General features: G+C 39.3%; 4 protein-coding genes across 10 annotated transcripts; 2 read left to right on the top strand and 2 right to left on the bottom strand.

Moving 5' to 3' along the window:
• Positions 1 to 1,706: 1,706 nt before the first annotated feature.
• On the bottom strand, positions 1,707 to 5,500 carry ccnj (cyclin J). 3 transcript variants are annotated; one of them, XM_023824120.1, is made up of 6 exons: positions 5,316 to 5,500; positions 4,643 to 4,763; positions 3,939 to 4,149; positions 3,483 to 3,782; positions 2,856 to 3,015; positions 1,707 to 2,733 (listed from the first exon to the last, which is right to left on the bottom strand). In XM_023824120.1, the coding sequence occupies exons 3-6, from the start codon at positions 4,003 to 4,005 to the stop codon at positions 2,388 to 2,390; spliced, it is 873 nt and encodes a 290-aa protein (XP_023679888.1). In that variant the 5' UTR covers positions 4,006 to 4,149; positions 4,643 to 4,763; positions 5,316 to 5,500; the 3' UTR covers positions 1,707 to 2,387. The 3 variants fall into 3 exon arrangements, with proteins under 3 accessions (XP_023679888.1, XP_023679887.1, XP_023679889.1); XM_023824119.1 differs by lacking the exon at positions 5,316 to 5,500 and having other exon boundaries at positions 4,687 to 4,959; XM_023824121.1 differs by lacking the exons at positions 4,643 to 4,763; positions 5,316 to 5,500 and adding an exon at positions 4,345 to 4,461.
• Positions 5,501 to 11,152: 5,652 nt separating this feature from the next.
• znf518a (zinc finger protein 518A) lies at positions 11,153 to 23,442 on the top strand. 3 transcript variants are annotated; one of them, XM_072709613.1, is made up of 3 exons: positions 11,153 to 11,537; positions 16,344 to 18,888; positions 19,741 to 23,442. In XM_072709613.1, exons 2-3 carry the CDS (start codon positions 16,362 to 16,364, stop codon positions 20,550 to 20,552), a joined length of 3,339 nt encoding a protein of 1,112 aa, XP_072565714.1. In that variant the 5' UTR covers positions 11,153 to 11,537; positions 16,344 to 16,361; the 3' UTR covers positions 20,553 to 23,442. The 3 variants fall into 3 exon arrangements, with proteins under 3 accessions (XP_072565714.1, XP_023679907.1, XP_023679906.1); XM_023824139.2 differs by having other exon boundaries at positions 11,153 to 11,428; positions 16,344 to 23,442; XM_023824138.2 differs by having other exon boundaries at positions 11,154 to 11,537; positions 16,344 to 23,442.
• Positions 22,973 to 48,733, bottom strand: blnk (B cell linker). Of its 3 annotated transcripts, XM_023824140.2 has the most exons (26): positions 48,664 to 48,733; positions 48,442 to 48,558; positions 47,657 to 47,719; positions 42,269 to 42,315; positions 37,694 to 37,759; positions 36,496 to 36,552; positions 35,326 to 35,375; positions 34,968 to 35,008; positions 33,528 to 33,654; positions 32,506 to 32,582; positions 31,483 to 31,549; positions 31,185 to 31,259; positions 30,918 to 30,943; positions 28,228 to 28,256; positions 27,369 to 27,407; positions 26,949 to 26,979; positions 26,714 to 26,759; positions 26,436 to 26,535; positions 26,298 to 26,325; positions 26,181 to 26,211; positions 25,915 to 25,981; positions 25,154 to 25,185; positions 24,943 to 25,004; positions 24,322 to 24,405; positions 23,663 to 23,818; positions 22,973 to 23,254 (listed from the first exon to the last, which is right to left on the bottom strand). In XM_023824140.2, exons 2-26 carry the CDS (start codon positions 48,535 to 48,537, stop codon positions 23,138 to 23,140), a joined length of 1,614 nt encoding a protein of 537 aa, XP_023679908.1. In that variant the 5' UTR covers positions 48,538 to 48,558; positions 48,664 to 48,733; the 3' UTR covers positions 22,973 to 23,137. The 3 variants fall into 3 exon arrangements, with proteins under 3 accessions (XP_023679908.1, XP_023679910.1, XP_023679911.1); XM_023824142.2 differs by lacking the exons at positions 42,269 to 42,315; positions 47,657 to 47,719; positions 48,442 to 48,558; positions 48,664 to 48,733 and adding an exon at positions 38,673 to 39,030; XM_023824143.2 differs by lacking the exons at positions 36,496 to 36,552; positions 42,269 to 42,315; positions 47,657 to 47,719; positions 48,442 to 48,558; positions 48,664 to 48,733 and adding an exon at positions 38,673 to 39,031.
• A 3,548-nt stretch (positions 48,734 to 52,281) lies between these two features.
• Positions 52,282 to 143,419, top strand: dntt (deoxynucleotidyltransferase, terminal). Its single transcript, XM_072709612.1, has 12 exons — positions 52,282 to 52,475; positions 61,867 to 62,041; positions 76,117 to 76,224; positions 83,523 to 83,693; positions 85,006 to 85,077; positions 86,212 to 86,335; positions 94,257 to 94,389; positions 110,456 to 110,528; positions 116,039 to 116,287; positions 121,779 to 121,862; positions 140,844 to 140,933; positions 141,673 to 143,419. The coding sequence occupies exons 1-11, from the start codon at positions 52,282 to 52,284 to the stop codon at positions 140,928 to 140,930; spliced, it is 1,470 nt and encodes a 489-aa protein (XP_072565713.1). The 3' UTR covers positions 140,931 to 140,933; positions 141,673 to 143,419.
• Positions 143,420 to 144,179: the final 760 nt, after the last annotated feature.

The following is a 144,179-nucleotide window of genomic DNA, read 5'->3' as shown; positions in this document are numbered from 1 at the left end:
CAAGAGGTACAGGATACAAGGCATGGGACACCCTAGATGAAACACAAGTCACACTCACAATTTAGGGATACCAATCCTATTTCCTATTAACATCAGTCGCTTACATTTAGACACAATCCTATGGTTAATGCCACAATGCAATGGCCTACATAATGTAGTGTTCAATACCTGAATTATGAAACATGAATGACAGTAATTGTGAATAAAAGTATGGCCACTACTCACTCGTAGGATGGAAGAAACACAGAAGACCAGCATTATGAACTGGGGAAAGCTGTCCCACTTGCTGAAACTCATGCTGTGCAGCAATACTGTTCCTCTGTCTACAGGTGCTGAAGCTGGAACTGTCATCTTCAACCATTCAGCGGGAGACTGGGAGCTATGAGGAGCTACAAGCTGGGCTGGATAGGTTTCAGATTAACTGCCCTTCAGAAATTACTCTCTGTCTATAGAAAAATCACACTTAATAATGATAATCTGCAAGAATTTGTCAGTAAGCAACAGTCCAGACATAAACTATGGACAAAAACAATACACTCATAAGTCCTAGTATTATGTAATAGTATTTGTATTAACAAATTATATTTCTAATTTGTATTTGTATTAACAAATAGGATTTGTTAAAATTACAATAGATGGTCTTTCAAGTTATAACGTCCAGTATCAAATTCCTAAATGAATATATAACTAATGAGTAGTGTACAATAACCTGTTAAAAGGGGGCACACAAGTAACTTAGTAACTCAGTTACTACTCAAGAACAAATCATGAACAAATATAGAAACTGCTTGAAATACATGAACCATTATGACTGATTAATGATGAATGAACATGGAATCAGTACGTAACTAACACTTAGGTTCTTCTAAATACAGTAAATGAGTGTACTACTACATTATTTGTGCCCCCTCAGTAAAGTGTTACCTAAAAGCATATATTTTACCACATTTTAGATGTAAGACCATGTTTTTGAGTTTTTTGGTCAAATTAACAGCAGCTCTGTGTTAGCAGATGAGTGGCTACATACTGCACTTGGGATATTTTTGTATGAACCATAACACAAGAATTTGCAATGTTAGTTTACATCCATGCCTATTTAAATAACATACTGTCTATAAGAATATTCTTTGTTTCACTGGTTAAAAACCAGCAAGGTATGTTGTTTATGGTTCATAACCACTTATGACAAGCAGCTTTTCATTCATGTTTTTATGGAAAGGGGACTGATCAATTTGATTTTATATAGTTTATGTCAGACTTTGCTTTTATTTCTTTAGAGTAAATTTTAATAAAAATGCTCATCAGTACACTGCTTTTAAAGTATGCTACAATTCAACACATTTTAAATAATTATTTCAGTTTTCTGCTTTGTTACACAGTGTTTAGTGTGACAGTACAGTGCAGCAAAAAATATTTTTGATAGATTTGTGCTTGATCCTTTTGCATTAATTTAAATAATTATATCTGTGGACTAGGTGACAACTATTGATTACAATTTGCATGGTTAATTTTTCAAGTTTAAATACAAAATTTATGGAAATATAGAATTTCCTGGTCAGTGTTTCTCAACTTGGTTCTCGGGGGCCCCCAGACAGCCCACCTTTTTGGAGCTGGGGGGGGGGGGGGAACTAAGCACAAGCACAAGGACTGGGCTGAAAAGCACAAGTATAGAGACAGGGAAACCATAAAGTCAACTATAAAGTGAGCAAAGTAAAAACATACAACTGAGAAGTTGCACTTTATTTTAAAATCTCCTTTCAAAGTGCACAGCACTGACTGCAGATTCTTAATCCTCAGAAGATGTAAATATGGCAAATTCACACTCCTGATTTACAGTGTTCCAAACACAAGTATTATGCAAAAATTGTTCTGAATATGAAAAAGGTGCTGGTAACTAGCTTCTTCTCCCCCGAGGTAGAAATGTGAAATACCTGTGTATTCAACCACGTTAAGTAACCACATTCTAAAATAGACAATGTAATCCTCAGGATGCATTCTGAAATGTTCCTTTTAAATATATAAGGTTAAATACCATTCTAAATGAAATGCCAAGTATGTAATAACACAGTTACAATGAGGATACAATTTAGATATGTCGTTTGAAGTATATTAAGTTACAGAAACAATAGATTAGGTCCAGTTATACTGTTTATCATTACATACTATGACTGTAAGAAATTCAATAAGAAAGCAAGAAAAATAATTATACATCCAAGTACATATATTGCACAAAGTGTGTAAATATAAACCTTACATAATACAGGGCTGAATCCCTCCCTCATTGGTATTTACACTGAAAATTTGGTTCTGCCATCCACTAGTCCAGCTGAAAAGGGAAATGGATACACACTGCCCCCCCACACCATTTCCTGCTCAGATTGATTTAATCACCTGTCAAAGCAAGGGGAAGAGCACTTATAATGTGCATTAACCTGGTAGCCTCTGTTGAAAGGCATGCTGACCTTGGTTTCTAGGGAGGCAGGAATATGTTGTAGATGCCCATGCGGCTGGGTGCCAGCCTGGAGGCTAGTTTGAGACATGTATGAGGAAGGCCCATGGGCAGAGGACAAAAGGGGCTGGCAGTTTTGCTGGGGGTACTGTAGCGTGGCCCCATGCAGGTACTGGGGCACAGCGGACACCGGACCGGGCCCGTGGAACACTGCGGACACGACCGAGGGGTTCTGCTGTTGGCACTTCTGCTTGCTGGCCTCTTTGACATCCCCGTCATGTGCCCTACGCAAGGGGAGTAAAGAGTGATGCAAATGAAAGGATCACACGCTTCACACAAGGTATGGTTAAAACGAATGCCGGATGTCTCATAAAATAATTAAATAGACCATGTGAAAGACACCCACATGAGAAGCCGCTCCACACAGGCTGATAAGTGCTCCCAGAGGTAGGCTGTGAGACGCTGCAAACGGGGGGGCCAGGTGGGAGACAGCCGCAGGACAATACGGGAAGAAGCAACACAGCTGGCGGCCACCAGCGATGGGGCGAAGTTCAGAAAGATGTGGTCTAAAGGGATGATGGGTAAAAAGCAAGACGAAACTCTGTTAACCCACTACATCAGGATTGCCCTAATTCTGGTGCTGGAGGGCCAGTCTGCTTTGCTGTTTGCAGATTTCCCTGCTCAAACACGCTAACTAAATTGGCAATTGGCTGGCGAGTTGAATAAGGTGTATTTGAGCAGGGAAGACTGCAAACTGTGTACCGGAACTGAGGAACCCCACAGCACACTCTGAATGCCATCTTCAGTGAGAGGTGGATAGTTCAGGTCCAGAAAGTAAAAATCCAAACCAAGATTTTTTTGTTTCAACCAACGAGTTGAGTACTCTTTGTGGCTCTTTGTGTTGTGATTCTTTATGCGGAACTGGTTGGTTAGAACAAAAAATCTTGGCCTGGATTTTTACTTTCTGGACCTGGACTATCTACCTCTGGCTACAATAAAGCAGGACACATTGACAGAAAGCAGGAAAACGTACCTTGGAGGGAAACTTCCAAGAAATAGTCCGCATACTTTGCCATATACAGTCCAGTCTTTTCCAAACTTGTCAGAGGCCAACCATCATGCAGGTCCGTTTCGTGGACAGCAATCGATAGATAGTATTCTATGAAGTGAGCTGGTGTAGGAAGGTAAAGGTTCCACTGAAGGGTTTCCAGTAAAAGAAGCTCCATGTTGAGAAGGTTCTGTTTGGTCAGAACCAGGTTCATGGAGCTCATGCAGCCCAAGCAGTTCAGGGTTTCAAGCTTTGGTACCCGATCCTCCCTCTCTTCAAACTTACCTGCAATTTCACACATCATTACAAAGAATTACACAAAAACGTGAATATCTGCGCACGGCAAAGACTGAAAACTGCAGTAATCATTCATTATTTGGACATGTTATTAAACAAAGCTCAGCAAAATCCAGAAAAGATGCAGCAAAGTGGTATACATACTCGCTAAAAGCAAGCAGGAAAGTGCAGCCACATGAAGCTGTTGCACAGAAACATCATAACGATCCATGAACAGGTCCAGCAGGTAGACAGCTAGGTGCCTCGCGGTTGGGCAAAGCCTGAAACGGTTGCTTACGATAGCGATTAGATCAGCAAAATAGCGTCTAAGGCTGAGCTGGGGTGACTGGCCTTTGTAAGCAGGCAACTTCAATTCCTAAGAGAAATGCATAGAAAAGAAAAGAAAAAAAACACATTTTACAAATATAAACCAATGCACTGGGAAACTGTTGCGACTATTACCATCTGCTACTGAAATTTCACAGTTAATGTTTTCACATCAAGGTTTACATCACAGCCTGATGTAAAATGCAATGCAGTTTGACAAGTTTACCTTTCAAATTGTACTTACATTTACATTTCTAATTAGTATTGTTTCTTCTAGATCAAAGGCATGCAGTATTGTTATTCATTCAAAATATTTTTCATATTTTCTTACAGCACAGCCTGCACTTCCATGACATGTAGAGAAAAGTTCTTCTATTGGCCTAACACCCCTTTAGCCCACCCCTTTATTAAGCTGGGAAGAACCAAACTGTAATTTCAAGTCAATTTCAAAGACAAAAAGCTTAAGAAAAAAAAATAACATAGCTACAAGGTGACATAAAATCAGGCATCAAGTTTTTAAATGCATCCCTTTTTAAACACACCTTTCTTTATACCATGCATTAGGAATATGACCTGGGAGACGTACTTTGTAGCGAAGAGCGTGGTATATGTCTTCAGCAAGTTGTCCTTTCCACCATTGGCTCTCAAGCTCCATCTGATAGCCTGTAATAGTAAACAGGTATCCCCTTAATTGTAGTGTTTCTTATTGTACGAAAACCTGGTAAACTGAACGCATACTATTATGCTACCATTTCTAAGTAGGCGTATTTAGTTAACAACTCTTTCGTCTTTAGTAATTGCCGGCAACTAATTTAAGTCCAATTTAGACTTGTTGTCGCTCAAGACATTCATCGTAAAACAAGTTCTAGGCGCCTCTGATAGGCTACCTTTTTATTGGTTTTATCTTTCAGGTCCACCTCTGCGAAGCAAACAGGATTGAGAAAAGTGCAAAGCAGCTGCTGCAACCTAATATTTTACATAAGATTAAAAACATAATAAGCAAACACACGCTGAATTTCGATTCATTTAAAAACAAAGAACACAAAAGAGGTGCCAACTCAACAAGAAACAGCTAACCTCAAAAAGAGTATGTTAATGGGGTTGCTGACGCCGGAGTCCCTTTTTGTTCCCTACAATAGCTCGCGTGCACTTTTAAAACCCCCAAGACAGATGAAGCTCTATCTGAAAACGACGAGATAAGTCATGAAAACTTACCCGTATACTTTGAACACTTAAGTGCACGTATTCAAGTTCCTGTAACTAAATGTATATATGTTCACTAAGAAAATTTGAAGTTATTTTGATCCATTGTTACTCTGATGTGTAAATAGAACGACCCGCAATGGACACTCATGCTGGACGCTATTGCCTATTGAATCTCTCCTTACATTAAATAGTTCTCACAAATATCCAATCAGGCTTTACGATTCATGGACGTCGTCACAGGAACTACAACTTGGAAAGAAATTGTAAATAAATAAACAAATACATTAATTAATACACCGCTTTCTTGTATATGTAGTGTAGAAAATGGATTAATTAATAATATTAATTAAAATGATTTGCACAATAAAAATACCAAAAGTCGAAGTTGCATTTTAAACAAGGGCATTATAGTTAGCGGTCTGCAAAACCAGACGACGAACAGTATAAGGCTTGTAAAGTTGTTCATATAAAGTCAAATCAGGAATAGTACGATTGATCATTGTAAATAAAGAGATCAGATTATTGATTCACATACAAGTTTCATAGAACGGCATGATAAAAAATAATAAAACAGAATCGTTCCTATTTTTATAAGAAATAGTACAAAAAACTATATTGATAGAATCAACACACGCATATATTGCTCGTATGTACTATATGTACTATTTTTATACGTACAATTAAAAGAGTGAATGTACCTTCCAGAATTTGATGCCATTTTTGATTTTGCCAGTCTGATCAGGAAGTATAATCTTTATTGTTATGATCTGATGGTGTACAATGCCGCAAGTCTGCATGTGAGACTGAATTATGGATTTAATCCTTTGGTTTTGCACATCATAGGTTGGAGATTTAATGCACGTTCTTTTGTGTGAAACTTTTTGTGCAGCTTTTTGTGTAGGTTTCTGCCAGTACTTCAGTTTCTTCAGATGTGAATACTTGGCTCACATTATATGTGTTTGTCTCCTGTGCTGCCTAGGATTTGCTAGGAACTGCAACTTTGCACTGCCGCACTGTCAGGGTAAAGTTTGCAAAATGTACCCTAGCTGTAAGTAAACAAACCTTTTAAGGTACAGAAATGGACTCTGAGGAGCAAATTTTTGTACCATTGGGGGACACATTAGTGCTGTTTGTGCCTTGGGGAAGAAAACCTATACCAGAACTGTACCTTTTTTTTCTGACAGTGTAATTATGGATGGCTTTCCTTTGTAAAGTATATTTTGTGTTTATGTAGAATTAAAAGCCTCCACTGTATAAATGAACTGAGCTTCTGCGACCAGGATTTTCGTGTGTCGCTTTCACACTGCACAACTAGAACTGGGAACTTTATGCTAAATAAGCATGGGAGACACAAAATGTTTGTAGGTTATATTTCACTTGTAATTTTATATGAAACTACACTGCCACAACGGAAAAATGAAGGATAAATAAGTTGTTTTGATAGTAATTGGGGGGATCGATCATGATCAAATTGGGAAACTATATTTTACTTATACGATCCGTGACATGTTCTCGATTCTTATGAAATCTCGCCAGCATATCAATCTTTTGCTTGCCACAGAATAAAAAACTACGTAATGTTATCCTGCTAATAAGCATTGGCAAGTTTCACAGCTGGTACCAGCAATATTAGACAAAAGTATTGTGATGTCTGGCAGACCAAGGCATCGCGGTGGCAGCAGGAGACCACAAGGCTCTTTTTAAAGGGGAAAGAATTTTACAGTTACTCGCAAGGCATGCTGGGACATGCTAATTGGTTTCTGCATATCCTGCTGGTGCTATTCTGCTCCCCCCCTCAAATGCTGACCTTTCTGGCCACTCCCAGTTCTCATCTCAGCTTTGGAACAAGTCCCAAGGGTCTGGTGGCAGCCACCGGTGTTTCCTCCCTGGGGAGGGTGGAAGCCACCCGCTAGCAAGCACTGGCAAGGCTGAAGAGGCTAAATGACTGACGGGAGCTGGGCTACTGGTGGGCACTTGCACTGCAGGTCCCCTGGGGTTCTGGCCCTTCATCTTGCGCGCCTTGGTTGGGACCTGCTGCTGTCCAACGGGCTGCTTCCTTTGCTGTCCTACCTGCTCTGCAAGTCACTTGGCATTGCAGAGCCGCTGCAGGTCCTACCAGTACTACTCGCACTCCTCGTCTAGTTCACGATGCTCCCTGGCCAGCTCAGCCTCCAGAGCAAGGCACGCCCCCTCGTAGCGGAGCAGTGCAGCTTCCATGGCCTTGGCCTCCTGCTCCAGGATGTTGTGCTGGCAGGCAACCAGCTGCTCATGCAGCTTCTGTAGGCTGCATTGTTCCTACTCCAGACCTTCCTGAAGTTGGCCCTCATCCTCCTGCAGCCACTGCTGCGCTCCTGGCCAGCTGGTCCTCCAATGTGCAAAATGCCACCTCACAGCCGAGTAACACTGGGGGTCACACTCATGTTCCCACCTGGTCTGGTCCTCATGCAGCTGCTCTCAGTCCTGCTGGCTCTTCAAGCTGCTGCTCCTGAGATAGCCAGCCCTCCAGCATGCCGCTAGTAGGGCTCCTTCTGGTATCCTACTTCTGACACCAGTGAAGCATTTGGCAGACTGAGGCATCGTGGTGGCAACAAGAGACAGGGAGGCTCTTTTTAAAAGGGAAACAATTCCCTTTTATTCAGCTCTTTAAAGGACTAACCTAAGCCCCAACCAAGCACCGGAATCACACATATTAGCAAAACAGAAGGAGGCCTGATGCTGGACTGTACGGCACACGGTGGGTATTTTATACAATGGTTACAGACATGTGAGGATTAGACAGGCTCTGGCAATACGAGTCCCCCTGGACCCCGGCCCTTCTTCCCCCGTGGCCTTGTGGGGACCTGTTGCTGTCTGCCAGGCTGATTCTCTTGCAGGTCCTCTGGCTCCATGTCTCGAGTGGCCTTGCCCAGCTGTTCCAACTCCGCTTCCATTCCAACAGCCACTCCAAGTTGCGCTCTGCCTGCTCCAGAGATTGGTGCAGTCTCTGCTGGGGGTCTCGGCCAAGCAAAGCTGTCTCGTGGCTGAGTAATGTTGCCTCCACTACCTCAGCCAGAGGCTTCTTGTGGTCGCGCTCACACTCCCAGCTGACCCGTTCCTTGCACAGCTGCTCCCAGTCCTGCTGACCCTCCTGCTGCTTCTTCGTCCTCGATCTCGTGCCAGCTGAGCCTCAACCATGTGACACGCCTCCTCACAGCTGGTGAGTTGTGAGATGTCACTAGCCAGTGAGCAGGCAGATCCTCCTGGAGGTCCCGCCTTCCCGAGTTGCTGACACCGCCTCGGACAGGGAGCCGGCGGGATGGCAGGAGCGGCCTCAGGGCATGCTGCACGGGTCCGGGGCAGGACATCCGGAGCACTTCACTCTCTCTATTGTGCTTGTCTGCTGGCGGCTCTGGGATGGGCTTCTGGGCACTGCCCGGTGCCTTTTCTTCTCGCAGCACCAGCAGATGAGCCTCAGATCTCACCGACCCCAGTCCCAAGCCCTGCCCGCCAGAGAATCACAACTGCTTCTCCCATTCTGCTGCTTCAAAGCTGCCTTCAGGTCCGCCAGGCTGGAGTGGGCTTGCCGAGTGATGTTGTGAAGATCCTACCCCAGTAGTGCAGCACCCTGGCATTCCACTTCTGACACCAGTGTAACATCTGGCAGACCAAGGCATTGCGGGACTGGCAAGAGATTAGAAGGTTCTTTTTAAAGAGGAAAGAATGCCCTTATACTAAGTCCTTAATAGGACTAACGCAGGCACCAAACAACCACAGAAGCACACATATCTAGGAAAAATGCAGGTCAGACACAGGTCAGTGACACACACACATGGTGGGTAATTTATACAATAACTAGAGCCACATGAGGATCGGACAGGGTTCATGCAAGACACAGGCACGGGCACACACAAGAATCGGGAACACAGCAAGTACTAACAATTACACAAACGAGGGCTGTTTACAGCTACTCTCAAGGCATGCTGGGACATGCTAATTGGCTTCTTCATATCCCACCGGCACTACAGTATATTGATTAGCAAGTTATCAGCAATAAGCAAGTTATTGCTGCAAGTTCGTCCCTGGTAGCTTGTGTTTGAATGAAAAGTAGGGACTAGGGGACAACTAGCTAGCACAATGCAGTCAGGCCGGTAACGTTCTCCTGGCATCCACCAAACCCAGACTTGTCCATCAGACTGCTAGAAGGAAAAACATGATTTGTAACTCAACAGAACATGTTTCCGCTGTTCCAGAGTCCAGTGGTGGTGTGCTGTACACCACTCTATCCAACGCATGGCATTGCAATTGGTGATGTGAGGCTTGCAGGCAGCTGTTCGGCCATGGAATCCCATTCTATGAAGCTCCCGGTGCACAGCTTTTGCGCTGTTAATGCCAGAATATGTTTGGATCTCTGTAGTTACTGAGTCAACAGAGCATTGGAGACTTTTACACACTATGCGCCTCAGACCTTGCCCTGTTACTTTACGTGGTCAGTCACTTTGTGGTTGAGTTTCTGTTGCTCCAAAACACTTCCACTTTGCAATTACACCACTTGCAGTTGACCATGGAATATCTAGTAGGGAAGAAATTTCACAAGCTGATTCATTCTTTCACAAATGTTTATAAACCTGATTGCATGGCAAGTTGCTTAATTTTATATCCCTGTGGCAATGGGATTGAATGAAACACCTGAATTCAACGTATAAAAATGCATTAGTCAGAAGACATCAAACTCATACATTCTGCCAAGAGTTAAACTAAATGTAGGCCCCAAAACATATACTCCAGACACCACCACCAATATGCTATTTGCAAAGATTTTCCTCAGAAGTGTCACAAAAACAGCGACTGATAAATGCATTGAAAATAAATAATCTTTCAGCATGATCTGCATCACACACTCAACAGTACACGGGGGTGGCTCAGTCTTGACTATGCATCAAAAATCCTTAAAAGTATAAAGAGCTTGAACAAATCTGTGGTAAAGAATGTGGAAATACAGCATCAGTGCAAAGGGGTTTACTCAAAAGATTTCCAGCTGTAACTGATGCCTAGAAGAACTTCAATAAAATACAGGCATTATAGTTCCGAATATCTCTGCAATCAACATACCTCAGTATTGTTCCTTTAAGTTTTTGAGTGTTTAACTTCTCTTTAGTTTGAATATAAAGCATAAAATGTCTTTTGACAAAGTACCTGATTTCACAAAGTGGGACTCCACAGAGAGGGAGATACAGAAATACAATGGAAATTGGTATTAAATGTATAAACAAATGCATAAATGTATAATTGCATAATACATATCCAATGGAATTTTGGAATGACATACAAAAACCTGTTTGAATATTATATTTATATATAATTATATTTTTTTATGGACCATGAGTCTGCAAATAAATAAATATTCAATTCAATATATATAAAACAATATTAGTTACCCTAATTGACAAAATATTTTGAAAGCCATGCCAGACCTATTTCCTAGCACAAGTACCTTGTAAAATCCTCAGATTGAACACACATTTCATGAGGGATTGTTTTATTCATATTATATACATATCCAATAGATGGTTTCACAATGGTAAAACGCGGCAGTATGACGTATGTTACAGTGCTGCTACAAAGCATTTTCGCATTAAAAACATGTATTTTACAGTTTTTCTTCATTGTTAAGTCATCATGAACAGAAATATGTCCTCAACAGTGTTTGCATGGCCAGGGCAGAACAGTTAATACAATGATTATATTGTTCATATACGTATTAATTCGTGGATCTTATTTTTATGCATCTTTTAACTGTAACAACTGAATAACTATGTTTTAAGGACATGAAGAACGTCTAAAATGAAACACATTTAGGTTCTGGTGAAACAGCTTTTCCGCGGACAATGGCGTGTGTCTGAGCTCCGTCAGAAAAGGGCAAATCGTATGACGTTTTACTGTGGGCTAATACTACTGTTATAAACTGTGTTGATACAATCTGGGAGGAAGAGGCACATAGAGTCACAGGGACTCGGATCCGAGTTTCAGATTAAATTCTGAGTTTCGGTTTCATATTCGAATACTGCAAAAAGACGAACACCAAACATTCTATATGCATTACTGCAAAACATGTAAAATAAACAACGCAAAGCAAAGTCTTTCAGGTAATCCATATTCATCCGCTTTAGCGTCCCTCTACACACTCACAGAACATACCCGGATGGAGCTGTCATGGCCGCCGTCAGTGACCTGCTAGGCTAAAGAGAAAGAAAGGTAAATTCAGCTTAAGTCTTTCGTTTTACATCGTTCAAGCCGAAGTATCAATAAAGTATTTCATATAAATTCTAAAGATGATATTGCGTTGGAATAGACAGATAATTTTATATTTTTAAATATATAATTACTTACTTATTTGAGGCGTGGGTGGGGGCGTCTCGATATCTGAAATTTGTAACAAAAATAGTGCCCGGCTATCTCTACTAGTCAGATGTTTAATTGTTAGTTTGGACACGAAGCGCTATTTTTCTATCGATTGCTTAACCATGAGAGATGAACTATGTAAATGTATATTCTCGGATTAAAGCAAAAACGAGCTTGTTACATGATATAATGTATTCGTCCGCGTTGCTTTGAAGTTGTAGCATGCATTAGGTTTTTTTTATTGAAAAGTCAACTGGGAGTATCAACCTGAGAGGTCAGGGCCAGTTTTCACACTGTAAATTGTTTTCTTTTCAACTGAGATAACTAGTTGGGTTAATGTTGATTTTAGGTAGTATTTGCTTAGAATCCATTTTCCCCCTGTATAAGTGGAGAATTCCATTGAAAACACTTCCTTGAAAAGTAGTCAACATAAGGCACATGTAGGGATCACAGTGGTTCTACAACTGAAATCAGATTTCATCATGAACATGTTAATTCTGTTGAGTCTTCCTGATATACCCATATGAACATACACTGGAAGAAGGTATCTAGTATTAGTATTGATGGTGCATTATACCGCTGTTTTACTGTGCAATAATGTATTTGTAGGGTAATACATTAGGATTATTTTAGTCAGGTATAATGACCAAGCCCAACTATTCTGCAGATTTCTCCTTTGGTTGCATCCTGAATGGAACAGGAAATCAAGATGACTGTGCTGTAAACTTATGAACAATGTAAACCGTGGAGCTTCCATGACTCTATTTAGTTCATTAGGAGAGGAGGAAAACCCGACTGTTAGGTTTAATGGGATGGAACATGGTTATCTATAAGACACACCTGTGGCAGAATACATCGTGGAGAATGTACTGATTCATGTTTTGTTGAATCCTTGAAGACTACAATGATTAGGCCCTGGTGTTAATTTTTTGGGGTGGGGTATCATTCACTTAACATTTTGGTCTAGTTAGATAACCAAGTTTCTATTGTTATAATGCAATATGTTTTTTTTTTTTTAATGTTTGTAAAAATATGTTGCATTTTCTGTTACTCTTCAGTTATTTCTCTTACCAGTTATATAATTTAACTGTACCAACAATTATTAAAAGAAGTTAAATATATCTTGACAAACTGGCTTTTTGCTTGTGATAGTCAATACTCTTTAATATCTTATCGATGTCATTGCACATCTGATGTCTTCAAGCATCTTCGCAACAAAAGACAAGTAACTCGTTATACTCTTGATAGTATTCATGTATTTACTGATATAAGTGTAGGTTTCAGGAGTGACTCTAGCACCTTATATAAAGCACAGTTTATAATAAATATGAAATTTATGTCTTTTTCAGTGCTTCAGTTCTTCAGTACAGAAAAAATATTTGCTTTTTCCTCTTAGGCCGAGAATTCATGCTTTCACGTATTTCACAAAAAGGCAAGCTCTTGGGGCGAAAAAACACCAGAATTATTTGAAGACATTTGGGTGTAATTTTTCTGCTTGTTGAAAAAGATCTGAAATAATAAAGCTGTAATAGGACTTCGGTGATTACTGCTGCACAATTTGTGGATATATTTTCATGAGTGCTTTTGAAAGAATCTTTGTCGAACAGCTGATAGTTGTAAAATGGGGTCTCTAGTGTCTTAACTGAGACATATTGATTTCTCTTACTGCTATATTTTTATGCCTATATATTTTTTTCTATTATTCTCAAATATTTGTATTTTTATTTAGTTTAAATAACTATTAATCATTGTTAAGGTTTTTAATTTTGCGAAACTTCTTTTAATCATAGGGCAGCGCATACTGCTGCATTGCTGTTTTGACTTTTAATTGCTGGCAAACTGATGAATATTGCAAGCGTGGGGTTGCCAGGTACATGTCTGAATAATTTTGCACGAGCTTCATTAGTTTACTTTGGCTTTGGAATATTCCATAGAATGTTGGACATGTTGTCTACACTTCTGTAACATTTCTGAGGTGAGGGTAAATCTACGATACATTCTTTGTGACTTTATTTTAATATTTTTTATACATGTTATAGACCACTGCAAAATTAGACCCCAGTCTCTCTTTCTGTTGATATTTGCCTGACGTGCAAATTGAATCCTTGCTTGTTTATGCTCTTTGTACGCTGACAAACATATGCTTTAAAGAAGTGAAATAGTGTGTTATAATAATAAATCTCTCTGAAATTGTATGTGGGGGGAACTTATAGGGTTAAGTATGTAAATCAGGGTTAACCACTTCCTGTCCTAGAGGGCCAGTTTGTAATACAGTTTGCAGATTTCCCTGCTCAGACACACCTACTAAAACTGATAATTAGCTGATTAGGTTGTGTTTGAACATGGAAATCTGCAAACTGTATTGGAATCTGACCCTCCAGGACTGGAATTGGGAAACCATGATGTTAATATTTTGGTCACTTGATGTAATTTCCAGCAACTCCTGCAGATGTTTTCATGAATGCACTGATAAAATGAGTACCTGTAGAATGTTTGCTTTTGTTGGTTGTGCAAACCAGTAAGGATTGCTGTGTCACATTCATAATTATTATTGCTTTATTATTGTGTTTTGCTTGTAATCATTGAACTGGATTTCATGTAATAGGCAGTTTACCTATAGTTTAACTTTCGTGAGTTAACATATTCACCCTACTATACTTTAACGTGCATATTATCTAATATATATTGCATGTTTTTGAATTTTCTTGATCAGGGTCAAATCTTAATCACCTGTCTTGCTTAATTTGACAGCAACCTGATAATTGTTTGCTTGCAACGTGACATTAAAATATTATGATAATTATGACAATTTTTAGGCACAAAATGCAATTATTCCTTTACTGTAACCTGTTAGTTCCGAAGAATCTCATCCCATACTTGTCTGATGAATGCGATTTGTACTCATAAATGAAGTACTGCAAAAGTAAGTAGTGTATGCTAATATAATTATTATTTACTATTTTTTGCACAGCCTATGTCCATTTGCTACATACTTTAGCTTCATTTAGGCTGGGATGGCAAAGATGATGAGGCAAATGCTTACTATAGCTGCACCGATCCAATATTCATTCGGAACCGATCCATCCCTATTACACAGATCGGGTATTGGCCGTATGTTTCCGATCCACGTCCGATACTTACTTATTTAGTTTTCAGCAGTCTGTAAATCAGCAGTCTTGCTAAATCAATTTGTACAATCAATCACATGACAGCTCTTTCCCATTTTAGATGTGTTTTTTTGCAGAATTGAACGCTATTGCTGCCACTCAGTTTTTTTGCCACTCAGTGGGTGTGAGCCCAATGACATTTTCCTGCTGTGACGTTACATGCATACTTTTTGCAGCAGGAAGAGTGTAAGAACATTAAATAAGGTGACGATCTGGAGGGATTTTACATTTTTAACAACAACTAGTAGTACAACGATTTGCAATCTTTGTAAAGATGAAGTTTTGAGAGGTGGAAGCAGCATTTAGTGGAAAATTCCACTAAACAAAGAGCACGTAATTGTGTGAGTAATATGATAAAAAGTTGATTTGGGGGTTGCTAGCTTTGGCTGTTTTGCACATTTGCTACAGCTTGTGATACACGAGGGGCTGCTATTGCTACTAAATGTAAATGACGCTGTTGCCAGCAGAAGAAAAATTGTGGGGCGTTTTAAGCATTCGCCACTTGCGTATACTCTGGAAGATATTTGAACTGAACCACAAATGCCTCAAAAACTCTTAAAACAAGATACACCAACGAGCAGGAACAGTATGTTATGTATGTTTCTGGTAGCCTAAGTAAAGATTTCTTTGGCATACGTTTTTTTCATTTTCATTTACTACTTAAAATATGAATGTATAAAGTATAAATATAAATATTTATATTGTGTGTGTATATATATATATAATTTAATAATTTCATATAATTTAAATATGAAAGTAAGAAGAGTCTTGTATCAGAATCTGTATCGGCAGTGAATCGGAATTGTATCGGAACTGAAACAATGTTGGCCCATCCCTAATTGTGACATTGACGTTGCATGTTAAACTCAAGCCAATTTTTTTTATATATTAGTTGTTGGATACAATGACATTATTTGCGTAAAGTATGAAGCAAATCTAAGATGGACAGTCGGGAACATTTTATAAAATCTACTAATTTCCCAAGGAATTACCCTTTATTGTCCTAATTCATGGCATTGGGTGCACTTTCTATATTTAAAATGGCTGGTTTGTGCACATTAAGTCTTTCTCTCCTCAAAATAATACCAGTGTTTCATTTTTAATCTTAATCATTTGTATCTTGGGGTCACGTTCAATTCCCTGTACTAGATGGTAGACAAAACGTTTTTCTTCTACAGAAGTTTGTCGATTATGAGCTGTGGCTTATATTTTGTCATTGCCTGAATAGGTGTAACTAAGTGTCATTTCTTTGTTTATCAATGTTATTAATATACATTTTTGATGACCTGTACTCTATATTGCATTTTGCCATAAATTCTATTGGACAGCTAGGTCTATGAAATGCTGTGTGGAAAACCACAGTAGTATAATTGGTTTTAAAAATATGCTACAAACAAAAATGTTAGTTTTAAGTATACCAACTAAACATGCTTTATATCATCTAACAATGTTAGTATTAACCAGAATGTTTTTCTCTTTTACTTTTTTGTAGAAATCTGTACATTTAAACATGGAGGCAGACCACACCACCCAGGATGACCCTCCTGAAGGCAATAATATAGAAAATCATGAGAAAACCCCGAGGAAGCAACTGCAAATGGCAGTATCGGTTCAGCTTCCAGTGATGCAGGATGTTTATGAACATGGTCAGAGGAAAATAGTTCAGAGCCATGAGAGAAACAAGGTGCAGACAGCTAGGAAATCCTTCAAGAAGCCCCCCCTTAAGGGACCCCAGAACCTGCAGGGGACGAGCATCTCTGGCAAAATACTCAGGTTTAGCTGTTCTGAATGCAAGGGCAACACAACATTTAGTCCTAATGACCTATCCAAGCATTTTCAGGGAGTTCACCAGGGAAGCCTACCTACTTTTCCATGTGACTTGTGTGGTTATATCACCCAAGATTTCTCCAACCTTCAGCGTCATCGGTTAGGGCACCGTGACACTTTCGTTAGGTGTGAGGTCTGCAATGACAGTGTTCAGTACACTCTGCTGCAGCTAACCCGACACTTCAGCATGTACCACAGCCAGAATGGCCTCTACCGCTGTGAAAGATGCAATTTTTCCACAAAGGATGTGGGAACAATTGTGCAGCACATACATCGACATAACGAGATTCAGTACAAATGCCCGAAATGCAAGCATGTAAGTTACACAAGTGGAGAGTTTCAGAAACATCTTTTGGTGCACTCTGGGAAATTCTCTTGTCAGTTCTGTGACTACAGGGCTCCCCGAAAGGATTACATTATTAGGCATATGAATTCTGCTCACTCAAAAGAGAAAAAAAAGTGGCGAGTAAAAGCAGAGAACTCTAAAACACTAATGAACTCATCACCTGGATTGAAGCTTCTGCTTACAAAGAATCCAGCCAGGGAAACTTGGATGTCTAAGAGGCTACATGCCTTGTCTGGAGGTGGTCTACTGGAAGAATATGGAAAACTCTCCAATCCCGAAAAGACTTTGGAGGAGACCCAGCAATTCCTCGAGAGAACTGTTGCATCAGAGAAAGAGAGTAAGAAATGGATTAAGGCCCTTAAGACTGAACAGCAGTTTGTTTCCCAAGCCATTCCTTCATTGTCACAGTCTAAGTTCGATAGTCCAGTTACACCCAATGTTGGATTCATGAACCCCAGTAGCAATGGGCTCACTGTGCTCATGGTCAAAAATAAAATTTCAATCCCTCCAAATTGCACTACAAAAGTTATGGGGTTTAAGATGGTGGATGGAAAAAAGCATTTAGTCCTCAAAGTTATTCCATCGGGAAAGCAAGAGGCTACTCCTAAGACAGGTTTGTCGTCATCTGCAGTGAAGGAAATGGATAGGCACACATCAGAAACACTTCTGACTGAAGTAAACAGTTCTGATTGTGCTGTTTATGGTGTAGAACAAACCAGCAGCCAACTGAATTCCTCCAACTTGGACTCCAGTAAGAGCACAGCACTTGTGGGCTTAGACCCTCTTGTCAGAAGAAACAGCGAAAACAGTTGTGTGGTACAGAAAAATGGTGATGAGCAGCCTTCCCATCCTGTACGGACAGAGGAGTCTAGAATTTTGACATTTTCAGAGGCAAAAAACAACAATGACCAGTTCCCTTTATTGGAAGTCTCTGCAACTGCTGCCAATATTGGCCCTGCCAATGAGAAGTCTTTATTAAAATCCAGTATGGAGGAAGCCAGTGAAATAAAAGGTGCAACCTCATTTGCAGCATTTGCTAATGCATTGAAACCGACTGTTACTCAACAAGAACAGAGATGTATAGCTCTAGAAGAAATGCATTCACCTACTGATTGTGAAGAAAATATTACCATTGACAGTGAAAGTAATTCTGGGTTAAATTCTTCCAGTGAAAAAGTCTTCAGTTTTCACAACTATTCGAAGGACACCTCTAGTTTTTCTTCTGATGTATCCCTACCTATTGAAGATCAGAGTTATTCAGAGCTTCTGACTGATGGGCCTGAGCCAAATAGTTCTAAAATAGCGTCTTTGGCTGATAGCAACCGGACACCAGATGACTCATCCATGGCTAGTGTGCAGGACTGTCACAATGACGAAATTCCAGAACAGCTTCTGTTGAATTCTGATCCTTTGATGGAAAAAGTTCCAGATAGTGAAATTGAAGTAGATGAATGTATTGCCACTGTTGAAGAAGAGTCGAACGGTTTGAATAACTTTCCAGGTTTGGCTTGTAGGCCGGATGCAACACTGAAAAGCACCTCTCAACGGGAAGGAAAACAGTCTTTGCTTCTTGGCAATAACACTGACCTTAATGAAGAGAGAGAGACTAACATAGATGATTTCGGTTCTGCCACTGAACATGAAAACCATGTCCCTGAAAAAGGTCTTGATGGCTCCTGCATTCAGAAAGTACCAGGAAGTTCATGTAATGCTGCTGCCTTGGGGCGCATACTGGAGGAACATTCTGATGCTATTATTAGTCAGCAGCTTGAGAAGGAGAGGATTGGCACTGCTGTGACCAATGGTGTATTCAGACAAGCTACAACAACTTTGAGGATACTTCAACCTTTTAATGTAAAAGATGGTAAGCAACAGGTTTTTCTACAGACTGCTGAAAATAACTCTGCAGTGCCTGTTGAGCTACAAAGCAGTCCAGGATTTAAGATGATTTCAGGGTCTTCTGTTCCTCCAATTAATGTTTCTTGTTTGAAACCTGGAACTGAAAGACCAGGTAAGACGACAGCAGCACTGGCTTTCACTCTGAATAACGGCAGAATAGGGAAAACTGCACGGGTTATGGGTGGCAAGGAAACAGGTTATGGTTTATTTAAAGATGGGGAAGAAAACCCAGCGCTTAACTGTGTACAGGAGGGTTCCAGTAACAGTACCAGCCATTTACTGGTCAACAGTTCACCTTTAAAAGGACCTTTGATCTTGTCCAGTCCAACCCAGTCTCTGTCCCGAGAACGGACTGTGAATGCACCGACATGTTTCTTGGTTCAGAGACCACTACCTGTAATGGCAGCTGTTGCAAGGCCCAATGGGGAGGCTGTCAACCAAGGTCACCAGAATCAAGCAATGAGGCCTATGTTGGCAGTACCAGTAAATTCTCAAGACCAAGCTACTATTTTACAAGCTGGCCGCCAAGCTTTTATCCTTAGGTATGTGTCTCCAGCTAAGACGGGGATATCCCTGAACAGTCCAGAAGGAAAACCCACAAGTCAAATCCATCCAAATGACAGCGGAGGCAATAGGGTTTTTCTTAAGATAGTTAAAAATCTCTCCGATGGGGGCCATCCTTTTGGTAGTGGAGAACTGAATAGCAGTGTAGCAACACATGCTGCCGCTAATCAGCCCATCTATCTGGCTACTGGTGCTTTGCAGTCGCCTTATGTTCTGCTGTCATCAAACCAATCCAATTTGACTGTTTCCACAGGGATAAAAACCTCAGGATCATCGCAAGCCTCCATACATGCACCAATTACTGTTTCCCAGCTGCAGAAATTCTCTTCCGCTACCATACAAGGTAAAACTGGAGAAAAGAGTGCCAGTGAGGGCTTGAATAACAAACTCAAGAGAGTCCGCCTCCCTCAACCAAGATCTAATCATCAGTTGGCCAAAAGAAAGAAGAAGAGGAAATCTCATTCTCAAGATCCTTCAGAACCTTTGGCTAAATCTAAGCGGCACTCCAGCAAAAAAAATAAAGAGAAGGATGCTTTCCCTGATGTTGTCAATTGGAAGCCAGTACCTAAGGATGTTGAGAGAACATTGAGACTGTCCCCCTTCTGTCCTTCACAGCTCATTAAATGTCCTCGACGAAACCAGCCTGTTATAGTGCTCAATCACCCAGATGTGGACATCCCTGAGGTGACTAACATCATGAGAACAGTCGGCAGGTACAAAGGAGAGGTCCTGAAGGTGGCTTTGTCCCAAAGAACTGTAGATGCCCTATCCGAGTTGAGCTGCAATCCTTTTAAGAGAAGTCACTCTGTACCCGACAACTCTTCTCATGGTCGACATAGTCGCAGAGAGAATACAGCGAGGGAAAGATTTATTTTAAAGCTGAAGTTAAAAAAGACCAGCAGGAATAAGTACCAGGTTGTGAATACTACCTCAGACTCCACTGAGCGGTCATCATCATTCAGCTGCTGGTTTTGTGGTCGAATATTTGACAACCAAGAAGAGTGGATAGGCCATGGTCAGCGACATCTCATGGAAGCAACCAGAGACTGGAACAAGTTGTTTTAAACCATTTGCATTATGGGTAGTTGGAAAGCATTATATGTAAGTTCTAAATTATTAGTTAAAAAATATATACATCTAGTCCATTGACTGTAACTCTGTTAAAGGCTTTAGAAGTCTTAACATTATCTGATATTGTTGAAAATGACACTTAAAATTCTCCCAATACTGTCACTATTGAAACCTGTGATATGAAAAATATTTTTATTTCTCTCATCAAAGTAGTAAAAAGTTTTTAGGTTCTCAATTTCTTTTTGTGTGTCTGGTACAACTTTAAACCAAACGTGTAAAGGGTTTTATGTATATAATGGACTGAAATGTGAAAAAGAATGCATTGCACATATTGTATATAAAAGTTGGAAGAAATGAACACATGCACAGTGATGTTAAACGTGGAAGTGTTTCTGTACTGGCCAAATGATGGTTTCGAATATGAATGATAACATGGTATATTTGCTCAGAAGTTCAGTAGCATTTTAGCATTTTACTTGTGTGACAACTGTATAATATACATACAGTTGAACTCAGGTGACTTTATTTTTTCCCCTTGAAATCAGTAATCCAACTTTGTAACATTGAGTGATTTCTATTCTCACCTTTAATCATTAATGTTTCAAAAGCTTTTCTTTCAGGGAAGCATGGGATTCATTCATGTTTATTTTCAGTTTTTTTTTAATCCCTGTAAAATAGCTTCATTTAGTTTGTCAAAACGGCATTGTTGCATTATAGTTGTATATTATTCTTTAGTTTATATTTCTGGCATATTGTCAGGAATTCTGAACATAACAAGCTAACAGAGTTTACGGGTATATTCCTACTAATAGGTTCTCTATATTTGAAATGCAGATATCCTGTATGTGTAACAAGATTCCTGTGGAAATAATTTTCAAAAGCTGTTACATTCTACAGTCCGTTTTGCAGCAGTACAATGTTTCATGTTTTTTTTTTTATTCCCCACACTTAATTCAGATGATGCTTTACTTATCTCCAGTAATTATAACTGTCAGTTATAATTACTGGAGTGTAATAGTCATTTATCCCAAATCGTTTGTCAAACCATGCATTTATAATGAACATTCTTCATCATATGTATCTGCAAAAGAATTCAAGAGCATAATAATATGTACAAATATTGAACACATGCAAGACAGTTGCCTATGCTTCTCATATTAATGCATAACTTCACCAGACTCCCTCAGTTTTATTCGCATTTTCCAATTAGCTTGATTTCACCAGGTGATTTGAAATTCGAACAATTAATAATTATATAACACATTTTTATACTTCTGAACATTTTTGACTTATGGAACAAATTGATGTATATAACTTGGCATGTGGTATTTGGTATGCCTAATAAATTTTATAAATCTGAAATTAAAATCCCTCCAATTTTCAGCTTCAGTGCAGGAACAGCCTATATATAACTTTTTTGCCCTTGGAAAAATAACAGTATTTCACCAAACATAGTATATTTATCACATCTTGTTATGCATGTTTGTAAATATGGGGTTCCCTTCAAAGTCATGTTCATTTCTTTAAGAACATATTAATAGTTCAGTCAGGAGTATTGCCGACTGGAAGTGTCATTTCAAATAACAGATTTTGGGACTGAGAAGACATTTCTGTTTTCGTTGTCATTTCCATAGCTGTAAAGCTAATTTATTACTTGCGCATTGCATTGCCACTCCAAACATGTCAGACTGTAAATGAAGTAATACTAAGTAATACTATGTCTGGTCACATGACCTGACACCCTTTATACAGCGGAGCACTGGATAACCAAATAGCATTTATATTTTTCGTTGCTTAAGAAAAATAAATCACTCTTTGTAACTTTATTCTTTACATCTGGGTGATGGGTTCCATAAAGCTGTATGAAAATAAATCTATTTTTTTTACACAAAGTGCCTGAAAAGCTCTGTTACAGATTGACACTATATTGTACTGTATAAATCCCAGGTGGCATTCATGTGTTTAAACAGATTTGTAATAAATGTAAATACTTTGAGAATACGGCAACCTATATTTCCGTTGTCTTTGTTCTGTAATGTTTTTGCTTGTTTAGATATTATGTTTTGTACATTTAAGCCAAAGTATGCCTTATATTTATTTGAATATGTTTGTTTTACACTATCTCAAATTCTACTATTTCTAGATTGTACACTTCACTTATACAGCAACCCATTCATTTTGACATTTGTACTCAAACCAAATATAAAGACTGCATTTTTTTTATCAAACTTTGGAAAGTTTGTAACAACTGTGCACCTGTACATTGAGCAGGTCTGAATATTTTTTGCTAATGAGGGACCAACATGACAGTTTCTTCCAAAATGATTCCTCTACATATGTACAGACATAATTTTTTTTAGTGAGATTCAACTGAAACAGAGCAGACCGATGTGCAAGACAAAGGTTTTGTCTCATTGATGTTTCAGCAACTAATTTATTTTCCATGTTTTTCCAGAATTTAAGACATTGGACATGTGCCTGTTTTCTGTTTCCCAGAGTATAGACTTTTCTGGTTTTAAAAACTTCCACAGTGCTTATTTCACTTAAGCACTTGTCCAGTGATCAGGGCCTCTGCCTTTTCAGGGTTTGACAGCATAGCTGAGTTTGGTGCTGTCCTTGGTGTTACTTTGGCTGTCAATCAGAACTAGTGCATTCTTCTGGTGGTTTTCAATGATGCTGCTGACACTGCTGAAGCGCTAGCAGTGGAAGACAGAGAGAACAGGGTCATTTTTTTCATTGTAATGTAAAAACCAAGAGTCGATTCCTATTATTTCTGCTTTCGATACAAATATAATTTTTTTCCAAATACTTTATTAACTGTAAATATGCTATGTTTGAATTTGCCATTCTCATGTTCTGTTTAATTAAATCTGTATTCTTCACATATTTGTGTGGTTTCTCTGCTGCTTGACACGTCTGAAGAAGTATAGCCACATATAGTAGCCAGAATTTTTTGCGATTCAATTTATCAAGCAGAAGAGAGGCACACTAGACATGACATTTGCCGCAATGGAGCATTTGTTTCTATTCTTTATTAACAGATATTAACAGCATCTCCCAAACGTCCTTCATATAAATTCAGTAAATTTGAATGATCTTCTTACCTCCTCCCCTTTCTTTTCTCTTCCCAGAGCATAGTGGCGTGTAGACGGTATAAATCGTACTGGGATATTGTAGACTCTCCGTTTATAGAATACCACCAGAGTGTATGGCTGTTGAGCATCCTGGCCAGAACTCTTTCTCACTAGGAAGCACCCATCCTGGAATGACAATATCATATCATTACAACTCAGATTTGAACAGTGATATTATGGAAAATCTCAATCCACAATGTCATTTCCCAGTTTACAAATTCGACTACAAATCTTTTCTGCCATACGCATATAAAACTAGAAGAATCACCTAAATGCAAGTAATTGTTTAGTCATGACAACTATTAACACTTGAAGGGGCACAAATAATGTAGTAGTACATGCTTATTTAATGCATTAATTAACTAGTAACTAAGTGTTGGTTACGTACTGATCCCATGATTGTCCACCATTAATGAATCATGATGGATCATATATTTCATGCAGGAACTATATTAGTTAATGATTTGTTCTTGAGTGGTAACTGATTAACTAAGCTATTTGTGCCCCTCAAGTAAAGGGTTACCTAACGACCTTGTAGTTATAGATGTCCTCAGAATGCAGCTTTGTACCTTTTCTTTTTATGCATGTAAATTAATAATATAATTCTTCTTAGACTGAACCACCTCTACCTTATTTGTGTGCGTCAATGCGTCTTCTGCTGTTTTGCGATCGCATGCTCCTGCATACCAGGCTTTCTGGTAGACACCTGCATCCTGAGATGACAAAGGTCACTTTTACCACACCTGTCTGTGTCAAGCTGTGAAAGTTTTGTATTGTGGCCATGCATTCAATGTTTCTGATCACGAAATTGTGACTTTTCTTATGTGAATTTATATGAGCATATCATATTCAAGTGAGAACTATGCAAAACTGAATGCATTTGTTCGTAGAATATGCCATGGAAATGTGTAGAAGAACCATACAAAACCAGAATGGTACTCTACTAACTTACATGCTGCACCACTGGTTGGTACATAGAAAACTACATTCCAATGACACATACGTTTTATTGTGTTACATTTTCAGCCACTTTATTCTTTAACTTTCAATTAAATAAGGCAGACATTGAGAATAAAGCCAAAGGAGCGATTGAAGTCACATTGTTATCTGGGCTGAGGCGGTAGAGCAGGCGGCAAAGTAGCATCACCAAAGATATAGTTGATACAACAATGCTTGCTATGACCTTTTACCAAGGTGATGTACGACTGTTGGGTAAAGGTACAAAGCCATAAGAGGGTTGCAAAGCTCACCTTTTCTTCTGTGCTGGACCTTCTTTGGGGTAGGGGCATGTTCCCTCTGTTTACGAAGAATGCTGATGCAGAGGAAACACAGGACTCCAACAACTCAAACTCAAACAACTCAAACTAATTTGAAACTCAGTGCAAATATGTAGAGACCAACTACGGTGGCAGAAGTCAAGAAACAGGTCACACTGCATCTGGGCTTAGTCACTTTACTTACTGTGAGAGGCACTCTCCTGCGATAAGCCAGACCTATGGAAAGAAAGGGATTAGCCAGTGGATTCTGACTTACTTCTGTTAAGGCCAAGATCTGATTCAATTCAATTCAATTCAATTCAATTCAATTCAGTAAGGTTCAATTTAATTAAACTCAGTTCATTTCAGTTCAATTCAATTCGCACATTTTCACAACATTACATTGTCTCAAAGTACTTTACTTTATCCCTGCATAAAGCTCCCAGTGAGCAAGCCAGAGGAGACAGTGGCAAGGAAAATTTCCTAAAAGGATGAAACCTTTGGAGGTTCCAAACTCAAAGGGTGAGACCATGGGAAAAGTCAAACACCGGCAGAGTCAAAAGAACACAATGGCAATATAATAATTTACAGTCCAAATTTTAATATCCTAATTGTGTATGGTAGGCAGCTGATGGCAGACAGGTTGATGGTACTGCTTCTGATGACAGGATGAATGCTGATAAAAAGTGATAAAGCGTGTTACACACTTTTTGTTTCCTCCTGAGATCCAGGGAAAAAAGTTTTTTTTTTAAAAAAACACTGACTTTTGGTTTGGCAGGAAGAGGAGATTGGCAAAGCCACACCCCCGCATGTGATGCCATCTTAAAGCCTTAACTGTCCTCTTTTAAGAATAATACCACCTAATAGAGTGGCATGTATAGCTTGTGTGATATGAGCAATAACATAATGTCCTTTACAAAGGACAAAGATGAATCTGGAGGATATGACACGCTTTCAGCAAATTACCTTTTTAGTGTGACGTTAGATGATGGACATGCAGCCAAGGAGGGCTGGACATTCACCACGGGTCTGTCTATGGATTAGCAACATATGACGGAACATGTCACATAATTTATCTGGGTAAACACAGTCAAACAATATGTACAAGTTGTATATGGTCAAAGAAAGTAGGCTACCATGCAGGATGTGAAACTGAAGTATGTTTAACCATTTGCAGAAGAACTGGAGTTTACAAATGTTTGCTATAATCAGATTCTAAATTCTATTTTTACCTTCACTCTCTGCATCAGATGTTAATAATTTCTGCCAAAAGACAAAAAAAAATATTAATTTATCATATTTAGTGTACAAATTTATTTATAGTGGTATTGAGCAGACAGCAATACTACCGGCTTGAGTGGGATATTTGGTTTCTTTCTGTAAAAAAAAGATAGAAGATTGATCTGAGAAGTATATCACTTTATTACCTGATAATCTAATTAATTCACAGAGAATATGAGAATATCACAGAACAAGATGTCACTGACTGTTCCCTGGGCCGTGGAATCGGAGCTTTGGTTGATGCCAAAATGGGCTCGTCCTGCTTCACAAATTTATTGCGCGGTGAGGAATTTGTTTCTGTATCTCCTATGAATTACAGGATAGCTCTTAAATTAGGATATTTCTGACAGGAAAAATACATTGATCTTATCAAAGCTGCACACTTGAACGTAAGATTTTACAACCAACTGGTTTGAGTGTGCAAATAATTCAACTAAGGCCATAAAGATGGACATAGTGTCCTTTTGTATTTGTATCAACATACGTTCAGCTGCGTCACAGACTTCATATTCATCCTCGTCCAATGATTCCTGAGGGAAAAATGGCACATTACAAATAACATTTGCAATGGCAGGGTGTACTTAGGGGTAGTTAAAAACCACAAGTATTTAAAAACTGTGAACAGATCAAATGCAATTAATATTCAATACTCTGATCGCACGATGTATTTTGAATAAATTTGCTCATATGTTGTGCAGAAGCGCATCTCCTTCACTTACTGGACTTGTGGGCTTGTTCTTTAAAAGCATTCTTGAGGGAGAAAGTGGAAAACAATTGTTTAATGTTTCAAAGGATTTTTTTTTACTAATGAAATTCAGAGTTAAATGCTTACACATCTATTACATCAGGTCAAAATATATTAGACATACTCAAATTATTCAAATTATGTCTAAATTAAGCCATTATATGTACTGGGCACATCTCATCTGAAACACAACACTAGCAAATTGTGTAAAAATATAACCTACATGTAGCCTTTATCCACAATAGAATAGTAACTGATATATCTCTAAAAATAAAAAATGAAATACAGAATAAATATTCAATGTCCAATATAAATTGTCACAGCAATGTGTGTACTAGGACTAGGTAATGACTAGGTCATTGTTTTCCACATGACATTGCAAAGCCTGTCATACCTTGGGCTGGCCACAGGTGGGACACTTGCAGTACGGTTTCTTGGTTATTGAAAACAGAAAAAATACACTATTGTGAAATGGCGTATGACACATTGTTCTTATTTTATCTTACTGTTTACTGTTGTAAATAAAATTTTGTATGGAATATATAATTTATTTAACATTAATTTACATATCAGTAAAGTATGTAAACATAGTATCAAGTAGTAAATAAATGGTTATCATTAACCAAAGCAAGATTCCTTGCAAGATTCCAAAGCAAGATTCCTGTTTTCATGCTTAAAATTTAAATGCATACGTTTTTGGTGTATCCAAGGACTGTTAATACATTTCCCCAATTTTAAAGCACCCTTTTTAATCCTGATTAAACCCTTTATCTGCAATCCCCCACATGCTAGTCTGGTTGCACCAAAAGCCACAATCCTCTGATACATTCCTTGCAAATTACTTTCTTTATACAATACAAGACATAGTTACCCCATTTTTTGAGCTAAACTGACTAGAAGTCCAGAATAGAGGGGTTAAGGGCCTTGCTGAAGGAGCCACAGACATGCGGAGGCTGGGTTTGAACCTGCAACCTTGTGATTACAAGCACACAGGCTTAACCCACTGAGCCTACCTACAGTAGGCTGACACATCAAAATTACAGTGTGTGTGGGGTTTAGCTCAGTCTGAACCGATGAAATATAAAGTTATATCACCTTGATGCTTCAGATATTAATCAGGAACTGTTTATCCAGCCATCCATCCATTGTCCACCATTTATCCCAGTCAGGTGACCAGAGACATTATTTAAATACTCTACTAGAATTGCCCAGCTCTGCTTTTACTCATTGCATTTTGTTTAATTAATACTGACCTGGTCTTTAATGTGCACATTTCCTTTTCCTCCAAAAAAAAAAAAACAGGTATAATATTACAAAACAGAACAGGTGATATTACAATTACACAGTAATGACCCACAATGTCTATTGTACCTATTAAACCAAATGACATTTCAAAGGATTTCACTGTCACAGACAAATTTCCAATATCAGCATGAAATCATGAGGGTTTCCATAGAGTTGTGGCATGCTCTTGTCATCGCAATCGTTTAACATGGTGTAACACGGTCAGGATAGCTGTCTTAAGTCACTCTTTTTCACGTCTTGACGTTCCAATAAAATCATAAGTGTTTAATATTTTCATAGGTCTTTAGTCCTGACTCATGCAAATAGTAACATAGATATTGTCAACAACCACTAAGCACCAAACAGGAAGCAACAAAATGGTTACAAATTACTGCACTATAAAGTATAAAGCAAATAACTGAAATTTATGTAAAATTGAACCACTCTAATGACATAGAATTATAACACGGAAAATAATGAAATACGTAATATATAAAATGAAATCTATTCCCTCAACCAAGGTTGTGTCCGTATTCTTCAGTGTCTTTTCTTTCTTTCACTGTTTTATTACCGCAAACCATTGCACACACAGAAGCAGCTGTGGCCAAAAACTGCTACTCTATCTGTTTTCCTGTTCCTGTAAATTTCCACCAGGAGCATGATGAGAAACAATCTCAAAGGAATGTAGTTGCTATCTTGCAACTGATGACCTGCAAGATCTCCAGTCTTTGCAAAATCATAGTCGTTGACAAAAATAAAAACTCTGTGACTAATGACACATTGTCTTCATATGTAAGAGGGTGTCAGACTTCAGTCTTTAAAAAGTTTTTTTCAGAGGCTTTTCAAAGTCTTCTAGTGTAGCATTATACTAGGATCAGATTTGTGAAGGACTGAGGAAGAAGAGGGCATTCTGGTCTGGACATAAGGGGGCGGTTAAGGGTGTAAAGACATAGTTAAAAAGAAGCTTAGTGAAATAACAAAGCAGTCCTTGCAAAGCTGGAGTCACCGACATAGGACTGAAACATGGTCTATATGCTCTGTGACTATGGTACATTGGCAGTAAGTGTAAACCAGCCCCATCTCCCTCCTTCTACCTCTCAGACAACATACCTATACTTTGTAACCTCAAGCCCTGCTCATTACCAAAGAACGTGCATCATTGTGGACTATATAAAGACCAAACTAGAAAGCTACAACCCGTGAGCTATTTAATATAGGGTGACCATATAATCCATGTCAGGGAGGACACTTTGAGCTACTTCGGGTTTTACAAACTACTTTCAAATTGAAAGGCTCCTGTGCTCGGCTAAATAGTTCAGCTCTTCTTGTGCTTTGACTGGTTTGTTTCCTTGACTGAAAGACTCATCCAGCTGTTTCACATTAGCATTAGTGACACATGCATGATTATAGGAGACTGACCAATCAGCACACAGCAAGAGCTCAGTGCTCAAGTGAAATCCAGGTCCTTTTAATTGAAATGGTAATTTACAATTCCTGTCCTAGCTCAGAGTGTCCTCCCTGACATGGATTATCTGGTCACCCTAATTTAATAGTGTCAGAACCCTTTATTTGAGCTTGGACCTGTGGAAGACTTTTTGCATTGTACAGTCTGCCCAATGTGCATAAGGATTAGCTTTGACATCATATATCATGAAAACCCTTGAAAGTTTGCTAACAGCTCAGGCCTTTTGTCAGGATTGACCTGAAGCCTCTTCACTTTTTACTAGTGGCTATTATGCTGCCTTCCATTCGAACTATGAAGTTGAAATTTAAACTGGAACGCCCCCTGAAGTTAGATTTCCCACTTGGAAAGTCGGAGGAACCTCTACAAGCCCGACCTCAGAATTCAAGATGGCTGCTCCCATCATCAACAGAAATGATAGCTGTAGTTATGCACTGTTTATTTGCAATTCTGTCTTATTTGCGTGACATTAAATCAGTCATACACACAGTACTGTTCAAGCTCTATCTGGGGGAATGTTGCTACCGTTTTCGTATGTGCAAAATACCACATAACGCATTGTTATTAACTGGTATTGCTAACAATGGCCAACAATCAATCTGGCTAGAACTGGTTTAGTTAAATGGCTTTCCGACTTTGTACTGGAACGCAGTTAACTTGAGTGTGATGTCATTCCAAGCTCTGACTCACAGCACAAGAATCACAGCACAAGATTGGATTATGCCTCCCTACAGGCCCAAACTGTATTGGACAGTATTCTGTGTCAGTGTCTACACAGTCAATGACCAGGTTAAGTAAAACCATACATATAATAATCAGCAGCTCTACGATACAATTTGTTTGTTTATATATTAATGTCTGTTTTTTGTGCTTTTTGCATTATTATTGCACTCCTGTTTCATAACCTCCTGAGACCCCACCCATTCATTTATGTCCATTGTAGTGGACATTTTGTTTTTGCATCTATCTTTTCACTGATGTAAGGAAACATATTTATTCTTGTTGTACACTAAAGAGGGCATGCTGTGAAATTAAAAATGAAAATAAATTTGAAAAATTGTAAGATGTCTTATTTCCTCCAAAGACAAATAACCTAAAATTGAAGGACACTTTTTTCCTTGGGTCTCAGGAGGATATAGTTTTATATCCTCTGTCTGTCATTTAAAATGGATCATAAAATCCAACAGGGAAACCCACCTCTACATCCGGTACTTCATACACATCTGTGTAATTGAATAATGAAAAAGAAAGACAGTAAAAGATCTGGCTTTGCAAACGTGTATGGTTTCATTAATCTGTGGAACATTATTATCAGTTCTGATTAGATTTAGTGTTAGTGAATCTCTAAAATATGCATCTGTATTTCCTTGACAACAGACATTCGCAGTTTTATACCAAATGCTGGGCTAATTTATTGCTGACCAGTTACAGAAGCTGTACAGACTGTCATTGAGTTACACATACCTGGGCTGTGCGACCGGTCACCTGCTTCAGTGATGACTGAGTGGTTCTGTACCTTTGTTTTAGCTCTATGGATGTCTGCAGGGAGGACAGTGCATTTCATGCATGTTTCTAATTCATATTCAATCGCTTCACTGAGACTGTTCAGTGGGTAGGTGCAATTTTTCATTCTTAAAATACATGTAGGGAGATGTTAGCATTCCATAGATGGAAATCAGTCTACACTTCTCAGTATATCTCACTGATATGAACTGAACATAAAACTCTTCTTAGCTTTCCTTTACCCACCCCAGTCTCTTACCTGAAACAGCATTTGCTGTTGGATCAATGTAATTATCATCTTCATCCTCTGGTTTAATATAGTCCTCCTGGATAGACAAATGCTTTTTTTTTAGTTGTGTTCAGTTGCATGAGTCCATTCTCATGGGTAAACAAATTAAAGCTGTTGAATGAGGTACATTTTATTTCGGTAAATGTGTTAATGTATGTATATCAAATTGTTTTCCAGCTTATGTACAGTTTTGTAAATATGACAGTGTAAATCAGGTATTATTTGTGAAATTCTATGAAATGGTATAATGGCAAAGTTCAGGTATTGTGTTTTTATTGCATTGCATTTTTATTTAAATGTGAAATTCATGACTAGAACTTGCCTCTTTTTAAGTCAGAACAGCTTAACTCAGAGTGCCAATTTAGAGTTATAATTTGGGTTTCAGTTTATTACTACGTGAAATGAATGTTTTAGTGCAGCACTCTAATTCTTGGGCTTACAAAAAATGTTATCAGCAAAGAATTTTTCACCCTGCACAAATCTTTGTAATTCAACAGCAAGGATATCTAGAACCAAATAATGTGAATCCAGGTAGCATATTTTATTAAATACAGTTATATTATTATAATAAAACTGTTTATATTAAATTATATGATAGTTATGTAGTTAATATAGAATGATACAAATAAAACTTATTTAATATCTTTTTATATTTTTTTGTTAATATTTGTATTCTGTATATAGTATTTTGAAAATCAATACAAAATTAATTCACCAAATGTGAAAGAATTGCAATACCAAGCATGTAGTTCAGCAAATTTCATATAGCAGGAAATTTCAGTTGCCAGTTTAACTATAAATTGGCAACATTAGTCACCCTATTACTTCCTGAAATTCTCAGTGACCCTGCACAGAATATATAAATAAGACCAAGACATACCACATTTGCACAGAATTTCAGTGCAAAGCATTACGCTGGTTGAAATATACATGAATATAGAGATATAATATCTAATATTTCAACAATGAAAAGAGGAAAAGCAGTTTACTTACATCGCTCTCGATCACATGAGCTGGATGGCTTTTCCGAGTGGGCTGGCCTGTCCTGCCACGGCGACTGTCTCGGCTGTCTGGAGTACAGAGAAAGCAGAACTTTTTAAACATCCAATATCAGCATTTTAAACATCATATAGTACATATATAGTATATATAGCTAGCTAATCTAAGAAAGTTGTCAATCTGTTATTTGTGATCATTACAAAGTCAGTAACAAACCAAATTGATCAAATGTGTCCAGGCTGAGGGCTTTGAATGAGTGGCCCTACCATTCACCACTGCATGACACGCAGTGTAGCAAGTGCATTGCTGAAATGCTGTATGATTGTTACAACAGTATGGCTGAATTACCACATTACCACTGAATTTATCACATTCGTTTAGTGATATATGTCAAAGATCATTAAATTAAAGGGAATGGAGAGGACTGTGCCTGCTTCTAAATTGAACAGTGGTGGGTGGTTTAGTTTCATGTTCAGGGTTGGTGTTTAGAGGGGAAATTCCAAGGCCCCTGAAAAAATCTGGAACATAATTGGGTAACGGTTTACTTGACGGAACACAAATACTTAGTAATAACTCAGTTACTACTTAAGTACAAATTATGAACAAATCATGAACAAATATAGTTGCTACTTGAGATCAGATAGATCACAATTCATTAATGATGAACAAACATGAGATCAGTATTTCACTAGTGTTATTCATTACTTGGTCTTTCAGTAGTTCCTTCAGTAGTTCACAAATGTTTACAGAATTAGATATAGTAGCAAACACAGTAACTGCTAGAGATAAAACACGTGTCACGATTGATGATTGATGAATTAACATGAGATCAATATGTAACTAAGACTTAGTTTGTGGTTAATTAATACTTAAGTAATATCAGTTGTGCCTTGTCAAGTAAAGTGTTACCCATGGTCTGTGTTGGGGACCGAGTATGTCATGCTTTCATGGGGCCCAAAATCTCTAATGGCATCCTTGCTTGTGTTTAAACTTTTGGGGGCGTGCGACCCATTTACCCAAGTATTCCCCCTTTGGGAAATATGGAGGTGAGGCTGACAAGAATGTTCTCTTGGAGATCTCAGAGGGTGGAGGTTCATAACTGTCATCTTGGTTCTCCAGTGGGTCCTCATATGTGTCACTGTCCTGCAAAGACCACAAGCATCAGCACTGCTGGCGTTCAGCACCTGAAAATAACTTCCCTGCCCACAAACCACAGGGACTGTGTGCAATTCAGTCTTGTTCTTATATATCACATCTGCAGCCTCTTCAAAATTAGACATGTTTCAATTAAACTATAGTTTCATTTTCTACTCAAACTTATACATTCCCTGACCATTTTCATATTAACTGATTTCATACCCTGACTCCGAGCAAAGACATTTAACAAAATGTTTCCCATATTGTTCTTCAAGTAACAACCAGAAAGAGCTTAATGATTATAGACTAAAAGTAGGTATATTTGCTTTGTTATGTTTGCATTGAAAGATTGTGGGTGAAGTTTATCTCCCATTTTAACACTCAAGCCTTGAAGATGGAAATAACCATTTTGTTTTTGTTTCCATAGAACTGTCATAAACAGATAAGGTCAGTATAAGAATTAAGAAAGCATTACAACATCTTCTTTTCACAGTCATAGTTTATAGTGTTGACTATAATACCCCATAAGCTCTCGTCTATAATGCAATATAATACCTTCATAATGCATTATAATGGTCTGGATAAAAATTAAGGATGCACTGCATGAAGAAGGTATCTACAGTACATTACAGATTAGAGCTTCATAAAGCATTCATAATGTATGACAAACATGGCTATAATGTGTGCCTTTTTATAAATACAGTCCCTCGTTTATCGCGGTTAATCCGTTCCAGACATGAATTTATGCGAAGTAGGATTCTTTATTTCTTTATTATTCGGCTGCACCTGGCGTTGAAGGATTTGCGGGGGTGCTCGAATACAGTACAGTCCATACGTACAGTAATTTTAATTTTAATTGTAATTTAGGTGTATAATTGACTCAGACAATCGAGCGCATGCTGTATCATTTTCACTGTCTATCAACTTTTTAATGAATAAATGTATTTGAAAAAACCGCGATAGAGTGAAGCCGCGAAAGTCGAAGCGCGAAATGGCGAGGGACGACTGTATCTATATTCATGTTTATAATGGTTCATGAATGCATCATAATGTGCTATGAATGTGTTCATAGATTATTATAGACATGGCATTCATATTATATGTATGTGATGTTTTTTGAGTGCATCCTCTTTATGATTTCATTTTGTAACTCATGCTGCATTTTGCAGCTAATGTTGCTTGAAAATGTTTGCTGGATTTACAAAGCCATTGCGCCTTAGTTTCTTCTGTAATGAGGGACTGTAGGAATGTAATGTATGCATGTGGCACTATATTTCTGTGAATAATATAGTCATATTCAGAAATGGACATAAACTTACAAACTCTGATCCTGATGACTGAGCTTCCTCTGGATTGTCATCTACAATTTGCAGCAGACAAACAAAACAATAAGCATTACATTTTAACACAGCACTGTGCACTGACAACTAATTTAGCTAATGCTTCTTAGCAGTTTCCATGTTATTCAAAAAATAATTCTTGAATAAAAATAAAACTGGAAACAAGTTTTTGTTATCTAGGCTTGTTATGTTTTGTTTGCTTAAATGCAATTTTGGAAAAAAAAAGACAAATGTGATAATTCTTCTGAATATTGAGCGCAAAAATGATGCAAGCTGTATTGTACATGTATTAAGACCAGTAGAACAATAATACTGTTTGCTGTTTCAAGTGTCTCACCTTGATTATAGTCTCTGTTTGGTATCCTTGGTGGCCGTTTAGTTTTTAATCTGCATTTAAAAGATACATTTATAATAATGAATTAGACCTTGTTACATGTTTCCATTTTGTGGCAGTCATAGATTATGAGGACAGCAGACCACATGAAACACAGATATTGTTCACTGATATATTAAATCATTTATTTATGAATGAGGATGGCATCCTGGAAATATGAGGGCAGATAATGACCAGGTATAAGGATTCATGGGATCATATCTTATTGCTGTCAATTTTTTTAAATAGGTTTAACTGGCAAATATAAAGTATGCTGGATTGCTATTTCCCATTAGAAGTGCAAGTGCCAGTGAAAGTGAAAACCATCTAAAAACGCTATTAATTTTCTAAAGACATGTTCAGAAAAGCTAAACCAGAACTTTTTTTGGCTACATACCAACTAATGTAAATGATGTATATTACACAATACCATGTTGTTGTTCACACAGAAAGACTACTTCTACATTACAGTAAATATCTCGCTATAGCATTTTACATTTGCATAACTATTGTTAGTCGCTACACTGCTAAGAATGTTGATTCCTTCCTTCTTTGATTCTACTCTCTGTCACTGGAATGCTAGTTGATGATCTACACCTGAAGTATACAATATCATTTCCCTTCATGACTGTAACACATTCTGCTTCCCTTTTATTGGCTGGAGATTACATCATTAAATCATTTGGAATGTTTACTCTAGGGTCAGTATTATAGCCTACATTGTATCATTTTGGTTATGGCACTGAACCAGCTACATAATGCCCCACAGGTATCCTTTTGTTAAACAACAGCCAGTCAATTAATTTTCAAGTGTAGGATTTTTTCCCCTACCTTTGAACAGTTTTTGATTAATGGCATCTATGCCAAAATGTGCTGCACTATTTGCTGTACAAACACTTATCGAGGAAGCAGATATTGTGGCCTGTTCATAAGAATGATGACTCTGTAGTTTTGTCATCCATTATGACACACAGTGTCTGTGTTTCAAAATCCTGGAATCAGACTGTAGTATTCGGGCTAGACACGTGCCAGGTGCTGTCTAGCACTTAATCATGGGAAATTACAACAATCAATTAGGACAGATTAGGCAGGGAGAAGACAGTTCTGTATAATGTGAGCCAAGTCTGATCATACCGGTCCCATGTACTTCTCCCCGTTTTCCGAATGAAAGCCGCTTGCTCATTTTGAAACCTATATATTGAATAAAGAATGGGTGAAATTATATTTGGAAGTGCAATATTCTATAATATCCCAAATGTCTACAGTATGTAGTTTTAAACATCACACAAATACTCCTTCCTGATTGAGTACTATAAGCTTCTCATCCCCACTAACACAACAGAATGTAAGACTGGAAAATATTCAGTCTGTCAACATTTCTCTGCATCTATTTTCAGTTGCTCCAGTTTCACTATGTAACAGACATCTGCAATATCAGGTGATAATTATGAGAAAAGAGGAATTACTCCTCGACAGGTTTCATCTTGTCTTCTATCTTCTAGTTTTCTCTTCTTGAAATTCCAGAAACATCTACAACTAAAACTCACATACAAAGTAGCATTCACAATGACCTCACAAAGTAAAATGTCCATAATATGTTTTAAATAAGTCCAAACTCATGGAACTTTTTTTCAGCAACAAATAAACCAAGGCTGGTTGGTTCAGGATAAAAGTAACTAGCTTATATTTTTCATTTCCAGATTATCTAGTTCTTCTAAAGGGATAATCAAACTAGTTGAGTGATAATTGAAATAATACTTGGCCACCAGAATTCATTCATTTTCACATGAATCATCTTGCTGTCTTTTTTTGAGGCAAACACGCGCACACGTGCACGCACACACACACACACGTTTGTCAATTTATCTTTGTGGAGATTCTCCATTCATTTCTATTTCTATTCATTTCATTTCATTCCTAATCCCAAAAATGACAACCCTAACCCTTACCCAGCCCTAATCTTAACTATGTGTAACCAAACTAGATATGAAACTTTGGGCATTTTTAATTTTTTGATTGCATTCACAGATCTTTGTGGGAAACTGAAAACTCCCCACAATGTCAAAATAACAGACATTTGGTCATCACAATGTAATAAAAACATAATCTATACACACACAAAGAGAAATGTGTATATAGGGTTCCACTATTTATATAGGGCCTCTGGAGTATTTTCCCAGGGTGAAGGGTCTTGTGCAAGTACTCAACAATGCGACTACTCTGCCGATTATGGGACTTGAACCAACAGCCTTCTGATCAGAGGCACAGATGCCTAACCCAGCAAACCACAAACCTAAAGTCTCCGCACACAATGGAATTCACCAAAACTTACTTCTTCAGTCTGTTAATGATGCTTCCATCATTTTTCTTTATGTCCTGGACCATCTTTTGAAGCTGCCTGAAAGACACATAATTTGACAATTAAACGTGGCCATGCGTTAATAAAAAGATTCCCTTTGGGTGTATAGCATTTACGTCTCAAATTGAACCTTTCCCTTTGAAGAACAACTGCTGATAACTTTCAAACGGTTAAGAAAACATCATGAAGCAACATCTGATATATTACATTTCTCATAGCAGGTTCTATGTTGCCAGTTTTGCTCAGTACTTTTTAAACCAAAATACTGAGTATGTTTACTGTATGTCTTTGTATCTACGCAAACAAAACATAGATAAAAAAGTAATAACCGCTTATTGTAAATATAATGCTGATAAGAATATCACACATTTTTAATATATAAATTTGGAAAGGTGGTTGGTTCTGTTGACAGAACATTTAACTGCAGACACAGAGAGCTTAAACACATAATTATACCAAGTTGACTCTTGCAGGCAATACCCAAAGGTAATTATTTTGCGTTTATACAAATTACAACACTACCATATTCTACATACATTGCACATATATTTAATATCTCTTTTGAAACATTTTTTATATATATCAACTTAGATTTGAAGACTAAATACCACGAGCTTTGAACTAACACTGTATACGTTTAGTTATGTTATTAACCCAATATACTGCACTCACACAAGCAGAACACGAAGTTACACAATATTACCGTTTTCTTTCATGTGTCTAAAAACAAATCTTTTCCTTATAATACACAAGGAAAGAGTGTATTTCTTGCTTTTGTTATTTTAAATCAACTCTTTCACGTGACTCTCACAACATCAATCAAGGATTCGTCAACTTAGAAGACAAACATCGGAAAACAGGAACATCGCGATATAAACTTAAGTATATAAAGTATATAAACTTAAAGGAAAATAACTCTGATTAAATTCCACGAATGTTAATCCAGCCGTACCTGATTTTCTCCGATGCGGGAGCCGTAAATTTACTAAGCTTGTCCATCTTTTACGAGTCGCGCAGCCTGGATGCCTCCCTGCGATCGCCGCTCCTTATAGCCGCCCCACCCCGCGCTGGAGCTGGCATGGGCGTTCATGCCACTACTGGCGGCTTTATTGGAAATAAGCGTTACCCTACAAGTCAATAACCACGAGTCCTACCCATAGGCTAATCAAATTTCCTCTGCACTTCCTCTGTGTAGTTACACGACACTATAGTTTTTACAGTTAGTCTACAATTAAGTGAATCTTGAAACCTTGCAGTAGCCTGTATGACTGTCTTAATGGTCTGCTCTGGCACTCTTTTGGCAACCGAAAACAAAACGAATAGTTCTCCTTTTTCAACTTAACGCTGCAAAGCAGATAGGAAAATTTCACAATAATTAGTATAGTATCTCAAAGTTCTCACACAGCTAGTTTGTATTAAACCGTCTTGAACGAATCTTTTATACGACTTCACACTGTATTCCCTGAATTAAAAGTGGTGTGTGTGTGTGTGTGTGTATGTAAAATAGTAATACATTTATTATTATTATTATTATTATTATTATTAAATATTTTGGCCAATCTAATGTTATTTGGGTATCATGCGAAAAGAGAAATTTTATGTTAAAACATAAGGCAAAAATTAAAGCATACGTATGCTCTATATTGTTAGATAGGTAGAAAAACACGTCCCAGTCCCTAAACTTCTCTCCTATTCTCTTAAACATAAGTTTGCCAAATGCTAACTGGGTTCGTAATTAGTTAGCCAATGCTTTTGTCCAGATTACTAACTTAAATTATATAGCTAAAAAAATGCTCATGAGGATCGATACAGGGTAACCATTACAGAAACAAAGGTACATATTGGTTGGTCATTTTATACTAACATGGTGACTTGACTAGGGCTTAATCGTCTCCCAGTGACTGCTGTACCAAAAGAGCATGTATGAGCTATACATCCCACCAAAATAGTTCTGATTCTGATACCAGTGACTCTACTCTGCTATTCCGGCAGCGTTCTTCTGACTTCCTATGAAGACCCCACAGCAAGACCACTAGAATTGCCACACTTCCTGTACCTACAGTACACATCATCAGTACAAGCCATTGTACTGCTCTCATGTCAAAATTCAGCCCTTGCTGGAATCACTTCAATATTAAGCCTACATATGTTTTTTTAAACTGATATGTTAACAGTCTGACTTTACAGGTACACACAATAACTTGAACAAAAGATGACTCCCCTTCTCCATGTCACGATACCTTGTAAAATACTACATCCTGGTAATGTAGTGGCATAGTGTGAGTTTTCATTTTGGTTCTAAGACTAAACCCACGTTTTGGCCTATCGCTTGCACAAAGACACTGCTAGAGGGGACCTCCTTGACACAAACACGGCATGCTGCATGCCCTGAGCTTCCTGCAGATTCGCCTGGCTGCTCAAGTGATTCATGATGCTATTTATACTGAACACTGAAAACAGGTGCAAAGAGATGGAAGAGACACATGAGAGGGAGCGAAAGTTGGATGGTCCAGAACTGTCAGAACAGGAAGTATCTGTAAACACCCTTCCAAGCACAAGGGACACATGACTACGTAACCTATAACTTAGTACTCACAGACGCACTTCTGTGTTTGTGTTTGTCTGTTGCGACCATCTGCTTCCCCCTGCTATTGGCAACATGCTCACTTTGGCTTACATTCTTAATGCCACTGTTTCTTATTACAGTCAAGGTGTTGCAGATCGAAACATCATTTCTGTACACACATGGGCTGAAAGAAAAAGCCTCTTTTCACCCTCTGACTCTAAAAGTGTTACGAGACTGTATCACATGGTGTGTCACACCACTGGATCCCAGTACGCTTCCTATAATCCCAGGGATCTGCACATACTGTATATTACATGGAAAAAAAAAAAAAACAGAATTCTTTTTTACATCTAGTTGCTTGCTGAGACTTTTATCTTCAACAACTTACAGTACAAAGACATTGGGGTGAAGTGCTCAAGTAGAGACCCTCCTGGGATTTCAACAGGAACTACTGTGTATAAAAATACCTTCCTTTCTGTACTACCTGGTTCTTCTTCAGAGGATATAGTTCAAGTGTGAAGTTACAATGATCCTCTATGTTAATTTTTCACCTTTTTCACATTATCGAGCTAATGATATATAATTAAATTCTTCAGTGCTGTTCACATAGGTCAGTTAAAACAAAAAAGCATCACAATCTTAAAATATTATAAATTAAACATTTAACCATACATTTCCTTTCAAATAACTAAGAGTAAAAATACCTTGACTTTAACACAAAGTTATCACCAAGTTTGCACATATTTTAAAGGCCATAGACTCCTAGACACCAAAAAAACTGGTTTGCATGAGTACAAAGTGGTGCTTATTTCTTAAGGGTCTTTTATACATTTGATTCAGCTCCATGGACAGAGTTGCAGAATCAAATTTCTCATACAGAGACAAGAGCCACATGGTGAAACTCACGTGTTTTATATTATCTCTCAATACATAATCTGTCGACCTTAAAATCAACTTAAAATCAATCAGCTTTTGCCTGAACAGTTAACAAAGAAGCATTTGTTACTTCCTTGTTTCGCAAAATGATCATTAACTCATGGTAAAAAAAAATCACTCAGGCATGCAGCCCAAGAAATCTCAATATCAGATACAGTACTTGTCCTGTTTTCCAGTTTATTCTGCAAAGGACATAATGGAAGTGATGCATACTGTATTTACCCACTTAGAATTTATGAACCTTAGTGTTAACAGTTTAGATAAAGGACTGTACAAAAACATGTTCATGCCTTTATAAAGTACATAAATGCAGTTTTGGGAAAATGTAGCCCCCCCTAATAAATCAAAACCAGCTAATACAACCCCCCCCCCCCCCAATAATCATGTTTCCCCCGTGATGGGTGGAGACCTCAACCCCTCCAATGTTCCAGCCAAAGTTACGCCCTTGGTTGGGACTCAGAAGGATGCAAGTTCAAATCCTGTGGTTGGCAGAGTGATCCCACCATTGGGCCCATGAGCGAGGGCCTTAACCCCAATTGCTTCAGAGTCTGTCCCTATTTCCTCCTCTACGCCAGGTTCATGAGATGGCCTCCTGGGATGCTTTTCCTGCTATCCTGAAGGAGATACCGCATATATGCTGGGCACTCATTGGTCGCTTTTCCTTCACTCTATGGTCAAACTCCTCCAAAGCCATTTCTACTGTGTTTAGGTCAGGTGGCCAGGTCATGTGATGTGACACTCTATCACTCTCCTTTGTAGCCAACTTAGTGTGTCCAAACTTTTGACTGCCACTGTACATGCCATTGTTTTAATTGTCCTTAATGTTTACCCAAAACACTCTTTGTCATGAAAGTAACAAACCAGATTGCCTCATAATCCGCAGTAAAGGTCACATCACATGACACATTTCATAAGAGTTTTTATTTATGGAGTTAAACAGCTTCCTAATTCTGCACTGTGACACACGTCACTTATTTATGTATAGGATTACCAGGTAGTGACTTTTTTTTTTTTTTAATTGTGTATTTCCCATGCACTGCACTTACGGTTGGTGTATGAGACTGAAACTGTTGAGATCTCTATGTGACAGGATCTGTGGAAACAAAGAAAATGAATGGATATTAAAAGCTGCACAGTCAAACAAATCATCTACCTGCTTGGGAATTAGTGCTGTGAGTCTCTACCACTTTATGTTTGCATAACCTCTATATTCTTCACAAGAGTTGATCGCCTTTATACAATATTTTTACCTGCTTCTGAACACAGGCAATAATTTGACAATGCATTCTGCAAACCAGATTTTATGATCTTGATTGTACAACCCACACTTTAATTCACATGAATATGAGTATTTGTAAGTCTTATTATAATGGAGATCAAACGAATATTCATTGAGATGTTTGTTTTTTAACATTACTTTTATCGAGAATTTGATAAGTTGAAATACCTCTTTACCACCAATAGATGGAGACATTTCTAAATAAATATTGTGACTCAGCCATCGCTGCCTTGTTATGATACTTCGTTAATTTTTCTTTGCAGAAAAAGGCAAGCTTTTTTAAGACTGTGGGTGGAAATGTTTGTATATTTAAGACAAATACATAATTTTATCTTATATGTGCCTGCTGAAATTAACATAATTATCTTTTATCATGCAACACTTTAAGACATTATCATAAATTTCTTTAAAGAGAGGGGGCTCTTTTATACATTTTATCACCATAAATCAATCAGCACTGGAAAACCTGAGATAAACAACCTACCAGTTTTTTTACATTTATTGTCATTACTAGTACCGATATGACTAACTTTTTTTGCAATATTTGAAACATTACCCGTTGAACATTTTAAAAACAAACATGTGCCAGTGTTATATTTTATTTTTATACACCTTTTTTATGGGACATACTGGCTGAATATCCTTGATCTTGTCATTTTTTTACCTTAGGCAAAGGAATCCTTAATAAAAAATAAAATCATTTTATCTTTAAGAAAATGGTTTGTTTTTTCCCTATTAGCTCATAATCTTTCTGTAAGACAAAAAAAAAAAATCAAGCTTAGCCTTTTGATCATGAATAAAATCTAAATTATCAGTGCCTTGTCGCATGCTGCTAAGAAGTTGAATAATTTATGATTTTACTCCAAGACTGGGGAAAAAATAATGGCCCAGAATATTAAAGATAAATGTCCTTCCCCTACAAGCAAATGAATATCTGAGATCAGAAAGTTGGGGTTCATATATAGCCAAGCCAAAATTTTTTACGAATAAAAGAGCATTTGGCAGTTTGGATTCCAAGTGAGACGGTAACTGCAATTTACTACAGAGAAGTACCACATGCCCTATAAATCATGCTGTTCGTAATACTTTGTCATATATTTAGTGATGTTTACCTCTGTCACTTGTAATCTTAATTTTAAAAAGCCTCAATATTTTGCTGTCATTTTGATTGCAAAAAGCGTCATTTATTGAGTGGATCATTTTTTTCCTGTAAGTTTGCACTGTTCAAATTGCTATATATGTAGTTGTATATTAATTTATTTGTATATTTATATAGTTTTGATATGATATTTTCTTTGGAGAGCTCCCCATCTTCCAACCACTTATCCTAGTTGGGGTCACAGGTGGCCCAGGAACCCATCCCACACCTCAGGTGTGGAGCCAATGCATCACAGGGTGCCTGCAGCCACAACCATATATTATGAGCAACTGACAGACTCTAGTTAGCCTTCATGTCTTTGGACAGCAGGAGGGAACTGGATGCACCATGGGGAGAGCATGCAACTCCACACAAACACTGGAGGCAGAACTGGAAGCCCCAGCCTTGGAGGTGTACAACAGCCTTGCTTTCTAGTGAGCCCTGTCTTCTGAGACAGCATCATTGACAAGCATTTTATTCTGAACCCAATACGCAGCCAACACACTGGTATATTTTCTATCATACAGATCTGAAGGTGAAGGGAAAACACACACAGCCCCAAACCTATATTCTTAGCAAGCAGACTTTTGCTGACCATAGATAACAGGACACCTTACTGTGCATACTATGCAAGTCATTTGGACCTAAATCCAAAGGCTTCACTTACCCCTACATTTGGTAAAAAATAAGCAAAAATATGAATTATCTTCTTTGATGCCAAAATGATGGCTATTTGAGTGCAAATCCAGGTTCAAGGATTACTGGATGTAAACTGTAATATTGTGTCATCCCCACCTGCATTACATGTTGTTGAGACTTACATAATAACCCACAGAGCATTGAAGTAAATCCATTCAAACCATCATTATCCAGCCAGGCCTACAATATCTTGGCATTTCTTTTTTGCACATGCTGCAATATTACTGGACAAACTGCAGCAGAGAATACTTATGAAGCTTATAATGTCAGTGTTCAACTTTCCATTTGAATCCTTAAATTACACAGGGCTTGTCTTACTATGCTGTGTTGGAAATCATCTGGAAATGCTGGAAAGTGCAGGTAAGAAGAAGCTGTTTGACTGTGTAACAAAAGTCCAAGAGGGGAAAAAACCAGGTGTGTCAAACCTGTGAAATCGCACCAGGAAATCAGCAGATAGTTCATGTATAAATGCCACATGAATATGCATTGGCAGCAGGTACTGTAAAGCCCTTCCCTCCTGCACAGTGCTGTAAGCGCTACATTCCCAGGAGTGCGACGGGTCACGACCTCACGATCTTTTGATCACATTTACTCACCAATTCAGCAGATCTTGCCCAGTTTAAGTGGCATGCTTTAAACTCTGTTTTTAAATGTTAGTGTAGGTCACCAAACGGTCTGATGTCTCCCCTTTCTGAAAATTCGGCTCGTATGCTATCAGGGGTGTAAAGTAACATATTACAAATACTCTCATTGATGTAACTGAGTAGTGTTCTTCAGAATTTGTACTTTAATAAGTACTCTTAAATTGGTATACTTTTACTTTAGTACATATGAAGTACTGTAACAGCACTTTCATTCTACTATTTATCCACTGCTTCTCTAAATTAGCCTACTGGTTCTACTGGCACGTAAATCAAATTATGTGCCAGAATTGGAAGCTGAAAATATAGAAAGTTAACAACCACCAATAATCCTGGAGCTCAGGGGCAGAATTTCCTTGACTATAGAGCTAGTACATCCATGGCACCTGCCAAATCAAAGCCATGAAGAGTAATAATGCTATGATGTCATGTCATGTCAGCTTTCCCTTCCAAAGCACGTTGTGATATCTGCATTTAAGGATTTGGCCTCTGATGTGAAGACGCAATTAAGTCATAGTTTTATCTTATGAACTTCTTTTGGTACCTACAAATGTTGTACATCCAGCAATGCTCTTAGTTTGTGATAACGCTTAACGTTATAATTTTAAGCTACCATATTTACCTACATTGAACCAATTTATTTACAGTTGAGTTTTAGCTAGCTAGGTAATTTATTAATGGAAGCTGAATGCTTTTAGCCCATGGAGTAAAGTTGCTGGAAGCCTGCATTAATGTCAATGTGAAAATATACTAAATTCTTTGTACCTGTAGACGGTACAAAGTGTGCGGTTTCGCAGTCCGTACCAACCCCGTTAACGACAAATTCCCAGGCTTTCTTGTGAGGCAAACTTTGTATCTCTGGAGACGTCCATTTACCGCGCGACTGATTGTCCAGATATAAAGCGTCAAATAGGGTGAAAACAATTTTGAGTTTCCAGTTCTTCTGTCTGGCAGGTGACCAGATTTTCAAAACTAAAAACTGGGACACTAGATGCCAGAGTCACAGTGTTTACATTCCATGACTTCACGCTCACTTTAAGTTGTAGCACTAATGCCAGTACTGTAAAAACTTTAGTAGCACAAAGGAAAAACAATTAGCATAACAAGCAGGGAACGGATTGCAAAACCGTGCACACAAATTGCTAAACCGTGGGTATGGACTGCATAACTGTGTACACAGATTGCTAAACGGTGGGTACAGATTGCAAAACCATGCGCACAAATTGCTGCAAAACCGAGTTCTCGGTTTGCAAAACCGTGGGCACGAATTACGAATTTATTTCTCGCCTGAACCCAGGAGTGCTCCATACTTTTTTTATCTTACTTCAGGAGTTTCTGGGACCAGTACGTTTACTCTAGTTCAGTTTTTGGAAGAAGCAGTTCTTGTTTTCTATAAACCTGGAATTCTCAATAGGCTGCAAGTGGATCTGGCTCACAATCAAAACACACCCCTGGCCCACAATGTTACTTGAACCCCAGCCCATGGTATTACTTGAAAAATGGATTGAGGACAAAACAAACTTTGCTTCTAATTTACACAAATCACTTGCTGTCCTAATACAAGTGCGCCTCTTATTACAGCAGCCTCTAGCTTATTAATGAAAAACAAAAAAATCATAATTTTTCCCCGGCTCCCACAAACACTTTTTGTACATGGCTGTCAATATCCTGTCATCCTGCACCACTGTCTTCTGCTTTTCCGTTCTCTTTGCTCTCAGGGGTGCTACTCAGCTCCAAACAATACAAGCAATAATAATTTGTGCTTAAATCAAAAACCATGTATTATTCAAAAGACTGACAAGAGCCAAGTAAACAGAGAACCAGATGAGATTCTATATTAACTGAAGTTTATGATGCCACTTGGTTCATGTCAGCCTGCCTGCAATTTTCAAGATATGGTATATTTGAGTTACGTTTAGTGGAAGATAAACTCCATCAATTTTTTTATTTGTGCTCCTCCACTATAAAGCACATGCAAGTTTGTAATCTTTCTTTTTCAGTTCTCATTTCTTAGTTATTGCTTTACAATTCAGTCATCATGCTTGTGTTCCAGTATAACTTTAAAGGCAGCTAAAAATTTATTTGTAGTAGTTCTTATGCCATTTATGTCCCATTGATGTGGTAGAACAGCATTTGTATTGTCTTTTAATAAGTCCTCGCTATTTCTGAGAGGTTTCTGACAACTGTGATTCCTGCTGGCAAACTGAATGACAACATGCACCTGGCTAGCTGGGAAGAGAGGCTTGAAAATGGAAAAACTAGCTTCCTTTCAGTTTAAGGGAATTTCCTGCAGTCGCTGATTCGTGAGGTTAGAAGCATAAATTACAGCAAGCAATTAGACCCTTGTTAGCCTATACAGCTCAGGCTGTGGTTGTTAAAAGGAAGTTTCTGTAATGGTTCCAAAAGTACGACACCAGAATTTGGTTGTGGAAAATCCTGAGCATACATGTATATATTTATTTAGTGTTTTACTACTGTTTTCTGATAATTTCATACATAACCTTCTGCATATACTGAGGTTAATTAATGTATTACCTCATTATTGATTTACTTGTATTTATATGTGTGCAAAGGTTTTAACCAGAGTGTAGGACTTTCTGAATCCACAATGCTGCCTTCACAATTCTGTGTGTATGTCGTGTTGTGGATTTCAAGACAGACATTGACATGATCTTACCAGCAACCGGTGTCCGTCAATGTTCATCCTTTTCACAGTGTCAGAACATTCTTTCATTCCATTCTATTTGAATCAAAAATGAAAGTAAAAACAGATATGATGCAGTATAGAATGTTCTCTCTGTCAGACCGAATTCAATGGCAAAGAAGATACATTAATGAATTGGTAATATGTTATTTGGATAATCCGCCTACAGAGGATTTGTAGCATTTCAACAATTCAGATCTAACAATTAAGCTGTTTTGCTGTCTGTTGGTGTACAACAGAATACACAGTATACAGAGTATATGTCATGATTCATGGACCTATTCTTAGACTAATTTAATTCAATTTAATTATTCACTCAAACAATGTTATATTAATTGTTGAATCTCAACTAATGAGTTCTTCATATGTTACAAATACTCTGTATATCCACTGTAGGAGGGCTATCCAAATAAGGCATTAACAATGAATTAAATTAAATATGTTAAATATTATTACTATTTTTTGGCCTTTCTGATGTTCCTGCAATATTAAGTATCAGACAACAGAATCAGTATTAGGGTTTATTCATGGCATGTAAAAGAAATTCAGTTTAATGCCAGAATTTAATCATACACATTTAATCTTAGCTATATTGTAGGCCTAACACCGACATGTATTTGCCTATTGAATGCTATTGTAGTGGTCACTAAGGCCTTTTCACACACACAGTTTATAACCCATGTGTGTGTATAAGAATCTTATAGCTTCAAATAACGGCAAACTGACCACCCAATGGGGAAAGCAATTCTGTTGCTCACCTGACAAAGAAAGGTGGCGACCTGCCGGGGACTCCAGGCCTCACACTGCTCCTTGGTGGGAAGGTGCTTCGCTTCCATTGCTCTCCAGTCTTCCATGACTGTGACAGTGGCACTGCTCTTATTTAAACGTTAAATGAGGAATATAAGGCACTCAACTTCTACATTGTGTCAAAGCTGTAGCTGAAGTGTGTAATAGGAAGTGATATCTAATAGTGGACTTACAGGAATAGGTTTCGTGGGGTTAGCAAGCTTTTGTGATTGTTCCCATGCAGGCTGTACACACTTCCTAACAACAGTTATGAAACATTTTGATGTACTGCTAACTAAGCTAAAGCAAAATTTGAATAAATTAGCTAAAAGCAGGGGTGGATAGTTCAAATCAAGAAAGTAAAAATTCAGACCATGATTGTGTCTCAACCATCCAGTTGATGTAAAGAGTCACAGTCAGAGAGTACTCAACTGGTTGGTTGAAACAAAATCTTGGTCTGGATTTTTAGTTTCTGGACCTGAACTATCCACCTCTGGTTAAAAGCACATATAAATTGTATTAGTTGGTTTAGACTCAGTGGGCCGCATTACATTCTCTCATCTCCAGGGGACATGGGTTCATGGCCTGGATCTGTTGTATGATCTCCCCATATATGTGGAGATTTCATCCTGAAGTCCAAAAAACAAATGAAATGACATGGGACACAGTTTACAGATGCTAATCCATGTGAGAGGACACTTATGCAAACTGCATGCATTGCACAGGGGTAGGATTTGAACCCATAACCCTGGAGGTGTGACTCATTTACACTCAGTATCATTTGTTATACAAAGACTTAGTAATAATTGTTCAACAAAATTAAACAAAAAAAATAAATCACATCAGGTCATACTTGCTATTTAGGCAGTAAATTGCATGGACTTTCTATTTTAGTAACTTCCTCTTGCATTTTCACCCAGCAGGGCTGAGGAATGGAGAAAGCGAGACTTCACTGAACCAGAGGTTCAAACTGTAAGACTTGATTAATGTCAATAGTTATACTGTAGGTTTTTGCAGCCTGTGATTTGCAGTTCTTAATGCAGGATTGTATCTGATACGATGCGTTTGTCTACTCACACCAAAAAGCCTCTGTTAAATAATTAGTTATTATGAGTAATATTATTAGCAGTAATACCTGCATCCTTACATGCGTCATACTACTGGCCCAATGCAGGGGGGATGGTCCCCCCCCCACATACAACACTGTGCAAAAGTCTTAGGCAGTCCAAAGAAATGTTTAAGCTAATTATCTGGATAGTAAATGAACGAAAAACACAATTTAACATTAGAACATACACAAATTAAGAGTGACACAATAAAAACCAGTAAGACATTTTCCAAAAAGTTACTGATATCTAGTTGGATGGCTAGATGAGCACCGCTTCAGTTCCCAAAACTCTCCTCAGGGGCTCCTCAGCCATGCCTTGTGTTTGTTGTTCATTAATTAAATTAGTTTAGAAACTCAATGAGATATTGATTACCTATACAAGGTGTGTTAGTGGCCAAGTGAAAAGATACATGGGTGCTCTGGATGGTTGCTGCAAACACTGGGGTGATTTTAACAGAAGAATTGAAATAATTAAGCTGACACACTCTGATAGGCATCATAGCGTAGTTTTACACCAACATGAATATGATTTAAACATCGTTTTCTTTGGCTGCCTAAGACTTTTGCACCGTACTGTAACATGCCACCTCATCAAAGGCCTCATACTCACAGGCTATGGGTAGTTTAGAGACACCACTTAACTAAATGTATTTTGAACCCTAATACCCAGAAATAAATTTGGGGAAAACAAACCCCACAGAGTGATCTGGGAGCTGTGTTCGAACCCTTAATCCTGTCGGTGTGAAACCACTGTGTTACCGTTATTAGTAGTATTAGCTTATTTAGTAAATTAGTGTGTTTCCTCATTAAATTGCACATATAAATGTAATTTTTCATTTAGATGAATGGTTTCCAAATGGGGACCTCAAAATATGTGCCCAAAAGTAGGGAAATTTCAGGTTTTACTGCATTTTGGGGACAATTTGATCCTCAAATGTGATCTATGCAACCCCCCCACACACACACACACACACACACACACACAACACAGCATGCACACACAGACATGGAAGGTATAAAGGCAGACATATATTTGTGTGGGTGGATGTATGTATACTCAAACAAACAAATATACAAAAGTACTATACTAGAAGTATCATAATTTAGTGAGTCTGTTTTCTTTCTCCCCAAACTCGTATATCTGTATTTTTTTAGATGCTCCGAGGTATAAGGAACTAAGGTTTAATTGCATGATTTTTTAGGAAGTATGTTATGGTATAAACAATAATGTGACCACATTTTTTTTAATCTATATTGCTGTAGAGGAAATGATTTACTGACTTAACACTGAAGTACTCAATATATATTTGCCAGTGAGTTTTAAAGACCTGCACATCAAGAGAAGCTGGTATGACAGGTTTAAAGCATTTAAAGACCCAGCACACCTCCACGGTCCTGGTTGGGCTGCTGAGAGTGACACAGTTCCACCCCATCGCGACCCGTCTCCCTGCTTATGATGATCAGGTTGGGGATTAGCATCTGCACCTATTCATCTGCATAGGTTCCTCCGATTCAAGTAGCTATCTGTGTGTGTAAACCGGGGCATGCGGACTGTGCCGGTTTGTGCTTGCAGGTAGGTAACAGATTACCTTTTGTGGAAAATGACGTGCAGCTGTAAAATCGCATTTCCTAAAATATCCCTGCAGCAGAGTCTTCATTTGAACAGCAGGGCAGAGAACTGGTGCTACTTTTCAGGTGTAAAATGCAGCACGATACAACGTGAGACAGATAATCTTATGTTATATATTCATTTGCTAATAATGGGACTATTCGGATATAAAATCTGGACTATATGGTGAATTACATGGCCTGCAGAAGGCAGCCTGGCCTCAAGCCGCTGAAGTACAACAGGCTCTCACTTAAAACTGCTAGACAAGAACAGTGCAAGGGGAAGAGGAGAGGAAAACAGGAGTTGCTTTGGAACCCCATAATGTCTCTAAATGCGGCCTAAAATTATGTTTGACTAAATAATATATATCTTATTATATATATATATATTGAAATTTTATTAAATAAGTTTAGCAACTTATCACCTTACGACGTCATTCATTCCTTTCATTCATCCCTTTCGGCAATGTTACTTGCAGTCTTTTGTGAGTGAAAACATATATACACGATCACCAGAATGTATACGACTAGTTCAACAGTAATTGTATGACTAATATAGTGAAAATACCTGAAGTCTTATTGTGAAGAGATTAGAGAGGGTGCGGTAATGCAGTGTCATTATAAGCTAGGCTGACATGCTTAAGAAAGGTACTGCTTTAGGCTATACAAAATATTAGCCAAATTACTATCATATTTGCAGTGATTCTAATGGAATTGCAGAGTATTGGGAATACATGTACCGCATTAATTTAAATGAAATTATTAAATTAAAAAACATTTATTTAATTGATAGAAGTTATATAAAGCAATAACCTGAGTGAGTTTTTGCAGGTTTCAAGATTTTACAAATGGCATGATGCATAGTTTATCAAATTACATTCACCCAAAACACCTGCAGTATCAAACTGCCATTCTTTCAGTCCGTCTGTGTTTCTGTCTGCTGTTCATCACAGATGTCAAGTTGTGCTGCTGAGAAAAAAAAGACAGAGCTAAAAACAATGACATCATCAAGGGCGTTTTAGTTCAAGAGAAAAAAAACCTAAATAAAAATGTTTGAAGCCAAAGATCACTGCATTTTCACATTTGTTTTTGGACAATGATCCACACACCGATCCAGCCGCAGGTGAAGAAAAGGAAAAGGCAGCCTGAGCAGAACCTCCAGGTCCAGCATGAAGTCAAGTTCAGGGACGCGACCATCTACCTAGTGGAGAGAAAGATGGGCTCCAGCAGAAGGACATTCTTGACCAACCTGGCAAGAAACAAGGGCTTTTGTGTGCAGAATGACCTCAGGTATGTCTCTACATGGGGTGTGCTATTAACAGCACCTAGTTATTGAAGACTCATGGACCAGATACCAGGAGGGACCTCGCTGTAGTACTATAATACTATAGCATGTGAAATATGCAAGTAATATCCATCTGCATAACTGGTAAAACTTTATTAGGACGAAATTGTCAGATTAGCAAGTAAATGTAAAAGTGGGTGTACATTTGTGAAAGGATATACACACACACACACATATAATAATATATATATTTTTTCATTCTGCATTCAAAGTTGTATTGTTCTTTTGTTACTTTTGACTATACTTCAAGGCATGTGTAAATTCAGAGAGGGCTAATTCTGATTTGTGTGCTACTACCTAACAGCTTATAGCACCTTCCAAAGCATAGATACACACTCTGCATGTATCCCATCAGTATTAGAAATCCACCGCACCTTTCTTGGGCTAAAGCGGTGCAGCTCTGTGCCAGGTCAACAAGCACAGCTGTAGCATGGCACCAGTGAGAGGCTGGTGCTGTTTAACTGCTCCCAGCACACACGCGCTTCATGGCAGCATTCCCAGAAATGCAGCTTGAAAGTATTGTTTAAAAATCAACCACAGGAAATAAACCGTCCGCACCTCAAACTGACATTTTAATGTGGCAAATATGTGCACTAGTATAATATGTAATAGGTATCACTTGTCATTTTATATAACATTTCAGCCTCTTTTTAAAACACACACACCACTTTTGCGGCTTTGTCCTACAACAATATAATTCAAAAACCTTCATGTTACCAATAACAGTAGCATTGAAGTGATGTTGACACTGTTTTGAAATACTTGTGCAAAACGGTATTTGCAATAAATCTTTTCAGAACATCGTAGGAGCATTATTGCCTTTATCACAGAAGGTATTTAACATACAAAACGTCTCTGTCCCACTATGGGTTAATACCTTAAATGCCAACAAAATGATGCATGCAATAAATAAATAAATGGGCATGTCAGTCTATATCAAGTATATGTTTTACATTTGTTCTTGACAGATTTTCACCTTTTGTTCCTGTTACATTCTTTCAATTTCATTTTCATTTCTTGGCTATTCGGGTTATTAATAAAGTTTAACCAGAAAGTTCAAATAAATCATGTTATTGTTCAATATTTAGATCAGAGTAGGTAAAACTTAATATAGAATTCATGTCAATGCCATAACTTTGGTCTTTCTCAAAATTTGTTTAATAACAAACTTGAAAAATAATCGATTGAGCTCTTTTGCTCGACCATGATTGACATTTTCATCCTGTTGACCTCGTGAGCCTGAGCTAGCATATCTGAAGGGACTCGATGTGAAGGCTTTCGAATGCGGGATGCAGGCATTGTGGTTATGAAGGGGAGTGCTTGTTGATTTGTCTGTACTTGTTTTTGTTGGTGGCCCTATATGCTACAACCATGCTATTTTTATGCATTTTATGAAAGTTATCATTGTTTTGGAGAAATGTCTAGATGTGTCTTTATGTGAATCTAGTACAGAAAACTTAATGACAGAGGAGTTAGTGAAATAGCCTGGATTTCTTATGACTAATTAAATCAATTATTATTTTCCCCTGTGCATGTTTTATTTCAATTATAATGCACTTTACATGTGTGAAACAGGAGAAAAACTTAAAATGGGAATGACAGGGCAGTATGTATTAAAATATATTCAGTATGGCAAAGACGCTTAACAGCTTAATGAATGGCCATCATGTTTTCAACCACTTGACTCATTATTTCTAAGGGTATTTTGCAAGCACTTCAAATCTCCATGACGTCTGGTCCGTAAGCCCCCATTTACTGTAAATGAGCTGTGGATCTGCATGATTCTCTGATTTTTCAGTTGTATCAAACTTTATGGTTTGTTCTTTTTTATTTATGCATGCCGTGACCAAAGCCGCACTTTCCACTTGTGAGAGAGGATTGGGAGGGAGCCCCGTGTCACTACTGTGCCTGTTTTACCATATCGACACCGTTACTACCTCTATGTACGTGTGTGAGCGGCAAAACGTGTGCAAGCAGTACCCAAGCTCTGCCTGCACCCCAGGCCCAATACGCCATTCCAGAATCACGCCGGCAGCGGCCCAGTCTGCCCATGCTCTTCAAAGATGTTGCTGAGGGGTAACCATGATGTCATTTTGCTTCGCTTTTAATTTCTTTTGTCAAACTATAGGCCAATCAGTCTAACTTGTATAACTGGTAAAGTTATGGAGGCTATAATCAAAGAGGGGTAGCCAACATGGATTTAGGAGAGGTAGATCCTGTTTAACAAATCTGTTGGAGTTTTTTGAGGAAGCTACTGCACTACATTTCAAACAGACAACACAGAAAGTTAAAGCGGAACCTCAATTTAACGCATCACCATGGTAACACATTGGAAATGGAGCTGAATGTCTGACTTTCTCAATGTGGCAATTATTTAGTCAAAAAACTCTCAAGGCTGAGCCACACTCAAATGCTACTTTCCTTCATCGGGATGAACTTCTTTGTTGAAAGTTTATTATTACTTTTTCTTTGACATAGCAAAGCTATTGATAATAAGTTTCTTTTGAAAAAATTGCCTCAGGTTTGTAAACAGCCCATTTTTAAGGTAAGAAAATTACTTATGCAGTAAGGGGTCTATTCTCCCATCAGGCGCACAAGTCAGAAAAGTGCTCAAAAAATTATGTGTTTTGCAGCCCAGCCGTGCAAGAAGTACAAGTAATGTATCAAGCAAGAAAAGTGTATGAATGGATTTCGGCAAAAAGCAAAATGTGGAAAATGGACTATTTAATTTACATTGTGAAGCTAATTGTAATCCTCAAAAACTCTTTTATTTTGACAAGGATACAATACACTTATACGAAACAACATATTTGTTTTTCCCCCTCTTTCATAACAATTCTGTGTGCAAGCAAATATTCCCAACCAAAAGATAAGCTGTAAATGTTACTATTATTAGTAGCATGAACTGAAGGGAAGTGACTCAGTGTTAGCTGAAGTCCATCAAGATGAGGGTGTCTTCGTCTGTCCCACTCTTGCAGGAGTCCAAGTACTGTACCTGCACTGTGGCTTAGGATTCTGAGAACACACTATTTCCTTCGAGACTATGGTTCACTCATTTTATCAAACTCACCAGTCATTTAGCCTAATTGGCCCGCCTGTATATTAACGAGGCATATGCGTTAATTTTGTCTAATGATAATGGACTTGTATATACTTACAGTATACACTCACCTAAAGGATTATTAGGAACACCATACTAATACGGTGTTTGACCCCCTTTTGCCTTCAGAACTGCCTTAATTCTACGTGGCATTGATTCAACAAGGTGCTGAAAGCATTCTTTAGAAATGTTGACCCATATTGATAGGATAGCATCTTGCAGTTGATGGAGATTTGTGGGATGCACATCCAGGGCACGAAGCTCCCATTCCACCACATCCCAAAGATGCTCTATTGGGTTGAGATCTGGTGACTGTGGGGGCCATGGTAGTACAGTGAACTCATTGTCATGTTCAAGAAACCAATTTGAAGTGATTCGAGCTTGACATGGTGCATTATCCTGCTGGAAGTAGCCATCAGAGGATGGGTACATGGTGGTCATAAAGGGAAGGACATGGTCAGAAACAATGCTCAGGTAGGCCGTGGCATTTAAACGATGCCCAATTGGCACTAAGGGGCCTAAAGTGTGCCAAGAAAACATCCCCCACACCATTACACCACCACCACCAGCCGGCACAGTGGTAACAAGGCATGATGGATCCATGTTCTCATTCTGTTTACGCCAAATTCTGACTCTACCATTTGAATGTCTCAACAGAAATCGAGACTCATCAGACCAGGCAACATTTTTCCAGTCTTCAACTGTCCAATTTTGGTGAGTTTGTGCAAATTGTAGCCTCTTTTCCTATTTGTAGTGGAGATGAGTGGTACCCGGTGGGGTCTTCTGCTGTTGTAGCCCATCCGCCTCAAGGTTGTGCGTGTTGTGGCTTCACAAATGCTTTGCTGCATACCTCGGTTGTAACGAGTGGTTATTTCAGTCAAAGTTGCTCTTCTATCAGCTTGAATCAGTCGGCCCATTCTCCTCTGACCTCTAGCATCAACAAGGCATTTTCGCCCACAGGACTGCCGCGTACTTGATGTTTTTCCCTTTTCACACCATTCTTTGTAAACCCTAGAAATGGTTGTGTGTGAAAATCCCAGTAACTGAGCAGATTGTGAAATACTCAGACCGGCCCGTCTGGCACGAACAACCATGCCACGCTCAAAATTGCTTAAATCACCTTTCTTTCCCATTCTGACATTCAGTTTGGAGTTCAGGACATTGTCTTGACCAGGACCACACCCCTAAATGCATTGAAACAACTGCCATGTGATTGGTTGATTAGATAATTGCATTAATGAGAAATTGAACAGGTGTTCCTAATAATCCTTTAGGTGAGTGTATATCGCTATATACAAAATTGTTATATAATTTTAAAATAATTATGTGAATTATTCACGTGCATTTTGAATTGTGACATTTATTTTAAATGTATAATAAATGTAAAACGTTTTGTTTTGTTACATTGTAACATGCAAGTGTGATCACAGGCATGGGGAGTCCCTGAAATGTCAGCACTCCAATTCCACAAGGGGGTGTGAAGCTAAAGGGACAGCACTGACAGTTCAGCTCATCCAAAGCCAATGGCACCGTTCCCCACTCAGATCTACACTTCACAGTGTATTGTTCGACTTTCTGAACGCCATGTACAGACATGTGACCTAATGCAGCCCTACAGAGCACATAGTGAAAAATACATGTAAGTGCACTTAAGTCAGTGGCCAAATGCACTTAAGAGTCATTTACATACGGCACGCCCATATTTTGGTGTTTCTTTGGCCAAAGCGCGTCCACTGCTTAAGTGCACTTAAACCCCAGACTTAAGCGTGTGGGAAAATACCCTTAAGTGAAAAAAATGTGCAGCTACCTGCTTTTCTGACTTAAGCGTGTGACTGAATCGACCCCTAAATGTGTATCCATAGTACAAAGCTTTCCATGCTATTTATTTTTTGTTTAGATGCTGGAATTGCCTCAGCTGGGTTGTCAGGATGCACAGTGGTTAAACAAAACATGTTTCTCTTGGACACTTTATTTGCTGAACTCTTGTCCAGATTCTTTGAATTAATTTATTCAATGCTGTCAGTGTGTCAGTTAAATGTCTTAAAATGTCATGACCAACTCCATCCAAGTGTTGACACTTTCCTGTAAAAAGGAAGATTCTATCAAAATTCTTTATTTTGTCTTACATAATCCTTTGCAATGGGTTTAAAGTTGCACTTTCAAAATCTCAAAACTTCCAGGATTCTACGTGACCTTCCAACAGCTAGACTGCACTCAAACTAAATTACTCATAAAGAGCGCTGTAAACCACAATGATTTTTTGGCTCAGATATTGAGCTAAGTTTATTGTTCTTCAGCGACAAATGTTTTCAGTCACGTGACCTTTTTCTAAAAGCTAATCTTATTTTTCTAGTTTGAAATATTTTCAAATGAAGAATTGTGATCATGAGGGCATTCAATTTGCTGCGTTGAGTGGACATAAACTTTGCTGTCAGTGTTTATATGGCTGATTGTGCAATGAATCAGATCTATGTGCAGGACGATCCATATCCGTTTATTGAGCAGAGGCCAAAACGCAATCCGAAACTCGTTAACCAAAATGACAGGCAGAAGTCGATATCGTTCTGGGGCAGAACCAAATCCAAATCGCATTTGTGGGCCAAGGAAATCAGGCTAGGGGTCATTAAACACAATGAGACGTAAAGGTTATGCAAGCTAGGCAACCCCTCAGTACGGAGAATCTCAATAAACATCTCCTTGAGCCACTGGCCTGAATTTAAAACATTGTGTAGGGAATAGTCCTGATGTGTAATCATGTAAAGGTAATGACACCTGAGGAAGAGTAACTGGTCCGGTAGCAGATCTGGACTGGATTACAGATCCGGGGGCAGATCGGTTGAAGGACAGATTGAGCATTAGATGTAATTAACCAGAATTATTAAATATCCATGAAACATCATTTTGACTTTCGACCAAATATATTTCACAGATATATTATCTTTTAATCTTTCTAAATGAAAAACCTCATTTTGACACTACTGTAAATGTCAGAGGGATAATTATGCATGTGCAACTTTTTTTTTTAAATTTCAATACTAACTTCACACAATTATTGATCATAGGTCATTGTCTCTTTGGACATGAAAGTTAAAAACAATAACATCAGATACCATTAGTAAATTCCTTTAAGTTATACTAAGTACCAACAACAACAGCCCTTTCCTTTGCCCCATATAAACATGCATATTCATAGCAGCTGACATTGTTTGGCTCCAGAGCTGCAGAACCAGGTGCTGGCTCAGGAACCGCTGGGTCTTTCCAGCCAGGGCACGCATTCTTTCTGACCTCATCACCTTTCCTTTTGCTTGTTCCGGCTCAACTTATCCTCCTCCCTTTCCGTTATCATTTTTTGGCTACACTATTTTAAATAGCTTTACCACATAAGCACATTTCTCCCTGCAACCCTGAACTTGATAAGAAAGTATCAGATGGATGGATACATGGAAGTACAATTTGCAAAAGGTTCTCAGATAAAATATTAATATTATATTGTTCATAACCAAACAATATTTTTGATGCCACAATGTGGCATATAATGACAATCCATCCATCCATCCATCCATCCTCTTGTCCTGAGCTGGGTTACAGGGTTTTGGTACAATGTTTTTGCAAATTATGGAAGTGATTGCACCATTAAATATACCAAATGAGGAAAGTTTGAAAGCCAATTCAATTCAATTCAATTCAATATTATTTCCATAGCACATTTTCACATTACACTTGGCTCAATTATCCCTGCCCAAAGGCTCCAGTGAGCAAGCCAGAGGTGACAGTGGCAAGGAAAAACTCCCTAGAAAGAAGAAACCTTGGGAGGAACCAAACTTAAAGGGGGAGCCCATTCTCCAGGGGCCGGCAGAGGAAGTCAAATGAATAACATGACAAACAGTGGTACAGCAGCAGGGAAGGAAGGAGAGACATCACAGGGTCAAGGGTGGGCAGGCCGGAAGGACGTCACGGGTAGTAGAAGCATCACAGGCAGGTAGTCGAGGCATCCTGGCAGCACACCCCAGGTGGGATAGAGGGAATAAAAAGTGTGTTAGCCAAAGCAGGGGAGACTAGAGGCAGTGCAGACAGTTAGGTCTGTAGGCTCCGACAGATAGGGCTATGGCAGCATAAGTAGGAGGGAGAGGCAAGTGGGATCACAGGCATGGGGAGTCCCTGAAATGTCAGCACTCCAATTCCACGAGGGGGTGTGAAGCTAAAGGGACAGCACTGACAGTTCAGCTCATCCAAAGCCAATACCACCGATCCCCACTCAGATCTACACTTCACACTATGGGTTTAACTGGAAGTGAGCAGTTAGCTAGAGCTAGAACTAGAGTCCCTATAAGCTAGACTAAACACGTATGTTTTTAGTCTAGACTTGAATATTGAGAGTGAGCCTGAATCTCACACATCCACTGGAAGACTAGTCCACAGCTGCAGAGCTCTGTAAGTGAATGCTCTGCAGCCTGCCATAGCTTTTTCTGCTCTGAGTACTAATAGATGTCATACTCCTTCAGATCAAAGCAGTTGAGGAGGGTTGTAAGAGATCAGTGACTCTTAAGGTATTCTGGTTTATAAGGCCATTAAGGCCGTTTAATGCTTTATAAGTTAATAGCAGTATTTTTTGTAGTCAGATTTTTTAGTTTTTGTAAGAACTCTGGCTGCTGCATTTTGTATCAACTGAAGTTTATAAGGATCCAGATGGAGAACCACAAATGAGGGTATTACAGTAGTCCAGCCTGCAAGTTATAAAGGCCAGTATCAGTTTTTCTGCATCCTGAAAGGAGAGCATCTTCCAAAGCTTGGCTTTGTTCCGTAGATGGTAGAACACAGTTCTAGGAATACTGCTTACGTGACCATCGAAACATAGATCTGAATCAACCAGGACACCAAGATCTCTGACCACAGTGTTAAGATGAGTAGGAAGACCACCAAGGTTGAGGTCGTCAAGCTTATTTCGAGCAGCCTAAGGACCAACCAGCACTTTTTTCCATATTAAACATAAGGAAAGTTTAGCCATCCAACACCGGATGTCTAACTACAGTGTACTACAATGTAACGTATGAGAGATATGCCTCAGATATCGTTGGTTCAGTTCTAATCTGCAGTTTTTTTTATATGAAACTTGCTAATAAAATTTTTAAAAATACTTCCTGCATTCAAACTTTCACTATTTTCTGGCATGGAGTACCCAATATTTCTGTATGTATAAAATCTGTGGATAAAAACAGTGGTAGTACAACACCTGACAGAAAGTTCTGGGCCACGTCATGTGAAACATGAGTCATCATGTACATTTACTATAGAAAATGCTCTATTTAAGATGATGTGCTGCAGCAAAATGATAATGTCTTGGTATGTTTGCCAAAGTGCTTGTTTATTGTCAACTGGGTAATCACACACAGTAGTTTTCAGCCATCAATGATGCAATTGCGGTTTGAGTGGGAAATTTACTCTGAATGGCTTGATGATGGTACTTAATTACCTGGACTCTTGTGAATATAACACTTCCGAACAGCAATGGTCGTTCTGACTTCACATTAGTGGTGCCACATTCATTATGCATGCTTTTTAAAACTATCATAGAAATATCATTTTAAGTGTGATTACATAAGGATACTACTGTATCACCCGTGCACTCATGTTCCGTCATGCAAGTACTGGCCATTATACCAGTTTTTCATCTTTGTTGTTGGAGTGACACATTTCTGGTTGTGTAAAAAGTTACCGATTCGGGATGTGCTTCACTACTGGTCACCAAAGTGTTGGGATGTCTTAGCAGTCAGCAGGTTTATGGGACCTTTGCTTCTGTCAGTTGGACCTGCTTTCTTGGAAGTTCCCCGTTTTTCTTCAGCTCCATGCGAGATTATGACGATTAGGATGTGTGCTATGTACTGATGCTGCTGCACTAACCATACTGGCAAAGCAATTAGACACAATGGTGTCATTGCATGCCTGACTTTTTGGCAGAGATGCTGTGGTTCCTCTGTGCCTTTTGGCAAAGATCAAATAAGAGACAAACAGCAGCTGCTTATCTCCACACCTGTGGAACCAAAAATGCTTTAACCATTTTGTTTGATCATTAGGCATTTTGTTAATGCTTAGCAGAGCTTTGAATTCCGTGACCTACATATGTCACGATCTATAACCGATTTTCATAACTGGATATTTTTTCGCTATATGGGTCACATGCCTTGTGTAGTAATATAGAATGAACCATAAATGGAATTTGATGCCTGTTATGTTTCCAGCAACGAGGTCACTCACGTGGTGGCGGAGGACAACGAGGCCCAAGAACTGCAGGCATGGCTCCACAACCATGGCCTGAAGGACCAGGCAAGCGTACAATTACTGGACATTACCTGGTTCACCGAGAGTATGGCCGCGGGGCGGCCCGTCGTTGTCGAGTCCAGACATCGTATTCAGGTGGGAGTTTCTTGAACATTTCCATCACATTTCAAAATTGCTTATAACAGTACCAGTACCTACCACTAGGTGGCAATGTGGTCCAAAAGAGAAGCTGAGAACAATGAGCGCTGTTTTTTCATGATTTTGTACTGGAATGTGGCAAGTGCAAAGAGTAGAGAGTACAGTATAACAGGAAATTGTAGCAATGATTTACTTACTGGGGCACCCTACGTTGCCTGGGACAGGCTCCAGGGTCCCCTGTGACCTTATCCAGGAAAAGTGGTTAAATGATGGATGGATTTACTTACTATCTTACTGGGGAGACCTATTTGTTTCTTTTGGGAGTATTCAGTGAAGAAGGCTCAAAGTTATTCAATAAACAAGACCTCTGAGGATTAAAAACAGACAGTTGTCATGCTTTGAAGAATGCTAGCAGATACATTTCACCTTGTAATCCCCAATTTGCTTTATAAAACATTATATTAAATAAAATGAAGGACACACACACACACACACATGTCAGCTAAACATATCTTTATGGGGATCGCTCAGGGAAAAATGCTAACGTTAACTATGACAACCTTAACCCCTACCCAGCCCAAACCATAACCATAAGTAACCAAGCAAAATACAAGTTTTTTTTTGCATCTTTAGTTTTTTCACTGCAGTCACACATTTTCATTAAATTGGAATGAAAACCATAATGGAAAAAAAATGGGTATTCATTCATCACATTATGGGGATAATGTATACCCGCTCCCACACACACACACACACACACACACACACACACACATAATTATTGTATTAATATATATGAAGTTGGTCCACGCTTTGTTGCTCTAATAGCCCCTACTCTCCTGCAGAGGCATTTTATTAGATATCAGAACATTGCTGGTGGGATCTGCTGCCATTCAGGTTGGGTATTGATGTTGGGCGATCAGGTCCATTTCTGTGAGCTTCTCTAGCCATCACTTGACTGCTGAACCTTCTCCCTGGCATTTCGACTTTCACAATCACCTCACCTGTGGCTGACCAGGGCAGCTCTAGCAGAGCAAACTGACTCGCTGGGAAGATGGCGTCCTGTGATGGTGCCAAGAGGGAAGTCACTAACCTCTTCTGTAAAACCTGTACAGCCTCCCATCCTGCTGCTCATAGTTTGTTGCTGGAAATTGTGTGACTGTGTGTTTAGTTATACACCAGTGACAGCGACGAGTATGGCTTAATTACAGTAAGCAATTCCTCTAATTAATAGTGGTGTCCATATACTTTTGCCTGTACAGTGTATAATTAATATTTTTACATTAACCTGATAAATACAGGGATACCTTTCTGTCTTCAGCATAAATCAGGGGGAAACAGTTATTTTTGTCCATAAACAGTTTAATCACGAGGCCCCATCAAAACATTTCAGATGCTTCTCTGACAAGTGCAGCTGCTCCAGCAGAGTTCTGGTTGCAAACATGGCCAGACTGGTGGGCGAACACAGGCACTGAAACAGCTTTTCTCCTTTTACAACTCATTTAGTGCAGCATATGTGAATTTTATATCAGCATATGATGCCTGCTAAGATGGATTATACGTATTTCGACCCCCAGTGGAGGAAAACGGGGAAACATTTTCTTCCTGCAGGATCAAACTCAGCTGTTTAAATGTAAAAGTAAGTGTCAGAGTTTCAGAGTTATATCTTTTTGCCACAGAGATTAAACACATGCCATATATTATATCAAGTAGTACTTCACCTTAAGCTTTGACCTAAAATATATCACCCATACAATGTGTTCCCCTTGGATCCAGCATTTACAGGTGCACTATTACCACTACTAAGTATAGTAGAATGCATACTTAGAGTAAATCATGTACATTTACTCCTACTGATAAGAATATACAAACATTTTACAAAATTTTAGAAATTTTGCTAAATAAAAAGTTACAAATTACAGATTGTTTCATATTTTCAATGGATTGTCCATGCAAATTCAAACTATAAAGCACTATTTGAACATTTATTTTACTAGTAATACAGTTATACTTTTCCTATGAATCCTTTATTCAAAAAAGGTTAGCATCCCCAAATATGCATGCCTTAAAAGGCTGAGCGTGCCCAAATTTGGAGTGTAATACAGTAAAAGAAGGTAAATGATATCATAAAAATTATAGATAATACAAGCAACTGGATGACTCTATAGAGATGTGACTAACCTTTAAAATCATCCCACAAAACAAGAAGATAAATTATAAGTTATTTTCAAAAGAACCCCAGATCATATCCAAAGCTGTGTTGGGCTGGAGATCACGATCATGATATTATCTGGCCAATTCAATGCAACTGAAGCGATGGAACTAATGCTTCCTCTCAAAAAAAATGCACCATCCATCCCTTTTATTTGCCCCCTTGCCCCATTCAGGATAGTGGGGGGCCTGGACTTTATATCAGAAGCACATGGCAGGGAGAAACCCAGGATGGGGGGGCAACCCATCACAGAGCACATATCACACACACACACACACACACACACACACACACACACACACACACCAAGTAAAATGCATTTAAAATAGACACTACAGCAAGAAAATGACCCTAAACATTCCAATAAATCATCTAAAGCACAAATGCAGCGTTCTGCAAATGCTACCTTAACATCAAACCACAAATTTATAGAACTGGTGTGGCAAGACAAAAGGCTGGACGGTCATGAGAGACACACCAGAAATCTGGAGCAGCTGAAACAGTTCGGGCCAGTGTTTATCAAATGGGGGGTTGTGACCCAAAAATGAGCTGCAAGACCATTTTCAGTGGGTCAGGGAGAGAGGAAGGTTTTTTTTTTTAAAAAAAAAATATTGCCATCCCCAGTCAACAACTTTTATCATGAATTTGATAAAATCCAGACTTACTGACTGAAAAATAGTTCAGGTCCTGAGGCTAAACCAGCCAAGAACCTTAGCCTAGGGCAACAATTAGGAAAAAAAGAAGATCTGAGAGAGCTAAACAATTGCCACTAAATAATGTTTGAGCTACTATTAAATAGACTTTGGTCATTCTTGGGATTTTCTCAGCAAATATAGGAGCTGATATAGATTTTGACAAAAAACGTTGTGGCTCAGTAAGTGGTTCTGTTGTCTCCTACCTATAGTCTTACGTCTTTCCACATATGCACACTGTCATTGTCCTCTGTCCAAAGATATGCAGTTAGCCTAATCGCAGCATGATTGCATTTGTCCTGGGGTTGGACTGCCATCCCAAGGATACAGGGTGTACCACTGCCTTGGTTAAACTGCAGGCTCTCCTGTGATCCTGACAAGCATTAGAGAAAAGTTAATACTGATCCTCCCATGGTGGCTCAGTGGGTGGCTCTGCTGCCACTTGCCTCCTGGGATGATCGGCGCTCCTGCTTTGTGTGCTGAGTTTGCACTTTTTCAGCATCTCCTCATTGTACCTCTGGATTCTCTGTTTTCTACTGAAAGTCTAAAACGTGCAGTTAGGCAGAGTGACATCTGTAAACTGCCCGTCGTGTGTGTGAGAATGTGTGTGCTCTGTGATGCACTAGCATTCTTCACCTGTGCTTCCTGGGTGAATGGACATTCGGGGCGTAACAGTACACAAAATTCACGTTTCGGTTCTTGGTTTGGTGCGATATTGCTACAGCAGGGAAAATGGAATTTGTTTTTAAATGATCTATTATTAAAACTGCAAACAGAATTAGGAACAGTTGTAAACCAATGGCAATGCATCTGTAGACGCGTTGTACTTTATAAAAATAAATGCACAACATAAAAAATTTAAATCATAAGGAATGAATTCTCATGTTCTTAATAAACATGTATGGTTGCATATCTGCAGCTGAACACCAGAACATCCCCTCTAGCCTTGAACTATAATGTTGAAAAATACTGTTTTCTGTATTGTATGTTTTGTGTTAATGTTTGTATTTGTCGTTCATTGTTGTAATGAAAAAAAAAACATGCAAGAACATGGACAGTAATGTTGCTATTTTTGGATAAGTACACATTGTAATTGATATATCTTCACAACGTTGAAATAAAAATAAAACTTTACAACACACATCTGTGCATTTCTAACTTTATTTACAACATACACCTAAGAGCATGATGGAGACTGCAACTGTAATTGTGGTGTTCTGTACTAATCTTCAAATTTCAATATACTGTATTAACTGTGATTTAATGTTACCCATGTAAAGCAGTCAAATACTTTAAAATAACCATCAGATTTTAAAGCAGTGGTTACCCTGGCACTGTTGTTATAGCTCATGTGCAGCTATTTCATAATCAAGCTACTTAAGGAGCGTTAACGGACTCTCAAACATGGTTCCTACACTCCTGTGACAGGTCGCAATGCTTGATGATCTAAGTCAACCGATGTAGGACAGCTTCTGTTCTGATGTAGCTAATTGTAGGTTTGTAATGAAATAATATAGATCTGCTGTAAGATTTCTTGCGTAAGCATGAGAGTCTGAAAGTCTGAGTGACGTGACAGATGCATGACAGTTGGCAACCCTGTATATGTAGTTCTGCAGGCATTGCAGTTTCTTGTTTTACTGGGTATTTACAAAGATTGATTACTTGATTAAGCAAATAATAGCTTGCTAATTTACATAAGTTGTGTTTTTCATGTGTCCCTCAGGCCACTGCAGTAACAAGTGTATCTTTTCATAAAATCCTGCTTTATAACGTTATAACATGACCTTACAGCTCAAGTCACACCACCATGATTCCTCTTAGAACTGCCTAAGCTTAAATGTATATCACGCTGTTTCAAAATAAAAGTCTGTAAACTCATGTTATAGTTATATTCCCTGTTTTCAACAATAAAAGCACAGAGTAGCGGATGCACTTCTTGATGCGTGTACTTGTATCCTGGTGGGAAACATGTCAATGGGTTGAATGTGCGTCTCGATGTTCTTGCTGCCATTAATCATCCACTGAAGAGGCCTAAAGGAGCAGGACCCTCATCAGGAAAGGGGCTGGCTCCTGACACACCTCACCACCTCCTGAGAGTGTCATTAATCCGTATGAGCGCACCTCAGCAACCTGTAAGGGTGCCATTAACCGGACTGTAGAGGTGGGCCACAGCACATGTCACATTCTGGTGCAGTATTAATGTTCTGTTCATCTCAGTGTTACTTTAGAAAGAGTAAGGATTGCAAACCATATTAAATATATTAGCAATGGCACAGGAGAGAGTTTGATATTGCGGAGGACATAACTTAATAATTTAAATACAAAGGTCTATTTATTGGGCTGGGGGGATGAATGAATCTAAATTAAATATTGGGGAGTACACGTCCCCCCGGTTCCTATGCCCCACTATATACAGTATAACTGCTAAATAACAATGCAAAACAGTCACAAAAATATATATATATATATTCTCAGCAAGGATGGAAAATGTCTTTCAATAAAACATTTAAAATATGAGACAGTCAGAACTTTGCCATATACCTGGAAATGTAATAGAAAGCCCTGGAAAATTCAGTAAGAAAGAAAATTCATGAGATGAGATAGAGACTGCTGATGGAATAGAAACTGGCGAGTTGAAGAAACATTTGAAAAAAAAATGTATTGCATTTTAAGCTGCATAACTCCAATGACAAAAGCTTCTGACCCATAATTGTGATATATGACAGTTTGGACTGAAATAATTTATCAGAAGCAAAGGTACTCAAAGGAACTTTAAAAAAAATTCAATTCCCACAAACAAACAACACTACTCTATACATAATGCAAATACAAATAATTCTGTGAATTATATAGCCTAGGAGAACAACAAATTGTTCAATAAATTACAAATTTCCTTCCTAAATGATACCAGTTGTCCCAGACTAAATAAATCATACACATTTACCTTCAAAATCAGTACTACCTAAGCCTCAAAGTATCTACTGACCTTATCTTCCTTCCTTCTCTCTTCAGCATACATCCCATAATTGTCAGCAAAGAACATTTCACACAATCACCAATATATCCAATCTGACCAATCAGAATTCATCAAAAGTCCAACAAACAACATAGAATGCAGTTATTTTATATTGTAATAGATATAACAGCATTTTAGGAAATGAATGGAAAATGTTCATTCCGAAGAGGCTGTTGGTGGAATGCACTGGGAATTTTGGTTAGGGATGCTTTGGAGGGCCATTTATTCACTAGATGCATGTGCTTTAGAAGTCATTAGATTACTAATAAACTTAAAATCACAAATCTTCTCTGCGTACAGTGAAACTCCACAAGGATGTCCACTCTGTTCCAAAGCTTTCGAATATTTATTAAACCTCTTGCAGCAGCCATTTGTCAAAATGACCCCCTTTCTTTAAAGCGCTGTAATCCATACCCTCAGTTCAATGAAGATATGTTTTCAGACCCACTGACTGATTACAGAAAATATTCATACTAATAAGTATCTTTAAGTGTCTTTTTCATTATTTCATAAACTAATCACCAGAACATGGGAGAGACAGGTGGAAAGTTGTTGTACAGTATATACAACAACTATATAAAATATAGTTTATAATGTATATATAAATAATGCTTCAAGATACCATTGTTGGTATTTGGTAAATCAATTAAGAATAAAACTGGGTAACACTATACTTGAAGATGTCATCTATAATGCGTCACAGATACCTTCATAATGCAGTATAAGAGTTAGCATAAGAATTAAGCATGATTTGTACTGCATTATGAAGGTATCTATAGTGAATTATAGATAATGGCTTTATAGAGCATTCATAATACATAATACACATGGCTGTAATGTGTTGTGCCTTTTTATAAATATTTATAGCCATGTTTTAATGCATAATGAATGTATTATAATATGTTATGAATGTGTTCATTGATTCTTATAGGCATGGCATTCATAGAATGTAACTTAAAATGGTTTAAAAAATAATAGATCCACTAGAATTAACAATACAGCAAATGACTAGAGAAACAGAGTGGATGGGATGTATGGAGGATTCTCTGTCAATGACCTACAATTCTTTTGAAGAACAGTACAACATCTAAAACATGTTTTAATAATTCTGTTGGAGAAAAATATGTTTAAATACACGAGAGAACTTTCCCATTAGAAACAATGTGGCTGCCTTCACATTTGATGCACATCAAAATGTTTGTTTCCTACAATGCCCTTTAGTTTTCTCCAGTAATTACAATTATAAATAAAACAAGCAAGTCTAAAATTGTGCAAGCTATAGATTATCAGAAAATTGTTTCTACTCTCTCTATGCTTGTTAGGAATGGGGGTAAAAAAGACCTAGAAAATGGCAAAATGGCTTTTAAATTACACACTTTCAAATTACATGAAAAACTGTGTAATTTAATGCAAAAATTTCCCCAAAAACAAATTGTACAAGATGGGATAGACATGCACACCCCCAGCACTCCTACCATGCTGCTGCATTCAGTAAAGCAGCGTTTCTCAACCGGGGCTTTGAAGACCCAAAGACAGTCCACATTTTTGGCAGGGAGCTGGGAGGGAGGAAAAACTGGGGGCCCCCGAGGTCCGGTGGAGAAACACTGCATTAAACTGCCCATCAATTCAAAAGTGCATGCAAGACGTCACTAACAGATTGACTCTGCAGCCCCCTCCCCCCACATTGAAACCCCTAATGAAATCTTGAATGTTCAGCTGTCACCATGAAAGCCATCTTCATAAGTAGTTACTGTTATCCAGTACAGGTCATAATGGCCCTATTTCAGGAAACATAGGACACAAGGTCATGAAAATAACTATGATAAACTTGCACACTTGTCTCATTACAGATAAAAATTTACTTTTTAGATCATCAGGCGACCTTGTACTAAATGAGCAGTTACAAGATGGATAAATGGAATCTGGCTTATATTACACTGGAAAATATTTCATGAAATGCAATGCTACAGCGGGGTGGCACAGTGGTTAGCAATCATGCCTCTGGGAGCAGGGTTCGAGTTTCTGCCCTAACTCCATGTGTCTGCAGTTTGCATGTCCCCTCTTTGTTGTTGGGAGGGTTTCCAAATTGGAAGGTAGGAGCTGCCAGATTAATTGTGTGCTTGTTTCTGGGATAGACTCTGGACTTCTGTGACCCTGCATAGGACAAGTGGGTATAGAAATTGGATGGTAAGAAGTGAAAATATTTATATATCATGTAATATTTTTTGAATAATATACTGTATGTCTGCCATGCCATGGACAGGTGTTCCATTCAGAGTACTCCAGCCTTATGCCCTGTGCTGCCTAGGATAGACTCCAGGCCCCACTGCGACCCTGACCAGGAAAAGTGGTTGCAGGATAGATGGATGGATGGATTATCTTAAAGATCCATTGGATTGCATGCTATTTTAAAAAAAAATTGTTATTTTGAGATTTTTCTGTTCAGTCTCTCAAAATGATCTACTGAAATTTAGAAAAAGCTTTACTTAGTTGCCCCTTTATTGCAAACATCCTAAAAACAGGTCAGTGTGTCATTATTGTCTATGTTAACTGCTTTGCTGAAGGGGCATGCGGAGAGTTCCATCCACAACCTGGAACCGGCAACTTTCCCCTCTTAAGTACCATGTAATGACTTTTGTTTGCTTATTATTATTATTATTATATAGTACAAATAATAATAATACTATTGTTGTGTTATCTATAACATAAAGTGCTATACAAGACATTGTTGTCTGTGCACTAGTGTGGATCAAGTACAGAAGCATTTTTAATTCCATATCTGTCCCAGTAAACAGAGATGCTTCACAGCTTCTGCTATGACAATTGTTTTCCGCAGCATTAATATTCAAGCTGTAATCCTCTTGATACATTTCAAATGAAGAGCAATTTCCACTTGGAATGAAAAGCTTTTTATAGAAGGAAAATTAGATTATAGACTGCTGAATTCTTTATGTTACAGGTTAGCTAGTGTAATTTATAATGGTCAGAATGCATGAATGTTAGTAATGTCATATATTCTGTTTATAATTTAATTCATAGTGAATGATGTATTCTGAAGCCTGCTTGTTCTGCTGTTTACTTTTTAATGTGGAAACCTTTTAAAATGAATACTCCTCGTTTCACAGTTTATTTCTTTGTTTAATCTTGCTTTCATGAAAAAAAGTGCGCTCGCAGCAAATATGCATTCAATCAGTCATAGACATACACAACCACGTGGTAATTCCAGTTAATTTTTAGTTAGTTAAAAGCCATTCTGAAGAAGATGGAATATTTTCTCCCCTTAACAGAAATTTTCTAGTATACAAAGATGCATTCTTTTTCGGCCTACAGTTCCTTTGATCACTTATTAAATCTTTGCATGCTCAGACACTGGTTACTCAGACCCCAAACAATGTTATGTATGCAATACCTTCAAGGATGCATGTTGTTGTTTTTTCATTTGCTGTATCTGTTTTCATTTGTGTAATTGTTATGACAGTGCTCTAGGCCTGTGTTTCAAGTCACCAAAAAAATGTCTTTTACACTTATCCAACCAGACTAGAACAAACACTGTCAACTCCGATTACTATTAAAGTTCTGCCTAATGTCCGCCCAAACCAACTTGTCAGCTACCTGTAGAGTGGCTACACCCACGGCTTTTTGCTCTGTCTTCACGCCTAACGACATGGCCATTTCCTATAGTCTCCCATCAGCCCTGTCAGAACCCAAGTGAAGGTTTCCTGATTAATACCTTGATTGTCCCGCCCACCAGCAGTTCCTCCACTAAGTACTGGCACAATCAAAGGCTATAATGGTTCCCACTCTTCTCCTTGGTACCACCAGCATTCCGTATATTTCTTCTGTTCCACTATCAGATAGTTGATTGAACTGATGTTGAAAGTCATTATCAGTTAAATTGTATGTCCTGTATGAGAAATTTAAGAAATATATGCACTACATAGAAGCATCCGATAACCTACCTGTCAAATAACAATTGGTTTACAGTTGCACCTTAAACAGTTTCACTGTCATCCTTAAATTCCTCATTAAATCAGCATAAGCAGTGCATTAAAGCCATCCCCATAAATTCAGAAATCTTTTAGCATGATCGTGAAACCAGTTGTATTAGGCAGAAACGCTGCCCCTGAGACCCTGCGCAGAGTTTTACTTAGTAACTTTCCAAACTTAGCAATTTTCTGCTTGTTACATTTTCATTTCCTTTCAGCTTGCTTCTGGCTTTAGTGCATCACAGCATGTCCAACATTTCTAGGATTAGAACTTGATAACATTTCAGGCTAAAACCTGATCACATTATCAGTCTTTATACACCTTGCTGGAATTTTTTTTCCATGTTAATTTTTGCAGAAGGGAGTTTAATATATTATTTATAATTTGTCTTCCTGTAGCCTCCTCTGTCCATTTGCAGTCTGATCCTATCTCCTTTCAGCGTTGCATGGAGGAATTATACCTTTTTTTGCCTTCCTGCCCGACACTGTAATAGTTTTTCTATGATGACTGAATCTCTTCCTCACAGCATTCGTTTATTCACCTACGCAGGGCTCTCAGCCCACTGGCCCTCTGAGATAATCTCCGGCTCAATGTCACCTCCTTCGCTTTAAATGAGCTCCATCCCATCATTGTCGCTGCACACCTATCAGATGTAGAAAATGCACTATCCAATGTGCACTCATCCAAACTGACAAGATTCCCAGAGTTCACCTCCTTTGATAAGACCCGGGGACATTCCTAAAACATTATCATTTTTCTCTTCTTTTGTTAACCTAGATTTCATTCTAAAAGAAATTTATTGTCAGGGCAGCCCATATCCCCAGTCACAAAACCGAAATTCCTTGATTTACTGTGTTGTGTCCGCCTTAAGTAAATAAATAATTAAATCAATGTGATAAATTGTTTTAAACATTGGCGTCCTTAGGTCTGATCACCCGGAGCTACAGCCCCGAGCATTTTTAAGCCTAGCGGCGAGTATTCCCGTACTGAAAAAGGTGCGAAGCGGGTTCTAGCAGATCAACACACAGGCTGTGTACTAGAGTTGTCTTGACCGGGAACTTTTATAACATTGATAACTTAAGGCCACTCTCAAATGGCACAACAGAACTGCGACCTTTATGCAAAATAAGATCGTAGATTAAACTTTACACATAATTTGGAAAACATTTGGTTATGGTCATGGTGATGGTTATGTAACTCGATCGTTAGTTACTGGGGGGCGATCGCAATCAAAATGGGACGCAGCCTTTTATTTATATTTCATTCATACAACGCGTGACGTACGTATTTATATATATCATTATTAAATCTCGCCAGAATTAAAAAAAAGTATTTTAACATTAATCCGATAATAAACGATGGCAAGTTTCACCTGCGTAATTAGGCAAAAAGATATTGGTTACCGATGGAATTTTCCCATGCGGAAATATAATTGAAATACAAAAATAATTCCGTTTGCTCAGTTCTTGCTCCGCTAAATCTATCTATTTCCCCCCCAACTTCCGCGCAACTTCTAAGTTTTAGCAGCAGTGCTTGCGATCGATCAGCTATAGCTACTCGTATCTGTAAGCGCCTCCCAAGTAGTTCGTGTCCGGACGGAAAGTGCCGAGTCTGGAGTAGGTACTTAAAAATGTGTACGGAAGCTCCTCCAAGAGGAACTACAGTCGGACCGAGTGCCTGTGATGTGAACGCGACAAACGTTTCTGTTTCCTTAAGAAGGTTCTAGTTCTTGAATTGAATTCCTATGCGTGAAAGCACCCTTTTACATGACTATAAGAAGCAGTTTTGCCAAAGCACACTTGGGGAATAAAACACACAGGCCTACATACTGTATATGCTATATAAGAAAGAAGGAAAAAAAAAATGTCACTGATGTAGTCTTAATAAATTTGCGTTGTCCAGAGACCACAAACAGCATAGCCAGTGCAGGCAGTGATGATTATGATGAGCTGCTGCAGTTGGCTCAGCCAGGATCCACTGGAGAAAATGGTGTGTGAGTGTGTGTGTGTGTGAGAGAGAGAGAGAGAGAGAGAGAGAGAGAAACTTGAAAGAGATGAATATATGATCATATATCCAGCCATCCATTTTCTGTACTCACTTGTTCTATTCTGGGTTGTGGGGCCCAGAGCCCGTTCTGGAGGCTAAAGGTGCAAGGCAGGGAATAACCCAGGATGGGATCATCATTTAGATCTTGTGAAATGGGATATCATCTGGGATTTTAAATATTATAATCTAATAATGTAGCATAGAATTTGTGTCTTCGTGGTCCTAAAGGTGAGATGTGCAAAACTATAATTTGATTAAATGATAATCTGATGACAAATTATATTAATAATATTTATTAATAATATTTAACAGTCAGTGGCTAAATGCCTCAGTTTCCTTGAATATTATATGTGTATTACTTTTGTGTCTCATGAAAAAAAGACACGCACCAGGCAAACTTGATTTAGCTCCTGATCTTCTCAATAGCTAGAAATGCCCCTGGTTTCAAATATATAACCAATGAACCTTTATTCGATGAATAACTCCTTTTGCGGGAGATGGTGGCACTGCTCTTGCAGAACCTCAGAAAGGACTATTGTGTCAAACCTTTTCACATGCCTATCAAAACTTTCAGTGACAAATTCTGCACTGCGAGTGGGATCATTATCCTGATAATTCCCCTTCCATCAAGACGGAAATTCTTCACCATAGGATGGATGCTGTTCTAGAATGACTCTGATTCCATTACGGTTTTTCCGTTACCAAATCCCGCAGAATTCTTCCCCCTTTATAAGGGCTCTGTATGAGTTCTCATATATACTCCTCCCGTTGCTCAGAAAAGTATTTTTAGATGCACTAAGGGGTTCATTTGCTCCAGCCTGAACCTGTGATGGCCTCTGTGAAGTTCTGAGCAGAAGGAACCTGTATAGCCTTACATTAGTTTTAAAATTTTAGACATTTTTACATTTATTTTTAACTGTGCTTAATGTTATATATTTGTTATACATAAGTTATGAAGGAAATGCTATATACATGGGAGAACATCCTTTACAGATTGTTATCGTTTTGTTGTCATGCCTTGTGTGACAATGCATCAATAAAACATTTTAAGTATTTGCAGAGCAGGCTTTTTTGCTCTGTATTTTTCTAAAGTTTCTATAAACATTGCACCTCAGTATAATAAAATACATCTGATATATTTTATTTTCATACTCGTTGCAGTGCTAGAGTTTCTAGTCTGTCTTTGAAATAATAGCTTGCATTGACATCTGGCATACCAGATTTAACTTTGGAGAATGGATGTTAACAAATGAGATATAACCACTAACAAAAGAAATAATGTAAGCATATATTACTAAAACATAATAACCTATGTTAATCACATACCTCAAAATTATGCCAATCTAATAAAAGTAATAACCATAGCTACAGCATAAGCATATTTTCAGGCATTTACATTCATTTGTGACAAAAGTCTGATGATTCTGAGAGCCTCAGTTAAATTTAATTCTATGTTGCCCAGGTACCCATAGCATTAGGGAGTAATGGCAGATCATAAAATTCAGATAATTGCTTATCAAATGAGTTGACCCAGGCAGGAAAATGTGTCCTGTGTCATTATGAAAATGCCAGATGCTTTTACTGCTGGGAACAGGCTATTCAGCTGTTACCATGTGTGTACGTGTCTATCTGTTGAAAAGATTTGTTAGATCATGCAATTCAGAAGCGCAGTGTCTATCATTCCTGCATCAGTGGATCTGAACATGGACATTGCCAGCTGTTGAGCAATTTGTGCATAGTGATCCTGGATCCCCAGTGACCATTTTGTCTGATACCGGAAGTTCTCAGTTTTCTAGATGCCCTTTCTATTGTGTCACAGTCAGGGGCTCAGCAAAACAATGGAGAACAATGGCTTTGTCACTACATGCTTCTGTACATTCTTATTCTTTGTTCAATGTACAAAAATATAATTATGAAATAGCATTGGGAGGGAAAATTATGGCAATAAAAACCTTTGTATGTTTGCAGGGTGACCAGGTAAGGCACTCAGCTTAACGTGCAAAGTTAATTACAGACAATATCATTAAAATGTGATACATAGTATTTATGGCTGTGCCTTTATTTTCTATGGTGTAAAATTATAGTTATTAATGTTTTAAATGTTCTTTATTTCTTGAAGGGGAACAATGACCAGAAGAAGAACTGTCTACAGCCCAGCTCACAAAAAGTGTCCCAGTATGCCTGTCAGAGGAGAACCACAATCATCAACTGCAACAAAATATTCACGGTAAGAGGTGCATCTGTTCGATGCGTGGCCAAATGGCCGACTTTTTAAGCGAACACGGGAATACTGATCTCAATGACTTACCTCGCACACGATCACGCGCATAGGATGCTGATGCCTGACCAAAGACATTAACCTACAAATTAGTGGGCATCTGGGAGGATGTTGTGATGAAGGGAGAGCAGCTGAGCAGCCAATAAGAGCTGGCAGAAGGGAGCCTCAAAGGCAATTAGACAGTATATTTGTGAAGTTCTGCACAAACAATGATGGATCTCAACCAACGGCATATGGGATTGAGGGAGCCAGAGGGAGGACGGTTCTGAATGTTTAGATAGAAGACAGAATAGCTTCAGTAGCTGGACGTTTTCTGAATATTAAAAATGTAACTATATATAAACACAGCAACACAGAAGTTCAAATCTGGATATATACCTTTAAATATTTATTATTTTCCACAATCACATTTTGTTATGAATAATAAATCTTACACTTGTACTCCTCCAATAAATGAACATCTATCCATCCATCCATTTTCTATACCTGCTGATCCAGTACAGGGTCATATTGGGGGGTCTAGGGAAGCACAAGGCATGGAGCAGGGACTCTGCTGAAGAGGATGCCGGGACACATGCAAACCCACACATTTCAGACACATAACTGCATGCTTTTGTATTGTGGGATAAAATCACAGAGCATGCAGGAAACCCACAAAACAAGATCAAATTCTAATAATAGCAATAAGGATTTTCACATTGAGTGCTTTGTTAATTTACAGTTTACATGTAACAACTTTGAATATCAATAACAGTTTATGTTTATGTTACTTGCCCACTTTTCCATTCAAAACGTAAATATTTTGCTGAATTAAGCTCCGGGAATTATTATGGCTAGTTGAACGTGCGGGCTTTCTGGGCAAGCAGTAACTTATTGGGTGGTATTGATGGATATTTGGGTCAGCCTTTTGTCAGAATGTGAAGGACTAAAATTGTATTTATAATTGCATTCATCTTATCAAGGACCCCTGGGAGGATCTGTTCCTCATTTCAGTAGGTACAGTGTGTTTTTGGCATTACTTTCATCATTCTGATATCAAGTTATCAAGTTATTCTGGCTGTCAAGTCAATGCATGTTCTCTAACTCACACAATTTCTGAAAAACAAAAAATAGGAAGCTCTCCTCCTAATTCTAATAGTATGTAAATATTATATATATATATATCACTTATCAAGGCTGGGGGCTGAAGGCTGGCCTGTAAACTGAATAGGATGCCAGTAGGATGCCTAAGAAACAGCAAAGGACAAGACCATGAAATGCTATGACAATATGATACAATATGAGATACAGAGCAATACAGGAATTTTAGTCACCCCAAGGTGCTTGACAAGGCTAAGTGACATTCATTATAGAAAGAAAGAAAGAAAGAAATTAAGAAGGCAAGAAAGAAAAAAGGCGAGAAAAGGAAAAAGAAAGGAAAGAAAGAAAGTGGGAAAGAAAAAGAAAGAAAGAAAGAAAGAAAGTCAGAGGACAACCTTGTGAGGCAACATCCTATACAATATGTAATCTCATTATGATGTTTCAACCATATTGACATGCTAATATGCTAGTTTGCTTTAGTTTGCTGGTGCAGCTCAAAGATAAAGACAAAATAAGTGAATTTTTGAAGTTACTGCAAAGCTCTCATCTCTCATATAGTACCTTCTTTTCCCACAGCTTAGCCAGAGCAGATAAGTCACTGTTAAATAGAATTTGAGGAAAATTGTGTGACAAAAACCATTGTGTGCTTACTGCCTTAGCAGCGATACCATAACTATCTAGGGCCATAGGTAAGGTGGTGTGTAGCTCCTTGTCCAGAAGGTCGTATGTTTAAGTCCCACGGCTGGCTGAATATTACCATTGAGCTCTTTAATCGCCGCAGGAACACAGGCCAACACTGCTCTCCTGGACGTCACTTTGGACTAAATTGTCTGGTAAATTTATATATGTTTGCAATGTTATCATGCAGATGGCGAAACAGAATGGTGACCTCTGAGGACGGCCAGTACTAACGCTACTGCAAAGCCTTCCAGAAATCCCAGCTGCAGTAAAGAAAATGACATGTATTGGAAATGTAGCACATGAGCAGTTACTTTAGCTTTTAGAAGACTGTTGCAAATGACTGTGGTAATGAAGTGTGCAGCTATAATCCTGTTGAAACCAGCCAAGTTGCGTTAACTTATCAGCACACTTTGCTAGAACATTATTAAATTTGACTTTGAAAATAACAGCAAAAAAGATATGGCACAGGCAGTAATAACAACTGACAGGGTGATAAGTGGCAGTAATTACTAATCTGGGCCATGAACGAGGGGCCACATGAGGCCGGCACACGTTTGTTTGTGAGGAGCAGGAGGACGTCCGGGGCCAGGAGAAGTGTGGACGGTGAATAACACATTGTGATCGCCAAGCAAACCTGTCTCTCTCACCAAGAACTTCTGCGGGCGCATCTGTCCAGGGCCCCGTGAGATGTTCTGTTCTGTGGATCACTTTTCAGTCAGACCTCCAAGATTATTCTGTCTCTCTGCAGGAATGCGACAGCCTGAACATGATTTCTGCTTCCTCGTTCAGAGGGAATAACAGCCTGCCGCTTATCTGGCTGCGGTCTGTAGCAGTGTGAGCCAAGATTGTATCTGTGTTGAAGGCACACACATACACATGCAAACACGTACTGTACACACACACAGTCATGTAATCATATCTTTTTGGGGACCGCTCATTCATTTCTATGGAAAAAAAGCTTTAGCATTTTTAGTTTTTCCATTGCAGTCATGGATTTTTATAAAATAGAGTTTTCCCTTATGGGGACCAGGAAATTGGTATACCTGGACCACACACACACACACACACACACACACAAACCAAATCTTCATTCATCCATCAATATGAATCATTGTCTGAAATTTTATATAACGGACTTCAATCTCTGTTTTATACTTTTATTGATTTTAGAAGAACTACTTCTGACACTTCATTTAGTCCTGAATGGCTTTGCATACCACTCTTTGCAAAAGATAAAATTATTACAGAATAAAAAAACCCTGTTGCAAAAACAATAATTTACAAATTTACCGCAACTGGGAAAAAAGGTATATGTGAAAACCTGAGGTCCACTGAGCACTGTGATTGGATATTACCAGAAGGTGATTTGACCATCAAACACTATTTTGGTCGTAACTTAAAAAGCAAATCGTAAAGCTAGAGAAACTGAGCCATTGCTGTTCTTTCCCCTTCGTTTTTAACCGCATCACAAAACTATTTTACACCCTTAGTTAATAGTTAGTCACAGATGACTTTCCCCATGACCTGAGCTCCCTCTAGAACAGTGTTTCTCAACCCAGTCCTCAGCGAACCTCAGCCAGTCCACGTTTTTGCTCCCTCCCAGCTCCCAGCCAATCAGGAACACCGAATAGCTGGTACAGGTGTGCTGGGAGCTGAGAGGAAGCAAAAACGTGGACTGGCTGGGGTTCGCTGAGGACTGGGTTGAGAAACACTGCTCTAGAAGCATCCACTCCCTCCCCCCATGTCTTGCAGTGTGTAGCTCTTTGGGCGTAGCGTGTAGCTGTGCCTGTGATTGGAAGGTCACCAGCAGAGGCACATTATCAAGGTCAGAGGCGCTTTCGCTTCGCTAAGGACCCCTTCGGCAGAATGGCCCCGATCGCCAGAATCCCACAGTCAGCAGAGTGTTTCCCCATTGGGTCCCTGAGCAGGGCCCTTAACCCCGATCGCTCCAGGAACCGTCTGACCCTGACTGCTGAATTGTACATTGCTTTAGATGAACATGTCTGCAAAATTAATATAATGTAAATTTGACTCATATGCTCTGGAATGGGGATTGTTTTTCTAATATTGCACCATTTTGGCTGGTCAGGGGATAGACTCACTGAGCTGTCAAAGACACTCTGCAGGGATTCTGGCCTACGCTGGCTTTAGTGTCACCCACAGTTTTTGAGTTGGTTGGTAGTGGATCTGTACAAAGTAGCTTGATGTGAATGTTCAGGCGACTGCAGTAACCTGAACTCACTGTCACATTTGTGGAATCGTCCCTACATAACTATAGCCTTGTGACTTGGGGATAAATCCTACTGGAAAAAAATCATTTTGTGTATGGACACACTGCTACTATTAGGAAATGCACCAGACAGACAATAATGTTCAGCTATTCTATGTCATTTAAATGTTTCTCCACTTTTATCAAGGAAGCCAGATTGTACCAAAAAAACAAACCCCTACAGAACACCATCACCAGTAGCCGTTTAGCTGACATGACTCATGGGTTTTTCTCTATATTGCAGTTTCTTGATTTTTCCTGTACACCCTTTGTTTCTCTACAAAACTTATCCATGTCACCCCTGGCCTGTCAGTAGTTGGACGTCTTTTAATAGATTAAATAGTAATAGGCCAAATGAAAAATGAAAAATGCTTAGTTTAGATAGCCAACCAATCATATTTTTTAGGAGGTGGGTCCAAGCAACTAGATGACATCTGATTCGTTGGTCCAGCCGCCTCTACTTGCTTGGACCCACCTCCTTTACAAACTGACTGATTATCTCTCTGAACCAATCATTTTTCTTTTTGCCTTCAGAACATTTTTGTGCAATTAAAACTTCCATGAGCCACAGAATATGGGATCTCATTCCCTTCATCTGCACAGATTGAAGTGAATTTAAACAGTGAAATCGATTAGGTATCATGGCTTTACCTTGGGTTGTCCAATCAGTCTGTTTCATGTTTTGTACACTCAGCATACACCTAAAACCCGGAAACCTAAAATACCGTAAAAGTAAAAAGCAAAAAACTACATTCTTACAGAAACTGATAAACTAAAAATTAAATTCATTGCTGATGTAGATATATGCACATTAACTGAAATTATCATTTAATAATTCATTTTTATTGGTAGGTGGCGTGTCGTTAATTGTTTTGTGATTTTTGCAAGGGAATGGGACTTCTACGGTGCCCTACAAACCCTCAGAAAAGTGCACCAAACGGGGAATATGTTTCCCTCCTGGAAACGGGCCAGTGTGTGAGTTACTGTGCCATCCATTAATCTACAGATGCAGTTTGTCTTACTCTGCCACACGGGGGGGGAGCTTCAGGGGATTGACATAAGCTAACGGCAATTGGTACTGGAGATTCTATGCTTTTTTGTGATTTTGGTGGTTCCTATAAAAGAAAAGAAGAATTATAGAAGGAATAAGTTTATGGTATACCGTGACACACGCACTACTGTTCAAATGTTTGGGGTCACTTAAACATTTCCTTCCATTAATATAACATCAGATTGATCAGAAATACTGTGTAGGCATTGTTAATGTTGTAAATGACTATCATAGCTGGAAACGGCTGTTTTTAATGGAATATCTACACAGGCGTACAGAGGCCCATTATCAGCAACAGTTAGTCCTCAGTTTCAGTGGAATGCTGTGTTCGCTAATGCAAGTTTATCATTTTAAATGGTTAATTGATCATTAGAAAACTCGTTTGCAATTATGATAGAACAGATGAAAATTGTTGTGATGAATAAAGAAGCAATAAAACCGGTCTCCTTTGGACTAGCTGAGTAGTTGGAGCATCAGCAATTGTCGGTTCAATTACAAACTCAAAATGGTCAGAAATAAAGAACTTTCTTCTGAAGCTCTTCAGTCTATTCTTGTTCTGAGAAATGAAGGCTATTTCATGTGAGAAAGAAAGAAGAAAGATCTCGTACAATGCTGTGCACTACTCCCTTCATAGAGCAGCACAAACTGGCTTTAACCACAACAGGATGAGGAGAGGGAGGCCCTGGTGCCCAGCTGAGTGAGAGGACAAATATGTTAAAGTGCGTAGTTTTAGAAACAGATGCCTCATAGGTCTTCAAATGGCAGCTTCATTAGTGCCCGTAAAAGACCAGTCTCAACGTCAACAGTGAAGAGGCAACTCCGGGATGCTGACCGTCTAGGCAGAATTGCAAAGAGAGAACTGTATCTCAGAATGGCCAATAAAAAGAAAAGACAGAAATGGGCAAATGAACACAGACACTGGACAGAGGAAGACTGGAAAAGAAGTGGGATTTCTGAATAAAAGTATGAGGTGTTTGGATCACAAAGAATAACTTTTGTGAGATGCAGGTCAAATAAAACGACACTGGAGGAGTGCTGGACAACATCTGTCAGGCATGGTGGAGGCAGTGTGATGGTCTGGGGCTGCTTTGGTGGTGGTAAAGTGGGAGATTTGTACTGGGTAAATGGGATTTTGAAGAAGGAAAGCTATCACTTCATTTTGCAACGCCATGCCATACCCTGTGGATGGTGCTTGATTGGAGGCAGTTTCGTCCTACAACAGGACAATGACCCAAACACAGCTCCAGATTATGCAAGAACTGTTTAGGGAAGAAGCAGGCAGCTGGTATTCTGTGAGTAATGGAGTGACCAGCACAGTGACTGGATCTCAACTCTATTGGGAGCAGCTTGACCAAATGGTACGTAAGAAGTGCCCATCAAGTCAATCCATCTTTTGGATGCTTCCGGAAGCACGGGGTGAAATCTCATCAGATTGCCTCAACAAATTGACTTCTGGAATGCCCAAGATCTACAAGGCTGTAATTGCTGCAAATGGAAGACTCTTTGATGAAAGCAAAGTTTGAAGAACACAATTATTATTTTAATTTCAAAAATGACTATTTCCAATTTTGTCAATTGCTATTTCCTATTTATTTAGCTATATTTCCTATTCAAAGTCATTTCATGTATGTTTTTATGGAAAATAAGGACATTTCTAAGTGACCCCGAACTTCTGAACGGTGGTGTACCTTGTATAAAATGTACACTTCACAACAAAATCTTTACCCCTGCAGAAAAACTGCCTAAATACCAGCTTGGCTGGTAGCTGATTTTAACTAGTTTTAGGTGGTCTAAGATGGTCTTAGATGGTCATGTCCCCGATCTTGCTGCTCATTTATGGTTTAGCTGTTTTTTGTTCAGGGTATCTGAATGGGTTTATGATTAAGTTTGTTTATCAGCTTATTTAGAAAAGAGTTAGTATAGTTCCTACTGTTAGCGAACAAAGTGCTACTTAGTTACACAATTTGAATGACCCAAGAATAACATGGCTTTTTGTTCATTTTTGCTCCACAGCCTTGTTTCGTTCATCAGTGCAGCATTATCTAGCAAAGGCGGGGTTCTTGTTAATGATTCGAAAGCAGCAGTTTCTGCTGCAATATTGAGAAATCAAACACTGTGACTCACTGGCGATGGAAGCTCATCGCTCGTCACCATCTTCTCCGGCAGGATGCGTTTGAGGTTCTGGCAGAACATGCGGAGTTCAATGAGAACGCGGGCCGCTGTCTGGCCTTCATGCGGGCCACGTCGGTGCTGAGGAGCCTGTCAGGTGCGGTCGGCTGCTTCCGGGACCTGGAGAGCCTCCCCTGCCTGGGAGACCAAACGAAAGCTGTCATAGAGGTAGCATCTGTCCCAGTAATACTACCCTTTAACTGCAATATTCTCTGACAGGCTGTCTAGACCTCTTCGCTTGCAGGTACCTCAGACTGAAAAAACTGTCATGGAGATGTATGCACAGGTCTCTTACTGACCTCATGAGATCAAGGTAGAACCACTGGCTAATCCCAAACAGCTTTCATTCTGAGGAAAGAGGAGGTGAAGCTGAAGTAAATAAATAACCAGTCTCGATGATGATGTTTCTTTCATTATAACTTTATTTAAACTGACTTTTAAACACCATTGCATTGCACAGGGACAAAATGATGCAAGATAATTTATGAATTAAATATAAGTTCTTATCAGAGAGGTAATTTAAAACCTTGTTATTTGTAAACACCTGAAAGATTATTATTGTTATTTGTAATCTTGTTATTTGTAAACCCTTCAATGATTTCTGAAAAGAAAGATAATGGCAGATTCCTTGATGAGGATCTCAAATGTTAAACTGGCGCCCATAATTTAATGCCCCACGACTCGTGTTTGATTTCCATACTACTCTACTTCTGACAAAGTCACGAGGAAGCGTCTTGGAGCATTACGTAGTGCTCTTAAGACCCTCAGATGATACTTTGTAGCTGTGTGGTCCCGTCCCAATTCCATGCCTCCCAGAAACATTGTGTCACAAAGGCTTCAAATGACAACATTCAGACAAACAAGGCCATATACAGGCATAATCTATTCCAATTTATTAATATTTTGTTCATATTTATTATTATTAATATGCAAACCTGGGAAAAAAATATTTTTCAAAAACTACGTATCTGTTGGCGTAACCTTTAATCTTACCACCCACAACGTTTACTTATTATATTTCGTATTGCAATAGCTCGAATGTGCCGACTAAATTATTGTTCACTGATAAGAGTGAGATAAGCTTAAAAAAAGATTTATGATTTCCTGAAAGCTATGGAGAAATTAAAGCTGCACACATTAAATTACGAGAACGATGTGCCAAGGCTGTGGTGGCTTTCCAGTGCTTAAAATGTTCTCACTGAGATCCATAAGAGTGAAGGACAAACAGAAATGAATGAGGAGAAAAGTGAATGGTAGGTATATATTAAGTAATTAGGTTTTATGTGTCCATCTGTAGGATTTGATTTATTAAGATAATGTAAAACATTGACAGTTGCCCATATAAACAGATGGAAACCAGATGTAAATTTCATTAGTTTGAAATATTTTTAAACATTGTTTCCCAGTGTTATGCTTGGTATGATTTCAATTCCTGCATTTCAAAACCTGGAATAGCAACCAGCACCTTCCTCTTTCACAGGATATCCTGGAGACTGGCAGGTCTTTCAAAGTCCAGGAGATCCTCGATGATGAAAAATATCGAGTACTGAAGGTCAGAACCATAACAGAGAATACAAAACATTCATAAAATAATCATTTTTATTTACATAGCACCTTTCTCCAACACACACCATATTAAACATGCAATAACATTATACAAAAACAGGCAAAGGAGGCAAAAGAGACCTTACAACTGGATCAAACACTGTGACATGCCTGAAAAATATGTGTTTTTAACTGTAGCTTGAATGTTGTGATACATGTACATGTAATACAAACGCTGTGGAAGGGCATTCCAGAGTTTCGGTGTAACAACACTCATTGCCCTGCCACCCATAGAAGACTAATCTTTGGAACTATGAGGAATTTTGTACCCAAGGATCTTGGTGTACAGACTGGGGTATCGGGACGTACAAGGTCTGACAGATATCAAGGGGCAAATCCATGGAGAGCCTTGTCAGTGATAAGTATTACTGCGTATTTGATTCTGAAAGTAATTGGCAACCAATGCAAATCATGAAGTACAGGAGAAATATGTGCAGACCTTTTAGTATATATTGGCGGCAGAATTCTGGACATAATGTAATCCATTGAGATGTTTTGAAGGAAGGCCAATAAACAGTGCGTTACAGTACTTAAGACGAGTAGCAATGAAAACCTGGGTTAGCCTTTCAGTATGTGTAACACTGAAGAAAGGACAGAGGCAAGCAATGTTCCAGAGATGGAAGCATGCCGTCTGGACTAGAGAGATAATATGGGGCTGAAAAGTAAGTGATTGATCAAAAATTATACCCAGATTATGTACCGTAGTTGAAGGTTCAACGAGATCCCCATTAACATCAATTGTCATTGTCAAATAAGAGAAGGTGAATTTCAGTATTATCATAATGAAGTTGTAACAATTGGAGGTTATCCAGCGCTTGATTTCACAAAGGCAGTTAATTTACAAGGTCAGAGGCATAAACATGAAATGAAATTTTATATATATAAACATTGTGTAAATTGGAGTAAAAGAGATTTCAATGTACTGAGCACCAAAGACTAAGTACAACTTATTTGGTTTTCTTCAGGTTTGTCAGGTCTGCGATGTTAATTATGAAGCCTTCCGCTTGGCAATTCATGACATAGAGGAGGTCTAGATTGAAGATTAGAGGAGGTCATTAACAGTGATGTGTTTTTATTGCAGTTGTTTACAAGTGTGTTTGGAATTGGCCTGAAAACTGCAGAGAAATGGTACCGGAAAGGATTACGCACGTTTGAGGAAGTTCATGCTGACAACAGCGTCATTTTGAACAGGAGACAGGAAGCAGGTAAAAAAAAGAATATGCTACTGTAAATCCACGGTGCATGCAATAGTGTAACAAAGCATTTCAACATAAATTCACTTTTTGGAGGTTGTCTGTAGCTTTAATTTCCTGGAATAACACTTTTACTTCAAATACATTATTTCACTGAAAGAAAACTCAGAGATTAGCGCCCTGTTAACAAGAAACATAAGATAACTTATCTGGTGGCAAAATATGCAGGCGCCTCTACAGAGAACAATCAGGGCCTAGAAACAGACTTTGCTTGGTGATATTACCAGTCCTTGGTGATATTACCAGTCCTAGCAGAGTCCTGAAGAGTGTCGTCTCCAGGAGCCGCTGGGAATGCTGTATATTTAACACAGTCGCTCAAGGGTGTATTTCACAGGCCAGGCTCTGAGAAGCGCAACCTTCAAGTGCCACGTCGGCCCCCTTAACCTCTACACTACCTGCTCTACTCAGGCAACTGTGCTTAGTCGAATTTTCAACATTTTTTTTTTACTGAAATGTTTCTTGCTGCATGTTATATCTCTAAACTAACACCAGTCTTCTTACCGATATTTCAAGGTTTATGGTTTTTTTTTGTATTCACACTTCTCTTGCATTCTATAAGTACAATGTTTATCTGTGTCTTTTAACCATATCTTTGTACATCTTGGCCAAATGATCTATATATACTGCACTGGCACTTGTTGCACTGGTTTCCTAAGGAAATTCCAGCTTCATTCCATTAAGGGCATAACTTTGGTTTGAACACTGGAGGGGTTGAGGTTGTATTAGCTGGTTACAACCACCCCACCCCCCCCCCCCAATTTATGCCCATGCATCCCACAGTCCAAAGAATTAGGGAAATTTGCATCCCTAACCTGCCCATAGTGTGTGTATGTTCTGTGATTGACTGCCACATCCATGGGGTACCCCTGAGATTCATAGATTCATATCAGTCTTTTTCATAGAAACACAGTTTTTCCTTTCATTTCCAGAATTGACACTCATTTTCATAAACAGCTTTAACAACTTCTGCCATCCTCAGAAACTGAGAATACATTTTCCCCCACACTAAAATCTCCCAGCAAAATCATTAGAAATGTACACAGAGGGATTTGTATTTAAAATGGACTGGCGCTTCATAAGACCGCAGGGCCTGAGTCAATGATGGTTAATCCAGAGGAGGCAGGTAAAGCTAGACTGGTTAATGACTTGGATTAACGCTTCTTATTATGAGGGAGCAAAACAGCATGAAGAATCTGAGATGTCAGTAAGTGAGGACAGAATTTAATAAGGTACACTGCTGCCATATTGTTGGAGATAATTAATACTATCTGCACTCTAAACCAGGGACAACCTTATGGGAATGAAAAAATGCATCCACGTTGCCCCAGTGTTGTATGCTTTGTATGGTCATAATCTCCAAATAAAATGAGTAGGATTCAGAGTTAATATAATGCATTGTTGTTGTAAGGTTTATAGTTGTAATTACTTTAATATTTCAAAATATGACAGTTTAAGAAAAAGAAAGACTGTCCAGAAATTACTATTTGGCCTGTTTATCTTGTCGAAAAGCAGATTAGAATTAAGAGCAGTGTTGGGGTTCAAATCCTACCCCCAGAAGCCTATGTGGAGTGCATGTGGAGTGAGTTCCTTCCCACAGATCAAAGATAAGTAGTCTGGCTAATTTGTGTCTCTCAGCTGATAGAGACTTTGGGTATGTGTCCTGCCATGGGCTGCCATGCCATCCTTGTGTCCCGTGCTGCCTCAGAGAAATTTCAGCCCATCCCCCCCCCCAACCGGGATTAGAACGAGGGTGGGCAATCTAATCCGGAAAGGGCCATTCTGTATGTGGGTTTTCACTGCATCTCCCTAATTAGATTACTAATTAGAAGACTAATTGGCTGAAGAGTCCTCTTTCCTGGGTTTGAACAGCTGACCTAAAGGTCAAAACGTGCACACTGGCCCTTTGCGGATGAGATATACATATATCTTATCTGCATATATATGTACTGTATGTATGTATGTATTATATATATACATACACACACACACACACACACACACACACACACACACATATATATATATATATGTATATATCCAAATCTGATTACTCTCAGACTGTACAATGCCCCCGCATATTTTTTATGGCAATATTTTATCCATGTTATTTCAGCAATTTGATTTCATACCGTAAATTTTAGTTGTAAGGGGCATTAATAAAACAAAAGATCAAACAGTTTTTGGTTTTGATTACGCCTGTGTGTTTCGGCTCAGCCCACAGCATTAAATATTCCTCACTGGGAGACGGGCAGGAGCCCCGCCATCTCTTATTAAAACCACACAAATGCTCAGAACTAGCACTTGTTCAATCAAAATGATGGCTGAGGTGGACCCTCAGCTGTAAAAAAGGGCTTGGAAGATGCTGCCATTCACCTCCAAGGCTGACTTTGAGAAATTAAAGAAATACATCAGAGCTCCCGCAACGCTAACCGTGTTTACATCAAGTTACTGAACAGCTTGAAGGCTTCAAGGGAACAAATAGCTTTAATCCTACAATGAGTTTTAAGAAAAATGCTTTGTCAAATGGAATGTCATTGAACTTCTAGAAATAAACTTTTGAGAGTTTCTTTGACTTGGATTCCAATTTTGTGCAGAGCGCGCACATATAAGATCCACTTGTTTTAACCATATTACTCCAAGTTGTTTGCATAAAAGTGGAAAACACAATAAAGAGGGGAAATATGACGGATGCAGTTTAAGATGTCCTTCTCCAGTGTTTCAAAATGTTTTCTCAACTTTATGTTTCAGGAGTATTTTGCATAAATCTATAGTCTATATTCTCTTTATTATGCTCATCATCATTATATTTTACTGAATTTATACCTTTAATATTATGAAAAGGATGGATGAATGGATGAATAGTGTTGCATCGCTTACCAGATGGACAGTGGATAGTATTTTACAGTTCATGCTTGTCACGCCCCGCTCCGTCCGCTCCCGATGTGTGCCACGCCCACCTCATTACCTTCTGTTTCGCCCTAATTGTTCCCACCTGTAGCTCGTTCTGTTACCTAGTCTTGTGTATTTAGTCCGAGTCTCAGTCTGTATTCCCGAGATCTGTCATCGTTGTATGGTCCGTCGTTGTCTGCACCTGTCCTTTTGCCTCGAATAAACCCTTCACTGGACCTTTTGGCTTCATTCGCCTGCTTCCGTGCTCGCGTTCCATCCCGAAGCTGACAGAATGACAGATCTCCGCAAGAAAGGATCCCCCCTAGCCGAGGAAGAGTACCTCGGCTTGGTAGACGAGGTCCTATACTGGCTGGCCCAACCCGAGATCCGAGAGGATCCCGCAGCACTCCGGTTAGCTCACCGAAGCCGGGATATCCTGGAGAGGATATCTGTCCCCGGCGACGCGCACCACGCGGACGTGGTGCGCGAAAGCCTCCAGCAGCTTCGGGAGGTAGCGGCTGCAGCCCTGCAAAGGCAGGTGGAGCGGGACAGCGGGCTGATGTACCGCTCACCACCCGCTGATGCGACCCCACTGCTGCCTTCCGGATCCAGAAGGAGAAAGAAGAGGCGAAAGGGAAAGGCTGAAGAAGCCGCCCCAACTCTCTTCTTGGGAGCGTGCTCCCTTCGCCCCGCCTGGGAGGACGCCTGGGTGATAGGTGGGCCCCAAGACGCGGAGGACCTGCCTGCTTTGGGGACTGGGGATGCCTGGCCAGAGCGCTGTCCTGGGAGAGGGAACAGCGCTGTTAGAGACGCCAGTCCCCGGGTCCCTAAAGCGAGAAAAGGGAGGGCGCATACGCGCTCAGCACCCCTCCTTCCTGCACCGGACCGGTTCGGTCCGGACCTGCCGGCGGTTGATGCCGCCGCTCTGCCCGCGGCACCGCCGGCTGCTGACGTCTCCTCTCTGCCAGCGACGTCGCCTGCTGCAGCTGCCGCCTCCCTGCCTGCGGCACCGCTTGCTGCAGCTTCCGCCGATCGGCCAGCAGCACTACCTCTCCGGTCTGCTGCCTCCGTCGATCCGCCTGCGGCTGCGCTGCCTGCTGCCTCCGCCGATCCGCCTGCGGCTGCGCTGCCTGCTGCCTCCGCCGATCCGCCTGCGGCGGCGCTGCCTGCTGCCTCCGCCGATCCGCCCGCGGCTGCGCTGCCTGCTGCCGTCGCCGATCTGCCTGCGGCTGCGCTGCCTGCTGCCGCCGCCGATCTGCCTGCGGCTGCGCTACCTGCTGCCGCCGCCGATCCGCCCGCGGCTGCGCTGCCTGCTGCCGCCGCCGATCTGCCTGCGGCTGCGCTGCCTGCTGCCGCCGCCGATCTGCCTGCGGCTGCGCTGCCTGCTGCCGCCGCCGATCTGCCCGCGGCTGAGCTGCCTGCAGCCCCACCTGCTGCAGCCGCCGCGATGCCGGCAGCACCGCTCGACCCGCCAGTCCTGCCTGTCTTCCCTGCTGCAGCTGCCGCCGCTCTGCCTGCGGCGCCGCCTGTTGCAGCTTCCGCCGCTTCGTCAGCGGCACCGCCCGTCCTGCCTGTCTTTCCTGCTGCAGCTGCCACCGCTCTACCTGCGGCACCGCCTGCTGCAGCTTCCGCCGCCTTGTCAGCGGCACCTCCTGACCTGCCTGACCCGTCTGTCCCATTGGACCCGCTTGCCCTGCCTGGCTTGCCTACAGTCCCGGTGGCTAGCCACGGGGTGACAGCGCCCGCCGGGGTGTCCCTCTCTGGCGCGCCCGGAGTGCGCGCCTTTGGGGGGGGGTTCTGCCCCGCGGCAGCGCCCCCTGCTGGCCGCGGGAGGGCAGCGCCCAACCTGCCAGCATCTGAACTGCCTGTCCTGCCGGCATCTGAACTGTTTGTCCTGCCGGCACCTGAACTGCCTGTCCTGCCGGCATCTGACCTACCTGTCCTACCGGCACATGAACTGCCTCAGGTTGCCGCGGTTACGCCCCCTGCTGCCCGCGTGCTGGTGGCGCGCAATGAAGCGCCCCCTGCGGGCCGCACACCCGAGCCCGATTCACCTGACCTGCTCGTCTCGCCTGTCCAGCCGGCCCAGCCCTGCTCGCCTGTCCAGCCGGCCTTCGTTCCAGTCCTGCCCACGGCGCCGCCTGAGGCCGCCGTTCCGGTCCTGCCCGTGGCCCCGCCTGAGGCCGCCGCTCTGCCTGCGGCCACACCTGAGGCTCCGGCTGCCCCGCCTGTTGCCTCTTTAGAGGCCAAGACACTTGTTTGTCCAGACCTGACCTCCCTTGAGACTCCCTCGCCCTTACCCCGGCCAGACCAGCACCGCCCAGGACCCCGCCTGTCAGTGTCCCGTAAGGGACGGGGACACAGGCGTCGGGCCTGGGTCCCGCCCGCCATGCCCCCTGGCTCGCCCGTTCGGCCCCTAGCTCTGGCTCGGTGGCTGCCTGCGGGTCCTGCGCCTCGGGGTCGGCGGTCGCCGCCGGGCCCCCCCCTGGTCCCTGGGTGCCGGTCCTCGGTCCCGCCTCCGGCTCCCGGTCGGCCGCCTCCGGGCCCCCCTGCTCCGGCTTGGCGTCGGACGGCGCCTTCGCCGGCTGCGGCTGCGCCTCCGCCTGCCGCGGCTTCCCCCTCCTGCCTGCCTTCCCTGGTGTTCCCTCCTGCTCCCTCCTGGTCCCCTCCGTCACTCCCTCGTCCCGTCCCCTTGGTCCCTGGGTGGTCCCCTCCTGCTCCCTTCTCCCTCTCCCCTGCGGCCCTTCCGGCCGCTGCCCGTCGCCCGCCTGGGCCTTTTCGTGCTCCCCTTGTTCCTCCTCCCTTGCCGTTCGTCCCGCCTGTTTCTCCCTCTGGTCCCTTTGTCCCTCCTTTTGGCACCCCTGGCCCTTTCGTGTCGCCTGTGGGTGTTCCCCCTGTGTCTCCCTTCTGGGTCTGTCTCTCCGCCTTCCCTGTTCTCTGTCAGGTCCTGTCCTTCGTTTCGTCCCTGTTCGTCTTTTGCGTCTCCGTCCTGTTCCCTGGGTTTGGTTGACGTTCTGTTTTATCTTTCAGGTCCTGTTCCCTCGTCCCGTCCGTCGCCTCCTCCCTGGCGCGCCCGGTGTGCGCGCCTTTGGGGGGGGGTTATGTCACGCCCCGCTCCGTCCGCTCCCGATGTGTGCCACGCCCACCTCATTACCTTCTGTTTCGCCCTAATTGTTCCCACCTGTAGCTCGTTCTGTTACCTAGTCTTGTGTATTTAGTCCGAGTCTCAGTCTGTATTCCCGAGATCTGTCATCGTTGTATGGTCCGTCGTTGTCTGCACCTGTCCTTTTGCCTCGAATAAACCCTTCACTGGACCTTTTGGCTTCATTCGCCTGCTTCCGTGCTCGCGTTCCATCCCGAAGCTGACAATGCTTATGTGGTAATAACTTTTTTTGGCACTACTTTGGTAGAACTTCTAAATGTACCCCAGCTCACCTATCTATCTGGACACACGAGACTGTAAGAGTAAATAAGGAGCAGAGTTCTATAGGTTACTGCAGTGGGTCCCTAAATCGCAACCACTGTGTGAAAATTTTAGCATCCTGTCCTCTGTGGCACTGGTTCTAAGTCTTAATAATAACAATAAATTTTGCATAAATGCGTGTTTATTTAATCAATAAATATCTTTCCGATCCTACATTAAAGAGAATTCTAGCTTCTGAGCCTACACTACATATTCATATTGTTTATGGTGTGTAATTCTATCTGTGAAGGGAGTTTTCTATTTTCAGTTTATATATGTATAATTTTTATTTGTGTTTAATAATATTTATGTGCAATATTTACTGCTCAACCTCATAAAAATGTCAAAATAAAAAAGTGCATTAAAGTGTAATTTTCCTGTAAAACTGTGGCTTCAAGCCTACAGGCCTGTGGCTTTGCTTCCTATTTTAACTGTGTGTTTGTGCCTGCGTCAAATGGGGACCAAATGTCCCCACGATGTGATAAAAACTTGATATTTTGAAGTTGTGGGGACCGTTTTTTTGGTCTCCACAATGGGAAATTCAATTGTATTAAAATCTGTGACTGCAATCAAAAAACTAAAAATGCCAAGTCTTGCATTTTGTTTGGTTACTAATTTATAAAGTTAAGGCTGGGTAGGGATTAAGGTTATCATTAGGGTTTTTCTCATAGAAATGAATGGACAGTCTCCACAAAGATATGAATATCTTTGAAATGTGTGTGTGCGTGTATGTGTGTCTGCATGCGTGTGTGTGTGTGTGTGTGCATATATATATACCTGTATGTGTGTGCATGTGTGTGTGTGTGCGAGCGGGTTTACCTATCCTTATGGGGACATAACGTGATAAATATCCGTTTTTTTTCCCTTACTTTCCTGGTCCCCATAAGGGAAAACTCTATTTTATAAAAATCGGTGACTGCTATGAAAAAACTAAAAATGCAAAAACTCTTGTATTTTGTTTGGTTACTTATGGTTATGGTTAGGGCAGGGTAGGGGTTAAGGTTGTCATAGTTAGCGTTAGCATTTTTCCCATTGAAATGAATGAGCGGTCCCTATAAGGATATGTTTACCCTACATGTGTGTATGTGTGTATGTGTGTGTGTGCGTTCTCGTGTTAGCATAAGTTTCTCTGGGGCCACTGGTTCATTCCCACAGTCTAGCGTGGTTTAGCTGGATTGGTGTCTCCAAACTGCCCTTGGTGTGTGATTATGTGCGTGACCCTGACAGGCTGGCATTTGGTCCAGGGTGTTTCCAGCCTCGTCTCCTATACTTCCTGGGATTGGCTTGAGGCTCATTGTAATACTGTGTTAGATTAGTGGATGTGGAAAATAGATGGAGGGAGCTGAAGTAGTGAAATGAAGTATTTGAGCGTTTATTGCGGATTCTCAGGGTGAGCTGATTTCATTGAATGGAACATTAAGCATTTATCGTTATTAAACAATTTGTTTTGGAATCAAGAAGTTCATAACAAATGATGAGCAATGTTTGTGAATTTCACCTTGCATTCCTGTGTGTTGCTAGGCTTCCGTTACTATGACGACATTTTGAAGGGCATCAGTAAAGCTGAAGCAGAGGCCCTGGCAGGGATCATCGAGGAGGCCGTTCACATGATTGTTCCAGAAGCTACTGTAACTCTCACTGGTGGATTCCGCAGGTAACTAACACCCGTTGTTTATAAAGGTTATGAATTAACAAAAGCCAAAGTGTATTGTTAAGGAATTCCAGTACAATTTACTACATAGTGCAAAACTGATCTATTTGATACAAATACCTTGCATTATTGTTATATAGTAAGTTTGCTTAGATGTACAGCATTTGATTTTTGTCTTTTTATTAATACAGCTGATTTTTACATTGTAACTTTAGATAACCAGTAAACAAATAGGCTTGCTGTAAACCACCCCCCCACCACACTTTTATTTGAATTTGCCCATAGGGGAGTAACACTGTGATTTATGCACCTTCAGTTTCACACCCCCTGAACTGGGGATTTTAATCTTCTGCCCACTCAGTGTGTGTATAAAGTTTGCATAAATTTCTCATGGCAACAGAAATGATCTGGAAAATGTAAAGATCTCATTGCATTCCCTAAAGAGCACTATATGTCTGGCTTTTAAATTTATATGTATCTATTAAAAAATTCAATATTCGCAAAAAGGCATTACAATCAACGGACATAGATGATGGTCTGGGCTGATTAATTATATAACTGAATCTCAGGATTTTTTTGTAGAAAACTGAGTGATTGACTCTGTGGCACTTTGCAAGTTGTTAGTTCAGCTGTGACTGACAACAGTGGACAGTCTCAGTGGTTGGTGCAGTAGTGAATAATTCAGGATTCGTCTGTCAAGTCGCATTGGTGTTTTATTGTTACTGAGGAAGAGGAAACTACGCTGCTGTTTATATGAAAGGCAGTCAGTTTTGCTGCCGACACAGCAGTTGTAGACAGAATAAAGGGGAAATGGTTTTTAAGATTACGATTAAGATAAACTTTATTTATTCCTTGGGGATGTTCTTGTGCACACAGCAGCAAGTAAATAGAGGACAGACGAACATATACCTATATTGTGGAAAACAGCCAAAATGCAAAGACAGAACACATAGTGTGATGAAGTGAGCATGGTGCAAAAAAAAAAAGTTCACAGTACACAAATGAAATATCCTGAAAACAGAATATTGGAGCAATAAAGATAAGAAGAAGAATAAATTAGCAATAGAAAAATACCTCCGCCTTGTTCCAGAACCACATTTCAAACAGAGTACCACAATTAAAAAATGGGATAGGAAGTCTGTTTGAGCACTGTTTTCTGTTTTTTTTTTTTGGGGGGGGGGGAATTTTGCACAACTAAGCACTGACTGGAGGGGGATCAGAAAGGGTCAGCTGTGGGTTTCTCTGTTGAGAAATTTCAGTAATTCTTAGTAATGTGTCAAATATATCAGTTTTGCACTATGTAGTAAATTGTACTGAAATTCCTTAACTTCTTTCTAATCTGTACATTATTTTTTAATCACTGTAATGGTTCAAGAACAAGGACAGTTTCTATTTTCTTAAACTTTATCAAATTAGTGTTAGATTACATTCAATTTTAAATATGTTTTCTCCTGCATATATTCTAATATTTTTTTCTAATGAGGCCTAGAAATGAAAAGATTAAGATTTAAGTTTATAATCTTAAATCAACACATTAATTGTTGTAGATCATTTGTTGAAATGAAAGCTCTTCAGAAAATTGGTGCCTTCCTATATACGGATTGATCAATTACGCTTTTTCATCACTCAGTCAGTGACAATGTACCTGCAGTTATTTCCAGTTACTGTCCTACAAAGTTAAGTGGTAAGTGACAGAGTCTGACTTTTACAGCTCCAGTTGAGTCTACAAAGTAATTCCTTGATCCATTTACTTAGAAGAACTTACACATAATAATGTTATCCCCATTACAACCTCAAGATTTACCTTAGGTGCCTAACAAATTACTGTACCTTTGGCTACACTGCTAAATTGTGTTTTAAAACACAACGCACGTAAATATAATCAGATTTTCTTACATTAAACCTATGAAACAGAATGTCAGATAAAAATACTTATCATTTAGCATACTAATGGACTCTCACAAATGTAGGCTGTGTTATCTGATAACTCTTGACTCTTAGTGTCTTATGAAGACTTGAAAGGCATACCTTATGAAAGGTGTTTGCTTTTCTACGTGTGTTCCCGAAACAATTTCTTAAGAAGTTCTTAGGAAGTTCTTAAGCGCGACATTACCAGGTGTCGGAACACCTGATTGGTTGACATCAATGGCTCAAGAATTGATTATTTCCTCCATGCAGCAACTGCTTGACTGCTACTTGTGAGAAAGTGCTGTTCTTTCTAAATATAACACTGCAGGAATCCTTCAAAATATTGCATTAATCAGAACTGGGGAGAACCTAAAATAAAATACAAAATTAACAAAATTAATCCTGAATTAACAAACGAAATGTGATTTTCAGGTAATGGGTGCACAAAACCGCTTCCCCAGATTCTAGTATCACACCATTTTATTTTTATTTGTTCTATAAAACAGGTCATTAATGCTGAGCAATGGCATAATAGATCTCATACTGTCATGGGCGTCGCTGCCATTAAATCTCCCCCTCACATTTCATAATTATTCGTTTGGACCCCCCCACATTTAACATAAAATATTAGTTCACCCAGCGCTGTTTCTATTGCTTCGCAAAAGAATCCATTCCACTTGATGGATATGAGAATACACATACCACTGAAAGGCCACTCCAGGTTTTCCAGGTTACCTACAACAACTCACCACACACTAGTGAAGTGAATCGTCAGTGCAGGCCATAGACAGTAAAGGTGCAGGCCGCTCGATACTGGAGGAGGTAACATCAGCTCCATTGCCATCTCACAATGTCCAACTTTTGCTAAAACCTTATTCTTTTGTTATATGCCCTCAAAAATTAACCCTAGGCCACGTTAAAGTAATGTTCAACTAAACAATGAAATATTAGGAGTATATTAGGACCCCCCTGCCAGTGTGTACCCCCCCCCCCCCCCCCCCCCACACATTTAAAATGCTTCTGATGCCCCTGCATACTGTCATAACATAAGAGAATGTCCAATGTGCTACATTGAATATTAAGGACAATTCCAGGGTGTTTTTTGTGGAAAACATATTAGACTTTTATGTAAATGAACCTGCAGTATTGACTCTTATCAACCTCATGAACCAAAGTTTACATTGCATGTGTAAACTTTGTTACAGATTAGTTTAGATATGTAAACACATTAGATATATAAAACATGCAGATATACTGTAACTTTGGCACATTAGAGAGGTGTGTGTCTTGAAGGGGCATCGGAAATAGGGGGACCCCGGCAAACCCACCCTTCCTTCCCAATAAATAAATAAATACATAATCAACAGCACATTCCTCATCTTATATTATGAATCCGCGCGTTACTGAGGTCAGATCGCTGCGCATGCAGAGCGCGAGGATGAAACATATACCTAACGAAGATTGTAGTCATGTATCAGGCAGAATCATTTTATTCTATATCAGTTGTACGGGAGATATATTTAATTAAGGACGTTTTAGGAACCACGTCGCAACGTTAAGGTACAACTTAAGGTAGAACTTACAAATGATGTAGCATTAAGAAGGCCTTTGGGAACCCGGCCCTGAGCTTTAACACAGAATATTTGCATGAAAACAATACAGTATATGATGACAAAAGTTTTTTTTTTCTTAATAGAATTTTGCTTCATTCACTTTCAACCTCAAACTTTTAAACTTTAAATTTTTAAGTTACCTTGGCCAAGTGTCTGTTATACATCATATGGATAAAAGTATTGGGACATCTGGCCATTATACATTCTAAATCCATAGGCATCAGTATGGAGCAGCTCCCCCCTTTGCAGCTATAACAGCTGCCACTTTTCTGGGAAGGATTTCCACAAGATTTTGGAGTGTGTCTGTGGGACTTTTGCCCATTCAACCAGAAGAGCATTTGTGAGGTCAGGTACTGATGATGGACATGAAGGCCTGGATCGCAAACTCTGTTCTAGTTCATCCCAGAGGTGTTCAGTGGTGATGAGGACAGGGTTCTATGCAGGCCAGTCAAGCTCTTCCATGCCAAACTCACCCAACCCTCTATGGACCTTGATTTGTGCACTGGGGCACAGTCATGCTGGAACAGAAAAGGACCTTCCTCAAACTGTTCCCACAAAGTTAGAAACACAGAATTATTCAAAATGTTTTAGAATGCATAAGGATTAAAAGTTCCCTTCCCTGGAACTAAGGGGTCTAGCCCAACCCCTGAAAAACAACCCCATTCCGTTATCCCCCCTCCACTAAACTTTACAGTTGGCACAGTGCAGTCATGGAAGGTAACGTTCTCCTGGCATCTGCCAAACCCAGACTTGTCCATGTGCGATTTGTTTTTTCATGGAGCACGTTTCCACTGCTCCAGTGTCCAGTGACAGCGTGCTTTTCACGACTTTATCCAACACTTGGCACTGCGTTTGGTGATGTGAAGCTTGCATGCTGCTTGGTTATGGACGCCCATTCCATGAAGCTCCCAGTGCGTGTTTGTGCTGGGTTTAATGCCAGAGGAAGTTTGTAATGAGCACTGGCGACTTTTACACAGTATGTGCCTCTGCGCTTGGTGACCCCACTCCGTTAATTTACATGGTCTGCATCTTCGTGGCTGAGTTTCTGTTGTTCCTAAACACTTCCACATTGCAATAATACCACTTTCAGTCTAGCATGGAATATCTAGCAGGGAAAAAAAAATCACAAACTTACTGATTGCAAAGGTGGCATCCTATGACAGTATCATGCTTGAATTAGGACTGTAACATGCAGTTATCTAGAGCTTGTGCATCTCTGAAGTTAAACTACTGTACAGAACTCGCCAAAATGAACAGGATTGTATAGCAAACCTGTAGTACTGTACATGAATCATTCTTGCTGTATTGCTGTATTGCAGTCAGTATTCAATGGAAAAAAATTAGATGCTGGGCACAATATATTATCAAACACTTGACAAAACTTTACTTGAGGGGGCACAACTAACTTAGTAATTCAGTTACTCCTCAAGTACAAATCATGAACAAATATAGTAGCATAGCTGCATGAAATACATGAGCAATTTTGACTGATTAATGATGAATGAACATGTGATCAGTACATAACACTTAGTACATTAAGAGTGTACTGCTACATTATTTGTGTCCCCTCAAGTAAAGTGTTACCAAAAATTCAATATACAAAAAAATCAAGATACAAAAATAAACATTTAGTATTCCAAAACAAATGTAACACTGATTTGTTGTCTTGCCAACCAGCATGACTTGGGAATAAAGTATAAAGTGCCGAGTAAATGTGTCAGACAAATTCAGTTCTGTATCATTGCAACAAGCCTCTTGCATTGAAGGCAAAGTAAGGATTTAAATGTCAAAGGGAGACTAATTTGCAGAGGCTGTCTCTGGCTTGCTCTGGTTGTACATAGACTTGGGTGATGTTGTCTCAAAAGAGTTAGCATGATGGATGTGTTTCCAGTAACATTTTAAATTCTGCGTTAAAAAGCCAACAGACAGTCTTGGTCTTTTCAACTACTCTCTTCAATGTTAGTGTAATGTATTGGAAAACCAAAATGTTCCCAAACCACCAATTATGACTGACTGTACCCAGCTTTAGCTGAAACCAACAATTAGCATAAAGTTTCCATTGATGAGCATCTACTTGTGAATTCAGGTTCTGCTTGTGTCAAGCAATATATTGATTGATTTCATTGGGGTGTACCCTGAAAATACCAAATGACACACGACCAATAAGTATACCCTGACAGTCCAACTATGTACAGTAGCTTATGGGCTATTTTTGTTAGTCATTTTCTAGTTTTGTTTTTCAAGTCAGCATGGAACTCAAATTACATCGACATTTGAGGTAGAGTAAATCAAAATATGGCTACTTTTGAGGTCAAAATACATTTTATTAAAACAAAACCTGTGCAGTTATCTAAATTGTTTTGCATTGTAATATTGAGATCAAGACCATGTGACATGTTGCATTGTTCTGGATTGTGTAAATATATGAATTGTGTTTAACTGAAGGATGTTGCCATAGACACCGATTCATGAGAAACAAGACCAGCTGCGCGCAGTAAAGTGGAATGTGTCATTATTCGATGGGCAGTTATGCAGAATCAACTGTAGTGCAAATTTTAAACAATGTCAGAAAAGATTAAAGCTTAAAGATTAAATGGATACTTCTAGCCAAGTTATAAAGTATCATTATCAATATGATATTAGTGACTATGGGTACTGGAGTTACAGAGTGATATGAAGAGACAGACATTATTTATGAGTTAAAAAATGTATGAGTTATACTATAATGAAATGGAAGGGAAAGTTATATTCTTCTATCGGGTGGTGGCATCCTAAATTCAAGGTATGTCAACCATTTTAATTTTTACGGAATAATTCTAGCCCAAAAACTACATTAATAATTTAATACTATCCATCCAGTTTCCATATTATTTTTCTAATGCATGGTCTGATGAGCCCACAACCTATCACATGAAAAACAGCGTGGACCACCCTGGATGGGATGTCAATCACACAGCAGGACTCACGGCAAGGGCAATCTGGAAATTCCTGTTGGCATGTTTTTGGGGGGAAACCACAGACACTAACTGATTTCCACAGTCAACGCCCAGAGACACATAAAAACTAGTGATGAAAATGCTAAAAAGCATGATTAAAATAATTGTGTACGTTTGGTTTATCTTAGCTGATGCCTTTATTCAAAGCGACATATATTTTCAGAGGACGCAGGGTCAGCATGGAGCTGTTGGGGGGTTAAGAGCCTTGTTCTGGGGTCCAACGGTAAAACCAGTCTGCCAACCCGGCCACCTTCCCATCCCAGGCGCTGTGTCCTAACATGCTGAGCCACACACCATTATTCTATTACAATTATCTGAGTGTGTGTACGACCAGAGCAAGGCAGAAACAGCCTCTGCAAGTTAGTCTCCACATGACATTGAACAACCCCAACTTTGCCTTCAATGCAAGAAGCCTCTTGAAATGATACACACTTACATTTACTCTGGACTTTTTACTTTATTCCCAAGTCATTCCGCTGCAAGACAATGAATCAGCATTACGTTTGTTTTGGAATGCTAAACATCTATTTTGTATTTTCAAAAGTTCGGCATTCTGGTCATTGCTATTCGTGTTCGTTGTAAGAGATTACAGTGATGCATTCTGCATATGATAGAGTCGTTATGTTTAACTGCTCAATAATTATATCATCTCAAGTAAATCATGATGTTTTATCAGACATCTGAAGAATGTAGCTTGCATAACTATGGGAATATGAGAAGCCATAGACTAGAGGGTTCAGTTTAGATTGACAGTTATCAATACATTATAGTCCCCTTTGATCATTAATTAACTATATTGATCAATATGAGTTTAAGTGTAAAGAAATGTATGCAGTATAGTGTAAGCATAAGATATGTAACATATGTTTTGGACAGTGATCACTGGCAGTAAGCGTTTGCTCAAAATATACTTTTTTTGAGAAATAATGATGAAAAGTGCTGGGAAGATAGCTGTAGCTTTGAATCAATGTTCAATTAGTTTCCACAAAGCTACATAAAAGAGCCGTTCAACTTTTGTTCCTTTGAGTCTGAGCGTATGTAAGATTTTGTGCCAGCCCCCATCAAGCAATCATTTATGCTTTATAGAGCAGGCCATTTCTGTAATCTAATTAGAAAAATAAAACTCCAACAACTTCTAATATCATTTATGTTTACAAAAGTATCTCATGTATTTTCTAGAGTGAACTTGACGTTGGTAATGAAATTAATATTTTATGAGGATATTTGTCCGCATCACAATCTAACGGTGTCACATACAAAAATAGATGCTGGATAATATTGTGTGTGTGTGTGTGTGGGGGGGGGGGGGGGGGGGGGAGAGTGGTCATGGTTCATCACAGGATGATGAGTCAGGTTTTAATATCAGCATTGTTTTGGTATTTAAGCACAAGGGTTTGTTGTGTGTTCTGGCTATAAATCAGACTGAGCCAGACTGGAAGTGAAAAAGGGAAGCTGCCTGCCTATTAATCTTTTTTTGACTGCAGAAGCAGCATTTTTTTGGAGTTTTGTTCCTATTCCTTTCATTCTGGGGGGAAAGAAAAGCTCTGGTGTACAGCTTCTGTTTCCTGGGCTTCTGAGCCTCTCACATCTTGTTATGTCTGAGAGCGTGTTGTAGACATCCTGAGAATGGCTGAAATGAGACGCTCTCTCAGTTTACTCATGTATTGTTCCCAGTCATCATATAGATTGATCTTCCTTATCTGGAGCGCTGGCAGATCTGCCAAAAGCCCCATTCCCTCCCCTGCTTCTAGCTGTAACCCTTCTGTTACCTAATAATATTTTTCTTTTGTGCTGATAACAGAATAAAAAAAAAAAGTTTACCCCCACTTTCATCCCCATCACAGTGTCACATGGCTTTGTTTGCTGTAATGCCTGAAGCAATTCATGTACAGAAGATCTGGCAGCTTATTTCACTCAGGAACATAGCAAACTCAGGTAACCCCCAGTTCACAGCTTTGATACAGTAGCAATTCTGACCCAGTTCCAGTAGCAAAATGTTCACTGTTGAACTTTAGATTGTAAAGAGCGCAGTACTTTTATACAAATATATATGTCTTTATTTTTTTTGTTCATGTGTAGGGTAGCATGGTGACCTCACACCACCAAAAATTTGCAGCTCAAATGCCACCTGTGTGTGTGGAATTCCATGTTCTTCCGGTGTTGTGACTGGGTAGCAGTTAGGGTTGTCATTGTTGGCATTAGGGTTTTTCCCATAGAAATGAATGGACGATCCTCTTGAAGAGATGGATAAAAATGTGTGTGTGTGTGTATGTGCTTGTTTGTTTGTACCATGTGATAGAGAAGCAGGATGCTCAGGATGTGGATATTTGTATGTATTTCTGCACGTTGCCTTTTGTAGATGACTGAGGAGAGGCTGGATGGCTTAGATTCTTCTCTGTTCAATGATAACTAATAAATGCTGTGGGTTTGCTGAATTACAATTACGTTCCATCTTTAACAGTGAACATATAATAGGGATTTGTTTTCTGGTTTTGGATAATAATTGATTGTCTGTAAATGATGACTTTGATAAAAAACAAATAATTAAAGCAACCCTTACAATTAAACTGTAAAGAAAGATGAGGGAAGAATATGTAATTCAGCACAGAGGAGCCACTGCAGTATAAAATCAGAGCTTAATGGAAAAGCAAGTAATCAGTTTTGCAGCACATATCAAGGAGTACATCGAACTCCATATGTTGTATGCATTGTCAGACTATTTAAAGTAATTTAATCTGGGTTGTTTTTTGGAGATTCATAATTAAGATGGTATTCTAATTAATTGCTATGCCTGTGACCTTATACTGGAAAACTGGACTAATGACAAATATGGATAACCATTATCTTAAACATCCATCTCTCCATCCGTCTGTCCGTCCATCTTATATATATGCTTATTTTATGCAGGGTCTGGAGCCTATTCTGGAAACTATGGGCACAAGGCAAGGAGTAACCCAGGACGGGGTGCAAACCCATACTGTACCTTAAACTTTAAAATGTATTTAAGCATTACAGTTGCTGTAAAAGACTGACACTCATTAAAGAACTGATTGGTTCAACCAGAAGATTAATAATGACATCAGATGTATAGTGCTGTGCAATACTTAGCCAGTCAAAAATTGTTTAATGGTATTTATCTCAATAGTAAGAATATATTTTCTCAGAAAAAAAACACAATTTAACCTTAGAATGAATGCATATTAACAGTAGCACAAAAAATAAACAAAAATTTCTTCTCTTCTCTAGTAATTTACTGATATCTTGGATGGGTAGATAAACATTATTTTGTTTCCCAAACCTCGCCTCAGGGGCACCAGCTAATTAATTAATTAACCTAATTAGTTATATTACTCAAAGAGGTATTGATATGCTAAATTGGTAAATTGGGTGGGGTAGTGTCCAAATAAAAAAATACACTGGTTTATTGGACATTTGCTGCTTACACTGAGGTAATTTTAGGAGTGATTTTGAAATGGCTAATCTGATACAGCTATACACCAACATGAAGATCATTTAAACATCATTTTCTTTCCTAAGACTTTTGCACAGTGCTGTAACTTCATCTTAAAAAGGGTTAAAAAAAGGGTCACAATCAGGACAAGGTTGGATTCAATGTGAATTTTTGGCATATGTTCATTTATGTTTTGTAAGATGTGAAACCAATTGTTGCTTTTTTAACTCCCCACGGAAGTCAGGGAGTAATAGCAACTATCTTTAAGAGTCATTATAAATGTAAGCAGTTGTCGCTCTCATCGTCATTCATCAGCTTTGAACTGAGCATGTTTGAGCTGTGTCGCTCTCGCACAGTGTTGTGTGCAGTGGTCTATTGGCCTCCCAAATACAATAAGGATTTTGTGAATGACTTTTCTGAATTTCTGGCTGGAATTATGCCTAAATATGATCACGTTTTTAATGTTGGAGATTTTAATGTCCATGTGTGCCTTGGCGCTGCACTGAACTCTCTGTGTTGGTCTTGGACTATAGATCCTCCTTTGCTCGTCTTTCCTGTGGGGTCCCACAGGGCTCAGTTTTAGGTCCTCTTCTCTTCTCCCTTTATTAGCTTCCACTGGGTTCCATACTTAGGAAGCATGACATCTCCTTCCACTGTTACCTGGACGATACTCAGATCTATGTACCTCTTAAAAAGAAGGATGCATGCTCTGTTAGATCGCTGCTTGAGTGTCTAGACTATATAAAGGCCTGGATGGCTATTCATTTTTTTAAAATTCAATGACAGTAAGACAGAAGTGTTGGTTTTTGGTAGCTCCACTTATGACCCCCACTGTAAATTTAGGTTCCTTGGAACAATATTGTAAACCAGTCATCACAAACCTAGGGGTTAAAGTGGACACCGACATTAAGTTTCACACTCAGATAAGGGCAGTTGTCAAGTCAATCTTGTTACAATTGAGGCAGCTGGCCAAAATAAAGCCAATTCTTTATTGACAGTAACCCACTCATTTATCACTACTCGTCTGCACTACTGTAACGCCCTCTATGTTGGGGTTAGCGGCTCCTCTATTGCTCACCTCCAGATCTCACCTGCACATCTTTTAACTGCCAAACGGAAATATGAGCATGTTTCCCCCATTTTAGCCTCACTCCACTGGCTGCCCATACATTTTAGGATTCAGTTTCAAATTCTGTTATTTGCTTTTAAAGCCCTGAATGGTCTTGCCCCGCCCTACCTCTCTGAGCAGCTTCACTCTCCCACCCGCTCTCTCAGGTCGACTGATCAGCTGCTCTTCAGGGTTCCTAAGTCGTAGCTGTGGAATGACCTGCCCTTTCACATTAGAGGGGCCTCTTCTCTGTCCATTTTTAAATCTCTTCTTACAACTCATCTCTTCTGCTTGGCCTTTCACACTTTGTGAGATATTGATTTTAATAGTAAATTTGATCTTAATCTTGGCCTTTTCTTTATTAATTTATTTAATTGATGGCCTCTTACTCACATTTTTTTTGAGAAATATGCCCAGGCATTGTATTATTCCACGTTGCTCAGGTTGTCTTTCAGCTTTCAGCTTTCAGCATGCACTTTTTGTGTCATGTCTAGAGGTTTCCTTGCTGCTAAGGCGCAACTCGTTTATGAAAATGTGCCGTGAACAGAGTCGCAGGGCCATGAAAAGCAGCATCATTGACTGTATCTGTAGAAATGCCCATTAGTCTGTATAAATTGAGCCAGACTCCAAATAACCACACTCATTTTGGAGAATGACAAATGCTAAGTAACAAACCTTGGCTGGTGGGCTATTACAGATAAGACAAGTCTGTGATGGTAAAAAGGCTTTTCTTGTATATTCTATCTTCCTGCTGAACGAGGCGCATTTAGCGAAACAGCACACAAGGTGGACTCAAACAGCTGACAGGCTGGGTTGGATATGTCCCACTTGGGACCAGTATCGTACACATAAACCTCTGATCCTTTAATGCTTCACTGCAAGCACATATTTAAGTATGTGGAATCTAGGAACTGATCGGTGAATTTGTTTACTGTTTATTTACAATACAAACTGAATGCCCATTCGCTTGCATGGCAGATATCTATCTCAGCCCACACATTTTCACTAGGCAATAGTGCACTGTAGCGGAAAATCCTGCAAATTAAAAATGCAAAAGTCAGCCAAAACAGAAGAATGAATTCACTCTCTGTGTTCATTAAATATCATTTCTTTTTTCTGATGTATGTGAACTTTGTACTTATCCTGAAATTGCCTGTCAAGGAAAGGACATTGTGCATCTCGGTCTATAACGATTCCACTGGATAATCACAATGTGTCTTGTATATATTCTTTTGTATGTATTCATGTATTCTTTTGATCTTTTCTTGACTATGTGGCTGCTATTGAAGGGTCCAAACAATAATGTAAACACTTCAGGCATATAGTAACTTTTCATTTGAACTACATTTAATATTATATTTTAATCATAATTTCCTAGCCTCGTCTTGTTTGCAATTTACTATAAAAATGTCTCAGATCAAACTAGAATAACAAAATTTTGTTCTTCTTTTTCATTTTTTCTTAATTTTGCTGTTGTTGTGAAGTGCCACTTATATTACAGAGTATGTCAGATGTTTTCCCATAATTACACTTGTTTGTCAGAATATTAATATTAAAAGACCCTGTGCCTGTACTTAGTCTTTTCTGACATTACTTATATGTCAAATCTACCAATTTTTCTATTTCCCTTAAATGTTTCTACATACCACCTGTTTAATACTGTATAATTAAACCAAACAAATTTTCAAGAAGTCGAAAATTAAAAAAAAAATCCACATACTGATGCATTCAGTTAGTAATTATATTAATCATTTATAATATACATTCAATAGAAAACAACATTTATCAGTGAATTTACATCCTGAGGTCCAGTTTGTGGCTTCCACTGTGATATATTTAGACTCCAAGTGTTGCAGTTACGGGAAATCTGTCTGGGTTAGTCTGCATGAACTGCTCTGCCAGGAAGTGATCTTGGCTGAATGCTCTCTGTGGCATAAATCTCAAATCTATTACTATGGCTTGTTGAGTTTTAAATGGTGGGCAGTTCATTTTAACACTATTAATTAGGCACGGGTATGATGACCTTTGAAGGTTCTCTACTGACTACACAAGTGGATTTTTTTCATCAAGCATGAAAAGTGAGAAGCAGAAAGAGTGTTTTAAAAGGGATCATTTGTTCTCATTTCTGTATGAGCTTTTAAAGCTTTTATTTATTCAGTGCCTTTTCAAAAGAATCTAACATGCATAGTAATAAGTATTTTTCACATTAATCCAGCTGACTGGTTGGCACTGCCTTGATTGACATCATAGGCATAGAGACAAGTTCCCTTCAGTGGATTAATGTAGTGCTGTGACTGCCCACCAGAGAATGGACTAGGGAGAGTTTCCATTTCATAACAATACTCACTATTTCTGCTTGGTTAGTGTGCTGTGTTCTGTAAGTACAGATTCATTTACCATTTACTGTATTCCATAAAGAGACTTAAAAAAATGCAATTTTTGTATGTAAAACTGTCATTAAATTGACTGGAAGAAAATTCTAAACAAATCAAAATGCTAAGTAAATCATTGCTGCAGCCTCTTTGAAGTATTGAGGGACATTGTGAATGAAAATAGCTCACATTAAGAACAGCTGAATGCTCAATAAGGTGGTTTGGTTCAGAGTATTCATCCATTCATCCATCCATCATTTGAGCACTTATCCTGGTCACAGGGTGAATGCAATCTATCCCAGGCAGCACAAAGCTTGAGATGTCAGACCATTACAGGACACATATATAATCATACACTACAACTCTCTTAGACACACCAATTAAATCGACTGCGTGCCTTTGGACTGCAGAAGAAAGCCCACATGACACAGGAAGAACATGCAAACTCCAAACACGCAGAACCGGATTGCAGCCCCACAACCTATAGGTGCTCAGCAACTGTGTCAAGCTCTGAGCCACCTTGTACCCACACATGAAGCTTGTTATGTCTGGTTTTTGTTGTTCAGTTTGATCTCAATTCAAGATTCAAGATTCAAGAGGTTTATTTGCCACATACACAGTTGTACACATACAACATATAGTGAAATGTAACCCTGGCAGCTGAGCATGATAAGAGAATGAGAACACAGAAAAAGAGAGTAAGATATAAAATATAAAGATAACAAAATTTAGGCATTTAAAGAATTTATGACACACAAACAACCCTACAAGTGTTTTAATGTTGTTTTGGTTATTAGGTTTTGTTTATGTAACGTATACATTTAAAGAAAATTACAGTCTCGACAATTAATACACCTAGGAATTTTGCAGGAGCCATGAATATTAAATCCATTGCTTAAGGGTGTGTGGTTTCCATCCCACATGACCTGAATTAGTAACCTTCAAATGACAAGGCTGTGTCCTGAACTCCCACACTGTCTGCTTGCCTAATTATTCAAGAACACATTTAGAAGTGAAATATGTTGCGTTTGGGGCAGTGCAGTGGCGCAGTGGGTACTGCCTCATGTGTTTGGGCCCAGGGTTTGATATGGATTCATGAATGTCGAGTTTGCGTGGTCTCCCCGTGTCATTGAGGGGTTTCCTGCAGGTACTTTGGTTTCTCTCCAGTCTACAAAAGCATGCTGAGGTTAATTGGAGTTGCCAAATTGCCTATAGGTGAGAATGATGTGTGACTTTGGCCTATGATGGGCTGGCTCCCCATCCTTGTTCCCTGCCTTGCGCACATGGACTCCGGACCTCCCGTCATCCTGAATAGGACAAGCGGTTTCAGAAAATGGATGGATATTTTGTATTATAAAGAGTCAGTGTTTTATACATTAACGCATGTTTATATGCGTGGAATAGACATCTGTGACATGGAATAGACAGCTGTGATTGTTCTTTTATACGTGGTGTGCTACTTAACTGCTGCTGTGTCATGTTGACTTGGTGACCGAATAGATAGCATTTCTCCATGATGCAAGAAATCTTCCCATGGTTCTGTGCCTTGCTGGGCCAGAGGAAGCGTACGTGCATGGGGGAAGCTAAAAGTTATGTTGCCCGGAGTTTTTAACTCCTGTCTGAATCATCCTTGGCAAATTACTGTCGTAGAGACACTAAGAGCTGGATCAGTGGCAGATGATCATGGTGGTGATAATGGCAAACGGTTTAGGAGAAGACAACGGTGAAACACTTCCATACCTTACCCTGACAAGGAAAACTGGTAGTTATTAAGTATGAATGTCTGTTGCTTTCTCTGGAGAGGAACCTTCCCTTGACTGTGACTGTGACTGATACACAATGTATATACAATGTATGTGCATGAATATGAAATATAATATAATGCTTAAAGATTGGGGTTAAATAAGACATTGTATAGCATGCATTTCACACTGTATGATGGATTAAAATATTTTTAAACTGTGTTTTTAGGAAATAAAAAGCAGGATTATGAATAGCTTCATACTAGGACTGGGCAATATATAGATGAAATATTGTATTGTGATTATTGTATCGTGATATAGCATAAACACTTGTTATCTTGCATACTTAACAGTTATACAGTAATACACTATTTAATTTCATCGAGGTATGAGTCTGTTGTTGGTGTAATTTATCATCATACCTGTCACATGCTCCATAACTATTAGTATTTGGTCATCATAATCAGGAAAAACTCAAAGCCTCCTGTCATATTTTACCATTAATATATATATTTTTAAATGAGTTTTCTTCATATGAATTATAGAATATTGCGGTAAACATCAATACTGTGAAAATACTGTGATATCAGTTTTAGGGTATATTACCCAGCCCTACTTCCCATGCTTGCTCTCCACTGTGTCTGGTTCTATCCTGATTTACCGCCAAAACACCCATAGGAAAGTTAGACAAGTTATAGGTGCCATAGGAATCAACCTGAACTGAGACTTGGCTTCCCCCAGTGTTGATGAAGAGTGACTGTAGCTATTATGATGAAATTTTATCTCTATCCGTGTTTCTACTGACTAAAATATTTTTACTACTTGACACAGCAGTTGACATTTACTTGTGATTAAAGCTGATCTTCTCTCTCTCCTCAGAGGGAAGGAGTTTGGGCATGATGTTGATTTTATTCTCACCACCCCTGAGTCTGGAAAGGAAGAAAGCCTCCTGGTTGGTGTTATAAAAAAGCTCCATACTAAAGTACGTACACTTTCATTTGGGTCCGTGAAGATCATTATGTTCCATCCAGTAATTATCCGTAGTTTCTGGTCCTTCTTAAACAAAGGGAAAAAAAAGGCAACACAATACATAATTTGACTGCCAGCTATATGAAAGATCTGATGTGTAAAATAAAACGTTTGGCTGAAATGTAAAGGTTTGCTTTATGTCAGCAAATATCTCCAAAATAGTCATGTGGCACATAACGACATTTCGGTCAAAGACGAACCATGATGGTGGTCCCAAAAGATTGTACTGTGATGGGACTGAAAAATTCCTGTCGCCTAGTGATGTGTTAGCTGTCATGATGTCATATCGCAGCATAACTCATTTGTTTGTGGTGATGCTGCTGTAAACAAACTTACTCCACTGCCAGTCATATAAAAGTATAGCACATACAATTATGTATAGTACATAATACTCCAAAATGATAATAAACAACCTGCGGTGTGTTGGCACCCTTCCAGGGCTGGTGTGCCCGTTGGGCCCCCCGCGACCCCAGTGGGGATTAAGCGGTTACGATAAAGGATGGATGGATGGATGGATAATAAACAACAATGATATAAAAAAATACTAGTTATAAAAACCTTACTGTAGCCTAAGTGTGCGGTAGGCCAAACCATCTAGGTTTAAGTACACCCTATCATGCTTGCTCAATGACAGATTTACCTAACTATGCATTTCTCAGAACGCATCCCTGCTGTTAAGTAATGTATGACTATATATCTCTTCTTGGATGATAATATTAATTAGTATTGCCTAGATACAGTATATGTCAAATAACAAAACTACATGTGTTACACTGATCTATGCCCCATATCTGAAGCAGCATTGTTCTCCTGTTAAAAACCTTGAGCAAAATGTAGGTCACTTGATATGGTAATAAAATTATATAATAAAAAACTACTTGCGTTTGTGCTAGACACTCAGTTTATTAGTTTGATATTTTGCATGAATATGTCCTGTGACTGAAGTTTTATTTTCAGTTTGAAATTATTGCAGGTTAATTGCACCCCCAGTGCCCGATTTTTATAAAAATATGGAATCGGTTAATGAAAAATGCACTTTAAAAAATTGCCTGTATCTGCATTTTTATGCTTTTGGAGATTCACATTTACATTTAATTTTTCCTATAGATGAACGAATGGGTGAGAGAGTCGAGTTAAAGTGTCTTTCACGGTTCAGGAGGGGTTTTTGTTAATGAAATCGGGGTCATGGTTTACGTTAGAGGTTACAGGAGTACATGGGAAAGTGAGGCTTTACTAACTCATCTCTCTTCCCCGTTTGACTGTCCCTGTGCAAAAATCAGAGGGCAAATCAATCTTAGCAGTCAGCCTGGAGGGATTAATGGGCGAGAAGTGTGTCCCCCATTGCCACCTGCCTACCCCTCCGCGCTCCTGGTGGGTGCTGAGTTGATAGAAAAATAGAAAATGTGAAAAATTGAGAGGAGCGGCCGATGGAGCATATGGATGAGGAACTCGCTGCAGGCTGTCAGGGCCCAGCTTAAAAATAAACTCTCTAGCCTTTTAACTGCATTTTCGTCTTTGCCTCACATCCCTTGGCCTACAGATAATTAGCTTTGCCCTCACATCATATTAAAACCAAAAATACCCCCATGCCCCCCACCTCCCCGTAATCTCCCCTTCCTGTTGCAAGAGGGTGGATGGGAATCGGTGGCAGCGGGCTGATGGCTAGAACAAATGAGTGGGTGTTGGAAAATGAGAACCTCCTCTTTGGATTGTGTGCAGTAGATGCTGGAGAATGTGACAGGTCCCTCGGGAATAAGCGATATCAGTGATTAAGTGGAGAAAAAATCTTGTAACCTTGTCATACCAGATCTTGCCCCTGAGCATGGGGATATCGGTAGGTACTAAAATCAAAGTCATTTTACGTATACAACAGGGATACCACAAGCTGACATTTTCAAATGCTTGTAAATCACTGTTTGTTGCCTCATTTTTGCAGGGCAAGATTAGCTTTTTAAAACAATATAGCAGAGCAATTAAATCAAGCATATTTATGTTGTATATACTTACACCACAACAATGACCCTTTGCGGCCCCAGTAAATGTGAAGTTAATTTTTATTTAGAAAAGTTACAGTTTGGAAATAAAAGTTTTAATCCTCGAAACATAGACTAGTCTTTTGGGACACTTTGATTTACATACATTACTGTAAACACTGCCTGTTGTAATATATTACATTTTGGTCCTATGTGTATCAGAAATAATGAGTCTAGGAAGGAAAAATATTTGGCAAACAGGGAGAGAGATGATCCAGCTTAATGTACTCTTAGAAGGAAGAGCACTCTAGCCACAAGGCATGATAGTCAGTAATCCAACGTCATATCAGTTTGTGCACTCAAAAATTTAATAGGTCTAGTTACATTTTGCAAAAAGCTGGTGATTGTCTGCCAAATTACTGTAATTAGTTTGACTATTTAATGGTAGTATTTAGGGTTATCTCGTGGATTATTTAATGAGTATTTATAATTCTGATGTATTTCGCATAAAACTCATGTTGAAACTTAAAAAGAGCAATACCTTTACAATACAATTTCTGTTAATAAAAGCAAAAGCGAAATTACCAACAATCAAAGTAATTAATGTAAAAGCCCTAAGCGAATCATCCTAGCAAACCCGTAATAGACTGGCTACATTCTCAGGAATGGGCCTCAATATTTTTAGCACTGATGAAAGAACGCGCAGTTCAAACGCATTCCTCTTAACATGTTAATCTCCAACTTGAAGGGAGTTTAAATCTTCTTTTCACAGTGAAAATGGCATTTCATCAGTTTTCTACATCCCTGTCTAGCAATGTCCTCTGGGGCAGGTAGGGACGATGGTCACAGCATTGTCAGCTATTTCTGACATCACTGAAAATATATAAATTAAATAAAAAGAAAGACTGACCTTTTAAAGTTGCCCCAGATACCCTTATTTTTTATTTATTTTTTTACTTGTCAAGCTGCGAGTGGATTAATGCCAGTGTTTGAACATGACCTCTGTAATTCCACGTCTGTAAACAGCTTAGTGAAGATCAACTTACTCTGAATTCGCATGACACCTGCTGGGGAACTGATTACAGTTTGCTATTTTGCTAAATAATATTCAGCTGCATGTACATGAGACTCCTGCTACTAGGTCCTGTGTATTCCTAGTATATAATCCTTATACTGGTCTGTATATTCAGCAATTAGACAGAAACATAATATAATACTGTCCCAATGTGACAATGTTAGGATGATTAGTTAATTAATTAATCATTAATGCATAATATTATGATAAAATATTACGATAAAAACAATATTCTCATTATAAAAAAATTCTTAAGTAGCATTAATACTTGATGTGACTAGGATTTTACAGACTTTGATTAGCCCTCTCTGAGGGTAAATACTATGCTATAAACTGACACTGGGATTACTCAAATTATTTTTTTTGTTTAAAATAAAAATAAAACATTAAATAGTTGAGCATATATTTTATTTCTTAAAAGGAATACAGTTCACTGTTAATTACAGTATATCTACAAGCAGGGTTTCCAGTTTACTAAAACTCTTGACAGATAACGAAAACTACTTTGAGCTAAGAGGTTATTATAATCTAATCATGTAAAATACCTAACTGCCACAGAGCGAAATTGTTTCAGCTGCCTTATCTTGAAAGCCAGCTGCTTGAAATTTGTTCTGAGCTAATTTTAGTCATGCGTTTTCTAAATTAACCATTATGGAGTGTGAAATCTACCCCATAGTTCTCTCCCTGGGAAACCTTTAGCAGTAACTGTCATCGTAACTTTGCTTCCCAGCTGAAGTGAGACGTTGCCGTCACACATGAGTGACAGGAAGAGGAAATGACCAGGGCCCCGAAGGGACACTCAGATTGATTTCCTTTGGGCTTCAGCCTTGCATCATTATTCTGCTGCTCTAAAGCGCTGTGGCGATTAGCATTACAAATTGTCCATCTAGAACCTGATCCCGCAGTAATTGTTAGGTTAGGGTACTGCTCTTGCGGGCCGTACTTTCACTAGCTGATCGGTATCCTCTTGTATGTCATTTCACTAAATAGCTGAATATCTCGCTGGTTTCTCCCAGTCATTTTGCTCTGTCATTTTCTTAAGGGCACCTAGTACATTCAGGTGCTGTAAAAAAAGGCAACAGCATTATTAATAAATGACAGGGGAGATCTCTCTGTGCAGATATGAAGCTTCCTAAATCACTTTCAAACCTTTTCAAATCCAGCCCAAGTCAAACTGTGGCCTTTACACCTCAATAATGTAATTATTATTTATAAGAGACAGAATATTTCAAATTCACGTCTTAAAAAGGAAGCATTTATTCATTATAACATAGGACATACTTAATATCTAAATCCAACAGGAAACTATATTAAAGTATTACAGTATAATGTAAATAAAAATGATTTAAATGTCACATTCTACAGAATAACTGCTGAAGTACACCTTGTGTTATTGTTGCAATACCTGGTTGCTGGAAATACTGTTCATAATCACAGAAATTTGTGGATGGTGAACCGTACACAGTGTGTAACTGTGAAGATAAGATAAGATAAGATTTTTCATTGTTACAGCAGCAAAATGGACAATACAAGAGGAGTAATAAAACAGCAATAAAAGACAATACAATATAACAATAAAAAGCTATAAAGACTGTGAAATGCAGGAGGGATGTTTCGGTGGAGGAGGGTCTCCTTTTACGCTGCCTATGGTCATGACAATAGACAATTAACAATTACAAAGAGAATAAATACACAAGAATAAAGACACAAAATACATAACGGAGAAGAGTAAATATCAGGTATGTAATAAATATGGTGGTTTGTGCAATGCTGAAAGTTTACCATGAAGAGAAAGGCTGGGAGCAACGGCTTAATGGGTTTTACTGGTTGCTCATTTAATCCCCCTCCAAGCTATTTAACCACAGGGGAAGAGAAACTGGTTTACACAGGCTTTAGGCTGTGTTTGGGAAGATGGTTCTCCCCTCTGATTGGATCAGTCAGTGGCTGCCATGTTAGCATTCCCCGTTTGTGCTTTCTGGGCTAGATGAGAAAGAGCTGTTTTTGTGGTTCACCCCCAAGGGCCCCAATAAGTAACATATATCATACCCTTTAGCAGAAGAAAAATTAATTACAGGAAGATGGTGGTCAAATATACTAGCATTACATGCATACAGTAATAACAAACTTAATAGCCAAACTCAATAGAAGCCCAATATTACAATAGTCCAGCCATGAAAACACTGATGCATATTTCCAGTTATTCAAAAATGAATATTGCTTACTTGGATGCAATAGCTTACTTAGATGAAACAGCTTACTTTTAGGGAGAGACGGGCTGACTTTAATGTGTTTTTCTATAAATTGCATCGATTTTGTTTCTGCAGATTGAATCGACATAACAGATTAATTCTGTCTAATATTACAACTTTCCGTAATATTTTCAAGGGTCTCCTCCTGTACCATGAGCTCCACCCTGCGACATTTGACGTTACAAAGCTACCGAGCCGGAAGTTTGAGGCCATGGATCATTATCCGAAATGCTTCCTGATTCTGAAGCTGAGGAGCAAGCCACTGGATGATTCTGCACAAGCAGATGGCGCCTCCCAGAGGGACTGGAGAGCAGTGCGTGTGGATCTGGTGGCCCCGCCTATCAGCCACTTCGCCTTTGCCCTGCTTGGCTGGACTGGGTCCAGGGTATGGATCTCAATTTCAAGTATTTAATTAAACCTTTTATTCCACATTGGGTATGTGAAAGAACAGCAGTGCAGTCAAATCCAGGAAGAGCATTCCCGCTTCCATATAATAATAAGATTTTTAAGTATACAACACCAACCATTATATTCAAAGCCATAATGCTTATATAGCAGAATGTGCATTCTGTGAAATTCTGGGATGAAGTGTAATTAGGGGAGAGAAGTCTTGAAAATTTCCTCAAAGTGGTGAATCTATTTCTCTACCCGAGTGGAGGAAATATCCAGTACCAGTCAAAACTCAGGACACACCTGCTTTTAATGCATTTGTCTCTATTTTAGATATGTTATTTACCTAATAGTAAAAAGCCTCGAGGAAATGAAGTCTAATATCTCACAATTTTCCTGGATCTCTTCAAAATAGACCCCTTTTGCTTCGATGACAGCATTGCAGACTCTTGGCATTCTTTCAGCCAGCTTCCAGATGTAGCCACCTGGAATGCTTCTCCAACAGTCCTGGAGGACTTTCCACTAGTTCAGCTACTTTGCTCTAACTCCATGATCCAACTCATCCCAAATCATCTGCATTGGGTTTAGGTAGGGGGATTGTGTGTGTGTGTGTGTGTGTGTGGGGGGGGGGGTGATCTTTTGCAGCGCTCCATCACAGGTTAATAATTACTATATAACCTTGAGGTGTGTTATGCTCGTAATTATTATTATTTTATTAGTAAAGTTGATTCTTGCAACTGATGTGACATTGTTCTTCAGTGTTATGGTACAGAGGTCAAGGCATGATTCATGTCTGGAAGATTTTGGTGAAGTAAGGAAAAGGAAAAGGGAAGGTCACAGAAAAGTCTGGAACACTCACAGGCATGAAAGCTAATAGCAATACACTGGTAAAGACTAGGTAGCCAAAAGGCACTAAGATTCTTTTGAAACAATTTTACTGTAAATATTTTATAGTAAAAGAGGAAATGAGTGGGTAAGGAAAAAGCAGAAGCAGTGAATTTCTTTGGTTAATCTGTGTTTAGCAGAAAAGACCACTTTTCGTAAGGATGTCTTTTATAGACAGCAAAATTATTGAATTAGTTCTTGAATTAACATTTCATGAAGACATTGGATGTGTCGGCAGGAAGTGTTCCCTGAAACCACAGGCTAGAGAAAGGCAGAGGTGGAAAGTTCAGAAAGTACAAATCCAGACCACAATTTTGTTTCAACCAGCCAGTTCAGCATAAAGAGTCACATTCAGAGACTATTCATCTGCTTGGTTGAAACAAAATCTTGGTCTGGATTTGTGAACCTGAACTTTCCACCTCAGGAGAAAGGTCATTCAGGGTGGGATGTCAATGAACAGAAAGCAGACAGGAAGACTTTAGATGAAAAGGGGATAGGCTAGAAGAATATATGATGGGCAATATTTTAGGTTGCTATGGAAAAAATAAGAATGGAAAACAATTGAAAAAAGATGGAGAACGAAAAGGGTGAGCCGTACAGGTGTTCAGAGATACTGAGAGGGAAAATCAGTCCAGGAAAATCAGTTATTTTAGGCACTGGGAAGGTGACACCGAAGGAAGACTAGACTAGATAAAGTTGTCTTTACCTCAGACTGACAATTCCAAGGACTCACTGAGTCAAGGATGCCCGTAGGGGAGAAGCACATGGGATAGCTGAGGCACTACGGATGTGACAGTCTTCAGTGACAAATGCATTATGCAAAGCATATACTAGAGTAGAGGTCACAAAGCACCAGGACCCACAAGATGGTTCGGTCCCGCCTGCCAGGGACGCCCACAGAATCCTCGTTCATGGTGCGCACACCAATGATGCTCAGGCTGATGGGGGCGCAGGTACAAGTCAAACTAAAATATTTTAATGATATTCAAGTAAATTGCGGTCAGTTAAAATAAAATTTAAGCATATAAAGTGAGTCGGGCATCATTTTATCTTTATTAATATTACTGTTCAAGCTGGGTTGAATTATAAACACACTTTATTTCTATTTTTAGGTCTACCATGGCGTATTATGGCATTGATAAAAATAAAATAATAGGCTAATGAATTTCGAGAATAAAGTCATAATATTTCGGGTGTAAGCTACAGTAATGTATAAATATTTCAAGATTTGAACTCAAAATAAGTTGAGAATAAAGTCGAAAGGGGACAACAGAACCTAAGTGACACAGTCACTACCAAGCCTGTATACCAGCACTGCGACACAGTCACCACCGATAGCCTGTAAACCAGCACTGCGACACAGTCACCACCGATAGCCTGTAAACCAGCACTGCGACACAGTCACCAGCGATAGCCTGTAAACCAGCACTGCGACACAGTCACCAGCGATAGCCTGTAAACCAGCACTGCGGCACAGTCACCACCGATAGCCTGTAAACCAGCACTGCGACACAGTCACCAGCGATAGCCTGTAAACCAGCACTGCGACACAGTCACCAGCGATAGCCTGTAAACCAGCACTGCGACACAGTCACCACCGATAGCCTGTAAACCAGCACTGCGACACAGTCACCACCGATAGCCTGTAAACCAGCACTGCGACACAGTCACCACCGATAGCCTGTAAACCAGCACTGCGACACAGTCACCACCGATAGCCTGTAAACCAGCACTGCGACACAGTCACCACCGATAGCCTGTAAACCAGCACTGCGACACAGTCACCACCGATAGCCTGTAAACCAGCACTGCGACACAGTCACCACCGATAGCCTGTAAACCAGCACTGCGACACAGTCACCACCGATAGCCTGTAAACCAGCACTGCGACACAGTCACCAGCGATAGCCTGTAAACCAGCACTGCGACACAGTCACCACCGATAGCCTGTAAACCAGCACTGCGACACAGTCACCAGCGATAGCCTGTAAACCAGCACTGCGACACAGTCACCAGCGATAGCCTGTAAACCAGCACTGCGGCACAGTCACCACCGATAGCCTGTAAACCAGCACTGCGACACAGTCACCAGCGATAGCCTGTAAACCAGCACTGCGACACAGTCACCAGCGATAGCCTGTAAACCAGCACTGCGACACAGTCACCACCGATAGCCTGTAAACCAGCACTGCGACACAGTCACCACCGATAGCCTGTAAACCAGCACTGCCTGCAACTTGACCTTCAATAAAAGTTTTAAGTCCTTCTAACCCTGTATGATTCTTCTGTCTACATAAATGAAGTTTCTTACACAAACTTTTCAGTGTCTTAATCCTAATGAATATTTGGTGCTGATGTGCCAGCAGATTCAGTATTTATCATTTATCATGTTTATTAATTATTTTCATTCAGGATACTGGGAATGTGTGGAATTTTTTGTACACCACGTTCTGTTGTGTTTTATACTTGTGTTTCGTATGTGTGAATTTCTCCGTTATGGTTTTTGCGGGTTGTAGGATACCCGCGGGCCAAGTTTGCCATTGTTCTGCAGTGATTTTACAGAAAAACAAGCCTAAAGTCACTTATAATAAGTGGACATGTCAACTGTGCCCATCTTATGCTACTGCTAGGGTACACAGTGTGTGTTTTTGGAATACAGATCACTAAGCTTGGTGAATTTCCTCAAGAGGAACTCGTGCTGCACAGATGACCTCCATTACTGGGCAGCTATATTTGTGCCAAGCCTTTATTCCATAATGTTACTGTTTATGCTGCTATTGAAATCAATGGGTGCAAATTGTCAATGAGCCTATTATTCACAACACAGCTAATTTGAAGCTAGAGGTTGTAAAGGTGATAGCAGTAACCATCGGATAAGTAATTTTATTTAAAGTAATACAAATGCTGAGGACTTTTAATAAATGTTCAGTGTCGTTTTTTGAATTCCCTAACAAGTAATGTAATTTAACAGTTGGGTAATAATCATGCTTCCTGATGGTTACTTTGGCCACAGTGCAAATTTTGTAGTCAATCTATTTCTAATTTAATTCAAGGTGAGCATGAGACTGGAAAGGTGATACTTGGTATAGTATTATATTCTATTTTTCCATCTTCCATCTGGCAAAGAGTCAAGAGGAACCTGAAGCCTGTTCCAGCCAGAACCGGGCCGAAGGCCTGGGAGCACAGTGGTTGGGATGCCAGTCTGTCACAGGGCCCACACATAAAAATGCACAGTGGGCAGTTTAGAGACACTAATTAACTGAATGCCCATGTAAAAGCCATTATGTCATCGATTTGGGTTTGACTATGCGTATTCCATACTTCCGGGTATTGGTTGGAATGCCATGACCTTAAGGCTTGTGTAGGGGGCAGAAGTTACTCAAACTACACTAGTGAGGGCCTCTATCTTCTGGATCTAACAGATAATAGTTTAGGTCTCTGGAGAGTGTCTGCTACATCCTATAGATGAGAACGCTTCTTATTAGACAACAGCTATATATTATAACGGTCTGGGAATAGTATTTTTGGATATGTTGGTACATTATTAATTTGCTCTACAGTTACCCATTTATAATGTGTCTTTGTACTAACTTCTCTCGTACCATTCGAAAAGGCACAGTGTGTTCGTCCCTCTGCATTGTTGCTAGGTGGTCCTAAATCTGTGGCTTTAAGGGATCAGCTTCATTTGCTTTATTACTTTTGTTAAACATTCTACAGCAACATTTTGATGAAAGACATTTTGACTGTTTCTAAAATATAACCAAAAGCAGTACAGAGTTTTGTTCAAAATTTTGTAGTTTACTCCAGAATTTTGTAGCATTGCAGATGGTATTGCTTTAGATAACAATAAGCAATTAATTTACCTGTGAAATATGCTTTTATTCAGTGATATGTGCTAATTCTGGAGCTACATTCAGTGAATTGTTTAGAAGAGCGGTGCAAATATGAAATAATGAAAAATTACTTGATACTGCTAAACGCATCTTTGTTTTAAATATGAAAATGATTGTCAGATGGAAAGAAATGCCAGCAATGTACATCACCCTGAGCATATTTTTTGTATAACAGAAACTCGATGGGAATATATGACCATTCAAAAGAAAAATCATAATGACAATAAAACTTTGTAGATCTTTTGGTAACACTTTCATTAAAGCACTCATGCGTAATGCATTATAGATACCTTCATATTGCGTTCATAAAGTATCCTTTAATGCACTGTAGATACTGCATGCATGATAATGGTCAGTATAATTATAAGCCATTATAATGAACCATGAAGGTATTTATGGTGCATTATACTGTAGATGAGAGCTTTGTAGAGCATTCATAATGCATAATAAGCATGGCTCTAATGTGATATGTCTTTTTATAAATAGATATAGCCATGTTTATGGTATTATACGAATGCATTATAATGCATTATGAGGGTATCTGTAATGTATCATGATGTCTGCTTTAAGTATAGTGTTACCGATCTTTGGTTCCCTCTGTCATATTTATAGTGATTTTGTATAATGTTTTGTACCTTTGTTAATATATTATGCAAAATAGACCTCACTGTCCTGAGTGGTTCTGTTTAATTTGTGTTCTTCCTTTAGCAGTTTGAACGAGACCTGAGAAGGTTTGCCCAGCATGAGCGGAAGATGTTACTGGACAACCACGCTCTGTATGACAAGACTAAGGTATGGCTGTTTGTCTACATGCACCACAGGGTCACTGTTTTCTAAAGGTCTCTTTAAGCATAGACACTAGATGGCAGAATGTTAAATGCTTTTATCAATCTTTTTTATTATTATTTTCAGTTGTTTTAGGATATGGCCGCTGTTAGCGCTGATCACTCGGGGCTGTAGCCCTGAGTATTTTAAGCTTGACTCCGAGTATTTCAGCCCCTGGGCCAATCTTCCATTAAAAAAAAAAGAGTCAAGCCACTGGTCATCTTGACTTAGTCACAGATTTTTTCAATAGCTAGAAACTGCCCTGCTTTAGGATATATCTGGGCAAAAACCCACCTGATTTCAAGGTCTTTTATAGTTATCTTAACACTTTATATAAGTAACACTTTAGATGTTCTGAAGATATTACGTAGAAATAATAGTAAAAGTGTCTATAGATCTATAGGGTAATACAGTAGTTGTCTTGAACTTGAGAGAAAAAGTATTGGTTGAATGTATGTCTGAGTTTACAGTCAAAATTACAACAAATGCTTAGATCTGAAACAATTAGGATGTCAGAAACAAACTCACCAGGGAAACCTAATTATCAAGAGATATGTCAGCCTGCAGAGACCTTAGAAATTAAATAACAAATATTAATACATTCTGGTTAATTACAAAACTATCTAAAAACTATCACATCATGAAAACTACACGTAATAATAATAAAGCTGACACATATTTACCTAATTTATCAGTATACATTTAATAATAATATGGAGGACATCAGTGTACTGTGACAAAGTCTTAGACCGCCAAGGAAAACTATGTTCATCTTTATTTACGTGCACATCCATGATTTCAGGTTTGTTAAAGTGCGTTAGCTTAGTCATTTCAAAAGTTGTCCAACAAGCAGCCTAGAATTTACATTGACCATCCAATATATGCACGTAATTCTATAAAATCGGTGGTGACTTTCCTCTGTGTGGGGGACCAGAGACGCGGTTTGAGAGTTGATGCAGTGTTTCAGTCACCCAGCAATGAGGCATCATTTTGAGAACCGAAGGAATTCTTGTTACATTTCAACTGTGTTACTGATTATGTGCATGTATTTTAATGTTAAGCTGTTTTTTTTTCTCTGAGCGGAGTACCCAGATAAATAGCATTTCACATTTTCTGTTGGGGAGTAAGATACATAAGATAATAATCAGACCATCATAAAAAGTATTAGCACTCGCACAAGACTGCAAGCAGCCTTTCAACAAAAATAGCGAAGTATAATGTTTCTTAGTTTAGCCAATGAATTGTTGACATTGTGTGTGTGTGTATGTATAAATACACTCACACACACACACACACACACTGTATACCTGTATGTATATTATACCTTATTTGATTTACAGTTTTCATTCAAATCTATTTTTATCCATGTTAGCCATTTCATGTAATGATAATTTTGGTGATTTTCTATCTGCATCACGAGAGCTGACAGAGCCTGGCTGTCTGATTTGACATGTTATCAACCTTAACGTTTGTTATGCTCTGAGAGGCAGAATGTGGGAGATAATATGTCTTGTTGTTTGAGAGATGGCTGATAGAGGACAATATGTATGAGTGCCTGGAGCTGAAACTGAATCATTAGGACTGAATGTTAAACTTTAACGGCCACGAAGGTTGTCTAAAAGGAGAGGGTACCAATGAGTGATACTCAGACCATCTCTCTCTCTCTCTCTCTCTCTCTCTCGCTTGCTCTCTCTCTCTCTTATTATATATAGACACACGTTTGCTGCCACTGTTAGCTGATATATACTCTATTAAGTGTTTTGTCTTTCTGTATTTGCTATGGTGCTTAAACTTCTTTGATTTATATCATTTGTAGGACATTGCTGTTGTACCCTTGAACAAGACACTTTTAGAGGTATATTCCTATCAAAAGACAGCTTTACGACTTGTCGGTATAATGTAAAAGGGGCAATGATGTCTGCGCCAAAATACAACACAAATGACACAATACATTACTGGAGGACAGGGTGCCTTTCAGCTCATATGCATACATAAGAGTGGAAAATTTTAAGGCAGGGAATGAGGCCAGGGCACAGGGTGGGTCATATACTTTTTGGCAGAAGGTCAAGCTGTCAAAATATGTGTCCCTGCCATCCCTCCATGGAGCAGTTAGTGTCAGATCCCATAGCTCAATGTGTTGACAGTTGTCTGGCAGACGTTAAAAGCAAAATCCTTTTCTTCACAATATTTATTAAAATGCAAAGGCTGAAAGCCACTGCGTGACTGAACACAGCCCCAGTTTCGCATAAAAAACAGCCTCGTCGCAAGACCGAGATGGCGGCACATTTTGAACCTACTTGATATGCTTCACATCACCACTTTTCTAAACGCATTCTTATAATTTGTCGTACTCAAGATCAGCTAATTGCTTACAAGGTTATCCCGTGATATAATGCTTTAACATTACGCTCTATTAGGAAGCTTAGATTCATGATAAGAGTTTTAATTAACATAATGAAGATCAATTAAGTGTCTCAGCCAGAGGGACACTGCTTCAGAAAGTTCTCCGCCTTTTCAGGCCAAGATAAGTGGACCCGTTTGTAGCCGCACGTTAGCGGTAGAAATGAATTCATTGAATGAATTTGGGTCCAGCAGCTAAAACCATAATTTTTTTAGAACCTTTAAACTGCTAACCTTACTTAAAAAAAAAAAATTCTGGAAAAAGAAAATGATTTCAAAAAGATTTCAATTATTCATTTAAGATAAATATCAGAGACGTAGTAGTAAAAATATAAATGGCTTAGTGGTTTTTAGTGAACAATATTCTCGTTTTTGTAATGGTATGCAATAAGCATAGTAGCCCTCCAAATTTAAGCCTTTGTCCCTCCTCCCTGATTTTTAAATACGGAGATAAACTTTAGTAAGCATGTCCTCTGCTGTACATCTCAAGGTGTGACATAATTAATATGGTGTGGGGTGATGTATGAGGAACAGGGGCATACTCACTATGTGACAGACAGGCCCCTCCCAGATCAGAAGTCTTCCTGGACCTGTGCAACTCCTGAAATTCAGCCAGGAAAAAAAAAAATCCTTTGCTGTTACCCTTCAAAATGTGTGTGCGCGGTTTTGTGCTTACACGTTTGACTAAACCTGTGGGGGTATTTTCGTTGTAATACTGAAAAAGAGGCATCACCAGAGGCCAAAATATTGTTTGATTTTAAAGACTTCTATATATTTACATGTTTTGGAGTTTTGCTGTGGATTGGATATTGGATTATTGTAATGTGATGGCAAAGTGGAGATATGTATGTACGAGTGTGTGGCATTCAGCAGGGGCTCTAAGCAAAGTACAGCATAATGATTAATGATGCCTTTGCATAAGTGCAGCTCTGAGACCTTGCAGCAACTGTATCTTTGAAAGAATTAATATTCTCTCACCTGCAGTGTAACCTCTTATTCATTGGAGTTCTCCACCCCAGCGGATGCTCTTAATCAATGGAGGCATGACTTTTTGGGGCAAAATCTGGAGGAACAATTTCATTCAAGTTAAAAACACAATTCACCCCAAAAAAATCATGCTATGAATTCAATTTCATAAGCTTTCTGATAAAGTACATTCTTTTGCCTTATTGAAGTACTAAAGTTACTTTAATTGCTCAGCCAAGAGATTTGTCTTTGCTGGGTCATAGATCCCAATTAATCAGAGATGTTAAGTGTATCGATAAGGTGTACTGTAATTTCCGTGGAAGCTACACTTCTAAACTCAATATGAGTCGAATATAGCTTTCAGAATTCTTGTAAGTGTTAAAAGGTTTAAATGACATTCCTCCAGAGTGCTGCCATTGCTTATATGGTTCTTGATTTATTGTCACATGTGATCACAGTTGTGGGGGAGGGGCAGGTGCAGGGGCATACCTGTAATAGGACTTTCAGTTACTTTCTTATCTGAATTGAACTTCAATGGGGAGTTAAACCATCAACATGACACAGGTTTTTCTGATCAAACAAAAATGTAGCCATCTAAATGTCTGGAGATCTAACAGAACTATTTATTATTCAGCATTTGCAAGAAGAACTGCTCTGAACATAATTATAAACACAATGTAAGACAAAAATAGGCTACTGAAAATTTTGGTGCTGTGTTTTCTATTGAGACTGCATAGAAAGGAACTTTCAGAGTAACTCCAGTCAATAAGACTAGACTGTATTGCAGAGAATGAAACAAAGACATACAACTTTGAAACTCTGACAAACAATGTGAAAACAAGCTGTTTAACAAAATTGGCTTTAAAAGGATGTTAAATGCAAGCACGCTGTAAATATCTTATATGGAATACATGTAATTTTTTTTTCTTTTTCTTGAATTAGCCAATCAAATGAAACTTGAAAAGGGCAGCAGGTAATGCTAATCATCGCAGAAATGGTACATTCCAGGCCTGAAACCACAAGCAGAATGTTCTTGATTCGTCTTGCTTACACACACAGCAGGAGATTCTCAAAACACCTGGCTTCAATGCATGCTGTACTGAAGCTCGAATGGGTGGGCAATGGCAGTGCAATCATCAAGGGTATTGTGGGACTCCAATTCTAATTTCCCCCCAGCTGGCAGTGATGAGGTGCATTTGAGCAGCGTTATGTACAAAAAGGAGGAACTGAGGTAAATTGCAAACTGATCATACTGGCACATTTGCTTTGTGTACCTGTGGTGTACCAATGGCAGCAAAGTGAATGAATATTTAATGTTGTCTGTGAAATATACTGTTGTTTAAAATGCCTTCAAGCTGGATTTTTTACTTGATGATGGTTTTGAGTAAATAAAAAACGCATAATTTAATGCAATTACATGGTAGCAGGTTTTTGTTCTCCGAATGTTATGCCCATAATGTATGAGTGAATGTTTGTGTGAAATTATTGCACTAAAATACTGTCATGTTTTAGGAGTGCCTGGCCTTATTCTGTATTACTGGAGTTTTATTGAAAAGGTTAATTGCAAATGGTTGTATGCATGGATATATGCATGGAAACAGAGAATGCAGACTATGTATAAATATAACAAACCTGAAGCCATAAAACTGAACAGGAATGTACGGTGGCTATTGTTTTGATTACGATTTTCATGCAAATAATTCTGTAATTTCTTCTGCGTCAAGGGCATAAACGTTGGCACCTGTTAGGCATTTATTGCAAGTAGCCTTTATTTTTTACTGCTCGGTTATTTTCAGTAATAATAAATGACCCCAGGCAGCATAGTGGCTTAGAGCACTTAAAGGTGAATTGGTGACTCTAAATTGCCCTTTGTGTGTGATTGTGTGTGAGTGTCAGTCCAGCATTGTGCAGGCATCCTGTCTAAGGTGTCTCCTGACTCATGCCCTTTGCTTCTGCGGTAGGTTCCAGGCCCAAGGCACCCCTCCACTAGATAAGCGGTTATGGAAGATGGATGTGTGATGGATAAAAGGCCTCTTACATGTCTTATGACACCAACGAGCTCCATTTGCTCTGTGAATTCCAGTTTGGATTGAACTGCATTTTGTTTGTTCAAGAAGAAAACTGCTTTAATACATAATAGGCCAGGTACCCTTCATCAGTGAGATCATCAGGCCAGATCAGTCAGTCAGACACAGACACACACACACACACACACAGCCAGTGATAAATTTCTGACTGGTCTCAGCATGCATGAATGCCCAACTTCACAAAAAAGGTTTTTAAAACATCATTTAATTAACATTTAACAGCAGTGGATCTCTTAAGAAGACATGGTAATTATGCAGTAATGCGATGATGGAGACAAGCTCATTTTTGCTTTTTTTTTTATTATTGACCTTTTGTTCATGACAATATCTACAGGGAAAGTGGCATATTTAAAGAGAAAACTTTATTCATCAGTTTCAGAAACATTGTTAGGCCAAAGCATAGCTCTCTCACCATGTAACTACTGCAGGCACTGATACATTCAGATATCAAATTTTTGTCCAATTTCTTGATGACAATATTCAAAACATCAGAAACAAAGATCATAACATTTGCTTGCTGAGTGAAGTATTACCTACAGGTATCATGATAAAAGCTTTTGTTGCCATATTCAACAAATCTTCTTCTTCAGTGGACTGACCTGGCTCTAAATCATGCAGATTGCTGAGGTTTCTCATGTACCTATGGAAAGAGCCGTATTAAGATCTTTGAGCTTAGTTTTGGTGGCACTTTTGCACAGTCCTGAATAAGCATCAGGCTAGTGCAAGATAAAGAGGGCTTCCAGTATTTCTGCTTAGACTTGTAGAGCAGGGGTGGTAGGAAATGCCTGTCATTTATAATAAGCGTTGGTTTTCGCTTCCATTTTGCCCTCAGAAGATTTCAGTTTCATGTGTGGCTCACTAAAATCTGTCAGCTGTAATTTGAACTAAAACAGGGCAGTCTGCAAGGCACTATGTCTAAAAAAATCACATGGAAACTGAGACCTCTTCTAGTAGAGGACAATGAGATCAGGGCATTAATGTTTTTTTAATGTTCTGGACAGATTTCCCAGAGTTGATACAGAGCAATGCAAAATTCCTACTGCAAGATGCCATATAATTATTTATTCACAATATTTCAATATTTCTGGAAATATTTCAATATGTTTTCACTATATAATAATAATAATAATTATTATTATTATTATTATTATTATTACTGGACTTAATGAATGTTACATTTTAGAAATTTCTGATTCTACATTTATTCTGGAAACTGTTGCATGCAAATTGGCACCCAAATGAAATTAGTATATTTTCATAAGAAATAAAAATGTGCAGCCTGTCACATGGATAGACATGCAAGTCTACCAATAGGAAGTACTTAACTGCGAGACTTATGTGCACATTTTTTATTTTTAAGAATGCTAAAATCATTTTAAACAATGATGTGCGGACCATTGTGAAATGTGCATAGTGCTGGAGTTTTGTGAAATCTACATATTGACATAAATGAAAACACACAAGCGCTGCATTTTTCTCATCATGGGGGGCTACTTTGAGTTGACGAAAGGCATGTACTACCTGCAAAATACATCCACCATAATTTACCCTGGAGATGTGTACTTCATTAAAAAGTGAAATAAGTTTTTAAGGCATACTGCATAAAATGAGCATCTTGTCAAATGGAAAACTAATCTAAGATACCATATCTGAGATACAAGTTTTAGACGTTTGTTATACAGGGACTTCTTGTGAAAGCCAATTAAATATGCTGTCTTTTATTGCTATCACCTTGAACAAGGGCTGTAATTTCAGCATGCAATTACTTAACAATGTAAATATAGATTTTAATTTCAGGCTATAATAATTTTGTGGCTGGATTGAATTCCACTGGGGAAAGGAAAACAATTAATGACTGTGTAATATGACTGATAAGGGGAACAAAAAAAGTAGTTAATATAAAACTCATTGCCTGCAATTAATTGGGCCCTGGATGTAAAGGCTATTAGTCTGTGATGTAACACTTTAGAAGGTACCTGGAAATAGCTGATTTGGTGCTCAAGCCGTCACGTCACATACCTGTTAATTTCCTTAGTTTGTCATATTAGATGTGCATGTCGGTTCAGTTTATTTCTGTTGTACCGTTTGCCTTCATTCCAGATCAGTCTCAGACAGACATTCTTATTTACTTTATGCAGGTTTGTATATAGTTTGAATATGACAAGGATGGGTACAGCAGATTTGCTCCTTTTTATAAAATTGCCGCAGTAGCTACCTTTTCACAATAGCTATGAAAATTTGATACCAACAACTAATAATATAATATATGAAAGGAAATGTAAGCAAGCCGAACAGGTGAAATACCCTATATGGATTAAAGTATTGGGACACACTTCTTAATCATTGAATTCAGGTGTATTATTCGGACCGATTACCACTGGTGTACAAAATCAAGCACCTAGTTGTGCAGTCAGGTTTACAAACATTGTTCCAGGGGTGCTGGCCAACCATGCACTCTGACCCTCAAACTTGCTCTCAACTGTATATGTAACTCATGGAGAGGAAGATGGTATAGGTGAAAAGAACATTTGCACGCAGGGATGAATAAAGTTTCACTAATCAATGCTATTCATTCTGTTTGTGTGGAATGTTTGTCATATCATATGGATTTCCACCTGCAATTCAATAGCAGGCAGTCAGGTATCTTTGAATTGCCTGTAGTGTATGATGGAACTTGTGTGCATGTATGTAATTTATGCTGGATTGGCATCCGGTCCAAGGGGTATCCCTGCATTTGTGCTGTGCAACTTGGGACCCTCACCAGGACTTCTAATATTCCTAATAGTAAGAAAATGAAATCTCTTATGTGAAATTACACCCACCATAATATTTCTACTTTTAGCTGTATTGCGTAATTGACACAAACGTTCGTTTTACCACTGACTGACTGGCAAACTTGACTGACGAATCTTGACTTATGTAGGCATTTATGTTGTAAACTTGGTTTGGTATGGAATCATATTTCCATTATGTTTTGTCATTGGAGAAATCAGCCCTCTCGATCATAAATTTGGTTAACTGAAGTCAGTAAGTGATGCTTATGATAAACCAGCACTGTGGCTTAATGGACAGTATGAATAGTAGGGATGCACCAATTGCATTTTTCATGGCTGATCCTGATTGCCATTTTTTAAGCCTGACCTGCTGACCCTGGCCAATTCTGATTTTCTTAGTTTAACAATAATTAGCAGACTGAACATTTTTTAACACTTCTTTAATGAGCTTAGCTTTCTGCAGGCAAAATATTTTAAATAACCTTTTCAAATAAAAATGGTTCCCCAAGTATTGAATAAAATTAGCCGTTCCAAATGTTTTTGCGGTAGTTCATCTACGGACAAGTTTTTCTTCATGTCTCGCACATAGCAATTTTAACGTCTTTGTCCCACACTGTAAAGAATCTCCGAACAACAGACAGTGTTTTACCTTACCTATCATCCATCCATCCATCCATCCATTTTCCAAACCGCTTATCCTTCTGGGTTGGGGGGGTGGGTCCAGAGCCTATCCCGGAAGCTATGGGCACGAGGCGGGGAACAACCCAGGACGGGGGGGGGGGGCAGCCCATCGCAGTACCTTACCTATCACAGAAACGTAATTTTGTTTGCTTCTGTTTGGTTACTTCAGAATGTGTGGAAGACACTGCAGCTGAGGATGATGTGCTTGTACGTACACACATAGGCAGGCATTCTGCGTGCTTGATATTGAGTTCTAACATTTCAGGTGGTTCATGATTTGGTGTGCTGCCACCTGTTCTACAAAAAGTATCTTTGCAAAGTTTTCATATTAAAGTAGATTGGTCCACATTGGATTTTGCAAAAACAAATAATTTTGACATAATAAAGCCAGTACAGTCGGCCCTTCTGCATTGCGAGGGTTAGGGGAGTGGGCCCCCTGAAATCTGGAAAAAACTCGTAAAATTTTTTGGTAAGCAAAGGAAAGTGAAAATATATGAGAAACGCAAGATACAAAGATCTGCTGTAAATATACTTGCTCTCCTTCAAACCAGCACTCTAGATATATTTTATGTGTTTATGAGTTAAATGTTTTGTGTGTCTTCTGTTGGCCTTTGCATTTAATCTGTAGCTTTCACAAAAGACCCAGAACTCCCCATTTTATCTTGTATGCCAACCCCACGATATATTGAAACCGTGATGGGAAAAGCTGTGTTGCAGAAGAGTCGACTGTAGAACCTTTTCTGAAATTGTCTTCTTCATCAGCCACAGCAGGACAGAGGAAGTCAGACAGGGATTTTAAATAACAGTGCTCTCTGTTGGCAGTCCTGAAAAGGCTCTGCAATTGGAAGGACTGGAGTTTCTCCAGCTATCTGGCTACCTAGCCATTGAGGTCCCTGTAGTTCATGAGCCAGACTAGCAAGGCGTGGTCAGGCTGGCTCCCATAGAGGTACAGTAAGGGCGGAACTGCGACAGTCTGGCAACCATCGGCAGCAGCTCTCATCTCGTCTCGCAGTAGTTTTTTTTCTGGTAGACTCACGCAGTGGCTGTAAAATCCAACAACCTGCTCTCCCTCTGGGTGTTGTAATGGACAGCTTGATATTAACGTTGCTAGGATAAATATCCAGGATGAAGGTACAGTAAAAGCTGGGTAAGAGGGAACCCCAGAATGAAGGGGGGGGGGGGACGCAATGTCCACAGATGAAGCCCTCGTAGTAGGAGCCCTGGCCCAGGAAACTGCACAGCTTGGATGCTGACTGCAGAAAAAGCCAGGACTCCACTGCCTCCACCTTCTCTGGGTCAGTGGTAATGCCCCACTCGCAGACCACATGGCCCAGGTACTTCACCGACCAAGTGCAGGTTGGCATAGCAGATGCCGATGATGACTTCATGTAGGGTTAGCCGTTGCACTGTCAAAGCTGGACACGTGGACCAGCAGGTAGTTCAGGTAGACAGTGCAGTGGTTCTCGGGGATCTCCGCCAGCAGCTTCGCAATCAAACATCGTGGGAGCTTTGCTGAGCCCAAAGAGGAGCACCCTGAAGTGCTATAGGCCTTTTTCCAGGGTGAATGCCATCTTTTCCCTACCAGTATCCACTGCGTATGTCCAGCAAGCTTGGCCACCAAATTAAGCTGGACTTTGTAGAGCTCCCATGGCTGTTACCCATTAAACTTCAGAAGCCTGACCAGCGCTGCCATGGTAGTGGGGATGGGGGAACTTGGCTGTAGGCGAAGTCTCTGGTCTGCCTTTCCACCTTGGGCTCCCTGGGGGTGGTCACTCCATCAAGTCTGCGTATTACTGAGCGATACAGGTCAAACGACCTCCCCAGTATCTCAGCTTGGAGCATTTCTACTTCCCTCTGCAGTCCCTCTGGAGCCTTCATAGGCATGCGCCATGTGGATATCCCCATTGATCCCCCAGTGTGGCACTCCACCAGCAAAGACAGCACGAGGCAGCCAGCAGAACTCCCACATTAAAAGGACGCAGCACAACCAACAAGCAAGAGTACATATTGCTACACAGACACAGGGCTGGATAAATACGTATTATTATTTTAGTAATACATTAACAAACTGTGGGAGACTGTACGGAGAGGCACTCGAAAGATAACAAACATGCACACAAACGTGCAGACGGGAATTTTACGAGTACAAGACATTTTTTACAAAGGAAGGGCAACTAGCATTGTCTGTTAGCCGAGGGGGGAGTGGCGCACATGGGGAAACATGGCAGGGAAACATGGCAGGGAAACATGGACTAGCCCCACGTCACCTGGAACACACACATAGTAACTGCAGTGTTCAGCTGCTGGGAAGTGCCCAGCACTACAGTTAACAGCACAGTCATCTGAATTTTCGCAGTTTTCAGTTTGCACATTGTGGTCAGTCAGATTTCTCGACTTTGTGAAATTCAAACACTACTGTATTTCTGCTTTTTCTACAGAAGACAGGAATTCACAGCACAACCTATAAAGGCATAGCTAAAACTTCACAGATACTTTTGCAGTTAAAATGTCACAACTCAGATCGGTGATGCAATTTATACATCTAAATGCTATGCCATACACATTTCACTGTGTGGTCCTTCTGAGATGTAAATAAATGTCTAATTAAGGAATCTCCCATCTTCATCTCTCAGATCAAAGAATTGTACAGTTTCTTCCTGTTAGTTGCACAAACCAGATTTAGATTGAAATACAATTGCATACTGTCTGTTTCTCTACTAAGTGGCCTGTAATTTAATTGCAAAATAGAAATGCAGGAGTTTTATAATTATATTTTGCAGCTCATAAACAGTCTAATGATATACAATTAAATTCCTGGCTGTTGACTGTCAGACACATTCTTTTACTACTGGAGTCATGGACTACAGACACGATTCATATTTCGATGCTTCAGTCTTGTTTTGGTTACAGCACACACACAGCGGCACACATATTCCAACAAAGAATATGTAAATCATCATGCAACATACAGATTGTTCCAAGTTCAATCAAAATTCCAGTTATTTTACATATATTTTCAGTGTGGGGTGTTAGCTATAGCAGAATTCAACAATTTACCAGCTTCTAAATTATAAGCTATCCATTGTAAAATTAAATTAAAGAAATTTTATTTGATTCCATTTTGATTCAACCGGGACACAATTATGTGCTTAAACAATAAAAGCTCAATAATATAATACAAAGGACTGTACATGCTATGCATGCTACTTTGGAATATATTAGTATAAAATCTTCTCCCTTTAAAAGTGTTATTCTATCTGGCATGATAAGCCTAAGTAGTGTAAGTGGTTGAAAAAAATACTCAATAAGGTAAATGTACATTAAGGAACTGCTGATGCTGAGGTAGAGCATTGTTAAGTTAAGCATTGATTAATCAATCAATTAGCAACAAATCTTGCTTATCTAAATGGCTGGCCATCAAGTGCCCTGAAAATGTTTTTTTCTGCTAAATCAAAATGGAATAAAATGAATTTTCTTGTACTGAAACAGGTCTAGAAAACATAATAAGGGAAAAATAGCATTTAATATAATTTCATTTATTTTTTAATTTAGCAACTCCTCAGTGCTAGTGCAGCCACCTAATACTGCTTTTGAGTGACTAATAAATTATTTATAGTATTTGGCAAAGCTAAGAACCTTTGTTATTCTTATTGAGTAACTCAGCATTTTTGCATCTGTATGCATCGGATGGCAATTGTGGAGTAGCAGCAGTAATACATATCACGGTTTAGAAAATTTAGTGTAATCTCCATTGTTACTGGGAAGATTTTAACAGTTTTATGTTTTAAGTGGGTATCAATCTAAGGGCATTTCTGAACTGTGTGGTAAAATTGGCTTTGTACATTATGTGTGTAAGATGTTCTATAGGTACAGTTATTCCATTGATATTCTAGTGTCTATTCATCTGTTGGAATATTTCATTGTTACATGATGATTTAATTTTGTGATTTTTGTAAACAAAGCTTTTTGATTTCCTTTTGTATATATGATGCAATTTTCTGTTGCCCTCCTTCTTTAAAGAAATAAAATTGCTGGAATAATACTGAATGAAGAAAATTAAAAGTGTTACAATTATGTTTTATGTGCATAAAGTGTATGATCTTTCCTGCAATTACTGAAATAATTGCTGAAGTTTCAGGGTCACCTTTTACTTTCTGAATACTCTCAGGATAGCATTTTTTTAAATTAGACTTTCAAAAAAGATTTTTAAATCACCAGATACTACTTTTAAAATTTTATTTCAAAAGTAAGAAAGGCATTCACAGTGAAGTCTGAATGAATTGTACTTGACATCTTGATAAGGGAAATCTATTTTGTGGTGGAACATGGAGCTTCTGTGAATTTTTCTTTGCTTAACTCTACTTTTTGATGATTATTTGAATAGGGCGTATTATGAAATAATTAGATATCAATAAAACTGTCTACCATTGCGTTATATATGATTTTAGAAAAGCTGCGCAGCATCATCAGAATGAATATATTTCAGATGATCTAAGAATGCATTAATGCCAGAGTGGTTCCCTAGTGGGTGATGATGGAATGTGTATTTAATTATCCACCTATTGTGGCTTAAGGTCCCCCAAGAATGCAACATGAATGGTCTTTGCAAAGTTTACTTTAGCAAAAGTATGTCGTTGCGAGATAAGACCTTACTTGTGCAGTCCAAACACATGCAGTTAACCCAGCTTACATCCCTAAATTGCCCTGTAGGGTATTTGCCCTGCAGTGGACTTTGCCCTGCAGTGGACTTGAATCTCACTCGACCCTTGCCTTCTGCTATGTTCTAGCGTGGAATAGGCTCCGTGGCTTCCTGTGCTCTGAAAAGATCTGATTTCATTTTTAGGCCTGTCATGTATACGCTCTAATGTTACGTATGTCCTAAGAAAAGCTTCGCACTATTTTCTGGTACAGTCTTATCATTCCTTACTTTGATATAAGTATGCATATACATCAAAGCATTTTGTTTTCTTTATATACTGCTTTATCAGAGTGACTTACAGGGACCTCAAAAGACACAGATCTTTTATGACAAGGTCCCTGTTTTTTCTGTCACCACCCTTGTTGCATATGTCGTGTGCATTCGTGCCTTCACTAGTGAATCCAAGTGTCACATGGTTTTGTTGTCAAGCCAGGCTGGCTTTTCAACAGTGATTTACTGCCACCTCTGTGACTGCTGCATCACCGTCAGCAGGTAGATGGTAGAATCTAGCTGTTTTCTAGAGATAGTGTTTTGTTGCTGTGAGTAATCATCTGGCCCCTGTGCTTAGAGAAAAATCAGATAATGAGACCCGTTTGATGCTCATTGGGATGATTACTTTGTTTAGGGTTAAACAGGTCGTGTTGATAGGATTCAGGGCGATTTTGGGAGTCTGACACAGGTCCCCGTTGATATAGGCTGCACCCACAATTTATGTTTTAGTTTTGTTAAGGACTTTTCATAAATTAATTTGAGAAGTGTTTTTGTTTTAACATTCCAATGCTGGCATGCCCACCTCTGTCCATCCTGCCACACAACCGATTTTCTCGTTGTATCTTTTTATTTTCTGTGAAGTGGTGATTCGCTGTGTGGTTCTGCAAACTTACACTCTCAGGGTTGTGGGTTCTGTGTGTTCGGATGTCCTCTCAGTGTATTCTGGGTATCCTTCCAAACTGGTTTAGGTGAACTGGTATCTCTCGGTTGCCAGCGTTAGGTACTTTCTGGGATAGGGTCCAAACTCACCATGTACTTACTTTGAGCATCATTTTTTTTAGATTTTTTTTTTTTTTAAGATTTTTTGGAATTCATTTTTGTGAAACTCTCAAAGTAACAGCAAACCATCTGTGGTTTAATTATTAAAAATACAAAATGAAAAATGAAGACGTTACAATTTTAAAACGAGGATCCCTCTATTTGCTTAGAACTGCACTTATTCCATACAAATGCCATAAACAATATGAAGACATTTCTAATTTTCATACTGTACCGATACATTAATGTGAAATTAAACACTCCAGCAAATCTGTTCTCTGGCTTTGTCCTTGGGAACAACATTAAGAAATCTAAATAGTGAGCGATATAGAAAATTGGACAAAATGAAACTCTGCTAGATGCAGCACTTAAAAAACCCCATTCCTGGAAAAAGCAATAATTAAAATAAATCACCTCCAATACATTCTTTTACAAGTACCTTTGCAACAAAAGGGAAATCCATCCTACTTTCTTCTAACAGCTTATTCTGGTCAAGGTTGTGGCAGCATATAGGGCCCAAGGCTGGGGACACTATAGACCTAATAGCAGTAAATACTTTTCAGCGTAAACCACATAACTATCATCCACTGCTTTAATCTTTCAAACTCTGTTTTTCTAAAGTCCCTGACAGGTACTGTATGCATTAATACCCTCTAATGGTATGACCAGTCAAGTTTATTATTGCTAGCGCGTGTGTGCATGTTTATAAGAACATGTGCCTACAACTGGCAGTTGTTTTGCAGCACATTGGCTTTCTGACCCGTCAGAAATTGTACTTGAATGAGTATAAATAGTAAACAGTTGGTGACAATGTAATACTGACAGTGAATATTACTTAAGTATTAATATGATATTGCATCATATAGCAGTACTGGCATTAATTTGATCATGACTGGCAGCAGCCCCTGTAGTCTGACACACTCATTGAAGCTTATCTAGTTTTCACGGGTTTAAAGTGAGTATTGGTTGAGTTGGTACTCTGTAAGCACCCAGCCAGGCGACGTTTTTGCTCCCTCCCTGTCTGGCAGCAAAAAATGTGGTCTGTGGATCCCTGAGGACCGGACTGGGAAACACTGCTCCAAAAGTTTGCCCATAGAATATGATTTTGTGTGAGCGTGTGCAGGGATGTGCCCAGAGATGGACAGATATCCCATCACCCTGACCAAGACATGCAGCTGGAAGATGGACATACATGTTGATGATTGATCGTCTGGAGAATAGTAAGATATTAAAACATTAAATGCTAGGAATGACTGAAAAATAAGAGCTAATGCTGCTGAAAGCGAAAAAGTCAGTCATATAGGAACGTCTGTGATCAAAGTTAATTATGAAATCTTAAAAAGTTAGGAAATGTTACACTAATTGACTTCTTTCTGGACTGCATTTTAAAGTAATGGCTTAAGAAAAAGAGCCTGGTTTATGGTTCATGGGAGCACATTCTACTCTCTGTGTCTGATGGACAGTCTCATCTATGGTGGACTACATTCAGGAGGGGATATTAATAACCCACTCATTAGGAGACGATGGCTCTAGAGAGATGTTGCCTGGGCAAGTAATACTGAGGGAAGTTGAGGAGAGTGTCAGTTTCATTTTGAGTGTGGTAATTTCTTCTAAACCAGCTGTTAGTGAGGACACGGGTGCCAGCAGATTGCCCTTGAACCCCTGAGGGCAGACTTCAAGCGGGAGCATGAGGAGTTCTGCTTGAAAACGGGGAGAACAATAAGCGAGAATTAATGCCACAGGCATCACTTGAATAGCGGTGTCTGGGGCCACATAGACCCGTGCGTGCGGAACAGATGTGGGGGGAGTGGGAATGGGGTGACTGGGTGTAAGGAGTGTCTGACAGTGAGTTATAGTAAGGCCGGGGCTGCCTCAGAGCCGCCGGAGGACAGAGCAAACTCCTGACTGATGAAGGCCAGATTTTCTGGAGAAACTTTTTTTTAACTGAGATTATATGGGTAAAGGCCCGTATGGCTTTAGTTGCAGCTAGCTGTAATTGCACCCTTGATGAATCTAATCGAATTACAGTAGCTGTTATAATGGGTAAAACATAATTTGCAAACTATGATTGTGGATTTCAATTCCTGTTTAATAACAAGAAAAATAAACTCACATTTTGGAATTTTATAGGGTTAATCAAGTCATGGATTTGGGCTGGAGTCTGGCAAAAATCCTTCCTTTTGGTTGGCGCCGTAAGTCTGTGCTACTGTAGATCAGCGTGTGCCTCCATTATTGTCTTTTATGTGATACATCATGTTAAGTGTTTTTTGGTCCATCTGAGCTCAGAATTCATCATGCTTGGCTGAATGCATTGCACAATTCAAATGACACAACAAAACACATTATTTGGGGAGTTTGCATTCGAACTAGAATTGTTTTGACCAAAATAACCGTTTGTTATACTCCTGAAAATGTGAATGGCTGGAAGTATGTTCCTTTCATCTGGAACATTTTTTAACAGTTCAGAATATGGTTACTAATGCATTTCTTGCCCATTAGTTAATTATTCATGGCTACAAATGAGCAAACAATGCTTTGCAAAAAAATTTTGAATATGTCAGAAATATTTGCAAACATCAGGTCTACTTTTCAACATAATAATTATTCCTAACATACTTTGGTTTAGACCAATTAGACAGTCAAGAACACTTGTCAGCTAACACATTTAATCTTACCCTGAAAGTGTTTTGACAAAAATGTTATGTAAAATTTCAGATATCTATTTAGACCAAAATCAACATATGGATCCAAGGTTTGGTTATGCTGTTTTAAATGGAAACCTCTTGATTGAAACGTTGATGTGACATTTTCATCAGCTGGAATTTATGTAACATTTTTAACTGTTATATTTAGCTTAAGGAATGATGTTTCATCATTAGGCACTTCTGAACCATATGCTGTTACAAGTTGAAAAGCTTCTCATCTTATGTATGACTTTGCCGTTTTAGCAGCTGATCCATAGAAAGGGTCAATGATTTCTGCTTAATTACGAGCCGACATACAAAGGACCTGTTAATGGAAAACAAGGGGGTGTGATTTCTGTCTCAAAAGAGAGCTGTATGTGTTATTATTTCTCAGTGTTGGAGGGGTAATCAAATTTAGATTAATATTTATCCCCTGACCATTGGTATGCAAAGAATGAGAGATGTGTGCACAAACAATTATTATAGACACATTTCCCAAATATGGCTTTTAAGGTATTATTTATGTGTTTGTTTGTTGCTTTTTGTGCGCAAAGAGATTTCCGGAAATGATCCCCCCCCCCGTTTCTGTTTTATTTTGCATGTCTGTATCGCTCAAGGCAGAATAGGTCCAGATTACAGCTTCCACCACTCTGTCTTTGATTCGTAGGCTGGAATTGCAGTCAGCACAAACCTACCACATCTGTCTGGTTCTTTTAATGTGGTTACAGTACACATTAAACACCAGTTGTGTCTTGTAGCTCAGATACTGCGAGAAAGAAAACAGTAAAACATTTACTTGATTTGGTTATACAGTTTTAAATATTACCCCGCTGCCTGCGACACCTCCACTAGCCGTGGCGTCTTTCCGGCCTGCTCGCCCTCCTGCCCGTGACGTCTTCCCTGCCTGCCCTGCTGCCGTACCACTGTTTGTCCAGCCATCTGAAGCAGCACCAGCAATTGCCTGCCATCACCTGCCTGCCCCCTGCTTTGAGATTTAAATGTTAAAATTGGGACAGTGTGAATTGGGACTTTGCCATCTTGCTCATTTGGCTTCCTCTGCCAGCCCCTGGAGGATGGGCTCCCCCTTTGAGTCTGGTTCCTTCTGAGGTTTCATCCTTCTAGAGAGTTTTTCCTTGCCACTGTCACCTCTGGCTTGCTCACTGGGGGCTTTGGGCAGGGATGCTGTAAAGTGCTTTGAGACAATGTGATGTTGTGAAAATGTGCTATACAAATAAAATTTAATTGAATTGAATTGAATTGAATTTGAGATGGTTCAGGCTGTGGTTCTGCTCGGTAGCCACCATTGCAGAGAGAGTTTCTGTGCTATACAGGATCTTTAGCAAAGGAAGTATCTTTGGTATTCAGTTGTTAAATTCGCATTTTGTTTTACTGCATTGTAGGCCGGGAGACATATTGGTGCACTGGGTTGCGATGGTTTAAATCCTGCCTGTGCACTGTCTATGAGGCAGGACTATGTTTCCCCTGTGTTTTGTGAATTCCATCCCACAGCCCAAAAACAAGAATCCGGTCCATGGTGTTCCTGGAAGATGGATGGATGTAATTCTGACTGATGCATAAAGACCACTATTTTTTCAATCATTTTTATTGATTATTTGTTGATTCCCCAGCAAATCTTCCTGTTAGCAAAGACCGAAGAGGAAATATTTGCTCACTTGGGTCTTGAGTACATTGAACCCTGGGAGAGAAATGCCTAACTAGTAAGGAAGGTTTATTTAATTTCATTCATATTTCTCTAACTGCCACAATACACTGCTGATTTCTTTAAAAAGAACATAAAAGCCAAATGAAATTCATTATTACAGTAACAATATATATCATACTGAGACATACTATTACAATGTACAGTATCCTTCGCTGTTTACTTCCTTATGGAGACTGAAAGAGTCTTTTAGGAATCCTGGGGCTGAATAACCATAGCTAACAGAATCTGAAGCTAACCAAAGAAACAGTCATTGTGACATAACTCTGTATTGATACCTTGATTTCATCACAGTTTGGCCCTTGTTTAATCACACATCATTCAATTTCCGGTTTAATGGGCTGCATGCAGCTTTCTCACGTGTGAGAAGAAAGTAAAATCTTCCATATTTCACAATCTAATAATTAACGACAATTCAAAATGGGGTTTATTGGCCGAGTATGCTAACACACAGGGAATTGTCAGTGGTTGCAAATGGCTCTCCAGTGTACTTATATGACAGCTCAACATGCACACGCAAGATACATACACGACACAAGACAATGGTCACATACTGTCTAGATTGCATTATTGATACTTGATAATATTATTAATTCCTAAAAAAGCAAGTCTGATTTGATTCTGTGATTTATAAACCATATGATATGCCCTATTTGTTAAAAAGCTACAGTACTTCCTTTAGGTGCAGTCCATTCTGCTATGCCTGTTTAAAATAATAGTGTGTCTCTATTTTTCAGGCACATCGTTTCCTGCCAAAGGCAGAGACCCGGCTTTCATATCTCTGCACATGCTGGCCTGCTTGTATCACATGATGCTTGAAGAAGAGCATGATGGATCACCTGGATCACAGTCTTCTTATGAATTGGTCTATTAAAAGATTATTAAATAGAGCAGGTCAAGCGCTCTGAGAACTCCCTGAAACCTCTTTGCTTGTCTCCTCTTGCTCTAGGATCAGCTTTAAAAGCAATGCATGTGCCAGCATTTATATTCAGACCCAGGAGTGAAGCTTTCAGCTTATAATTACTATCGCATGCCCAACTCTGCAAGTTCACAACTTGGGTGTTTGAAGAATTTTTCTTCATATAGTAATTGCTTTATCCCACATGGGTTCGTAAGTAGGTCTATGGTGTTATTTATTGAATAGTGGTGCAAGCAATAACTGACAGTATGTTTTCCAGCTCATCGAGCAGGAACAATTAGTTTCAAACAAGATTTGCACATTTGATCATGGTATATCAATAAAATCTAAATGCAATTCAAATTTTTTGGATGCATTTACTGTTTTAGACAGAGTGGTCAGATTAGGTTCAGTTGATCGAAACTGCATTTAAGTTTCATCCAAGCTGTTGCAACCCTTTAGCAAAAATTAAAGCTCCTTGAATCTGTGCCACGCATAGCTTATAAATACTGACACCAACTTGCATTGAGTGTCTCTGGCTATTTGCCAGAATCGACCCTAATAATTAAGGAAAATGAATTAGTCATCTATGGGGAGACACTCAATGGAAGAATTAAGCTACTGTCAATTCTAATGGATCCTATTCCAGTCCTCTGCTCTCCCAGTCCACCTACCCATGTCCTGGAAATATCAAGGCTGTTTTCTAGCTCCATTCATTTGTCAGTATGAATATTAAGAATGGGGATGTAGAGAAGCAGTTGTATGGAGACTGATTCCCTTGAAGGCAGCAATGTCATTTGCCATGAAAAATTATGGCTGAGCCATCAACAAAGGCCCTTGTGGTATAGAACGTCCATTAACAGAAACCCCGTGTCTACAAAGAGACCCAGGAGTGTAAAATGACATCGCAATTACTGGATTGTAAAATGTGAATGCCCTTTAACAAGCCAGTTCTTACCCTAGCCTCCTTCTGTGTCTATCTGTCTGTTTGAGTTTGACTACACTTGTTTTGCATCATATGTTTTTAGATAAGTACTTGAAAGAAATAAAATATAAAAAAAAAATGTATTACCAAAGCAGTGTTCAAGAAACAAGGGAATGGTCTCAAAATAGTCCTCAAAATAGTCACCATTCCTCTTGCTAACAACTTCACAGACAAGAGGCTTTCAGTTAACAGGTTTCGGCAGGAAATCATCTGATGTATCTTCCAGTTCGTCTGAGGTAATTCCCAATCAGCAGTAATCCTGATGGGGTGCCATGCCTTTGTAGTATGCAACAATGGCCAAGATGGTTGAGATTCACCAAATCTGTCACCAGCAATACAACCCTAGACCATGACACTGCCTGCTTCATGCTTGACAGTTACATGCATACATGTACCCTCTTTGAGTTTTATATGCACAGTAAAGTATAAGAATAATAATATGTATATGTAAGAGTAGCATAGATAATTGTTTTCAAACAGATGTACTTCGACTTGCACTATGGCAATTTGTGATTCTAATTTATGACATCAGAATGAAATTTTTTTAATGTGTCAGATCCAGTTACCCTGTTTAACCTATAAAGCAGGGGCAAGGGGGCAAAAGAACTGCAGCCCCTGCGTTCTAGGGGGCTGATTTTGAGTTTTTATCTTTTTTGTAACAAAATACATAAATCAAATGTCCACTTCAAACCATTTACAGTATATAACAATTTTGGTTAAAGTATTTCATAATAATATATCTTACATTTGGCTGACTGATCCATTGCTGCAATACCCTCCCTCCCCCTGATCGGCAAATTTGACTGACAGCACTCCTGCCCCACCCTGATCGGTAAGTTTTACAGCTGCCCCCCTGTGCTTTGATTAGCACATTATTGATATTCCATCATTTTCATTTCCCCCTCGTTTCTTTCCTGCCTCCAAAAATAGCACAAATGGCCCAATTAGGGGGCCCCTACCCCTCTCAGTCTAGGGCCCCCAGAGTTAGTCCGCCCCACTGTAAAATCACTAATATGCCTTGTATATTAAGCACTAACGATATCTACAGTAACAACTAAATACTTCATCACAGCATTTGTTCATCACAAGAGAAAAAAGTTATGAAGATGCATTAGGATCGGGACTGAGAGTTTAATTCTGCTTACGTAAACTTTTATGTCTTTCATTGTCAGAAGAGTGATATATCCAGCCTGTTGTACCAGTAATGATGTGTGTGTCTAGGCCAGTGGCATGCCATGGAAGCAGGTGACAGAATAAGGGCAATGCCCACCTTTCACACATCACAGCCCCGATGAAGTGAAATTAATACTTTGGGATCCAGTCAATGTGGAACAGAGGAATAAAAGCCTCTCAATCCGCAC

Source organism: Paramormyrops kingsleyae, chromosome 3 (assembly GCF_048594095.1).
Source record: "Paramormyrops kingsleyae isolate MSU_618 chromosome 3, PKINGS_0.4, whole genome shotgun sequence".
In the NCBI taxonomy this organism is placed as follows: domain Eukaryota; kingdom Metazoa; phylum Chordata; class Actinopteri; order Osteoglossiformes; family Mormyridae; genus Paramormyrops; species Paramormyrops kingsleyae.
The sequence above is the reverse complement of the archived record's forward strand: the minus strand, read 5'-3'. Positions and strand labels throughout refer to the sequence as shown.

Excerpts from the sequence above, each read along its gene's own strand:
- ccnj (XM_023824119.1), bottom strand. The coding sequence starts at position 4,755 with ATGGAGCTTGAGAGCCAATGGTGGAAAGGACAACTTGCTGAAGACATA. Across the intron at positions 4,150-4,686 it reads ACCACGCTCTTCGCTACAAA|GAATTGAAGTTGCCTGCTTA; the intron begins GTACGTCTCCCA and ends CATTTCTCTTAG. Across the intron at positions 3,783-3,938 it reads TTCCTGCTTGCTTTTAGCGA|GTAAGTTTGAAGAGAGGGAG; the intron begins GTATGTATACCA and ends GTGAAATTGCAG.
- blnk (XM_023824140.2), bottom strand. The coding sequence starts at position 48,537 with ATGGAAGACTGGAGAGCAATGGAAGCGAAGCACCTTCCCACCAAGGAG. Across the intron at positions 47,720-48,441 it reads TCGCCACCTTTCTTTGTCAG|AATGGAATGAAAGAATGTTC; the intron begins GTGAGCAACAGA and ends TGATTCAAATAG. Across the intron at positions 26,980-27,368 it reads CCACCTGTGGCCAGCCCAAG|AATGCTTTTAAAGAACAAGC; the intron begins GTATGACAGGCT and ends TTCTCCCTCAAG.
- znf518a (XM_023824139.2), top strand. The coding sequence starts at position 16,362 with ATGGAGGCAGACCACACCACCCAGGATGACCCTCCTGAAGGCAATAAT.
- dntt (XM_072709612.1), top strand. The coding sequence starts at position 52,282 with ATGATCCACACACCGATCCAGCCGCAGGTGAAGAAAAGGAAAAGGCAG. Across the intron at positions 83,694-85,005 it reads AAACGAAAGCTGTCATAGAG|GATATCCTGGAGACTGGCAG; the intron begins GTAGCATCTGTC and ends CCTCTTTCACAG. Across the intron at positions 94,390-110,455 it reads CTCACTGGTGGATTCCGCAG|AGGGAAGGAGTTTGGGCATG; the intron begins GTAACTAACACC and ends CTCTCTCCTCAG.